This window comes from Ammospiza caudacuta, chromosome 11 (genome assembly GCF_027887145.1).
Source record: "Ammospiza caudacuta isolate bAmmCau1 chromosome 11, bAmmCau1.pri, whole genome shotgun sequence".
Classification (NCBI taxonomy): domain Eukaryota; kingdom Metazoa; phylum Chordata; class Aves; order Passeriformes; family Passerellidae; genus Ammospiza; species Ammospiza caudacuta.
The window spans coordinates 487500-629598 of NC_080603.1; the positions used below are offsets into that span (position 1 = coordinate 487500).

At 54.2% G+C, this 142099-nt stretch overlaps 1 pseudogene; it reads left to right on the forward strand.

The window, feature by feature from the left end:
- Window positions 1-15469: 15469 nt before the first annotated feature.
- On the forward strand, window positions 15470-81939 carry LOC131562624 (Fc receptor-like protein 4; annotated as a pseudogene).
- Window positions 81940-142099: the final 60160 nt, after the last annotated feature.

A 142099-nucleotide genomic window follows, 5' to 3' on the forward strand; every position in this document is an offset into this window, starting at 1 on the left:
ATGCCCCTTACAAGAGACCCTCATGGTCAGAGCATGAATCCAGTGGAGAGTGGACACAGACAGGGACTGTAGGGCTGGAACCAAGTGCCAGCACCACTGGGAGAGGCTGTGCAGGACCTCCAGGACAAGCTGGAGTCTGAGGCAAACAAGTGGTGTTCCCATGGACATTGCCAAAGTCTTTGTCACCATTCCTGTGGCAGAGGGCAGGACACAGCTTGCCTTGACCTGGAGAGGTGTCCAGAGCTGCTGGAACTGACTGGAAACTCAGCCCCACCCTGTGCCATGGCCTGATCCTGACTGCCCTGAAACCCCCACAGGACCTTTGTGACATCCTCGTGTGGGGAACACAGCAGAGGAAGGGTTTGGGACAGGGGACAAGAGAATCCAGAGCCTCCTGAAGGCTGCTTTGGCCATCAGAGCAAGGAAGGTCCAGGGCTCTGCCAGGTTCCTCTGGCGGAGGAAATGTCCTGGGGGAAATGTCCAGGGCTTGCTCCCTTTTGGTGGCTTTCCCTGGAAATCTTTCCTTTTGTGACCCTTTGGATTCTGAATTTTGCGAACTGAGAAGGATTGGTTGAACAACCTGACTGGGACCCTCTTTCTTCCTGAGCTGAACAGGGCAGAGCTGAAGAAACAAAAACCATTTCTCCTGGTTTAATCAAAAAGCTGAGTTTAGGTCCTGTAAGAGGGACAAGGGTCCTGTGCCCCCTGGCACTGGGGGAGGGAATGGGGAGCCCCTGGGGGTACTGGGAGCACGGGGAGCACTGGAACGGGGAGCTCTGGGCAGCCTCACATGGGAGCCCCCACTTGTGGCCAGCCCCTGGGCACAGTGGGCACCCATGGGAGCTGGGGTGGGGGGGACACACAGGGGGTGCCCTTGGATAGGGACCTCAGTGCCCCCAGTGTCCCCAGTGTCACAGCATGTACTCGCAGATGTCACTAGGGTCCCACTGTCATCCGTGGGATCCCGGCACCTCCGAGCAGGTCACCTGGGGGATGAGGCACCGGGGGGCCCTGTGAGAGACACTGGTTGTGGGGAACTGGGTGGGGTGACACCCGTGAGTGATATGTCCCTGTCACTCCCCGTACTCACCCTCTGCCCACTCGGTGCCCACGATGTGGGAGTCCAACACTGCCCCCTCCTCTGCAGGGGGTTCTGTGGGGATAAGGAGGGTCTGGGTGGTGTCTGAGGAGAGGGAAAGGGGAGTCCCAGCCTCAGCCCCCCACTCACCTGTCCTGGGGCTTCCTAGTGGCTGCAAGGGAAAGGGGAGGGGGTGACCGAGGGGACCCCAGGAGCCCTGAACCTTCCTGGGACCACAGCAGCTCCAACCACCCATGGGATCCCCAAATCCCCACTGCAGCCCTGATTCCCAATGGATCCAAGATTCCCCAGGACACTCTGAGCACCCCTGAACTCCCCAGAACTTCTGCACCACAGCAGGGTCCCCAAACACCCCAGTGTCCCTGATCCCATGAGCCCCAAGAACCCCAAGCCCAGCAGGGACGGGCACACCAAAACTTGCCCAGGACCCCAAAAATATTCCCAAACATCCCTGCACAGTCCTCCAGCAGCTCTCCAAACCCTCCAGGAGCTCAAAAGGCACCACATGGTTCCTCAAAGCCCAACTGGGGACAGCCCTGGAGCCCATCCAAGACTTTCCAAATTCCCCCCAAACTCCCCCAGGATCCCCAGCTGAGGTCACTGAGGGCTCAGTGTCCCCCAGCTCAGGTGCCCTGGGTGCTGCTGATCTCTGCCCCCACTCTGGGGGATTCTCCTCACTCCAGGACCCCCATCCCCCCCATTGTCACTCACCCCGGTGGTGCCACCAGTGACAGCCCCCAATGACAGCCAGGCGCAGGAGCAGGAACAGGAGGGTCCTGCCGACATTCACAGCCACTGCTGGGGACAGAGGGGGACATATTGGGGTCACCCTGAACTACAGGCATCCTGAACTTCCCAGCAACCCTGTGTGGCCCCACCTGTGAGGCAGGGTGAGCCAGGTGTCACCTCCAGGGACAGCTCTGGGCTCAGTGCCCGGAACACGTGGTGCCCGTCCTGTCCCAGCTGGTTGGTGGCCATGCACTAGTATCTGCCCGAATGTCCCACATGGGTGTCTCTGAGCTCCAGGAGGGATCCCTGGGCCACCTCCTGCCCATTGTGCAGCCAGGTGAAGGTGACAGGGACTGGGCCCACCTGCACTTTGCAGTGCAGGGTCATGGGGTCACATGCATGCACCTGGTGTGCCAGGGGACCAGGGGTGATGGTGGCATTGGCCACGGGCACTGTGGGGACAGAAACAGGGCTGGCACTGGGCAAGGTGGGATGGGGATGTCATGGGTAGGGTCATTCCCAGCCCGAGGGTCCCACTCACTCAGGACAGTGACATTCAGGAGGACACTCTCAGCCACGCTGTCCCCATCACTGACCGGTACTGGCCGCTGTCATTGTCCCCAATGTGGCACAGCTCCAGGTGGGGGCTGGTGCCCAGCGGTGCCCCTGAGCCCTCCCGGTACCAGGAGAAGGACAGGGGACCTGTCCCATGGCCACCGCACAGCTCATCATTAGTCGGTCCCCCAGTGCCACCTGTACCCTTGGGGGCTGTGCTGACAGGGACACCCCCGAGGGCGGGACCCCTGTGGGAGAGGGGGACACCAGGGGACAGTGAGAGACCCGGGGGGTGTCAGGGAGGGGCAGGGGAACTCTAGTGAAGGAGAGGGTGTGCAGAGATTGGGGGAGGGAGGGTTAGAAAGGAACATCGAGGGATGATAAGGGGGTCAGGGAGGGAACACCAGAGAAATGAGAAACACCAGGAAGGGTACAGGGACCCAGGGAGGGGATGGTGTCACCTGGGGGATGTGTGGAGACCTCAGAGAGAGGTGAAGAGACCCAGGGTCCGGTGAGGGACCCGATGAGGGATGGAGAGAAACACGAGCCAGGAACGAGGAGACCTGGGGAGGGACCTGCAGCAGGGATGGCGAGACATGGAAAAGGTGTCAAGGAAGGATGGGAGTACCCATGTAGGGGCTGCGAGTCCCGGGGAGGGCCCCGAGAAAGGATATTGGGAGCCAGTAAGGGATCCGGGAAAGGTTGGGTACCCCAGAGCAGGTGTCAGGGAGGGCTGCGGGGTGCCAGGTAGTGTAGGGGACCTGAGGCATCTGTGGGGGTTCCCCGTGCCCATCCCCACACTCACTGTGCACCGTAACACGGAGCTGGGCACTGCTCTTCCACACGGCCCCACCCTCGGATTGCACCTCACAGCTGTAATTCCCTGAGTGGGAGACCCCCACGGCAATCACCAGCAGCTGCGGGGACCCCTGCAGGCCCCCCACTACCTGCCTTCCCAGCAGAACACGCGCAGGAGCAGGGCTCGGGGCTGCAGGGGGCTGGGGGTCCTGAGGCAGCTGACTGTCAGGGGGGACCCTACGGTGAGCTCGGGGGAACCCTTCAGCACTGGCACCGAGAAGAGCTCTGGGAAGGAGAGGGGAGGGGGATTTGTGAGCCTGAATCCCTGGGGAGGGGCTGTGGGGGTGTCGGGGTGGGGGCTGTGGAGTGCTCACCGTGCACTATCACTGTCACCGGCGCTGATCGCAACAACTTCTCTGATGTGCCGAATTTCACCCGGCCCTCGCAGCTGTAGCTGCCGCTGTGGTTCAGCTGCAGAGGGGGCAGGGACAGCTCGGTGCCATAGCGGAGCCTCCCCAGTTCCTTCCCCTTTCGGTAGAAGGATGCTGAGGTGACTGTTCTATTCCAGGAGCCCCGGCAGTGCAGTGTCACCGTGTCCCCTCCAGCAGCACACGCCCCGGCACCTGCAGCACCAGCCAGGCTGGGGGACAGAGGGGACCTGTCACACCTGATGGCACCAGGACCCCCCCATTGTGTCACACCCAGGGCACCTGGGCTCCCCAGTTACCACACGGTTTCCTCCACTCTGGAATCCTCTGGGATGTCCCCAGAGCAGGGGACAGGCTCTGGTCACACAGGAAGTGACCCATGGAGCGGAGCCCACCCAGAGCCCTCAGAGTCCCCGTGGGTGCCAGGCTTACGTTGGCACCCAAACCCCCCTTACATTGTAAGACTATCACGAGGGGGCTGCGTCCGGTGCCGGGTCTGTCACACCAGTAGGTGCCACTCTCGGTGACAGTGACGTGCTCCTGTCTCTCCTGCCACAAGCGCCGCCTGTCCTTGTACCAGGTGGTGGCACCGGAGGTCCCCAAGCCCTGGCAGGTCAGTGTCACCTGGTCCCACAGCACCAGTGGTGTCCAGGAGGGCTTCACCAGGATCTGGCTGGTCAGGGCACCGGTGGGTGACCAGGGACACCAGCCCACCAGGGCCACCAGGGAGCTGGGGACAGCAGGGTGGGGCCATGGCATCCCCTGAGGACTCACCAGCGAGCCCAAGGGTCTGGGCTGGAAGGGAGAAGGGACAAGGTTGGGTGAGGGTGCCACTGCAGAAACAGTAGCACGGGGGCATGGAGTGTGGGGCTGTTCCCAAAAGGTCTCACTGGGGGCAATGGTGTGGCACAGATGTCTTGAGGACAGGGACACAACAGCCAACATCCTTGTCCTCCCCCATCTTCATCCCCCTGTCCCCTCATACCTGTCTCCTGTTTATGTCCCAAAAGCTGCCCCACAACTCTGGTCACACTTGGCTCCATGCCCTGCTGGCTTTGGGGACCTCAGGGAACCCCACAGCCCCCTTTTCCCCCTCCTCTCCCCATCCCCGGGATGTCAGGCCCATGCCCAGGGCACACACCCCACAGGAGCAGCGCCACCTTTCCGGCCATCCCAGTGTCCCCAGCCATGTGGACTTGGCTGTCACTCACTGCCAGGGGTGGCTGTCCCCTGGGCGGTGGCTCTTTGGCAAAAGAAAGGAAAGGAAGCGAGGTCAGGTCTCATCCTCATGCGTAGGTGGCACCTGGTGGAGGCAGCGTGGCCACAAGCTGGGAACAGGCTGTGGGCATGGTGGGGACAAGGCTGGGTGGGACACAGTGGGACATGAGGTTCCCAGAAGTGAGGGGCTCAGGGGGTTTGGGGATGTGGGGATGGGTGTCCAGGGGAATGGGGGATCCCAGGGATGGGGCCCGTGGGAATGAGGGTGCTGAGGAGGGGAAGTCACTGGGAATGGGGGTCCCCACGGCTGAGGGGATTCAGGGATGGGAGTGCCAGAGGAACATGAGTTCCAGGCATTTGGGATCATGGGATGGGGATGCTGGGGGAATGGGGGATGCTGTGGGAATGGGGGTCCTGTGAAAATCATGGTCCTGTGGGAAGGGAATGTTAGGGATGGAATGAACTGGAGAGGGTTCCTTGGGAATGAGGGGTCCTGGGCCATGGAGATCCTGGGGAATGTGAGTACTGGGATACAGGTTCCAGAGAGGGGGAGACATAAGAAATGGGGTACCCATGATTTGAATTCCAGGGGAATGGAGGTGCCAGGGATGGGCAGTGGCTGGATGGGCCCACAGGTTCCAGCTTCTTCCCTGGGTGCCTCAGATATTTGGGTGACCCAGGGCCCAGCACAGCCCCCACAAGGGGCTGGCAGCCTGGGTATCACCCCAGACAGATTCTGAGGGGCTCTGGGTCTGTGGAGCTGCTGCAGAGGTGAGAATTCTTTGGAGGAAAAAGGCCTGCCTCTGATTTGCTCAGCCCTGCAAGAAGCACAAACCCCAAGGGGAGCCCAAGCACTGGCTCTGCAAGGGCCTTTGATGGTTTTCAGAGTAGGGCTGGCTGGAAACCCACCCGGCAGGGCCAGCTGTGAGGGAACCAGTCTGAAAATGTAGCAATTGATCATTTGTTCCTCTTTGTAAGGGACAGAGAGAACCACAAAACTACCGCACAACCCGCAACATTATGCTCAACATCCTGACCTGGACCTTCCTTCTTGAAGAAAGCCTGCAGCCTTCTGGAACCTCATGGAAAGAATGTTTGGGTTTGGGAGGTGTCTGCCAGATAAGAGGGAAAAGTGTGGAAATACCAAGCAGGGGCTCTGCCCCCGGCCATGGTGGGGCTCTGGGGAGTAACTCTGTGTGGATTCCAGGTGTCCCCAAAGCTGCTCCATCCCTACTGTATCGATATCAATTACTGTTCCAATTTTTATCAGCATGAATCATACCTATTTATCACACTACCCTCCTCACCTGAGTGAAAGGCTGAGGGTTGGCAGGAATTGCGGTGTAAAGCCACCAGAGGGGCTGCTATGGACCCAAGACCTGCCTGGGGTCAGGCGCTGCCTTCCTTCCATTCGGGATCATGGAGAGCGGTCGCTGGTGTTGCGCAGGGTGTGTGCCTGGCCCTGGGACACTGCTACGCTGCCAGTGGGACCTGGGATCCAACCTGCTGCCTTGGTGGCTTCTGCCCGCTGCCGGTGGTGGTGCCAGGAGCGATTGGTGCCTGTGAGTTTGCAAAAGGAGCGATTTCCCCTCCTCCCTCCCGTCCGAGGCCGCCATGGCCCCTGAGGGGATGGAGCTGGACCGGGGCGCCCCCTGCTGGCCGGGAGTGCTCTCTGCAGCGCCCCCTGCTGGCCGCGGTTATAACTGCCGCAAAAACCAACAGCCCTGAGCGGGAGGGAAAGTTCTGGGTTTCTGTTGTTTGTTCTGTTCTGGTTTATAAATTTCCCAGTAAAAAGCTGTTATTAATTCTCCAACACTTTGACCTGGTATCCCCATAATCTTGGAAATTAAAAGAAGTTTAGAGATGGGTCTTCTTTCCATTCCAGGAACATTCTCACTTTCCTTGGCAGATATTCCTCATTTAAATGAGTACCACCTCCTGGGTTCCAGCAGGGATGTGACAGACACCCCAAGAAGAGACAGGGTCAGGGATTTGGCCACCTCATGCTCTGCCTTTTAAGCCAGTTGGGACACCAAGGGCCCTCTCCTCAGATGGCACTTCTGGTCCCCCGACCACTCAGGAGCTGGCTTTGTCAAAGCGTCGCACTGTGCCCGGTGTGCCACGGCTGACAGACTGATGGACAGATGGGGCCCTGTCTCACCAAAAGCAAGGCCTGACCCACCCCTGCCACACACAGGTGTTCCAAAATGTCTCCAGACATGAAACTTCCTGTCTCTGACACCCCACCGTAGCCCATGGCCTGAACCCAACTGCCCTGGCAAAAGGGCAGGCTCTGGAACCCCCACAGGACCTTTGTGACATCCTCGTGTGGGGAACATGACAGAGGAGGGGTTTGTGACAGGGGACAAGAGAATCCAGAGCCTCCTGAAGGCTGCTTTGGCCATCAGAGCAAGGAAGGTCCAGGGCCCTGCCAGGTTCCTCTGGTGGAGGTAACGTGCTGGGGGGAGTGTTTGGGGTTTGTTCCTTTTTAGGCGCTTTCCCTGGAAATCTTTCCTTGTGTGACCCTTTAGACTCAACCTTGTTGCTGTTGATGTTGGTTTTATTCTCTCTCATTGCTCTTTCAGGAAATTGTTCTTCTCTCAGCCCTTTGGGATCTTTGTGCCCCCACAGGGAGGCAGAGGGGCAGTTTTAGTGGCAGCACACACACAAGTGGGTGTCCATGGGTGGGCACCCCCAGTGCCCCCCAGTGTCACAGCACATTCCCGTAGATGTCACCGGGTTCCCGCAGTCACCCCTGGGGTCCCCGCAGCTCCGCGTAGGTCACCTGGGGATCCTGGACGGTGGTGGCACAGGAGGACGCTGCGAGAGACATAGGCTGTGGGATCTGGGTGGGGTGACACTTGTGGGTGACGTGTCCCTCTGTGTGTGTCCCCCGTACTCACCCCCTGCCCTCTTGGTGACCACAACATGGGTGTACAGCAGCTCCCCCTCCTCTGGGGGGGCCGGGAGATCCGGAGGGGCCCTGAGGGAACAAAGGGGTTGTGGGGAAGGGGATGGGAGGTCTTGGGGGTTGGGGTAAAAGGGGAGAGTGTGGTTTGAGCCCCCTACTCACCTTTCCTGCTTCTTCCTGGCGGCTGCAATGGAAGCAGGGGAGGACTGACTGTGGGGTCCCAGGGCCCTGACCCCTTTCAGGATTCCTGAACCCCTTCAAAACCTCCAAGTATCCCTGAAGCTCGCCAGAATCCATGAGCCTCCCCAGTGTCCCCAAACAACTCACACTCAAGAACCCAAATCCCAGGAGGGACAGAGACTCCCCCAAAACACCCCAGGGCCTTGGAAAGAATCCCCAACATCCCTGCAGGACCATCCAGCACCTCCCAAAACCCTACAGGACCCCTAGCCAAAGTCACAATTGTAGTGCTGTGGGTATTTCCCTATGGTTTCTCCAATTCTGTGGGCCTCTACAGCTCCCTGTAGAGGATCCCCCCATTGTCACCCACCCACACTGTGCCACAGGTGCCAGGTCACAATGACACGCAGGAGCAGGAACAAAAGGGCCCCACCGACCCCTGAGGCCACTGCAAGAAACAGAGGGGGTCACATCAGGGTCACCCATCACCCCAGGGGTCCTGCAATCCCTGGTGACCCCACCTATGTCACCCCACCTGTGACCCAGGGTGACCCAGGTGTCACCTCCAGGGACAGCTCTGGGCTCAGTGCCCGGAACACGCGGTGCCCGTCCTGTCCCAGCTGGTTGGTGGCCACGCACTGAGAGGTGCCCGAATGTCCCACATTGATGGCCCTGAGCTCCAGGACGGGACCCTGGGCCACCTCCTGCCCATTGTGCAGCCAGGTGAAGGTGACAGGGGCTGAGCAATGCAGGGTCACGTTGTCACCTGTGCGCTCCTGGTGTAACAGGGGACCGAGCATGATGGTGGCATTGGCCACGGGCACTGCAGGGACAGAGACGCAGCTGGCACATGGCGAGGTGGATGGGGTGCCATGGGAGGGGTCATGCCCAGATTGAGGGTCCCGCTCACTCAGGACAGTGACATTCAGGAGGACACTCTCGGCCACGCTGTCCCCATCGCTTACCCAGCACCGGTACTGGCCGCTGTCATTGTCCCCAACGTGGTGCAACACCAGGCAGGGGCCGGTGCCCGACAGTGCCCCTGAGCCCTCCCGGTGCCAGGAGAAGGACAGGGGACCTGTCCCCATGGCCACCGCACAGCTCAGCATTAGTCGGTCCCCCGGTGCCACCTGTACCCTTGGGGCTGTGCTGACAGGGATACCCCTGTGGGCGGGACCCCTGTGGGAGAGGGGGACACCAGGGGACAGTGAGAGACCCGGGGGGTGTCAGGGAGGGGCAGGGGAACTCTAGTGAAGGAGAGGGTGTGCAGAGATTGGGGGAGGGAGGGTTAGAAAGGAACATCGAGGGATGATAAGGGGGTCAGGGAGGGAACACCTGGAGAGGGAGATGAGCAACACCAGGAAGGGTACAGGGACCCAGGGAGGGGGTGGTGTCACCTGGGGAATGTGTGGAGACTGCAGAGAGGGGTGAAGGGACCCAGGGAGGGGAGAGGGGACCTGCCTTGTTCTTGGCTGTTCTAATGGCCTGGAAAGGCTTGGGATGGCCTTGGGGCTGCCCGTGCTCCAAAGGACGAAATGAGTCTTGAATTTTTTCTGTTCTTCAGTGTTGTTTATTAATTCTTGTCTACAATATTTTCTCCCGGCCCGACAGAGGTCCGCACAGCAAGCCAGCCATGAGCACACGGACTGCCCTTGGGGCGGCCGCTTATTTTCATACTAAAAACTACGTGTCAGATATTTGCTTTTTCTCCCCAATACATTTCACCCTTATTGACAAGTGCACATTCAGTAAGAACCAATCTCAAACTGCCACTATCACCACCGAAGATGGATGACAAGAAGAAGAAGAAGGACAGGACACGCCCTAATTCCTCCATTTTGTCTCCTAGAACCCCCCTGTACGGGGATTCTAAAACTTGTGTTTTCACATTATAATTAATCTATCCCTTCAGCATTTATCCCCGTGTGATCCTCCCATCCTCATACAGGTGTTGTTTCCTGTGCAGGATCAAAGTCTAACCACCAAACACTTCTGGCAACGTTCCAGGACCTCTGAGCCCCCCAAGGGTTGTCTTGGTAACTCTGCACATCAGGAATGTGCTGAGTTCCCACAGGGACCCAATGAGGGATGGAGGGAAACACGAGCCAGGAATAGGGGACCTTGGGAGGGACCTGCAGCAAGGATTGCAGGAGATGGCAAAGGTGTCAGAGAAGGATGAGAGTACCCATGTAGGGGCTGGAGGTCCCAGGGAGGGACCTGAGAAAGGATATTGGGAGCCAGGGAGTGATCTGGGAAAGGTTGGGTGGCCCAGAGCAGGCGTCAGGGAGGGCTGGGGGGTTCCAGGCAGGGTGGGGGACCTGAGGCATCTGTGGGGGCTCCCCGTGCCCATCCCCTCACTCACTGTGCACCGTGACGCGGAGCCGGGTGCTGCTCTTCCACACGGCCCCCGCCCCAACACTGCACCTCACAGACATAATTCCCCAGTTGGGACACCCCCATGGTGGGCACCAGCAGCTGCGGGGACCCTGTGGGTCCCCCACCACCTGCCTGTCCTGGTAGAACACATGCAGGAGAGGGGCTCGGGGACGCAGGGGGCTGGGGGTGCTGAGGCAGCTCAGAGTCAGGGGGGAACCTACAGTGAGCTCGGGGGGACCCTCCAGCACCGGCACCGTGAAGAGCTCTGGGAAGGTGAGGGGAGGTGAGGACTGTGACTCTGAGTCTGCTGGGAAGTGGCTTTGGGATTGTCAAGATATTGGAGTTTCAGCCACAGGGGTGCTCACAGTGCACTTTCACTGTCACTGGTGCTGCTAGCCGTGACTGCCAGGACCCCACCAAGCCCTCACATCTGTAGCGGCCACTGTGGTGCAGCTGCAGAGGTGAAAGGGACAGCGTGGTCCCCTTTAGGGACCTCCCGAGATCCTTCTCTTCTCGGTAAAACTGCACCCTGGTGAATGGTTGTCCTGCCGGCAAGGTGTCAAGGTGTCCCCCTCCAGCAGTGCCTGTGCTGGCACCTGCAGCACCAGTGGGCTCTGGGAGAGGAAGGCCACATCTCACTGATGAGACCGGGCTGAGGTGGGTGCCAATAGCACTGGGGACATCCGGGTGCTCTGGGGTACTCTGGGGTGCACTGGGGTACTCTGGGGTGCACTGGGATGTCCCTGTGTGCAGGTAACAGGCCCTTGCCACACGAGGGATGTGAGGCCACTCATGGAGCAGAGCCCACCCTGTCCTCTCAGGGGCCATGCTGATCTTTAAAGATCCCCCTCATCATCTAAGACTGTCACAGAGAGGCTGAGCCCAGTTCTCAGTCTGTCACACGTGTAGGTTCCTCTCTCGGTGACACTGAGGCGGTGCTGTCCCTCCTGCCACCAGCACTGCCTGTCCTTGTACCAGGTGGTGGCACTGGCGGTCCCCGAGCCCTGGCAGGTCAATGTCACCCGGTCCCACAGCACCGCCGGCCTCCAGGGAGGCTCCACCAGGAGCTGGGTGGTCTGGGCACCTGTGGGTGACAGGGGACACCAGCCTGCCAGGGCCAGCGTGGGGCTGGGGACAGCAGGGTGGGGCCATGGCATCCCCCGAGGACTCACCAGTGAGGCCGAGGGTCTGGGCTGGAAGGGAGAAGGGACAGGGCTGGGTGGGGGTGGCACCATTGGGGAAAGCACCACATGGGGTATGGGGGATGGGGGCTGTCCCCAAAGTGCCCTTGTGTGACATAGACCTCTCGGGGACAGAGACACTGCAGGCACTCCTTGCTCAGGCAGGACACTGGGTCACACTGTGGACACCCCTGAACTGGGGACGCCATGGTCACCCCATGCTGGCACAGGTCAGCCCCACCAGGCCCATGATGCCTCTGCAAATCCTTGCCCCAACATTTTTGTCCCTACATTCCTGTCCCTTGTTCCCATCCCCTCGGCCACCCCATGGCTCCGGTCACCTCATGCTCTGGCTCTGCTGGCATTGGGGACCTCAGGGGACCCTGCAGCCCCCCTGTTCCCCCTCCCCTCCCCATCCCCGGGGTGTCAGGTCTGTGCCTGGGGCACTCACCCCACAGGAGCAGCGCCACCTTCCCGGCCATCCCGGTGTCCCCAGCCATGTGCACTGGCTGTCACTCATTGCTGTGGCCACCGCTCCCCTGGCTGGCTTCTCTTTGAATCGAGTGGAAGGAAGCGAGGTCACGTTTTGTCCCCACGTGTAGGTAGCCCTTGGTGGGGGCAGGGTGGCCACAAGCTGGGGACAGGCTGTGGGTAGGATGGGGACAGGATGGGGACAAGGCTGGGGGTGACATGGTAGGACATGGGGTTTACAGGACTGGGGGCTCAGAGGGTTTGAGGAGCCAGGGCTGGGTGTCCAGGGGAATGAGGGATCCCAGTGGAATGGTGTCCCTGGGAATGGGGGTCTGTCATGGTTTAGGCCATGGTCCTGGAGAGAACCAAGGTCCTGGGGGAAGGGAGAATTCAGGGGTTGGAATTAACAGGAGGGGGTTCCTCGGGAATGGGGTGCTTGACCATGAAGATCCTGGGCAATGTCAGTACTGATATGGGGGTTGCAGAGACGGTGGGACATAAGGGATGGGGGTCCCATGGTTTTCCAGGGGAATGGGGGTGCCAGGGATGGGCAGTGGCTGGGTGAGCCCGTGGGTCTCAGCTACTTTATGGGGTGCTTCAGATTTTGGGGTGACCCAGAGCCAGCTCATCCCCCAGAAGATGCCGGAGGCCTGGGGGTTGCCTCAGACAGATTCCGAGGGACACTGGGTCGGTGTCCCCACACGCCCAGTGACTCTGCCCTCTCTTCATTTCCATTTCCATAATTTTACCCCTCAATTTCACAACTCCCTGAGTATGTGGCTTGATGATCCTGAGCAGGCCCTGAGCAGAGAATGGGTTGGGGGAATCCCAGGGTGGGGCAAGCAAGACTGAGGAGTTTGCAGGGAGGGTTGGGGAGGCTGTGAGGGGTGAGGGTATCTGGCTGTGCCTCCCCAACATTTTCATTTTCCTGCAGCAGAAGGAAGAGGCCGTTTGTGCTGAGTGTCACATGGTGGTGGGGGAAGGGTCTTTCCTGGGGAGCACATCCAGGGGTCTCCTGTCCTGGGGGGATCCGGTCCCAGAGGGGACACATGCTGGACAAGAGGGTCCTGTCCTGGAGCATGGCAGCTCCGGGGGGCTCCAGACTTCTCCATTCTTGCTCGTCCCCTGCAGGATCTGAGCTGACAAGAGCAGCTGGGGAATAGAGCCCTGGCCAGGAAGGAGCTCCCAAACTCCTGCTCCTTGAAGCCAGTGGCCATGCAAGGGTGGGGCCCAGCCATGGCCCAGCCCCACTGCACAGGGATGGCCATTGCCCAGCCCTGCTCTGGCCAGCCCCAGGTGGCAGCCAGCACCTGAGGATCCCCCTGCCCCCTTGGCTTTGATTCTGGCAGCTCTAGAGCTGCTGCCGAGGTGAGAATTCTGTGGGTGGAAAAAGGCCTGCCTGTGGTTTGCTCAGCCCTGCAAGAAGCACAAACCCCAAAGGGAGTCCAAGCAGTGGCTCTGGGAGGGCCTTTAATGGTATTCAGAGCAGGGCAGGCTAGAAACCCACCCTGCAGGGGCAGCTGTGGGGAAACCAGTCTGGAAATGCAGCAATATATAATTTTGTCCCTGTGCCCAAGGGACTGAGAGAGCTCCAGCATTACTGCAAATCCCACACCAATCTGCTCAACAGCCTTACCTGGACCCTCCTCCTCCTCCCTGCCTTGCCGTGCATGGACAGTGGCCGGATGCCCGGCACCCACCACAGCCGCTCTCTCACTGCCCTCCGCACCTGGATGGGAGAGAAAATTGAGCAAAGGGTTCCTGGGTTGAGACAAGGTCCAGGAGAGATCACTCATCAAATCCTGTCATGGGAAAAACTGCCTTGGAATTAGAGATAGGAGTTGAATTTATTGCTGACAAAATCAGAGCAGGATAAGGAGAAGTCAAATAAACTCCTCAGTACACTTTCCCCCTGTTGTGAATGACAGTGTAGTCATTGGCTTTCACTACTATATTGGTTATTGCAAATTATTTTGACATGATACAGTTTGTAATCACTTTTTAACTGCTTTTGATAGACCACAGTTTGTCAGCCTTTTTAACCTAATCCCTGTGTAGAATATATATTTATAGCATGATAAATATATTATAGTTTAGACACTCATAAAATATCAAGATAGAGACAATGTGCTGTGTATTACAACATTAATTATTGCAGAAGTAGCTAATGCCTTTATTTGTGTAACTAAGTGACAATTATGAGAATAACTCAGATAATTACGTGAAATAGCACATTGTGAAATGTTCAAATAATGTACTGGTGGAGTATCTTATCTGTATGATAGGAACACATTGAAATGTAGCAAGTAAATAAACATCAAAAGAGAGAATGCGAAGACGAATTTACCACTGACCGTTCAGTTATCAAGAACTGTCAAACCACAGAACAGGGGGGCCTTGTGAGGACATAAAATATATAAATTTAATCTGAAGTATGGCATGTATTTTATGAAAATGAATCAAGGGTCAAATCCAGCAAAAAATTCCCAGAATATGTAAATTGGAAAGAATTTTTGAATATATATAACCCTCCTGAGTATGTATTTACCAAATACAAATGAAAAGGTACATAAGGAGAATTGTTGTAGTTAACTGTGTGCCTCTGGCAGTTGCCAACCACCCAGCATGCTGTTTGCTGTCATTTTTATCCATTATTAAACATTTACAAATTTTAAAGAGTGAGTCCTGTTTCTCACACAGTTTAATCAAAAACCAATTTTTTTGGGTACAATAAGAGAGAAAAATGTGTGTGCACTTCCCCAGTGGGAAGCCGGTGTGTGGGAATAGGAAGAAGCGGGAATGGGTGTGATGGATAATGTGGGGATGGGGTCACACCACAGAGGGGTGTGGGGACTCAGGGCAGAGGTGGAGGAACCCAAGAAAAGTGTCTGGGGGTCACAGAGGTCCCCAGGAAGAGGACCTAAGGGGTCTCTGGGGGTCCCCATGCCCATCCCTGCACTCACTGGGCACCGTGACCCGGAGCCGGACGCTGCTCTTCCACACGGCCCCGCCCTCAGATTGCACCTGGCAGCTGTAATTCCCCGAGTGGGAGACCCCCACGGCGGGCACCAGCAGCTGCAGGGACCCCTGCAGGCCCCCCAGCACCTGCCCGTCCCAGTGGAACATGTGCAGGAGGGGGCTCGGGGCCGCAGGGGGCTGGGGGTCCTGAGGAAGCTGAGAGTCAGGGGGGACCCCTGGGTGGGCTCGGGGGGACCCTCCAGCACCGGCACAGAGAAGAGCTCTGGGAAGGAGAGGGGAGGTGAGGACTGTGACTCTTAGTGCATTGGGAAGTGGCTTTGGGGGTGTCAGGAGATTGGAGTTCTAGCCATGGGGGTGCTCACCGTGCACTGTCACTGTCACTGGTCCCGACTGTGCACACGGTGACATTTCAGAATCCACCAAGCCCCTGCAGCTGTAGTGGCTGCTGTGGTTCAGCTGCAGAGGGAACAGCAACACCTCAGTCCCATTGAGGGACCTCTCCACCTCTTTGTTCCCACAGTAGAATCGCACTCCAGTGACCGACATGTCCTGCCAGCACCGGCAGCGCAGTGTCACCGTGTCCCCCTCCAGCAGCGCCCCCCACGACACCTGCAGCACCAGCGAGTCTGGGGGACAGAGGGGTCCTGTCACAACTGATGTCACCAGGACCCCCCATTGGGTCACACCCAGAGCACCAGGGGTCCCCAGATCCAACATGGGGATTCCCCCACACTGGGATGCTCTGGGATGTCCCCAGAGCAGGGGACAGGCTCTGGTCACACAGGAGGTGACCCCTTGAGTGGAGCACACTCAGAGCCCTCGGGGTCCCTGTGTGTGCCAGGCTGGGGACACCCAAACCCCCCTCACCATCTAAGACTCTCACAGCAGAGCTCCTCATCCTCAGGACCCCAATTCCCCATGGACCCATTCCCTGGACCACCCATTCCCTGGACCCCCCATTCCCCTGGACCCCCATTCCCTGGACCCCCATTCCCTGGACCCCCCATTCCCCTGGACACCCATCCCTGGCTCCCCAAACCCCCTGAGCCCCCCTGCTCCTGGGAAGCCCATGTCCCACCGACTTAGCGACCTCCTTGTCCCCAGCATGTCCCCACACTGCCCACAGCCTGTCCCCAGCTTGTGGCCACCCTGCCCCCATCAGGTGCCACCAGCACATGGGGATGGACGTGACCTCGCTTCCTTCCCCTTCATCCGAAGAGCCACCAGCCAGGGGAGCAGTGGCCACAGCAGTGAGCGACAGCCAGTGCACATGGCTGGGGACACCGGGATGGCCGGGAAGGTGGCGCTGCTCCTGTGGGGTGAGTGGCCCGGGCACGGGCCGCACTGGTAGTACCCCGGGGATGGGCGCTGGTGAGGCAGAGAGTTGTGGGGAGGGAGCAGAGGGGGGCTGTAGGGTTCCCTGAGGTTCCCAATGCCAGAAGAGCCAGAGCTTGAAGTGACCGGGGTCATGGGGTGGCCATGGGGACAGGAGAGGGTCAACAGGGCTGGACGGATAGGAATGTGGGGAGAGGCATCCTGGGGCTGGGGCAGCTGTGGGGACAGGGACACAGGGATGCAGGGATGCAGGGATGCAGGGATGCAGGGATGCAGGGATGCAGGGAGAGGGAAAAGAAGACAAGCACAATGTGGATGGGCCATGGAGACAGAGGCCATGGGGCTGGCAGGGGAGACCTGTGCTAGCACAGTGTCCCCATCCAGACATCTGTGCCACACCAATGTCACCATGGGGATAGTTCAGGGGCAGCCTCTATGACCCATTCCCCACGTACACAACTGTCCCCATTGTGCCACCCCAACCCAGCCCTGTCCCTTCTCCCTTCCAGCCCAGACCTGCGGCCTCACTGGTGAGTCCTCGTGGGATGCCATGTCCCCACCCTGCTGTCCCCAGCCCCACGCTGGCCCTGGCAGGCTGGTGTCCCCTGTCACCCACAGGGGCACCCACAGGTGCCCAGACCACCCAACTCCTCATGGAGCCCCCCTGGAGGCCGGTGGTGCTGTGGGACCGGGTGACACTGACCTGCCAGGGCTCGGGGAACACTGGTGTCACCACCTGGTACAAGGATGGGTGGCGCTAGAGGCAGGGGGGACACAACCACCTCACTGTCACTGAGAGAGGCAACTACACATGTGAGAGACTCAGCACTGGGCTCAGCCTCTCTGTGATAGTCTTAGATGGTGAGGGGGGTTTGGGTGTCCCCATCCTGGCACCCGCAGTGACCCTGGGGCTCTAGGTGGGCTCAGCTCCATGGGTCACCTCCTGTGTGACCAGATCCTGTCCCCTGCTCTGGGGGCATCCTAGAGCATCCCAGTGCTGGCAGACCCTGTTTATGGAATTGGAGATCCCTGATGTGCTGTGTGTGAGCCAAGACGGGGTTCGTGGTGGCATTGGGACCCGCCAGGTGTAACAGGACCCCTGTGTCCCACAGCCCCATTGGTGCTGCAGGTGCCAGCGCGGGCACTGCTGGAGGGGGACACGGTGACACTGCGCTGCTGGTGCTGGCGGGACAACCCAGTCAGTTCAGTGTCCTTCTACCATGAGGAGAAGAAACTGCAGGAGCTCTGCAATGGGACCGAGCTGTTCCTGTCCCCTTTGCATCTGCAACACAGTGGCCGCTACAGCTGTGGGAGCATGGTGAAATCCAGGCTATCATGGGAATGGGAGAAGTCAGAATCAGTGACAGTGACAGAGCATGGTGAGCACCCCACAGCTGCCACTCCAACCCCCCCCACAGCCCCTCCCTAGTGACTCGGGCTCACAAATCTCCCTCCCCTCTCCTTTTCAGAGCTCTTCTCAGGGCCGGTGCTGGAGGGTCCCTCTGAGCCCACCGAGGGGTCCCCCCTGACTCTCAGCTGCCTCAGCACCCCCAGCCCCTGGGGCCCCGAGCCCCCCTCCTGCACATGTTCTACTGGGACGGGCAGGTGCTGGGGGGCCCACAGGGTTCCCCGCAGCTGCTGGTGCCCACCATGGGGGTCTCCCACTCGGGGAATTACAGCTGTCAGGTGAGCTCCGAGGTGGGGGCCGTGCAGAAGAGCAGCGCCCGGCTCCGTGTCACGGTGCCCAGTGAGTGCAGAGATGGGCACAGGGAGCCTCCACAGCCTCCTCGGGTCCCCTGCCTGGGTACCTCCATTACTGCCCCGTTCCCCCCATCCCTCACTGGGTCCATTCACCCATCTCTGAGTCAACCCCACCCCTCTCTGCTGTTTCCCTGCAGTCTCCAAGTCCCACCATACCCTCTCTGGGTCTCCATACCCTCACTGGGGTCCTCCCATCTCCTGCTCCATGTGTCCCCTCATTAAACCCCCCATCCTTCCTTGGGGTACCTATCCAAGCCTCCCCCACCCCAGCTCTGCACCTCCTCTCCTCTCCCTCACCGGGATCTCCCTGCCCCTCCCTGACCTCCCCCCAAGTCCCTCAATGTCCCTGGTGTCACCCCCTCCCGCAGGGGTTCTGCCCTTGAGGGTGTCTCTGTCAGTGCAGCCTTGTGCTGAGCTGCACGGTGGCCGCAGGGAGAGGTCACCTGTCCATTTCCTGGTACCCGGGAGGGCTCGAGGGTATCGCTTGGCACTGGCCCCGCCTCGAGCTGCACCACACAGGGGACAATGGCAGCGGCCACTGACAGTGCGGGGACAGCACGGCTGAGAGTGTCCCCCTGAATGTCACTGTCCTTTGTGAGCGGGACCGCCAGGCTGGGGGTGACCCCACCATGGCACCGCCATCCACCTCACCAGGTGCCAGCCCTGTTTGTCTCCCCACAGTGCCCGTGGCCAATGCCACCATCACCCTCAGTCTCCTGTCACACCAGGTGTGTGCAGGTGGCCCTGTGACCCTGCGCTGCTCGGTGCAGGTGGGCTCAGCCCCTGTCACCTTCACCTGGCTGCACAATGGGCAGGAGGTGGCCCAAGGTCCCCTCCTGGAGCTCAGGGCTGTCGATGTGGGACATTCAGGCACCTACCAGTGCACGGCCACCAACCAGCTGGGACAGGACGGGCACCAGGCACTCAGTTTAGAGCTGGCCCTGGAGGTGACAACACAGGAACAGGACACAGGTAGGGTCACTTGGGGTCACATGGGGGGTGCAGGACCCCCGGGGTTCTGGGTGACCCTGATGTGTCTCTCTCTGTCCCCAGCAGTGGCCGCAGGGGTCGGCGGGTCCCTCCTGTTCCTACTTCTGCTCCTGGCTGTCATTGGAGGCTGGCACTGGTGGCACCACCTGGGTGGGTGACAATGAGGGGGAATGGGGGTCCCAGGGATTGGGGTGAAACCCCCACAGAGTTTGAGGTCCAGAGGGCAGCACCAACAGCTCCTGACTTGGGTGAAGCTGAATCCCTAGTGATCTCACCTGGGGGTCCTGGGGAATTTGGGGAGGTCCTGCAGGGTCGTGCAGGGACATTGGGGGTTCTGTCAGGGGTTTGGAGGAGTTTGGGGTCTCAGTGGATTCGGTGGGTGATTCAAGGCTCATTAGGGGCTTCAGGGATGCACGAGGCTCCCAGGGGCAGTCAGAGGTCTCAGGGGTGTCAGGGGCCTTGAGGACTCCACAGTCACCCCTCCCTACTTTCCTTTGCAGCCCTCAGGAAACAGCAGAAAAGGTGAGCGAGGTGGGTCCAGGCCTGAACCCCCATTTTATGTTCATTATGACCCCCCACACCCCCACAGACACCCCCTTATCCTTGCAGGGCCCCCCCAGTGCCCTTGGTCCCTCCAAAGGCAGGGGAGGTGCTGTACAGCCAGGTCGTGCGAAAGAAGAAGGCAGGGGGTGAGTACAGGTGGGGGGACAGGGACATGTCACCCTAGGGGTGTCACCTCCCATCCAAGTTCCCCCACCCGGTGTCTCTTGCAGTGTCCCCCTGTGCCACATCCCCCCAGGTGACCACTGCAGAGTTGTCAGGACCCCATGGGCAACAGCAGGACTCCAGTGACATCTACGAGAACATGCTGTGACACTGGGGGCACAGGGGGCACTGGGGATCCCTGCCTGAGGGCATCTCCCACTGTGTGCCCGCCCCCCAGCTCCCGTGGGTGCCCACCATGCCATGGGGGGATGACCACAAGTGTGGGGTCCCATGTGGGGCTGCCCAGAGCTCCCCGTTCCAGTGCTCCCAGTACCCCCAGGAGCTCCCCATTCCCTCCCCCAGTACCAGGGGGCACAGGACCCTTGTCCCTCTTATGGGACCCAAAAAGCAGCTTTTTCATTAAACCAGGAGAAATGGTTTTTGTTTGTTCAGGTCTGCCCTGTTTGGCTCAGGAAGGAGGAACCTGGTCAGGTTTTTGTGCAAGTATTTGTGGGATTTGCAGGATTTTTGGGGCTCTATCTTGGTTTGAAAGACAGGTGTCTGTTAAGGAAGGAAGGAGCTTCTCTGGAAATGGAAAATATAAACCCCTTGCCTCTGAATTATTAAAATTTTGGAATTAAGGGGCTCTTAGGTAAAGATATGGGAGTAGGAATAGGAAAATGTAAAAATAAAAATAAAAATTGTTATAGATGAATAATGAGATGATTTGCTCTAACAATTAAGGAATTAATATTGTGTGAATATTAAGAGAAGTTTTATTGATGTATAGTTATGTTATTGTAGTTTATTGTTTAGATGTCCTCTGTTCTCCTCACAGTCCCCTTTCCTCATCCTCCGTATTGTCGCCACCGGGCAGCCTGGGTTATTTAGCACAGGTAAAAGGAAGGCGCGTACGTGTGCCCCTCCTACAGGGCAGCTGAGAATGAAAAAGCTCCTTGCTACTGGAGGGCACAGCATGGCAACACCTGACACACCAATCAAGTTGCAGGAAAGCAATCTCCACCAATAAACGGCAAAGAAGCGTTGACTGACAGACTTTGGGAGGGGCCAGGGTTGGCTGATGCAACCCCCAGAGGTATAAAAGGTGAAGCACCCGTCTCAAAGATGGGCTGTGTGGTAAGCAGTTGTGAGGGAGGCTCCCAGGCCTGGTTTTCCATATTGTTATGTTTGCCCAATTATCCCATCATCAAAAAACCAAACAATATTAGAGGTAGCAGCAATTTTAATTGAATAGTTTAGAAAATATATAAAATTGGATACACTTGAAATATTAACAATCAAATTGGACTAAAAATAAGAGATAATTTCATTCCAATAATAGCCCGTAAGAAAAAGATAACCACGGGGTTCGGAGTGCAGGGCTCTTGGACCCTTGCCACCTTACATAGGAGCTTGTCAAGTGAAGATTACCCCTTATATATGCCATGTATCGATGTCAACTCCTCCCATTTTCATTTCATCACACCTCTACCTCAGCCCTCATCACCACCTTTACTGTGCATGCTCCACCACTTGTTTTGATGGTCTCACAAGTCCTTGGAGGTCGTCACTGATGAAGGCCCCTTCTGTTCCTCTATGCACTTTAATTCACCTTTGGGTTACACATGAGCACCAAGCCAGTACAAGGTAAGTTAAAACTAACATATTACTGCATTTAAGCATCAAAGCAATAAATCTCTTATAGCTGGCATTTTCCTGGGACCCAATCAGATTTTCCCATCTTTTTGTTAATTTTTAGTAACTGTTATCTCTTGCTTTTATCTCTCTTCCTTGAACATCTCCAAGGAGTGGGGGTGGAACCCCTCCTATCTCTTTCTTTTTTGGCATTACAACTTTTAAATGTTTTATTACTTCCAAATATAAATTGCTGTATCAATATTGATTACTTTTAAAATTTTATCAGCGTGAATCATACCTATTTACCACACATGGAATGCTTTTGTTTTCATTGATTTTTAAGACTATAAAGAAAACATTGGTGCTGGATGACTCAGAGACAGCCTGTGTGTGTTAAGTGTAGTCTACAGGGGATAAAGGGAAGGAAAAGAGAAGTACTAATACATCCTGACAAGTTTGGAAATTTAGATAGCATTGTGGTGGTTTGACCAGAAAGAAGTGGGAATTCTGGGATGCTGTGGTCAAACCAATGGGTGCTTGGATTTTGATATTGGCACCTGGGGTAGCCAGTGGGTTTTAGGACACAACTCCGAGAACACCCAGGGGTTAAAAGCAGAGCTTTGGCCCTGGGAGGCTCTCTTGGGACTTCGAGGGACCGAGGTCAGATCTCCCCCGTTCAGCCGCTGCTGCTGGGCAGGGGAGGGGCAGCCATGCGGTAGGCCTGGGCCTGGACAGACATGGGAATGAGGGGCCTTGGAGGATGGAAGGGTGGAGGAAGAGCCCCAAGAGACATCGGACAGCCTCCCCCCCCCCCCCCCCCCCCCCCAGAGACAGATAGAGAGAGAGAGAGAGTGCAGCCTGTGTCGTTACCTTGAAATTCGGTAAATATGTGCTGGCAGCAGGCAGCCCGGCTGAGGAGAAGGGGGGGGGGTGCAGCCAGGAGTCCAGCCGCCTGGAGGAGTTTTTAACCCCTTTTGGACAATGAAAACCCTACAGAACATTAACCCTTCCTAGACGTGTGATAAGAGTGGAGGAGGACGAAGGAAATGAACCAGTGATGGGGGTCTGGACCAGAGAGAGAGAGAATGAGAGATGTTGGAAAGATGGAGAAGATGGAGTGGCATTTTATGCTGGACTCTTTTGTGTAGCCATGGACAGAGCTATGTTTCCGTGAGATACAGAGACTGAGTCCAGGGGGAGAAATGTCCCAGTGCCAAAGAAGATTCAGTGTGGGTACCCCTCGGCCCCAGGGGGTATATAAAATATGGGGGGGATAGATGTCCCAAAGGTGAGAAGGTGAGATACTGTGCTTTTCTGGAACTGGACAAAGCATCCTTAAAAAGACAACCCTGGAAGCAGCCCTGATCCCTGTTCGGTGGTGAGAGCACCGGAACAAGGACGGAAAAGGCCACAACGACACACAGAAGGACTCCCTCTCCTCTTGAGGAACTGAAAGTTTGAGCAATCTAAAGGGTGGTGCTGGACCCAGAACTGGTGATTTTGGAGGATGTATTGTATTGGGAATTTAGGGGGGAGGAGGAGAGTGTTTTTGTGAGGTTTTCATTTTCCTTGTGTTTTTTTTTTTTCTTTTGTGTGTAGTTTAGTAATTGTTTGTGTGTAGCTTAGTTAATAAAATTTTCTTTATGTTTAAGTTTGGAGCCTGCTTTGCTTATTCCTGGTCACATCTCACAGCAGACACCGGGGAGAAGGTGTACCCATGGGGGCTCTGGCTTTGCCAGGCCCAAACCATAACAAGCATGAAGAATGAATAACACAAGAAGTAAAGATGGTATTAAAAAGAGTCCACTAGAATGTAATTTAGCAGATGAGAAAGATTTGGGAGGAATCCCAGAGGGTAATTTTTCAAGGAAAGGTAATCGGATGAAATACTCTTCCCAGTGGTAGGCTTGGTATCCATTAGAAAGTGGTGAGAAGTCACCCCCTAATGGAACTTTACAATACACTGCTACAGTTGATGTTATTTTTAAGACAAGAAAAATGAGATCCTGTGATATATGCAGACATGTTTTTTTACCCTGAAGAATGTCGCAGACATTTTTTCATAGAAATCCTTTCTTTGGGATTTGTTCATCTTCTGGGAAGCTGAGGTCCCAGAAGAAGAATGTAAACAATTGTTATTGGCTGGTGTGGAATGTAACAGGTGCAGCGGTGATTGGGCTTCTGTGAGTGTTTGGATTTGCTGACCACTCACAAGGAGAGTTTGTCCTTGCTTTCTGCTGGACACAGAACTTTGTTATTCATTCTTTCCTATTCTATTCTTAGCTCAGCAGCCTCTGCAACTTCTCTCCTTATTTTTTAGTAAAGTTATAATGTATTATATATCATATGTCAATAAATCCAGCCTTCTGATCATCAACCAAGATTCTCGTCCACTTCTCTCACCCCTGAAGACCTCATCAGGTCACTGTAATACTGAAGAATAAACCTGAGTGTCAGAAAGAATGTGGCTTTGATTTGGCCCCACAGGACGTTTAGTCCTTACTTTGGAAACAGATAAGAGGCAGAAAAGAAAGAGATGTCGTTCAGCATTCAGCCTAGGGCAGAGATGTTTGAAATTGGCTCCAATGCACCAGGAAGATTGTGTTCTAGGTGTCCAAGACTTAGAGCCGAGTTAGTCCAGGCCAGCTCAGGTACACTCCCCCTCAGGCAACCACGCCGCCCCCTGAATGAAAGCCAAATGGCAGTGAGGATGAGATGAATAATTGTCCCCAAGTGAGGGGACAATTTCAGAGACCCCCAGTGACAAGCAACCCAAGGAATAAAATCAAGAAAGCTTTGCCCTTAGTCACCCCCTTAAGGGAAGTGTTGAGTTTCCCAGGAGAAGCCATGAGGGTGAACATCTGCTTTTCTACTAGTGACCTGAACAGTTGGTGGGGAAAAGTTACAATGGATAGAGAAAACCCTAGCGAAGTAGCAAAAAGATTGGAGTTCATAGTCAAGAATCAAGAGCCAGACTGAGGTGATACTGATTTCATGTTGACAGAGCTAACAAAACCAGCAGAAGAGTTGGCGATCAAGATAGCCAGAGCACGTGTGCACGGACAAATTGCTAGTGGAGCCTTACAAGGTACAGTGGACCAGCTGTGTCCTATTGTAAGCCCTTTGTGGGACGCGAACAATGCAGGCAGCTGTGCAATGTTAACCAGATACCAGGACATAGTCACATTGGAATTAAAAAATGCCCTTCCAAAAGCAATAACTTGGTCAGTAAGAGATAACGTTACACAGGGACAGCACCTCACTGAGTCACCCACTGACTTTGTGGACAGGCTGTGAGCAGCTGCACGTAAAGGCACAGCCCTGGATCCCTGCTCGGATATAGGAAAGCAGCAGTGCGTTTCCCTGATGTCAGGGCAATCTAGCCCAGACGTCAGGCAGAAACTTGAGAAGCTGAGAGAGCCTGTCAAGAGAGACTTAAAGGCATGAATGAGAAAAGCATAGAAAGTGGATGATAATCAAGAGAGAGAAAAAGGAAAAGAGCTCACTGCAGCCATGGTGGCAGCTCTGGATTGGCACCAGGGAGAGGACGTGGGATGCCTCTGGATGAAGCAGAGGCAGGGGCAACAATATCAGAGGCAGAGGAGGTTCAAAGCAGCCACAGACCAAGCTGGGGCCAAATCAATGTGCATCATGTAATAAATCAGGACACTGGAAATAGGACCAGTGCCCAGAGTTAGCAGACAAAGTACACAAAACTCTTGCAGCCACTCTAGACGATAAGAAATGACCGAGACTGGCAATTCTTACCCTAGCAGGCCACCAGTTAAAATACAGCTAAAGAATGATAAAGAAGTTGAATTTTTAAGAAATTGTGGAGACAAATTTTCACTCTTGAATCATGCACTGATACCCAAAAGTGAAAACTATCTCAAGCAATAGGAGCCACTATAGGCCAGCCAGAAAAAGTTTTCTTCCTGAAACCACTTCAATGTAAAGTCAAGAAGAAAATGGGAATACATCAGTTTCTTTCTTTACCCAACTCACCCAAATCTGTCCTATGCAGGGATTTGCTTGAAAATTTAGAAGCAACACTTCTGTTTAGAAAAAGAAAACCTAAATGGAAGGTACCTGAGGGCAAATGAGCAGTTTTAGCAGTAGGACTGACAATTGACAGAAGACCAACAGACAAGAAGAACTAGTTAGAGCAAGTATTGAATCAGGTGTACCCAAGAGTATGGGATACTGGTAGCCCAGGAAAATCAAATCAAGCAGACCCTATGAAAATTGAGCTACAGACAAGAGTTAGGGCAGTATTTAGAAAGCAATACCCTTGAAGGTTAGAAGCTAGGAAAGGAATAGAGCCAACAGTCAATTAAATCCCTGACATCAGGACTATTGGAAGAATGGCAGTCAAAATTTAACACTGCTAGATCAGCAATAAAGAAACCTAATGGAACTTAGAGACTAGTGCCAGATTTCCAGACAATTAATGGTTTATACCTTACTAGCTTACTAGATAAACTTGGAGATGATTTTATTTGGTGCGGGGAATGTCCATGGGCAGGTGCTATCGAGAGCCGTTCCCTCTTGGTCTGAGAGACAGCTCCCCCAGCCCACCATGCTCCCAGGCCCGGAGGTTGTAACGTGCGCTCGACCGGCAGCCGAAGGAGGGCTCTTGACACCGTGTCTGATGCAACAGGGTTTATTGAAGGTAGGTCAGAGGGTGCAGGTTGGGTGAGGGCGAGAAGAGGGACAGGAAGAGGCAGGAGCACAAGCACTGAGACATGAGACGTAAGGCACCTGCAAGCTGCTGGGGAAGCCTCAAGTCTGCTCAGTGAGCCACGTGTGCCCTCAGCATTGGGACAGCCACCTTTCTCTCAGTGAGCCTCACATCCCAGGGTCAGCAAATCAAGAGGCACCAGGCATGCTGTAGGTGACTCAGAGCGAGAGCAGTGGGTCATGGTGGCCAGGGGCCAGAAGCAGGCAGAAAGCCAATGGGGCTGGGGAAAAGGCTCTGCTCTGCTTACAGCGTGGGCTGAGGGCTGGGAGAGGTCCATTTCCCCCTTGAGATGTTGGAGACGGGGCCTCTCACCCTCCTGATAGGGCTGCCCCTGGCTGCAGGCAGCCAGAGGAGTACGACGACACAAGGCCGAGAGCAGCAAAGCAAAGAGCCAGCCGTGCGCAGCACAGGGAGATGGCCCAGTGCAAAGCCAGCGTGGCACCCTGAAGGTGCCCGCTGCATTCTCATGTGTCCCTGGCCTGGGAAGGACAGGAATGTCCATGGTCCAAGAGGGCCTTTCTGTGGCCCCTGTGGGCTCAAAGCTGCTGCTCTTCTGGCTCCACGGGGCCTAAAGCCACAGAGCTCGGCCACCCCCACAGCAAGAGGAACAAGACTTGGATATCAGGCAGTGGAGCTCAATGCCTAAGGCTGAGGGGCGGGGTGCTCCAGTCTGGAGCACTGGGAGGGCACCCCCCCAGCCCCCCAACAGCTGGCCTCACAGCCCTGAAAGGCCAGGACCAGGGTTCCACGCCTGATTCCAGGGCGTCCCTCCAACCGGCCACCGACCTGGAAGCGCCAGAGCCGCCGGCTGTCGGGATCAAGGCGGCTGCCAGGGGCTGCCTATGGCCTCTGCCAGCCAATTGCTCAGGGCTTTAGCATTGCCTCAGCCCCTCAGGGTCTCCCTCAGCCTGGCCAAGCTTGCCGGCAGCAGCGCCGCAGCCCCACAGCAGCTCCACAGGAGCCCCATCCAGAGGCACCTGGGAGCCCTCAGCACTGCAGCCAGCAGCAGACGGGCAGGAGGACACGGATGGCCCTTCCTGTCCGGCACAGGCCCTGTGGCCATCTCCAGGCACCGCTCTGGCAGGGATCCCCGCAGCTCCGGCCCCTGCCCAGCTGCTCTGTCGGCAGCACAAAGGCTTCAGCAGAACCACCAAAGGCCAAAAGGCTTCTGGCCATTTTCCCTGCAACAATGCATGGCTAGACAGCTGGCTGAGCAGAAGCACCCTTTCGCCCCACTCCCCCTATGCCCTATGGACCGTGTGAAGGAAAAGAAAGATCCTGGGACTCTGTGTATTGTAACATATTTTATATTTACACAAACAAAAGCAAGGAAAATACAAACAGAAAAATCTGGAAGAAGGAAAAGAAAATTCCTGCTGTCTCAAATGGCCCAAGCAGGCTGAGTGTTGCAGATCACCTCTCCGGGGAGCTGCAGCAGAACAGTAAGGCAGTGCAGCAAAGACGAGGCTGTTTCCTCCATGCACTGCGGAATCGATCTCGCAGCTTCTGCCATGGGGAGTAGGGAGCTCTCTCAAGAGCCCGGAGAACTAAACAAAATTCTACTGCAGCATCTCTGATTGCAGGACTGCTGTCATATGCCATTTCTTCAAGGGCTGCAAGAGAGAGGAACAGAGGCAAGGTCAGATCCCGCATATGCAGGGAGCCGAGGAGAGCCCCCTGTCAGGGCCATCCCGGTCGTCTCTTGCCATGGCCCACAGGGAGCAGGGAGCAAGGGGATCAGCCCGAAGTTGCTGACCACGAATGCCACACGTAGCCCTGATATCTCTGTGTGCTCTGCCCACGGGTGCCGATCCCTCCACAGTTGGGGCAGGGCTTGCAGCTGCCCCCTCCAGCCCCCGCGGTCAGCCCGCTGCCCTCACTCACTCACCAGTGCAGATCAGCTGCAGCTCTTGCTGCTGCCCCCTCAGGTGCCGCCCGGCCATGCCTGTGAACACAGAGCCTGTCACGGCCCCAGCGGCACAGCTCCCTGCCAGCGGCGCTGCCGGCGCTGTGGCCACACGGGCTGCTGGCCCGGCAGGGCTCAGCCCGGCCCTTGCCGCACGCTGCCGCCCCAGGGCACGGCTGCCAGAGGGCGGCAGTAGCAACGCCCAGGCCAGGCGGGGCTCCAAGGCGCCGGGCCGGGCTGGCGCTGCCAGGCCAGCAGGCGGGGCCGGGGCCGAGCTGCGGCGGGCCGGGGAGGAGCCCGGGCTCGGGACTCACCCATGAACCTGACGGCCGCCTCTCGCAGGGACTCCTGTGGGCTCTGCAGGTAGTGCAGTGCCCGGCGCAGGTGCTCGGCCGCTCGGCTACTGTCCTCTGCCAGCTGGAGAGAGCGGCAGGAGGGAAGGGTTGGCGCGGGCTCAGCTCCTGGGCTGGGCGCTGTCTGCGCCCATCGCCGCCCATCGCCGGCCTCGCCTACCCGCACAGCCCTGAGGCGCGGGCAGCAGCCGCTGGCCAAGGGCTCCCGAGGGGGAGGGGCAGAGGGCCGGCTGCTGCCCGGGGAGCCGTGGTGCCGCCCCGCAGCCCCGCCGGGCCGGGGCTCCATGGGCACCCGACACAGGCCCACGGGAGCCTGGAGAAGAGGCCGCGCAGCCTCTGGCTGCAGCAGCGGGCACAGCTGTTAGCCCCGCACACTGAGCACCGTCCTCAGGGACCTTCGCCATGCTGAGGCTGGGGGGGTCTCTGCTGTTCTTACCAGGCACTCCCCAAAGCTCTGATCTACGTGTAGCATTTGTTCTATATCCCTCCTCTTCAGGAATCTGGCTGAGGAATGCAGCGCTTCCCGGGAGGCCTGGAGAGGGACAGAGATGCACAGATGGCCCCACAGTCCAGGGCACAGGAGCATCCCAGTGGCACAGGCTGGAGGAGGCTGCAGCCCACAAGGTGCAAGGGCAGGAGGCAGCCCAAGCCCCTGCCAGGGGGACAGCAGCTGGCCACAAGTGCTCACCTCAGCAACAATCTGATTCTCATCATGGCAGTGGAAGTAGAGAGGGAGCAGGCTCTGGCGCACGTGGGACTTGAGGGCCTTTCTTCCCTCTTCTGTTAATAAGTCCAGCATCTCTTGAAAGAGAGCCATGGAGCTCAGCTGCACCTGGATATCATCCTGGACGACAGGAAAGGGCAAAAGACCTGAGCATCAGCTGCTTCAGGCCCCCCAGGGCACAGGCGTGCATCTGCACAGGGCACCAAGGGTCCGGGCAGCAGCCAGTGGCTGTGGCTGTGGGCACAGAGCCTTACGCTGTCAAAGAGTGGCAGGAGCGCCTCAGCCAGCTGCAGGGCGATGGGGGTGGCTATTGGAGCACCATTATCCAGGAGCAAATATCTGAGGAGAAGAATGCTCATCCTGATCATGTCGCTGTCATTTTCCTCCAGGAGCTCCACAAGACTTTCAGTCAGGCTCTGCATTTTTTCAGCCTGTGCGGAACACGACTTAGTGAAAGGCCGCCCTGCTGCCGCAGGGCCCAGAGGCCAAAGGCCTGTCCCGAAGCACTGGGGCAGCTGAAGCGGGAAGCAGGAGAGATGGGAACAGCTGCCCCAGCGGCCGAAGCCCAGACAATGCCAAGCGACTGCGTTGCCCAGCCCCACGCTGCCTGCACGGCTTCAGCCACTGCCCCCTTCTCACCATCAAGGGATTCTTGCCCAGCACTACGAGGCCTCGGAGCGCCAAGTAACGCCTGGCCATGTGCTCGCTCTGCAGGTTCTGTGCCAGGATCTCCAGAACACTGTCACTGCATTCCCTCAAGTCCAGGCACTCAAGGACCTGAAAGGCACAGGGCAGTGACAGGGGAGCTGGCCGGCAGGAGCCCAGAAGCGCACAGGGCCGGGCCCAGGCAGCAGCACAGGGCACGGGCACTGTCCTGGCAGCTGTGGCTGCAAGAGGCCAGAGGGCTGGGAGGCCGCTCAGCCAGGCAGCACTGGCCTTGAGGCTCACCTCCACAAGGAATGCCAGGGCAGGGAAATCCCAGTATGGCATCTCTTTGCCGAGCAGGGCGAGCAGGTAGAATGCAACCGCGGAACAAAAGTGGATGGCTAAGCGGCGAATTTCTCTGAAGAGGGGCAAAAGGAAACAAGACCCTGATGCAGTGGGGCAAACTTCTCCCAGGCGTGACTCACCCAGTTCTCATCTTTCCCCAGCACCCTTCCAGCAAGGGGACGTGGGCCATTTGGGAGTTGGTTGCTCATGGGCACCCTCCTGTGCCAGCCTTTTCCAGTCTGCTTGGCCGTCCCTCAGTGACAAGGCCCTCTGAACCATGGCCGCCACAGACATTTTTTTGGGCACCTGGGCACAGAGCAGCAATGTCAGAGGCAGTGGGGAGAAGGGGGTCTCACCTGGCAAGCAGAGCCACGGCAAAGTGGTGAGTGTCAAGAGAGAGCAGCGTGTCCCAGGCACACCTGCGCTCCATTGCCACCACCACATCCTCGCAGCGGAGAAGGCAGAGCAGGGACTTCAGGGTGCGCACAGCAAACCTGTGTGCACAGCATAGCCCAGGTCACACTGGCAGCACTGGCTCCTTGGCAGGCCACGTGGCAGGGACAGGAGGAGTGGGATGGAGCACCTGTTGGGGCTGGTGGCAAGGCCGTGCTCTTCCTGGCATTGCTTCCAGAAGGTGTCGACCTCCTCTGGCATATCCAGAGTGCTGAAGAACACTTGGAATAGCAGATGCACAAATAGGCGGGGGAAATACACCTTCAAGATCCGTGGGAGACAGGGCACCTGGAGGATCTTCCACATCACCACAGTTGCCTGCAAAGGACAAAGCCCCCCGAGACAGCGCTCAGTGCCGAGGTGTGCGTGTGGCAGGGCCCGAGCGTGGCAGGGAGAGGCCAGGAGAGACCTTGGCAGGGGGAGCACGGGGCCTGGTGGGCCTGAAGCTGCCCCTGGGCCGGGTTTCAGGCCAGCGCCTGAGGCAGGGAGATGCAGTGGGGGAAGGAGGATGGAGAGCTGCTGGAGAGGCAGCCTTGGGGCCTGCAAAGGCCAGTGTCAGAAACTCACAGCCAGGGCAAAGACAGCCGTTTCGTCCCCATTGGAGGTGCAGGTGCTGTACTCTGGCCAGCTCCCCAGCACATCCAGGAGGATCAGCTGCGCCAGCTCCGCAGTCCTGGCTGAGCCCATGATGGTCTTCCACATGGCCATGGCAGCTCTGTGGGGTTAGAGCTGTGTCTCAGGGGGGTCTCAGACACAGCAGCGGGGGCAGCGGAGCCGGCTGCCATTTCTGCCTCTGCCCACTGCCCCCCTGCCAGCAGCAGCCAGACAGCCCAGCCCTGTGGGGACAGAGCCCTGAGAGGCGGCAAGGGAGCATGGCAGCAGGCTCAGGGGCTGACATGGCAGGGCTGGGAAAGGGAGCATCCAGAGGGCCCTGGAACTCTCTGTTGCTCCGACACCTGGGGCAGGCTGTGCAGGGTGATGGGCTGAGGAGGCCTGAGCCCTGTGGGCAGGTGGGCCCCATACCTGTCACAGGACGGGGCCACACGCAGGAGCGTGATGACTGCGTCATTTGGCTGTGCTTCGGTGAGATCCAGCAGGGTCTTGTCCAGCCTGTGCTCAGCAGAATCATTGGCCATGAGCCACTGGTGGATGTAGCTCACCATGGCAGGCACCTGGAGAAGGCACGGGGAGACTTGGAAAGCTGCCAGAGGGAGCAATGTTCCCAGCTTCCCCAGAGGAGTGCTGCTTCCCTTCCCACCCCACTGCCATGTGGCCTGAAAGACTCACAGCAAGCAGCATGCGTGGACTGGGAGGCCAAGCAATTGCTGGGAGGATCAAAGCCTGGCCACAGGCTGCTTACTTGCTTTGGAGTGTAAAAATGTTCCTCTACAAGCATGGACAGCAGGGCAGCACTGGTCTTGCTTAGGAAGATGGGCGAGTATGGTCTGAGGCCTACGCCCGTGGCGATGGTTTCTTCCTCCTCAATTCTCTTGAGGAAGTTGCAAACGAACTGTAGGAGAAGGGCAAGAAGCCGGGGATGTTGCATGGAGTGCCGCACACACGGTGGTGGGCTGAGCAGGGACAGCAGGCCCAGCCCAGGTGGGGGTGGCTGCAGGTACCTGCGCTGTTCTGCGGAAGCGGCCACGGCTGGACTCCTGCTCTTGTGTGCGCTCCAGGGCTGCGTCTGGCAAAGAGCGAGCGCAGCCAGAGATGAGGGGCTGCGGGAGAGGCTGGAGAACACGGGCCAGCCCTGCAATCCGCAGGCCGAGAGAGCCCCGGGATGCCCCAGGGGATGGAGCACGGCAACTGCAGGGTGTCTGGCCGGCCCCTCTTCCGTCCTGTCCGTGGGCATTTCCCCAGGGTATAGCATGGCACGGCACGGCACGGCATGGGGTCCAAGCTGGCAGCAGGCACCAGTCCTGTGGCCCAGCTCTGCCACTTACCCTCCTGCGGTGGCTGGAATGGCACCACCTCTTCAGTCTGCTGTGCCGGGGCAGCTCCAGGGCCTTCTTCCTCCTCCTCCACCCAGGCCACCTCAGGCACTGCTGGGTGTCTCTGCTCCATGTCTCTGCCTGGATTTGTGGCTATTTGCAGGAGAGTTGCCTTGGAAAAGCTCCAAGGCACCAAGTCCTGCAGTGGTGCCTGGAAGGTACCTTCAAGTAAGAAGCCTCAGGAAGGCTACAGGACAGCAAGTCCTGCACTCGGTCTCAAGGGCCCCTGCCACAAGGACAGGGGACTCCTGACAAGGACTATGATATGGCCTCAAGGGCACCTGCAGAAGAGAAGCCTCAGGGAGACCACAGGTCAGCAAGTCCTGTGGTCTGGCCTCGAGCTCAGCTGCAGGAACTAGGCTTCAGAAAAGCTCCGGCTGGGACGTGAACGAGCGCGCTGTGCGGGGGCTCCTCACGGCACCGCTCTGTCCCGTCCTGTCCCGTCGCGTGCTCTGAGCACTGTGGCGTGCTCTTGTCACCTCCAGCTCCTATGTCACCCCGTGTCACAAAGGGCCTTTGGACACCCGTTCCATGTCACAGTGACTGTGCGGCACCGTGTCACCAAGGGCCCTTGCACTCACTGCCGCCTGCCTTGGGGCCACGCCCAGCCCACCCAAAGTGGCCCAGTTTGGAAGGAATGGCTGGCCCCAGGAGTCTAAGCAAGGCCGGCAGGATCTTTAAGAAGGGCTCAGAGCATCAGCAAACGCTGCCATGCTCTGTGGGCTCAGGGCAGCAGAAGGAGCCCCAAGGGCTGCCGACGCAGCCGCGCTGGGAAGGGCACGGGGCCTTGCAGGGAAGCTGGCAGGGCCTCCTTGGGACACGTCCCGGCTGGTGGCCGTCCTAAAGTTGCCGGTGTGACACGCACAAGGAACGTGTGGGCCCGGGCACGAATGCTGCTCTGAGGCCTGGGGCCCGGGGAGCGCTGACATCAGCAGGTGTGGCAGAGTCCCCGGCCAAGCAGACCTGCCGCCCCCCAAGCCCTGGAAGCGCTGGTGCCTGTCTCCTGCCCCAGAGACCTGTGCCCCCGGGGGGCTTCTGTGCCAGAAGGAGCCAAAGGCCACGTGCCTTGGGGGCTGTGCCTCTTTCCTGCAGGGGCTGATGGCAGGAGCACCTGGAGCAACTGCTGGCACACTTGGTCTCTGTCAGATGATGTTGCTCCTTCCTGAAATGAATTTTTCTCATGGAAGGCATTGGCAGTAGCACCAGAGCACCATCCATTGCTGAGTTGCCCAGGGCAATTAGATTGCAAAGTTACCAGTCTGAAATTTCCTTGTGCTTTTCTCACCCTCTTTCCCACATTCTGGAAAAAATGGCATCTGCCCAGCCTCTGCTATTCTCAGCTTCAGTTGCTGCATGTCTTGCTCTGGCAGCTCATGTCCAAACAAAACTGTGTCCCTGCTGAGCACAGCAATGAGCGGCCACAAAGTGGCAAGTTCCCCAGTGAACATCAAGGCAGAGACGTGGAAGTGCGGAGGATAAGGACAACTCTGGGAGGAGAAGCTCTTCTGTGTCTCTGATGATGGTGCCCACACCCTGAAGCAGCAGCCAAGAGAAGCGCTGGAAGCAGACGGGCGCAGTTTTGGGCAGTACAATATCAAAAGATATGAAACCATTAGCCAGAATGCAAAGGAGGACTGCAAGGATGGAGTGTGGCCTGGAGGGGAAGCCCTCCAGGTGCAGCTGAAGCCACTTTGTTCAGCCTGGAGGAGAGTAAAGGGCGTCATTGTGGTCTTCAACCTCCTCCTGAGAGGAATCAGAGGGGCTGCTGCAGCTCTCGTCACCGTTGGGACCAGTGATAGGACTGGAGAAAAGGGCAGGGAGCTGGGACAGGGCAAGTTTCATTTCTGTATCACATCAAGGTTTTTCACCCAGAGCACGGTCGGGCACTGGGACGGGTTCCCCATGGACGCAGCCCAGCGGAGCCCGGGCTGGCTCTTGGGAAAACTGCGGCGCTGCGCCAGGAGTGGGGAACAGCCAAGGCTTGGGTCCTGCCCGTGGCTGACCCTGGTGAGCCACTGCTCAGTGGTTCAGGATGCATCAACTGCAGCACGGAGCAGGCCAAAGAGAAGGAGGAGGCTCCTTGATTGTGAGGTTCCACAGGCCAAGGCTTATTCCAAGAGAAGGATTCAGCAGCAAAGAGCCGCCAGCACTTCTGTGCACGGGATTTTATCGGGGTACAACTCAAGGGGTGGATACAAACGATTGAGCAATAAGGAATCTGCAGGGGAGGAGCGAGGGGATTCCATCAGTTGCCTGGGACTAATTAGGACAGATGGGAAGAGAAGGTAGGTCACATGGGCCAGTGGAGCTTCCAGCAATAGAGGAATTCCAAAGGGGTGGTGCAGTCAGGGGTTGGTCCAAGGCAAAAGTGACAGGGAAGGTTCAGGAATAAAGAGCTGGATTATCTTGAGAGGCAGGGAAGGAGCTGGAACAAAGAGTGGGGAATGGCATGAGGGAGACAGCTTTGAGGGAGGGCAGAACCTAGGGGTAAACCAACTTGGGGAAAATACGGGGTACATGAAAACAAACCATTCTACGATAACTGATAAATAAACACGAACTGGAACACCCCAGGGAAATGGTCACAGCACCAAGCCTGTCTGAGTTTGAGAGGTGTTCGAAGAACATTGAGCAGTCACGCAATCTTTTAGACACTACATCATAAGTAGAAAGTGTACGATAGTCAAGAGAGGGAAAAAGAAAAAGAGTTCCCTGCAGCCATGGTGGCAGCTCTGGATCAGCACCAGGGAGAGGACGGATGTAGGCGTGGTTGAAGCAGAGGCAGGGGCGAAAATAGCAGAGGCAGAGGAGGTTCAAAGCAGCCACAGACCAAGCTGGGGCCAAATCAATGTGCATCATGTAATAAATCAGGACACTGGAAATAGGACCAGTGCCCAGAGTAAGCAGACAAAGTACACAAAACTCTTGCAGCCACTCTAGATGATAAGAAATGACCGAGACTGGCAATTCTTACCCTAGCAGGCCACTGTTTAAATACAGCTAAAGAATGATGAAGAAGTTGAAATTTTAAGAAATAGTGGAGACACATTTTCACTCTTGAATCAAGAACTGATACCCAAACGTGAAAACTATCTTCAAGCAATAGGAGCAACTATAGGGCAGCCAGAAAATGCATTCTTCCTGAAACCACTTTGATGTAAAATCAAGAAGAAAATGGGAATACATCAGTTTCTTTCTTTACCAAAACTCACCCAAATCTGTCCTATGCAGGGATTTGCTTGAAAATTTAGAAGCAACTGTTCGGTTTAGAAAAGAAAACTTCAATGGAAGGTACCTGAAGACAAATGAGCGGTTTTAGCAGTAGGACTGACAATTGACACCAGACCAACAAACAAGAAGAACTAGTTAGAGCAAGTATTGAATCAGGTGAAACCCAAGAGTATGGGATACTGGTAGCCCAGGAAAATCAAATCAAGCAGACCCTATGAAAATTGAGCTACAGACAAGAGTTAGGGCAGTAGTCTGAAAGTAATACCCTTGAAGGTTAGAAGCTAGGAAAGGAATAGAGCCAACAGTCAATTAAATCCCTGACATCAGGACTATTGGAAGAATGGCAGTCAAAATTTAACACTGCTAGATCAGCAATAAAGAAACCTAATGGAACTCAGAGACTAGTGCCAGATTTCCAGGCAATTAATGGTTTATACCTTACTAGCTTACTAGCTAAACTTGGAGATGATTTTATTTGGTGCGGGGAATGTCCATGGGCAGGTGCTATCGAGAGCCGTTCCCTCTTGGTCTGAGAGACAGCTCCCCCAGCCCACCATGCTCCCAGGCCCGGAGGTTGTAACGTGCGCTCGACCGGCAGCCGAAGGAGGGCTCTTGACACCGTGTCTGATGCAACAGGGTTTATTGAAGGTAGGTCAGAGGGTGCAGGTTGGGTGAGGGCGAGAAGAGGGACAGGAAGAGGCAGGAGCACAAGCACTGAGACATGAGACGTAAGGCACCTGCAAGCTGCTGGGGAAGCCTCAAGTCTGCTCAGTGAGCCACGTGTGCCCTCAGCATTGGGACAGCCACCTTTCCCTCAGTGAGCCTCACATCCCAGGGTCAGCAAATCAAGAGGCACCAGGCATGCTGTAGGTGACTCAGAGCGAGAGCAGTGGGTCATGGGGCCAGGGGCCAGAAGCAGGCAAGAAAGCCAATGGGGCTGGGGAAAAGGCTCTGCTCTGCTTACAGCGTGGGCTGAGGGCTGGGAGAGGTCCATTTCCCCCTTGAGATGTTGGAGACGGGGCCTCTCACCCTCCTGATAGGGCTGCCCCTGGCTGCAGGCAGCCAGAGGAGTACGACGACACAAGGCCGAGAGCAGCAAAGCAAAGAGCCAGCCGTGCGCAGCACAGGGAGATGGCCCAGTGCAAAGCCAGCGTGGCACCCTGAAGGTGCCCGCTGCATTCTCATGTGTCCCTGGCTGGGAAGGACAGGAATGTCCATGGTCCAAGAGGGCCTTTCTGTGGCCCCTGTGGGCTCAAAGCTGCTGCTCTTCTGGCTCCACGGGGCCTAAAGCCACAGAGCTCGGCCACCCCCACAGCAAGAGGAACAAGACTTGGATATCAGGCAGTGGAGCTCAATGCCTAAGGTCTGAGGGGCGGGGTGCTCCAGTCTGGAGCACTGGGAGGGCACCCCCCCAGCCCCCCAACAGCTGGCCTCACAGCCCTGAAAGGCCAGGACCAGGGTTCCACGCCTGATTCCAGGGCGTCCCTCCAACCGGCCACCGACCTGGAAGCGCCAGAGCCGCCGGCTGTCGGGATCAAGGCGGCTGCCAGGGGCTGCCTATGGCCTCTGCCAGCCAATTGCTCAGGGCTTTAGCATTGCCTCAGCCCCTCAGGGTCTCCCTCAGCCTGGCCAAGCTTGCCGGCAGCAGCGCCGCAGCCCCACAGCAGCTCCACAGGAGCCCCATCCAGAGGCACCTGGGAGCCCTCAGCACTGCAGCCAGCAGCAGACGGGCAGGAGGACACGGATGGCCCTTCCTGTCCGGCACAGGCCCTGTGGCCATCTCCAGGCACCGCTCTGGCAGGGATCCCCGCAGCTCCGGCCCCTGCCCAGCTGCTCTGTGGGCAGCACAAAGGCTTCAGCAGAACCACCAAAGGCCAAAGGCTTCTGGCCCATTTTCCCTGCAACAATGCATGGCTAGACAGCTGGCTGAGCAGAAGCACCCTTTCGCCCCACTCCCCCTATGCCCTATGGACCGTGTGAAGGAAAAGAAAGATCCTGGGACTCTGTGTATTGTAACATATTTTATATTTACACAAACAAAAACAAGGAAAATACAAACAGAAAAATCTGGAAGAAGGAAAAGAAAATTCCTGCTGTCTCAAATGGCCCAAGAAGGCTGAGTGTTGCAGATCACCTCTCCGGGGAGCTGCAGCAGAACAGTAAGGCAGTGCAGCAAAGACGAGGCCGTTTCCTCCATGCACTGCGGAATCGATCTCGCAGCTTCTGCCATGGGGAGTAGGGAGCTCTCTCAAGAGCCCGAGAACTAAACAAAATTCTACTGCAGCATCTCTGATTGCAGGACTGCTGTCATATGCCATTTCTTCAAGGGCTGCAAGAGAGAGGAACAGAGGCAAGGTCAGATCCCGCATATGCAGGGAGCCGAGGAGAGCCCCCTGTCAGGGCCATCCCGGTCGTCTCTTGCCATGGCCCACAGGGAGCAGGGAGCAAGGGGATCAGCCCGAAGTTGCTGACCACGAATGCCACACGTAGCCCTGATATCTCTGTGTGCTCTGCCCACGGGTGCCGATCCCTCCACAGTTGGGGCAGGGCTTGCAGCTGCCCCCTCCAGCCCCCGCGGTCAGCCCGCTGCCCTCACTCACTCACCAGTGCAGATCAGCTGCAGCTCTTGCTGCTGCCCCCTCAGGTGCCGCCCGGCCATGCCTGTGAACACAGAGCCTGTCACGGCCCCAGCGGCACAGCTCCCTGCCAGCGGCGCTGCCGGCGCTGTGGCCACACGGGCTGCTGGCCCGGCAGGGCTCAGCCCGGCCCTTGCCGCACGCTGCCGCCCCAGGGCACGGCTGCCAGAGGGCGGCAGTAGCAACGCCCAGGCCAGGCGGGGCTCCAAGGCGCCGGGCCGGGCTGGCGCTGCCAGGCCAGCAGGCGGGGCCGGGGCCGAGCTGCGGCGGGCCGGGGAGGAGCCCGGGCTCGGGACTCACCCATGAACCTGACGGCCGCCTCTCGCAGGGACTCCTGTGGGCTCTGCAGGTAGTGCAGTGCCCGGCGCAGGTGCTCGGCCGCTCGGCTACTGTCCTCTGCCAGCTGGAGAGAGCGGCAGGAGGGAAGGGTTGGCGCGGGCTCAGCTCCTGGGCTGGGCGCTGTCTGCGCCCATCGCCGCCCATCGCCGGCCTCGCCTACCCGCACAGCCCTGAGGCGCGGGCAGCAGCCGCTGGCCAAGGGCTCCCGAGGGGAGGGGCAGAGGGCCGGCTGCTGCCCGGGGAGCCGTGGTGCCGCCCCGCAGCCCCGCCGGGCCGGGGCTCCATGGGCACCCGACTCAGGCCCACGGGAGCCTGGAGAAGAGGCCGCGCGACCTCTGGCTGCAGCAGCGGGCACAGCTGTTAGCCCCGCACACTGAGCACCGTCCTCAGGGACCTTCGCCATGCTGAGGCTGGGGGGGTCTCTGCTGTTCTTACCAGGCACTCCCCAAAGCTCTGATCCACGTGTAGCATTTGTTCTATATCCCTCCTCTTCAGGAATCTGGCTGAGGAATGCAGCGCTTCCCGGGAGGCCTGGAGAGGGACAGAGATGCACAGATGGCCCCACAGTCCAGGGCACAGGAGCATCCCAGTGGCACAGGCTGGAGGAGGCTGCAGCCCACAAGGTGCCAGGGCAGGAGGCAGCCCAAGCCCCTGCCAGGGGGACAGCAGCTGGCCACAAGTGCTCACCTCAGCAACAATCTGATTCTCATCATGGCAGTGGAAGTAGAGAGGGAGCAGGCTCTGGCGCACGTGGGACTTGAGGGCCTTTCTTCCCTCTTCTGTTAATAAGTCCAGCATCTCTAGAAAGAGAGCCATGGAGCTCAGCTGCACCTGGATATCATCCTGGACGAAAGGAAAGGGCAAAAGACCTGAGCATCAGCTGCTTCAGGCCCCCCAGGGCACAGGCGTGCATCTGCACAGGGCACCAAGGGTCCGGGCAGCAGCCAGTGGCTGTGGCTGTGGGCACAGAGCCTTACGCTGTCAAAGAGTGGCAGGAGCGCCTCAGCCAGCTGCAGGGCGATGGGGGTGGCTATTGGAGCACCATTATCCAGGAGCAAATATCTGAGGAGAAGAATGCTCATCCTGATCATGTCGCTGTCATTTTCCTCCAGGAGCTCCACAAGACTTTCAGTCAGGCTCTGCATTTTTTCAGCCTGTGCGGAACACGACTTAGTGAAAGGCCGCCCTGCTGCCGCAGGGCCCAGAGGCCAAAGGCCTGTCCCGAAGCACTGGGGCAGCTGAAGAGGGAAGCAGGAGAGATGGGAACAGCTGCCCCAGCGGCCGAAGCCCAGACAATGCCAAGCGACTGCGTTGCCCAGCCCCACGCTGCCTGCACGGCTTCAGCCACTGCCCCCTTCTCACCATCAAGGGATTCTTGCCCAGCACTACGAGGCCTCGGAGCGCCAAGTAACGCCTGGCCATGTGCTCGCTCTGCAGGTTCTGTGCCAGGATCTCCAGAACACTGTCACTGCATTCCCTCAAGTCCAGGCACTCAAGGACCTGAAAGGCACAGGGCAGTGACAGGGGAGCTGGCCGGCAGGAGCCCAGAAGCGCACAGGGCCGGGCCCAGGCAGCAGCACAGGGCACAGGCACTGTCCTGGCAGCTGTGGCTGCAAGAGGCCAGAGGGCTGGGAGGCCACTCAGCCAGGCAGCACTGGCCTTGAGGCTCACCTCCACAAGGAATGCCAGGGCAGGGAAATCCCAGTATGGCATCTCTTTGCCGAGCAGGGCGAGCAGGTAGAATGCAACCGCGGAACAAAAGTGGATGGCTAAGCGGCGAATTTCTCTGAAGAGGGGCAAAAGGAAACAAGACCCTGATGCAGTGGGGCAAACTTCTCCCAGGCGTGACTCACCCAGTACTCATCTTTCCCCAGCACCCTTCCAGCAAGGGGACGTGGGCCATTTGGGAGTTGGTTGCTCATGGGCACCCTCCTGTGCCAGCCTTTTCCAGTCTGCTTGGCCGTCCCTCAGTGACAAGGCCCTCTGACCCATGGCCGCCACAGACACTTTTTTGGGCACCTGGGCACAGAGCAGCAATGTCAGAGGCAGTGGGGAGAAGGGGGTCTCACCTGGCAAGCAGAGCCACGGCAAAGTGGTGAGTGTCAAGAGAGAGCAGCGTGTCCCAGGCACACCTGCGCTCCATTGCCACCACCACATCCTCGCAGCGGAGAAGGCAGAGCAGGGACTTCAGGGTGCGCACAGCAAACCTGTGTGCACAGCATAGCCCAGGTCACACTGGCAGCACTGGCTCCTTGGCAGGCCACGTGGCAGGGACAGGAGGAGTGGGATGGAGCACCTGTTGGGGCTGGTGGCAAGGCCGTGCTCTTCCTGGCATTGCTTCCAGAAGGTGTCGACCTCCTCTGGCATATCCAGAGTGCTGAAGAACACTTGGAATAGCAGATGCACAAATAGGCGGGGGAAATACACCTTCAAGATCCGTGGGAGACAGGGCACCTGGAGGATCTTCCACATCACCACAGTTGCCTGCAAAGGACAAAGCCCCCCGAGACAGCGCTCAGTGCCGAGGTGTGCGTGTGGCAGGGCCCGAGCGTGGCAGGGAGAGGCCAGGAGAGACCTTGGCAGGGGGAGCACGGGGCCTGGTGGGCCTGAAGCTGCCCCTGGGCCGGGTTTCAGGCCAGCGCCTGAGGCAGGGAGATGCAGTGGGGGAAGGAGGATGGAGAGCTGCTGGAGAGGCAGCCTTGGGGCCTGCAAAGGCCAGTGTCAGAAACTCACAGCCAGGGCAAAGACAGCCGTTTCGTCCCCATTGGAGGTGCAGGTGCTGTACTCTGGCCAGCTCCCCAGCACATCCAGGAGGATCAGCTGCGCCAGCTCCGCAGTCCTGGCTGAGCCCATGATGGTCTTCCACATGGCCATGGCAGCTCTGTGGGGTTAGAGCTGTGTCTCAGGGGGGTCTCAGACACAGCAGCGGGGGCAGCGGAGCCGGCTGCCATTTCTGCCTCTGCCCACTGCCCCCCTGCCAGCAGCAGCCAGACAGCCCAGCCCTGTGGGGACAGAGCCCTGAGAGGCGGCAAGGGAGCATGGCAGCAGGCTCAGGGGCTGACATGGCAGGGCTGGGAAAGGGAGCATCCAGAGGGCCCTGGAACTCTCTGTTGCTCCGACACCTGGGGCAGGCTGTGCAGGGTGATGGGCTGAGGAGGCCTGAGCCCTGTGGGCAGGTGGGCCCCATACCTGTCACAGGACGGGGCCACACGCAGGAGCGTGATGACTGCGTCATTTGGCTGTGCTTCGGTGAGATCCAGCAGGGTCTTGTCCAGCCTGTGCTCAGCAGAATCATTGGCCATGAGCCACTGGTGGATGTAGCTCACCATGGCAGGCACCTGGAGAAGGCACGGGGAGACTTGGAAAGCTGCCAGAGGGAGCAATGTTCCCAGCTTCCCCAGAGGAGTGCTGCTTCCCTTCCCACCCCACTGCCATGTGGCCTGAAAGACTCACAGCAAGCAGCATGCGTGGACTGGGAGGCCAAGCAATTGCTGGGAGGATCAAAGCCTGGCCACAGGCTGCTTACTTGCTTTGGAGTGTAAAAATGTTCCTCTACAAGCATGGACAGCAGGGCAGCACTGGTCTTGCTTAGGAAGATGGGCGAGTATGGTCTGAGGCCTACGCCCGTGGCGATGGTTTCTTCCTCCTCAATTCTCTTGAGGAAGTTGCAAACGAACTGTAGGAGAAGGGCAAGAAGCCGGGGATGTTGCATGGAGTGCCGCACACACGGTGGTGGGCTGAGCAGGGACAGCAGGCCCAGCCCAGGTGGGGGTGGCTGCAGGTACCTGCGCTGTTCTGCGGAAGCGGCCACGGCTGGACTCCTGCTCTTGTGTGCGCTCCAGGGCTGCGTCTGGCAAAGAGCGAGCGCAGCCAGAGATGAGGGGCTGCGGGAGAGGCTGGAGAACACGGGCCAGCCCTGCAATCCGCAGGCCGAGAGAGCCCCGGGATGCCCCAGGGGATGGAGCACGGCAACTGCAGGGTGTCTGGCCGGCCCCTCTTCCGTCCTGTCCGTGGGCATTTCCCCAGGGTATAGCATGGCACGGCACGGCACGGCATGGGGTCCAAGCTGGCAGCAGGCACCAGTCCTGTGGCCCAGCTCTGCCACTTACCCTCCTGCGGTGGCTGGAATGGCACCACCTCTTCAGTCTGCTGTGCCGGGGCAGCTCCAGGGCCTTCTTCCTCCTCCTCCACCCAGGCCACCTCAGGCACTGCTGGGTGTCTCTGCTCCATGTCTCTGCCTGGATTTGTGGCTATTTGCAGGAGAGTTGCCTTGGAAAAGCTCCAAGGCACCAAGTCCTGCAGTGGTGCCTGGAAGGTACCTTCAAGTAAGAAGCCTCAGGAAGGCTACAGGACAGCAAGTCCTGCACTCGGTCTCAAGGGCCCCTGCCACAAGGACAGGGGACTCCTGACAAGGACTATGATATGGCCTCAAGGGCACCTGCAGAAGAGAAGCCTCAGGGAGACCACAGGTCAGCAAGTCCTGTGGTCTGGCCTCGAGCTCAGCTGCAGGAACTAGGCTTCAGAAAAGCTCCGGCTGGGACGTGAACGAGCGCGCTGTGCGGGGGCTCCTCACGGCACCGCTCTGTCCCGTCCTGTCCCGTCGCGTGCTCTGAGCACTGTGGCGTGCTCTTGTCACCTCCAGCTCCTATGTCACCCCGTGTCACAAAGGGCCTTTGGACACCCGTTCCATGTCACAGTGACTGTGCGGCACCGTGTCACCAAGGGCCCTTGCACTCACTGCCGCCTGCCTTGGGGCCACGCCCAGCCCACCCAAAGTGGCCCAGTTTGGAAGGAATGGCTGGCCCCAGGAGTCTAAGCAAGGCCGGCAGGATCTTTAAGAAGGGCTCAGAGCATCAGCAAACGCTGCCATGCTCTGTGGGCTCAGGGCAGCAGAAGGAGCCCCAAGGGCTGCCGACGCAGCCGCGCTGGGAAGGGCACGGGGCCTTGCAGGGAAGCTGGCAGGGCCTCCTTGGGACACGTCCCGGCTGGTGGCCGTCCTAAAGTTGCCGGTGTGACACGCACAAGGAACGTGTGGGCCCGGGCACGAATGCTGCTCTGAGGCCTGGGGCCCGGGGAGCGCTGACATCAGCAGGTGTGGCAGAGTCCCCGGCCAAGCAGACCTGCCGCCCCCCAAGCCCTGGAAGCGCTGGTGCCTGTCTCCTGCCCCAGAGACCTGTGCCCCCGGGGGGCTTCTGTGCCAGAAGGAGCCAAAGGCCACGTGCCTTGGGGGCTGTGCCTCTTTCCTGCAGGGGCTGATGGCAGGAGCACCTGGAGCAACTGCTGGCACACTTGGTCTCTGTCAGATGATGTTGCTCCTTCCTGAAATGAATTTTTCTCATGGAAGGCATTGGCAGTAGCACCAGAGCACCATCCATTGCTGAGTTGCCCAGGGCAATTAGATTGCAAAGTTACCAGTCTGAAATTTCCTTGTGCTTTTCTCACCCTCTTTCCCACATTCTGGAAAAAATGGCATCTGCCCAGCCTCTGCTATTCTCAGCTTCAGTTGCTGCATGTCTTGCTCTGGCAGCTCATGTCCAAACAAAACTGTGTCCCTGCTGAGCACAGCAATGAGCGGCCACAAAGTGGCAAGTTCCCCAGTGAACATCAAGGCAGAGACGTGGAAGTGCGGAGGATAAGGACAACTCTGGGAGGAGAAGCTCTTCTGTGTCTCTGATGATGGTGCCCACACCCTGAAGCAGCAGCCAAGAGAAGCGCTGGAAGCAGACGGGCGCAGTTTTGGGCAGTACAATATCAAAAGATATGAAACCATTAGCCAGAATGCAAAGGAGGACTGCAAGGATGGAGTGTGGCCTGGAGGGGAAGCCCTCCAGGTGCAGCTGAAGCCACTTTGTTCAGCCTGGAGGAGAGTAAAGGGCGTCATTGTGGTCTTCAACCTCCTCCTGAGAGGAATCAGAGGGGCTGCTGCAGCTCTCGTCACCGTTGGGACCAGTGATAGGACTGGAGAAAAGGGCAGGGAGCTGGGACAGGGCAAGTTTCATTTCTGTATCACATCAAGGTTTTTCACCCAGAGCACGGTCGGGCACTGGGACGGGTTCCCCATGGACGCAGCCCAGCGGAGCCCGGGCTGGCTCTTGGGAAAACTGCGGCGCTGCGCCAGGAGTGGGGAACAGCCAAGGCTTGGGTCCTGCCCGTGGCTGACCCTGGTGAGCCACTGCTCAGTGGTTCAGGATGCATCAACTGCAGCACGGAGCAGGCCAAAGAGAAGGAGGAGGCTCCTTGATTGTGAGGTTCCACAGGCCAAGGCTTATTCCAAGAGAAGGATTCAGCAGCAAAGAGCCGCCAGCACTTCTGTGCACGGGATTTTATCGGGGTACAACTCAAGGGGTGGATACAAACGATTGAGCAATAAGGAATCTGCAGGGGAGGAGCGAGGGGATTCCATCAGTTGCCTGGGACTAATTAGGACAGATGGGAAGAGAAGGTAGGTCACATGGGCCAGTGGAGCTTCCAGCAATAGAGGAATTCCAAAGGGGTGGTGCAGTCAGGGGTTGGTCCAAGGCAAAAGTGACAGGGAAGGTTCAGGAATAAAGAGCTGGATTATCTTGAGAGGCAGGGAAGGAGCTGGAACAAAGAGTGGGGAATGGCATGAGGGAGACAGCTTTGAGGGAGGGCAGAACCTAGGGGTAAACCAACTTGGGGAAAATACGGGGTACATGAAAACAAACCATTCTACGATAACTGATAAATAAACACGAACTGGAACACCCCAGGGAAATGGTCACAGCACCAAGCCTGTCTGAGTTTGAGAGGTGTTCGAAGAACATTGAGCAGTCACGCAATCTTTTAGACACTACATCATAAGTAGAAAGTGTACGATAGTCAAGAGAGGGAAAAAGAAAAAGAGTTCCCTGCAGCCATGGTGGCAGCTCTGGATCAGCACCAGGGAGAGGACGGATGTAGGCGTGGTTGAAGCAGAGGCAGGGGCGAAAATAGCAGAGGCAGAGGAGGTTCAAAGCAGCCACAGACCAAGCTGGGGCCAAATCAATGTGCATCATGTAATAAATCAGGACACTGGAAATAGGACCAGTGCCCAGAGTAAGCAGACAAAGTACACAAAACTCTTGCAGCCACTCTAGATGATAAGGAATGACCGAGATTGGCAATTCTTACCCTAGCAGGCCACTGTTTAAATACAGCTAAAGAATGATGAAGAAGTTGAAATTTTAAGAAATAGTGGAGACACATTTTCACTCTTGAATCAAGAACTGATACCCAAACGTGAAAACTATCTTCAAGCAATAGGAGCAACTATAGGGCAGCCAGAAAATGCATTCTTCCTGAAACCACTTTGATGTAAAATCAAGAAGAAAATGGGAATACATCAGTTTCTTTCTTTACCAAAACTCACCCAAATCTGTCCTATGCAGGGATTTGCTTGAAAATTTAGAAGCAACTGTTCGGTTTAGAAAAGAAAACTTCAATGGAAGGTACCTGAAGACAAATGAGCGGTTTTAGCAGTAGGACTGACAATTGACACCAGACCAACAAACAAGAAGAACTAGTTAGAGCAAGTATTGAATCAGGTGAAACCCAAGAGTATGGGATACTGGTAGCCCAGGAAAATCAAATCAAGCAGACCCTATGAAAATTGAGCTACAGACAAGAGTTAGGGCAGTAGTCTGAAAGTAATACCCTTGAAGGTTAGAAGCTAGGAAAGGAATAGAGCCAACAGTCAATTAAATCCCTGACATCAGGACTATTGGAAGAATGGCAGTCAAAATTTAACACTGCTAGATCAGCAATAAAGAAACCTAATGGAACTCAGAGACTAGTGCCAGATTTCCAGGCAATTAATGGTTTATACCTTACTAGCTTACTAGCTAAACTTGGAGATGATTTTATTTGGTGCGGGGAATGTCCATGGGCAGGTGCTATCGAGAGCCGTTCCCTCTTGGTCTGAGAGACAGCTCCCCCAGCCCACCATGCTCCCAGGCCCGGAGGTTGTAACGTGCGCTCGACCGGCAGCCGAAGGAGGGCTCTTGACACCGTGTCTGATGCAACAGGGTTTATTGAAGGTAGGTCAGAGGGTGCAGGTTGGGTGAGGGCGAGAAGAGGGACAGGAAGAGGCAGGAGCACAAGCACTGAGACATGAGACGTAAGGCACCTGCAAGCTGCTGGGGAAGCCTCAAGTCTGCTCAGTGAGCCACGTGTGCCCTCAGCATTGGGACAGCCACCTTTCCCTCAGTGAGCCTCACATCCCAGGGTCAGCAAATCAAGAGGCACCAGGCATGCTGTAGGTGACTCAGAGCGAGAGCAGTGGGTCATGGTGGCCAGGGGCCAGAAGCAGGCAGAAAGCCAATGGGGCTGGGGAAAAGGCTCTGCTCTGCTTACAGCGTGGGCTGAGGGCTGGGAGAGGTCCATTTCCCCCTTGAGATGTTGGAGACGGGGCCTCTCACCCTCCTGATAGGGCTGCCCCTGGCTGCAGGCAGCCAGAGGAGTACGACGACACAAGGCCGAGAGCAGCAAAGCAAAGAGCCAGCCGTGCGCAGCACAGGGAGATGGCCCAGTGCAAAGCCAGCGTGGCACCCTGAAGGTGCCCGCTGCATTCTCATGTGTCCCTGGCCTGGGAAGGACAGGAATGTCCATGGTCCAAGAGGGCCTTTCTGTGGCCCCTGTGGGCTCAAAGCTGCTGCTCTTCTGGCTCCACGGGGCCTAAAGCCACAGAGCTCGGCCACCCCCACAGCAAGAGGAACAAGACTTGGATATCAGGCAGTGGAGCTCAATGCCTAAGGCTGAGGGGCGGGGTGCTCCAGTCTGGAGCACTGGGAGGGCACCCCCCCAGCCCCCCAACAGCTGGCCTCACAGCCCTGAAAGGCCAGGACCAGGGTTCCACGCCTGATTCCAGGGCGTCCCTCCAACCGGCCACCGACCTGGAAGCGCCAGAGCCGCCGGCTGTCGGGATCAAGGCGGCTGCCAGGGGCTGCCTATGGCCTCTGCCAGCCAATTGCTCAGGGCTTTAGCATTGCCTCAGCCCCTCAGGGTCTCCCTCAGCCTGGCCAAGCTTGCCGGCAGCAGCGCCGCAGCCCCACAGCAGCTCCACAGGAGCCCCATCCAGAGGCACCTGGGAGCCCTCAGCACTGCAGCCAGCAGCAGACGGGCAGGAGGACACGGATGGCCCTTCCTGTCCGGCACAGGCCCTGTGGCCATCTCCAGGCACCGCTCTGGCAGGGATCCCCGCAGCTCCGGCCCCTGCCCAGCTGCTCTGTGGGCAGCACAAAGGCTTCAGCAGAACCACCAAAGGCCAAAAGGCTTCTGGCCATTTTCCCTGCAACAATGCATGGCTAGACAGCTGGCTGAGCAGAAGCACCCTTTCGCCCCACTCCCCCTATGCCCTATGGACCGTGTGAAGGAAAAGAAAGATCCTGGGACTCTGTGTATTGTAACATATTTTATATTTACACAAACAAAAACAAGGAAAATACAAACAGAAAAATCTGGAAGAAGGAAAAGAAAATTCCTGCTGTCTCAAATGGCCCAAGCAGGCTGAGTGTTGCAGATCACCTCTCCGGGGAGCTGCAGCAGAACAGTAAGGCAGTGCAGCAAAGACGAGGCCGTTTCCTCCATGCACTGCGGAATCGATCTCGCAGCTTCTGCCATGGGGAGTAGGGAGCTCTCTCAAGAGCCCGGAGAACTAAACAAAATTCTACTGCAGCATCTCTGATTGCAGGACTGCTGTCATATGCCATTTCTTCAAGGGCTGCAAGAGAGAGGAACAGAGGCAAGGTCAGATCCCGCATATGCAGGGAGCCGAGGAGAGCCCCCTGTCAGGGCCATCCCGGTCGTCTCTTGCCATGGCCCACAGGGAGCAGGGAGCAAGGGGATCAGCCCGAAGTTGCTGACCACGAATGCCACACGTAGCCCTGATATCTCTGTGTGCTCTGCCCACGGGTGCCGATCCCTCCACAGTTGGGGCAGGGCTTGCAGCTGCCCCCTCCAGCCCCCGCGGTCAGCCCGCTGCCCTCACTCACTCACCAGTGCAGATCAGCTGCAGCTCTTGCTGCTGCCCCCTCAGGTGCCGCCCGGCCATGCCTGTGAACACAGAGCCTGTCACGGCCCCAGCGGCACAGCTCCCTGCCAGCGGCGCTGCCGGCGCTGTGGCCACACGGGCTGCTGGCCCGGCAGGGCTCAGCCCGGCCCTTGCCGCACGCTGCCGCCCCAGGGCACGGCTGCCAGAGGGCGGCAGTAGCAACGCCCAGGCCAGGCGGGGCTCCAAGGCGCCGGGCCGGGCTGGCGCTGCCAGGCCAGCAGGCGGGGCCGGGGCCGAGCTGCGGCGGGCCGGGGAGGAGCCCGGGCTCGGGACTCACCCATGAACCTGACGGCCGCCTCTCGCAGGGACTCCTGTGGGCTCTGCAGGTAGTGCAGTGCCCGGCGCAGGTGCTCGGCCGCTCGGCTACTGTCCTCTGCCAGCTGGAGAGAGCGGCAGGAGGGAAGGGTTGGCGCGGGCTCAGCTCCTGGGCTGGGCGCTGTCTGCGCCCATCGCCGCCCATCGCCGGCCTCGCCTACCCGCACAGCCCTGAGGCGCGGGCAGCAGCCGCTGGCCAAGGGCTCCCGAGGGGAGGGGCAGAGGGCCGGCTGCTGCCCGGGGAGCCGTGGTGCCGCCCCGCAGCCCCGCCGGGCCGGGGCTCCATGGGCACCCGACTCAGGCCCACGGGAGCCTGGAGAAGAGGCCGCGCGACCTCTGGCTGCAGCAGCGGGCACAGCTGTTAGCCCCGCACACTGAGCACCGTCCTCAGGGACCTTCGCCATGCTGAGGCTGGGGGGGTCTCTGCTGTTCTTACCAGGCACTCCCCAAAGCTCTGATCCACGTGTAGCATTTGTTCTATATCCCTCCTCTTCAGGAATCTGGCTGAGGAATGCAGCGCTTCCCGGGAGGCCTGGAGAGGGACAGAGATGCACAGATGGCCCCACAGTCCAGGGCACAGGAGCATCCCAGTGGCACAGGCTGGAGGAGGCTGCAGCCCACAAGGTGCCAGGGCAGGAGGCAGCCCAAGCCCCTGCCAGGGGGACAGCAGCTGGCCACAAGTGCTCACCTCAGCAACAATCTGATTCTCATCATGGCAGTGGAAGTAGAGAGGGAGCAGGCTCTGGCGCACGTGGGACTTGAGGGCCTTTCTTCCCTCTTCTGTTAATAAGTCCAGCATCTCTAGAAAGAGAGCCATGGAGCTCAGCTGCACCTGGATATCATCCTGGACGAAAGGAAAGGGCAAAAGACCTGAGCATCAGCTGCTTCAGGCCCCCCAGGGCACAGGCGTGCATCTGCACAGGGCACCAAGGGTCCGGGCAGCAGCCAGTGGCTGTGGCTGTGGGCACAGAGCCTTACGCTGTCAAAGAGTGGCAGGAGCGCCTCAGCCAGCTGCAGGGCGATGGGGGTGGCTATTGGAGCACCATTATCCAGGAGCAAATATCTGAGGAGAAGAATGCTCATCCTGATCATGTCGCTGTCATTTTCCTCCAGGAGCTCCACAAGACTTTCAGTCAGGCTCTGCATTTTTTCAGCCTGTGCGGAACACGACTTAGTGAAAGGCCGCCCTGCTGCCGCAGGGCCCAGAGGCCAAAGGCCTGTCCCGAAGCACTGGGGCAGCTGAAGCGGGAAGCAGGAGAGATGGGAACAGCTGCCCCAGCGGCCGAAGCCCAGACAATGCCAAGCGACTGCGTTGCCCAGCCCCACGCTGCCTGCACGGCTTCAGCCACTGCCCCCTTCTCACCATCAAGGGATTCTTGCCCAGCACTACGAGGCCTCGGAGCGCCAAGTAACGCCTGGCCATGTGCTCGCTCTGCAGGTTCTGTGCCAGGATCTCCAGAACACTGTCACTGCATTCCCTCAAGTCCAGGCACTCAAGGACCTGAAAGGCACAGGGCAGTGACAGGGGAGCTGGCCGGCAGGAGCCCAGAAGCGCACAGGGCCGGGCCCAGGCAGCAGCACAGGGCACAGGCACTGTCCTGGCAGCTGTGGCTGCAAGAGGCCAGAGGGCTGGGAGGCCACTCAGCCAGGCAGCACTGGCCTTGAGGCTCACCTCCACAAGGAATGCCAGGGCAGGGAAATCCCAGTATGGCATCTCTTTGCCGAGCAGGGCGAGCAGGTAGAATGCAACCGCGGAACAAAAGTGGATGGCTAAGCGGCGAATTTCTCTGAAGAGGGGCAAAAGGAAACAAGACCCTGATGCAGTGGGGCAAACTTCTCCCAGGCGTGACTCACCCAGTACTCATCTTTCCCCAGCACCCTTCCAGCAAGGGGACGTGGGCCATTTGGGAGTTGGTTGCTCATGGGCACCCTCCTGTGCCAGCCTTTTCCAGTCTGCTTGGCCGTCCCTCAGTGACAAGGCCCTCTGACCCATGGCCGCCACAGACACTTTTTTGGGCACCTGGGCACAGAGCAGCAATGTCAGAGGCAGTGGGGAGAAGGGGGTCTCACCTGGCAAGCAGAGCCACGGCAAAGTGGTGAGTGTCAAGAGAGAGCAGCGTGTCCCAGGCACACCTGCGCTCCATTGCCACCACCACATCCTCGCAGCGGAGAAGGCAGAGCAGGGACTTCAGGGTGCGCACAGCAAACCTGTGTGCACAGCATAGCCCAGGTCACACTGGCAGCACTGGCTCCTTGGCAGGCCACGTGGCAGGGACAGGAGGAGTGGGATGGAGCACCTGTTGGGGCTGGTGGCAAGGCCGTGCTCTTCCTGGCATTGCTTCCAGAAGGTGTCGACCTCCTCTGGCATATCCAGAGTGCTGAAGAACACTTGGAATAGCAGATGCACAAATAGGCGGGGGAAATACACCTTCAAGATCCGTGGGAGACAGGGCACCTGGAGGATCTTCCACATCACCACAGTTGCCTGCAAAGGACAAAGCCCCCCGAGACAGCGCTCAGTGCCGAGGTGTGCGTGTGGCAGGGCCCGAGCGTGGCAGGGAGAGGCCAGGAGAGACCTTGGCAGGGGGAGCACGGGGCCTGGTGGGCCTGAAGCTGCCCCTGGGCCGGGTTTCAGGCCAGCGCCTGAGGCAGGGAGATGCAGTGGGGGAAGGAGGATGGAGAGCTGCTGGAGAGGCAGCCTTGGGGCCTGCAAAGGCCAGTGTCAGAAACTCACAGCCAGGGCAAAGACAGCCGTTTCGTCCCCATTGGAGGTGCAGGTGCTGTACTCTGGCCAGCTCCCCAGCACATCCAGGAGGATCAGCTGCGCCAGCTCCGCAGTCCTGGCTGAGCCCATGATGGTCTTCCACATGGCCATGGCAGCTCTGTGGGGTTAGAGCTGTGTCTCAGGGGGGTCTCAGACACAGCAGCGGGGGCAGCGGAGCCGGCTGCCATTTCTGCCTCTGCCCACTGCCCCCCTGCCAGCAGCAGCCAGACAGCCCAGCCCTGTGGGGACAGAGCCCTGAGAGGCGGCAAGGGAGCATGGCAGCAGGCTCAGGGGCTGACATGGCAGGGCTGGGAAAGGGAGCATCCAGAGGGCCCTGGAACTCTCTGTTGCTCCGACACCTGGGGCAGGCTGTGCAGGGTGATGGGCTGAGGAGGCCTGAGCCCTGTGGGCAGGTGGGCCCCATACCTGTCACAGGACGGGGCCACACGCAGGAGCGTGATGACTGCGTCATTTGGCTGTGCTTCGGTGAGATCCAGCAGGGTCTTGTCCAGCCTGTGCTCAGCAGAATCATTGGCCATGAGCCACTGGTGGATGTAGCTCACCATGGCAGGCACCTGGAGAAGGCACGGGGAGACTTGGAAAGCTGCAAGAGGGAGCAATGTTCCCAGCTTCCCCAGAGGAGTGCTGCTTCCCTTCCCACCCCACTGCCATGTGGCCTGAAAGACTCACAGCGAGCAGCATGCGTGGATTGGGAGGCCAAGCAATTGCTGGGAGGATCAAAGCCTGGCCACAGGCTGCTTACTTGCTTTGGAGTGTAAAAATGTTCCTCTACAAGCATGGACAGCAGGGCAGCACTGGTCTTGCTTAGGAAGATGGGCGAGTATGGTCTGAGGCCTACGCCCGTGGCGATGGTTTCTTCCTCCTCAATTCTCTTGAGGAAGTTGCAAACGAACTGTAGGAGAAGGGCAAGAAGCCGGGGATGTTGCATGGAGTGCCGCACACACGGTGGTGGGCTGAGCAGGGACAGCAGGCCCAGCCCAGGTGGGGGTGGCTGCAGGTACCTGCGCTGTTCTGTGGAAGCGGCCACGGCTGGACTCCTGCTCTTGTGTGCGCTCCAGGGCTGCGTCTGGCAAAGAGCGAGCGCAGCCAGAGATGAGGGGCTGCGGGAGAGGCTGGAGAACACGGGCCAGCCCTGCAATCCGCAGGCCGAGAGAGCCCCGGGATGCCCCAGGGGATGGAGCACGGCAACTGCAGGGTGTCTGGCCGGCCCCTCTTCCGTCCTGTCCGTGGGCATGTCCCCAGGGTATAGCATGGCACGGCACGGCACAGCATGGGGTCCAAGCTGGCAGCAGGCACCAGTTCTGTGGCCCAGCTCTGCCACTCACCCTCCTGCGGTGGCTGGAATGGCACCACCTCTTCAGTCTGCTGTGCCGGGGCAGCTCCAGGGCCTTCTTCCTCCTCCTCCACCCAGGCCACCTCAGGCACTGCTGGGTGTCTCTGCTCCATGTCTCTGCCTGGATTTGTGGCTATTTGCAGGAGAGTTGCCTTGGAAAAGCTCCAAGGCACCAAGTCCTGCAGTGGTGCCTGGAAGGTACCTTCAAGTAAGAAGCCTCAGGAAGGCTACAGGACAGCAAGTCCTGCACTCGGTCTCAAGGGCCCCTGCCACAAGGACAGGGGACTCCTGACAAGGACTATGATATGGCCTCAAGGGCACCTGCAGAAGAGAAGCCTCAGGGAGACCACAGGTCAGCAAGTCCTGTGGTCTGGCCTCGAGCTCAGCTGCAGGAACTAGGCTTCAGAAAAGCTCCGGCTGGGACGTGAACGAGCGCGCTGTGCGGGGGCTCCTCACGGCACCGCTCTGTCCCGTCCTGTCCCGTCGCGTGCTCTGAGCACTGTGGCGTGCTCTTGTCACCTCCAGCTCCTATGTCACCCCGTGTCACAAAGGGCCTTTGGACACCCGTTCCATGTCACAGTGACTGTGCGGCACCGTGTCACCAAGGGCCCTTGCACACACTGCCGCCTGCCTTGGGGCCACGCCCAGCCCACCCAAAGTGGCCCAGTTTGGAAGGAATGGCTGGCCCCAGGAGTCTAAGCAAGGCCGGCAGGATCTTTAAGAAGGGCTCAGAGCATCAGCAAACGCTGCCATGCTCTGTGGGCTCAGGGCAGCAGAAGGAGCCCCCAGGGCTGCCGACGCAGCCGTTCTGGGAAGGGCACGGGGCCTTGCAGGGAAGCTGGCAGGGCCTCCTTGGGACACGTCCCGGCTGGTGGCCGTCCTAAAGTTGCCGGTGTGACACGCACAAGGAACGTGTGGGCCCGGGCACGAATGCTGCTCTGAGGCCTGGGGCCCGGGGAGCGCTGACATCAGCAGGTGTGGCAGAGTCCCCGGCCAAGCAGACCTGCCGCCCCCCAAGCCCTGGAAGCGCTGGTGCCTGTCTCCTGCCCCAGAGACCTGTGCCCCCGGGGGGCTTCTGTGCCAGAAGGAGCCAAAGGCCACGTGCCTTGGGGGCTGTGCCTCTTTCCTGCAGGGGCTGATGGCAGGAGCACCTGGAGCAACTGCTGGCACACTTGGTCTCTGTCAGATGATGTTGCTCCTTCCTGAAATGAATTTTTCTCATGGAAGGCATTGGCAGTAGCACCAGAGCACCATCCATTGCTGAGTTGCCCAGGGCAATTAGATTGCAAAGTTACCAGTCTGAAATTTCCTTGTGCTTTTCTCACCCTCTTTCCCACATTCTGGAAAAAATGGCATCTGCCCAGCCTCTGCTATTCTCAGCTTCAGTTGCTGCATGTCTTGCTCTGGCAGCTCATGTCCAAACAAAACTGTGTCCCTGCTGAGCACAGCAATGAGCGGCCACAAAGTGGCAAGTTCCCCAGTGAACATCAAGGCAGAGACGTGGAAGTGCGGAGGATAAGGACAACTCTGGGAGGAGAAGCTCTTCTGTGTCTCTGATGATGGTGCCCACACCCTGAAGCAGCAGCCAAGAGAAGCGCTGGAAGCAGACGGGCGCAGTTTTGGGCAGTACAATATCAAAAGATATGAAACCATTAGCCAGAATGCAAAGGAGGACTGCAAGGATGGAGTGTGGCCTGGAGGGGAAGCCCTCCAGGTGCAGCTGAAGCCACTTTGTTCAGCCTGGAGGAGAGTAAAGGGCGTCATTGTGGTCTTCAACCTCCTCCTGAGAGGAATCAGAGGGGCTGCTGCAGCTCTCGTCACCGTTGGGACCAGTGATAGGACTGGAGAAAAGGGCAGGGAGCTGGGACAGGGCAAGTTTCATTTCTGTATCACATCAAGGTTTTTCACCCAGAGCACGGTCGGGCACTGGGACGGGTTCCCCATGGACGCAGCCCAGCGGAGCCCGGGCTGGCTCTTGGGAAAACTGCGGCGCTGCGCCAGGAGTGGGGAACAGCCAAGGCTTGGGTCCTGCCCGTGGCTGACCCTGGTGAGCCACTGCTCAGTGGTTCAGGATGCATCAACTGCAGCACGGAGCAGGCCAAAGAGAAGGAGGAGGCTCCTTGATTGTGAGGTTCCACAGGCCAAGGCTTATTCCAAGAGAAGGATTCAGCAGCAAAGAGCCGCCAGCACTTCTGTGCACGGGATTTTATCGGGGTACAACTCAAGGGGTGGATACAAACGATTGAGCAATAAGGAATCTGCAGGGGAGGAGCGAGGGGATTCCATCAGTTGCCTGGGACTAATTAGGACAGATGGGAAGAGAAGGTAGGTCACATGGGCCAGTGGAGCTTCCAGCAATAGAGGAATTCCAAAGGGGTGGTGCAGTCAGGGGTTGGTCCAAGGCAAAAGTGACAGGGAAGGTTCAGGAATAAAGAGCTGGATTATCTTGAGAGGCAGGGAAGGAGCTGGAACAAAGAGTGGGGAATGGCATGAGGGAGACAGCTTTGAGGGAGGGCAGAACCTAGGGGTAAACCAACTTGGGGAAAATACGGGGTACATGAAAACAAACCATTCTACGATAACTGATAAATAAACACGAACTGGAACACCCCAGGGAAATGGTCACAGCACCAAGCCTGTCTGAGTTTGAGAGGTGTTCGAAGAACATTGAGCAGTCACGCAATCTTTTAGACACTACATCATAAGTAGAAAGTGTACGATAGTCAAGAGAGGGAAAAAGAAAAAGAGTTCCCTGCAGCCATGGTGGCAGCTCTGGATCAGCACCAGGGAGAGGACGGATGTAGGCGTGGTTGAAGCAGAGGCAGGGGCGAAAATAGCAGAGGCAGAGGAGGTTCAAAGCAGCCACAGACCAAGCTGGGGCCAAATCAATGTGCATCATGTAATAAATCAGGACACTGGAAATAGGACCAGTGCCCAGAGTAAGCAGACAAAGTACACAAAACTCTTGCAGCCACTCTAGATGATAAGGAATGACCGAGATTGGCAATTCTTACCCTAGCAGGCCACTGTTTAAATACAGCTAAAGAATGATGAAGAAGTTGAAATTTTAAGAAATAGTGGAGACACATTTTCACTCTTGAATCAAGAACTGATACCCAAACGTGAAAACTATCTTCAAGCAATAGGAGCAACTATAGGGCAGCCAGAAAATGCATTCTTCCTGAAACCACTTTGATGTAAAATCAAGAAGAAAATGGGAATACATCAGTTTCTTTCTTTACCAAAACTCACCCAAATCTGTCCTATGCAGGGATTTGCTTGAAAATTTAGAAGCAACTGTTCGGTTTAGAAAAGAAAACTTCAATGGAAGGTACCTGAAGACAAATGAGCGGTTTTAGCAGTAGGACTGACAATTGACACCAGACCAACAAACAAGAAGAACTAGTTAGAGCAAGTATTGAATCAGGTGAAACCCAAGAGTATGGGATACTGGTAGCCCAGGAAAATCAAATCAAGCAGACCCTATGAAAATTGAGCTACAGACAAGAGTTAGGGCAGTAGTCTGAAAGTAATACCCTTGAAGGTTAGAAGCTAGGAAAGGAATAGAGCCAACAGTCAATTAAATCCCTGACATCAGGACTATTGGAAGAATGGCAGTCAAAATTTAACACTGCTAGATCAGCAATAAAGAAACCTAATGGAACTCAGAGACTAGTGCCAGATTTCCAGGCAATTAATGGTTTATACCTTACTAGCTTACTAGCTAAACTTGGAGATGATTTTATTTGGTGCGGGGAATGTCCATGGGCAGGTGCTATCGAGAGCCGTTCCCTCTTGGTCTGAGAGACAGCTCCCCCAGCCCACCATGCTCCCAGGCCCGGAGGTTGTAACGTGCGCTCGACCGGCAGCCGAAGGAGGGCTCTTGACACCGTGTCTGATGCAACAGGGTTTATTGAAGGTAGGTCAGAGGGTGCAGGTTGGGTGAGGGCGAGAAGAGGGACAGGAAGAGGCAGGAGCACAAGCACTGAGACATGAGACGTAAGGCACCTGCAAGCTGCTGGGGAAGCCTCAAGTCTGCTCAGTGAGCCACGTGTGCCCTCAGCATTGGGACAGCCACCTTTCCCTCAGTGAGCCTCACATCCCAGGGTCAGCAAATCAAGAGGCACCAGTCATGCTGTAGGTGACTCAGAGCGAGAGCAGTGGGTCATGGTGGCCAGGGGCCAGAAGCAGGCAGAAAGCCAATGGGGCTGGGGAAAAGGCTCTGCTCTGCTTACAGCGTGGGCTGAGGGCTGGGAGAGGTCCATTTCCCCCTTGAGATGTTGGAGACGGGGCCTCTCACCCTCCTGATAGGGCTGCCCCTGGCTGCAGGCAGCCAGAGGAGTACGACGACACAAGGCCGAGAGCAGCAAAGCAAAGAGCCAGCCGTGCGCAGCACAGGGAGATGGCCCAGTGCAAAGCCAGCGTGGCACCCTGAAGGTGCCCGCTTCATTCTCATGTGTCCCTGGCCTGGGAAGGACAGGAATGTCCATGGTCCAAGAGGGCCTTTCTGTGGCCCCTGTGGGCTCAAAGCTGCTGCTCTTCTGGCTCCACGGGGCCTAAAGCCACAGAGCTCGGCCACCCCCACAGCAAGAGGAACAAGACTTGGATATCAGGCAGTGGAGCTCAATGCCTAAGGCTGAGGGGCGGGGTGCTCCAGTCTGGAGCACTGGGAGGGCACCCCACCAGCCCCCCAACAGCTGGCCTCACAGCCCTGAAAGGCCAGGACCAGGGTTCCACGCCTGATTCCAGGGCGTCCCTCCAACCGGCCACCGACCTGGAAGCGCCAGAGCCGCCGGCTGTCGGGATCAAGGCGGCTGCCAGGGGCTGCCTATGGCCTCTGCCAGCCAATTGCTCAGGGCTTTAGCATTGCCTCAGCCCCTCAGGGTCTCCCTCAGCCTGGCCAAGCTTGCCGGCAGCAGCGCCGCAGCCCCACAGCAGCTCCACAGGAGCCCCATCCAGAGGCACCTGGGAGCCCTCAGCACTGCAGCCAGCAGCAGACGGGCAGGAGGACACGGATGGCCCTTCCTGTCCGGCACAGGCCCTGTGGCCATCTCCAGGCACCGCTCTGGCAGGGATCCCCGCAGCTCCGGCCCCTGCCCAGCTGCTCTGTGGGCAGCACAAAGGCTTCAGCAGAACCACCAAAGGCCAAAAGGCTTCTGGCCATTTTCCCTGCAACAATGCATGGCTAGACAGCTGGCTGAGCAGAAGCACCCTTTCGCCCCACTCCCCCTATGCCCTATGGACCGTGTGAAGGAAAAGAAAGATCCTGGGACTCTGTGTATTGTAACATATTTTATATTTACACAAACAAAAGCAAGGAAAATACAAACAGAAAAATCTGGAAGAAGGAAAAGAAAATTCCTGCTGTCTCAAATGGCCCAAGCAGGCTGAGTGTTGCAGATCACCTCTCCGGGGAGCTGCAGCAGAACAGTAAGGCAGTGCAGCAAAGACGAGGCTGTTTCCTCCATGCACTGCGGAATCGATCTCGCAGCTTCTGCCATGGGGAGTAGGGAGCTCTCTCAAGAGCCCGGAGAACTAAACAAAATTCTACTGCAGCATCTCTGATTGCAGGACTGCTGTCATATGCCATTTCTTCAAGGGCTGCAAGAGAGAGGAACAGAGGCAAGGTCAGATCCCGCATATGCAGGGAGCCGAGGAGAGCCCCCTGTCAGGGCCATCCCGGTCGTCTCTTGCCATGGCCCACAGGGAGCAGGGAGCAAGGGGATCAGCCCGAAGTTGCTGACCACGAATGCCACACGTAGCCCTGATATCTCTGTGTGCTCTGCCCACGGGTGCCGATCCCTCCACAGTTGGGGCAGGGCTTGCAGCTGCCCCCTCCAGCCCCCGCGGTCAGCCCGCTGCCCTCACTCACTCACCAGTGCAGATCAGCTGCAGCTCTTGCTGCTGCCCCCTCAGGTGCCGCCCGGCCATGCCTGTGAACACAGAGCCTGTCACGGCCCCAGCGGCACAGCTCCCTGCCAGCGGCGCTGCCGGCGCTGTGGCCACACGGGCTGCTGGCCCGGCAGGGCTCAGCCCGGCCCTTGCCGCACGCTGCCGCCCCAGGGCACGGCTGCCAGAGGGCGGCAGTAGCAACGCCCAGGCCAGGCGGGGCTCCAAGGCGCCGGGCCGGGCTGGCGCTGCCAGGCCAGCAGGCGGGGCCGGGGCCGAGCTGCGGCGGGCCGGGGAGGAGCCCGGGCTCGGGACTCACCCATGAACCTGACGGCCGCCTCTCGCAGGGACTCCTGTGGGCTCTGCAGGTAGTGCAGTGCCCGGCGCAGGTGCTCGGCCGCTCGGCTACTGTCCTCTGCCAGCTGGAGAGAGCGGCAGGAGGGAAGAGTTGGCGCGGGCTCAGCTCCTGGGCTGGGCGCTGCCTGCGCCCATCGCCGCCCATCGCCGGCCTCACCTACCCGCACAGCCCTGAGGCGCGGGCAGCAGCCGCTGGCCAAGGGCTCCCGAGGGGAGGGGCAGAGGGCCGGCTGCTGCCCGGGGAGCCGTGGTGCCGCCCCGCAGCCCCGCCGGGCCGGGGCTCCATGGGCACCCGACTCAGGCCCACGGGAGCCTGGAGAAGAGGCCGCGCAGCCTCTGGCTGCAGCAGCGGGCACAGCTGTTAGCCCCGCACACTGAGCACCGTCCTCAGGGACCTTCGCCATGCTGAGGCTGGGGGGGTCTCTGCTGTTCTTACCAGGCACTCCCCAAAGCTCTGATCCACGTGTAGCATTTGTTCTATATCCCTCCTCTTCAGGAATCTGGCTGAGGAATGCAGCGCTTCCCGGGAGGCCTGGAGAGGGACAGAGATGCACAGATGGCCCCACAGTCCAGGGCACAGGAGCATCCCAGTGGCACAGGCTGGAGGAGGCTGCAGCCCACAAGGTGCCAGGGCAGGAGGCAGCCCAAGCCCCTGCCAGGGGGACAGCAGCTGGCCACAAGTGCTCACCTCAGCAACAATCTGATTCTCATCATGGCAGTGGAAGTAGAGAGGGAGCAGGCTCTGGCGCACGTGGGACTTGAGGGCCTTTCTTCCCTCTTCTGTTAATAAGTCCAGCATCTCTTGAAAGAGAGCCATGGAGCTCAGCTGCACCTGGATATCATCCTGGACGACAGGAAAGGGCAAAAGACCTGAGCATCAGCTGCTTCAGGCCCCCCAGGGCACAGGCGTGCATCTGCACAGGGCACCAAGGGTCCGGGCAGCAGCCAGTGGCTGTGGCTGTGGGCACAGAGCCTTACGCTGTCAAAGAGTGGCAGGAGCGCCTCAGCCAGCTGCAGGGCGATGGGGGTGGCTATTGGAGCACCATTATCCAGGAGCAAATATCTGAGGAGAAGAATGCTCATCCTGATCATGTCGCTGTCATTTTCCTCCAGGAGCTCCACAAGACTTTCAGTCAGGCTCTGCATTTTTTCAGCCTGTGCGGAACACGACTTAGTGAAAGGCCGCCCTGCTGCCGCAGGGCCCAGAGGCCAAAGGCCTGTCCCGAAGCACTGGGGCAGCTGAAGCGGGAAGCAGGAGAGATGGGAACAGCTGCCCCAGCGGCCGAAGCCCAGACAATGCCAAGCGACTGCGTTGCCCAGCCCCACGCTGCCTGCACGGCTTCAGCCACTGCCCCCTTCTCACCATCAAGGGATTCTTGCCCAGCACTACGAGGCCTCGGAGCGCCAAGTAACGCCTGGCCATGTGCTCGCTCTGCAGGTTCTGTGCCAGGATCTTCAGAACACTGTCACTGCATTCCCTCAAGTCCAGGCACTCAAGGACCTGAAAGGCACAGGGCAGTGACAGGGGAGCTGGCCGGCAGGAGCTCAGATGCGCACAGGGCCGGGCCCAGGCAGCAGCACAGGGCACAGGCACTGTCCTGGCAGCTGTGGCTGCAAGAGGCCAGAGGCCTGGGAGGCCGCTCAGCCAGGCAGCACTGGCCTTGAGGCTCACCTCCACAAGGAATGCCAGGGCAGGGAAATCCCAGTATGGCATCTCTTTGCCGAGCAGGGCGAGCAGGTAGAATGCAACCGCGGAACAAAAGTGGATGGCTAAGCGGCGAATTTCTCTGAAGAGGGGCAAAAGGAAACAAGGCCCTGATGCAGTGGGGCAAACTTCTCCCAGGCGTGACTCACCCAGTTCTCATCTTTCCCCAGCACCCTTCCAGCAAGGGGACGTGGGCCATTTGGGAGTTGGTTGCTCATGGGCACCCTCCTGTGCCAGCCTTTTCCAGTCTGCTTGGCCGTCCCTCAGTGACAAGGCCCTCTGAACCATGGCCGCCACAGACACTTTTTTGGGCACCTGGGCACAGAGCAGCAATGTCAGAGGCAGTGGGGAGAAGGGGGTCTCACCTGGCAAGCAGAGCCACGGCAAAGTGGTGAGTGTCAAGAGAGAGCAGCGTGTCCCAGGCACACCTGCGCTCCATTGCCACCACCACATCCTCGCAGTGGAGAAGGCAGAGCAGGGACTTCAGGGTGCACACAGCAAACCTGTGTGCACAGCAAAGCCCAGGTCACACTGGCAGCACTGGCTCCTTGGCAGACCATATGACCTGGAGCCATTTCAGGCTCCAGGCTCCATGAAGGACTGGATCTGGACTCCTTCCTCTTTTCTTTCCTTCTTTCCTTCCTTCTTTCTTGGGATCCTGCTGCCAGGAAACTGCAGATTGGGCAGTGCTGGCGAGGGGAAGTTGGCAGGTTTCTTTGCCAGCAAATTCTGGACATGGGTGCTGCCAAAAGATGGAAATTGCCAGATGTGGGCACTGGTAGTGCCAGCGCACACCAGGTCTGGGTAGCGAATGTGCCAGCACCACGAAATTGTGAAATGTGAACTTTCATTGCCAGCAAATTGCTGGAATTATGCTGTGCAGGAACCTGAAAAATTCTGGAACTGCGCACTTGCGGAGTCAGCAAAAACAAGATTGGGTTGCTGTAGGTACCAGGTATTTGCAAGGTTTTGGCTTTCTTTGCCAGACCGTACTAGACTTCATCTGTGCTGGCAGCAGGAAATTCCCGCATCTGGGCAGTGATGGTGCCAACAAACACCGGATGTTGGCATTGCGAATGACAGTATCAGGAAACTGCCAGATTGTGGCTTTCTTTACCAGAAAATTGCTGGACTTGGCTCTGCCAGAACAGGGAAATATCCAGATCTGAGCACTGGCAGTGGCAGCAAACACCAGACCTGGGGGGTACTGGTGGCAGTGCCGGGAAACTGCTGAGTTCCGGTTTTCTTTGCCAGAAAATTGCTGCAATTAGGTTTTGCTGGCACTGAGAAATTTCCAGATGCTAATTTTCTGTGCCAGCAAACTGCTGGAATTAGGCTGTGCAGGCATCTGAAACATTCCCGATCTGGGTACTGGCGGTATCAGCAAACCTGAGATCAGGTTGCTGTAGGTACCAGGTCTTTGCTTGGTTTTGACTTTCTTTGCCAGCAAATTGCTGCACTTGGGCTGTACCAGAATAGGGAAATATCAAGATCTGGGAACTGGCAGTGCCAGCAAACACCACATTTCAGGAAGGATTGGATCTGGACCTGTTCCCTCCCTGCCTCCCTCCCTCCACAACGTGCCAGAGGGGCTGGACAGCAGCCAGGCAGAACGGGACCTGCAGGGACTGATGGACAGCAGGCTGGACATGAGCCAGCAGTGTGCCCAGGTGGCCAAGAAGGTCAATGGCTCCTGGCCTGGCTCAGGAATGGTGTGGCCAGATGGAGCAGGGTAGTGATTCTTCCCCTGTGCTCAGCACTGCTTGGGCAGCACCTTGAGTGCTGTTTGCAGTTTTGGGGTCCCCAATTTTGGAAGGACATGGAGGGGCTGGAGCGTGTCCAGAGAAGGGCAACAAGGCTGGGGAGGGGTCTGGAGCACAAGAGCTTTGAGGAGTGGCTGAGGGAGCTGCTGGGGTTGCTTATCCTGGAGGAGAGGAGGCTCAGGGGAGACAAGGTGGTGTCAGGGCTCAAGTTGGACTTGATGATCTCCATAGCCTGTTCCACCCTTGCTGATTCTGGGATTCTCGGAAACCACCCTTGGAGCAGTTGCAGGCGGAGCCCTGGGCCTCCTCTTCAGCAGCTTCAGCAGCCCAGGTCCCTCAGCTTCTCCTGCCAGCCCCAAAGCCCATCCTGTCAGTCCTGCAGAGCCTCTGCAGCTCCTCCTCACTGCCCAGAACAGGGAGCCCCAGAGCCAGACACAGCAGCCCAGATGTGCCCCCCTGGCCTGGGGTGCCGCTGGCAAGGGAGCAGCACCAGGCACTGCAGGAGCCTGCAGACAATTGATCTGAAGGCCAAAGCTCCTTAGCTCCTTCTGAAAGAGCAGGAACAGTTCCTCATTCCAGTGTGGTGGAATGCTGGGCACCACAGCTCCAGGTGAGGACTGGACACAAGTTTGCTCCCACTGAGTGCTGTGATGGGTTCTGCAGGAGATCTGGGCTCCTGGGCTTGCCAGGCACAATGAGGAGAGAAGGAGCCAAGTGCACTGATGTAGGAAATGGATTTGTAGAAAGATTTTGGGGCCTAATAGAAGGCCCACAAAGTATGAATCTGTATATAAATCTTGAGACATGAAATGCTAACTTAAAAATGCCATAGAATAGGACAGATATTGTCGAGAGAGAAATGGAGCTAGAAAAGAGTTCCAAAAGATGGCCTTGCAAATAAGACTTTGGAAAAACAGAGCTATGAAAGATGCATTGTAGTGGGACCCACAAGGGGTATTTTTAAATAATTGCTTTAAGGCATCTACAACATGGCATGGCAAAAGGCTGACAGACCAAGAAATGCTTATAATGTCTTATATTTAGGAAGTAGTTGGCTTCTGATTGTGATGGCATGAATTATAACATCTATATTGTCTCACCCTTCTCATGAGACTGAAAGTGGAATAAAAGTTTTTAAAACACCTCTCAGTTGCCCCATCTGTAGGTCAAGAAAAGAGTATTATCGAACATACTGACACATTGAGCATAGCCCAGCCTGGACCAAACACACTGAAAGGTTTCCCCTGTGGCCCATGTCTCGAAACATCAGGTCTGCTGTTTGACAACTCAGGTTGGTTTGGTGTCAAGGAGTTTCCCTCAGAAATACTGGGTTTGTCTTCCTCTGTGCCTTCCCCTCAGCAGCCTTGGGGATGCTCCTGTGTGAAGCCATCTGTCTCACACAGTTTGAGACAACTTCAAACAGGATACTGTGCAATAAGTCATCTCCTCTAAAGTGTTCCTGCAATCCCTTTCCAGCAATGGGAAATTATTCCTATTAGATAAAAGTGGCAAACCCCCAACAGTTTATTATCAAACAGAATCCCCCCATGACACGCGTTCCAAGAAGGCGCCGGGGTCTCTCTCGGAAGAACAGGAGCTGTCACGGAGCAGTTCCAGCAGCTGATGGAAGCTCGGGGACTCATCCGGTGTCGGCTTTCTCCCACGGCAGAGCTCCATGGGGCGGGCAGGGCAGTGAAGCAGCTGGGCTGGAGCCCCTCGCTGCCTTGTCTTCCCGGCGTGGCTCAGCTCACAGACTCTCGGGCTGGGAGCGGGGCCGCTCCGCTCCTGCCGGCACCGTGTCCCTGGGCTTGGACAAACAGTTTCCTGCCAGGAGAGCCCTGCACACTGCTCCACAGATCTTTCATAAAGGCCCAAACCAACTCCAAACACTCTGTCTGCAGCAGCTTTTCACAAAGGGCTGCAGCAATCCAGGACAGCTGCAAGTGAGTGTCGGAAGGCTCTTGTCTTGTTCCTGTCAGGAGAATTCTTGATGATCTGATGCAGTTTTATTCAGATGTAACATGAGAGCTGAGGTTTTTTGTTAAAATATTTCATGATGAGTAACAAGCCTTGGGTGCATGAGGTACAGGACTGACATGCCAAAGCATGAGCATATCCTCCAAAGTGGCCAGTTTAATTGTCCATTTTATTACTCTTGTATTTACTCCACACTAATAAGGAAAACCAAGCTCTGCTTGGAGGCAAAACAGGCATGGGATGCACTACAGTCCCTAGCAGGCTCAGCAGGGCTGGCAGTGACACAGCAGGCCGTCTGCTTCATTGTGAACCACTACAGAGCTGCGTCCCAATGTGGTTTAGGTAGCGTGGTATTATTAAGAGCTCCTTTTCTGCATGAGACACAAAAAGGAGATCCCAAATGATCTTCATGCAAGCATGCAGTAAAGAACTGCTCCTGCTATCCTAACGAAGTGTTTGCTTTGGCCATTACACTCTTCCCATTCATCTTTTGATGCAGACACTTCAGGTTTTCTCTCACACCCCTGCAAGGCTGGCAGTCGCTGTTTCCCAGTTCCTGTTCTTCCCTAGAGATGGTGCAGTGGCTGCTTTGAAACAAAAAGCCCTGGGATCTGGATAGTTTGAAGGAGCATGAAATGCTAATTAAGTGCTCATATTGGTAATACCCAGGCCTGCACTGCCCAGTCCTCTGCAGCAGCAGCAGCAGGACCATGCATCATTCCTGCTGGTGGATGTTCATGTTTCTGGTGTGCAAGAGCAATGACTTTGAGGAGGGACAAAAATGCCCCTCTTCAAACAGTGGGTGTGCAAGGAGATGTGAAGTTTCACAGCCTTTTCTAGGATATTTTAGAAAGATCTAAGAGAATATTGTGCCATGGAGTAGGTCCCTAATTTTGTCTCCAGAGGAATCCCCAAAGGGCACATTGACTCGGCTGATGATGGCAACCCCATAAGCTCATGGACCAATTTTCCCTGCAATGTGCCACCCTGCCTGGGCTTTGCTAGGCCGAGACTAGACCCAGAGCTAAGCAAACACAGGCAGCCAGGTGACATTGTGTAACATCAGAAGCTGGCAACCATGAGGACTTTGCTGCCAAAAGGTTACAGTTTGCACTGGGCCCAAAGATGTTTTTCCCTAAGGCAAAGCAAATTGAAATGTGAAGTTTAAAGGTTCAAATGACTATGAAAGGAAACTGCAGAATAATTTTTGGAAGGGCAGCATTGTCAATGACCATGCAGCCCACCAACAGCTGGAGCTGAATCCAGAATTGCTTCTTCAAGCTGTGCAGGAATTCACTACATTGGCAAGCACTGGTCCATGGGAACAAATGATCCCCTATCTCTGGGCTGAATGGCACCCAGGCTGCAGTGCAGATTTGAGAAACCCTTGTCACTTGTTATTGGCCTCCCAGGGCACTCATCCTTCTGCAAACAAGGTGCAAACAACACAGCTGCACTGCTGTCCCGGGTAAATATACATACGGGTGACTTTGCCAAAGCAGCATCATTTCCCAGTGAAATACATGACTTCTTCTTACCTATGGAATTGTGATTGAAGACACCTGTGAGCCAGATCAGTGGGAGATTGCAAAGGAGCAAAGCTTTGAGATTTGGGGACACTTCTCTTGGTTTCTTTGCTCAGGTCTTTGGTGAGCACAGAACACACCTGGGTAGAAAACCTTTGACTAGACAGGATCTTCTGGATCCATTGTCCCCCAAACATGTCAATGTGTGGCCCCGTTGTAATGCCAAGTAACAAAGAGCAGCACAGATGACACAAAGAAAAGATGGCCAAAGAGGAAGAGGAGAGGCCCAATGAGGAAAGGATGTGGTGAGACACTGGCACATTGAGTGAGCTGCACTCCCATAATCTCTAGGCTAGCAGGTCCTGGTCTCACATTCTGCTCTTGGTTTATTTAAATTTTATTTATTTACTTACTTTTTTCATCATCAAAATAAAATATATACAATTAAAAATATGTCATGAAATTTTAAAGATACAATCAAAACACATTAATTCAGAACTGTATCTAAAGATCAGAACATATGTACAGCTGTAACTATGAAGCCTAACACATCAATCCTAATCTGCAAACACACTTCATACAGGCGGCAGCTTCTTCCTGAGCTGGGAGGAAAGAGAGCTCTTCTGGAGGGGAGGCGAGGACTTTGTGGGTGAGAGAATATCAGAAGTGTCCAGAGAAAACTTTTCGGTAAGACTGTAACCAGTCAGATCTGCAAAATGGAGACACAAAGTTTAACAGAGAGGCAAAGTTTAGCAGAGGCCACCATTCAAACCTGAAGCATCTGAAGCTCTGTATTTCATGGGACACATTTCCTGGAGATGTGTAAACAGCTGCACAGGGAAACATGCTCCTGCTGGCAGACACTGAGGCAGGCCGGGGCAAAACCCTGAGCCACTTGCCCAGAGCTGGCACAGGCCCAGCCTGGCCTCTGGGCTGCCCTGGGACAGCAGGGAGCCCAGAGCCCTGTGCTCTCCAGGAATGGCTCAGCTGCACATGCACCCTCCTGCTCCTCTGCCTGCCCCACAGCTCAGCAGCCCCACAGCTCCAGGGGCACTGGCAGCAGCACAGCTCATTGCAGGGGCACATGCAGGGCACAGCTGTTCCCTGGCAATGTGCACAGCCTCTCTGGGCTGCCACAAGACCCTTCCTGCCAGCAGAGATTGGCCCAGCTCCCTCCTCACCTCTGCGTGAGCCATGTTTGCCTTCACCTTGTCATTAATCTGGAGTTGCTCCAGGCCCCCATGCCATGACTAGGAAGGGCAATGGAGAGAGCGGGGCAGATGCACACCCTTCCTTAGGATTTTGTCATTTTGGCACAGCTCAAAAGGCAAATCCAGAGGTGTCCAACTCAGCGCTTCCTCAGCTTTCTGGAGAACATCTCGCCTTCACCAGCCCAGCATTTTGGAGAGGTTTTCCCGCACATGTGGAGGCTTGCTGGCAGCACATTCCTTCAGCTGGGTGCCCATCACCTTGCAGAGGGCAGAGGCCAGCTTGGTGGCCACGGTGTGGACGCTGGCGCTCCGCACAGGCAGCGCCTTGTTCTCCAGGCAGGACCAGAGCACGGGCAGGGCGTCGCGCTGGACAACTTCAGGGCTCCTGGCATGAACCCCCTGCACAAGCACTGCCGGGACAGAGACACAGCTCCTTACCCACCAGCCTCACTGCAACAAGGATCTGCCTCTGCTTCTGCTTCTTGCCAGCCTCTCTGGCCAAGAGCAGCAAAACAGCACCCAGAGCCCCTTGGCCCAGAAACGGGCAAAGCAGCTGAGCACCCTGGAAACAGAACCACCAACCCCTCAGCACTAACTGCTGCAACCAGAGCCTTGTCCCTGCGGCAGGCTTCCTACCTTTACTAAATTATTTCACAATCTCTGCATGAACAATGAATGAAATGTCCAATTGCCTTTGATTTCCATTAAGAAGTTGTCTAAACCCGCACTGAAGATTTGGAAATGCACCATAGAGAGGAAATGGAGAGATTTCTAATAAAAGGGATAATTCCATTTTTGTAACTTTGATGCCAAGTGCCAAATGTCTAATCTGGCTCTTCCCTGTGCTCAGCGGCAAACAGCAAAGGGCAGGGTTAGAACACACCTCAAAACTCCAGCCCACCAGAGATGGCTGCTGCCTGACAGCTGGATGAGAAACATCAGTGACCAGCTGGGGTCTTTGGCAGAATGCTTTTGGGGCTTCCAACAAAGAGCTGTTTCAAACCTCAGGGTGTCTTAGAGAATTACCCAGACCCCATTGCCCTGGCATTTGGGCATCTCCACATTTTAATGCCACTTCCCCTCTCAATCTTAATGGCATTTTTTCCTATAATGTCTACTCAAATAGGGGCATAGAGAAAGAAAAATGCTACACAGGGGACTGAAATGTAACCAAAACATGAGTGTTTTCTCACGTTGTCTCTGAAATCTCTCTGCCCATTTTCCTAACTGAACTGTATCAAACATAGACAAAAGCTTACTACCAACAGGCTCCTTGCAACAGGCAGATTTGGCTAAGATATGAAAACCTGAAATGCTGTGGAGACCATTCTTATTTTCTGATCAGACAAAATGTTATCTAGCAGCCATTTAATATTCTGTGGTGGAAGAGACTTAATTTTCTCTATGCTGTTAATCCACCAGCAGACATCAACATTGAAAGAGCTCCTGCAAGTACCCAAAACCAATTCTGCTAAGCAGGAAAGGGTTATGGTACCCATTTTAAAATGGGAATTAATTTCAGTTTAAATGCAATTAAAGACATCAGTGACTACTGAATGTGAGGAACAGGTGTCTGTTCCCGCTAAATCTCAGAGAGAACATCTGCTTTTTCTAAAGTAGTCCTAATTTATTGTTAATTCCTTTATTTGAAAAAGAGATCAAAAGAACTGCTAAACTAAATGCCCTATTGCTGGAGATCTATTTTATTCAAATGCTCTTTAAAGGGCCTTTGGCATTCCCAATCTCAGAACATGCCCTTTTGAGATTGCTAACGAAGATTCAAAGTGTATTAAACCTTACATTCAAAGAAATTGGCATAACTAGTGGATTTAGCCCCAGTTGAAGCAAGGCTATCAATCATCTTCTCTGCTATATATTGAGATTATCCTTTTTCCATACCTTGGCTCTGGCTGACACAGCAAGCTCCTCTGAAGAATCAATTATCAGCTGCATTTGTAGCATTTTGGACAGCGCTGACACAGGCAGACACTGTTTGCACACCCTGAAAGGCTCAGTCCAAGGCCCCTCTGACAGCACAGGCAGGAGCCTCAGCACTCTGCTTCTGTCCCTGTGCCCCAGAGGCTGCCTTGCACTAAACCCCTGCCTCTGGTACCTCTGTTGAGTTCTGGCCTAAGCTGTGACCCCCAGGCCCTGCACGGTTCAGCCTCAAAACTTTCCAAGAGAAAAACAAGAATTCTGTGAGGACAAAATAAACGGATGCCCTGAAACAGCATTTGCCACCATTTCCCTTTAAAGATCACAGATGTCCCTGAGCTCCCCAGAGAGGAGCCAGCTGGGGCATTTTTAGCCCTCCCTTTGCTGGAGGTGGTTCTGAGATGCCCCAGTGAGAGCTGAGCCCCAGGCCGAGCGCCGCCCCCATCTCAGGTGCTGCCCAGCTCTGCAGCAGCCAGGGAAAACCTGCCAAACCCACCTGCCTTGGCCATGGGGCAGCAGGGACAAGCTCAGCACCTCCTGGTTTGGAGGAGCTGCTCTGCTGTCTGCTCACAGGCATTCCCTGTAAATGCTCCCTGGGAAGAGCTCTGGGCTCAGAAGGGGAGGCCAAGCCTGTGATACGCTCGGTGACATCCAGCAGGGCTTGGCCACTCAGGTGATTCCATTGGTAGCTGAACTCTTTCAGCAGGGACACTTCATCTACAAGGGAAACACACGTTCCTGCTCACTTTTCTCAGGTCATAGGAGAAAGGGCAGGGCCAACCCCATTTTATAAAATAAAGTACATTTCTGTGGATTTTTGAATCCTTTTCTTCTTTCCTTCCAGCGTACTTGTCAGGGTTTTAAATTCCAAGAGAAAAGCTCTCCTTTCACATTTGTAAATCCAAACTTGTCTGCTGTAGCAGGAGCTGTGTTAAAACATTTCACATCAGGGACCTCAGGAGTTCAGTCACATGGAAGCAGTGAAAAGGTTTTGCATCCCAGAGCACAAAGGAAGAGCCCCATACTTGGGACACAGAAAGGCACTGAGTCAGGCAGTTCCTGAGTTCACAAAGCAGCTGGGGAGGAGAAAGTGGAAGCTCCCCTTGAAGACCTGCCTCTTCAACACTCCTTTTTTCAGGCATATTTCCCCAGTGCAGCATTCTCAGAGCTGACATAAATCTGTGTGGCAAAGGAATTTAGAGCAGCCCTTGCCTATGTAGTTAATTGCTGTGGCCATCTTGCCCCACGCAAAACAACACGTGGAACAAGGCACCATTGACAGCTGGGTTTATACCTGTTTGATATAAAGAAAAGAACTTGGGGAATCACAAGTTCCCCTTTGAACATAGAAGACAAAGAAGAAAAGTGGAAAATAGGCAGCTAATGCCTCTAATGTAGAGCCTTGCAGGTGGCTGCCCTGCAGAAGCTCTGATGGGTCAGTGTCCCTTCATGGCAACACCAAAGCTGTTCATTTGGGAAGTCAGACGAGGCCCAAGCAAACTCCAAACCCCCTTTGCCCCTGAACTATAGCAGAGCTGTAGCCCAGGACTTGCTCTTCAGACAAGCAGCACAGAGCCAAGGGCTCCTGGGACTGTTGGGAAATGCTGATCCCATTCCAGCCTGTTGGGGATGGTGCATAAGGACTGCACCTGCACAGCCTCTGGTGGGTGTCAGCTGCAGTGTTCCACACACAAGAGCAGCTGTCAAGGCACTCAGCGGTCTCTAGTGCAGGAGAGACAGAGACGAAGCTGAGGAGAGTCCCTGCCAGGGCTCAGCCTTACCCAAATGAGCAATGGATTCTTCCAGTGCTTTCACAGCTGCCCCACGAACCCTGGGATCCTTTGAGTTCAGGTTCTTTGTTATTCCTTCCACCAAACCAATGATCACCGGGTTCAAGGCATCTTTCAGGGCTCCTGTGATTTCAGCCAGCACGTCCAGTGCCCTCTGCTTCACTTTCTTGTGGCTGTCAGATATTCTCAGGACAAAATATTCAAAAATCTGTGAAGAGAACAAGCAAGGTGAAAGCTGGATTCAAATGTCCTTGTTTGAAGAGTGGCTGTAGCAGTCAGCAATGTCAAAGATGAAAGTGATCCTTTCTGTCAGGTCAGCACTCGCTTGCACAATGTCACTGTTTTCATGTGGGCCACTCACTGGAATGGTGGCACAGCCTCATGCTGGTTGAAAGATTTTCTTCTGTTTTTAGGAGGTTTGGCTGGGGACTGAATGGTTCCTATGGTATTTCTCTCCATCTATAAATCATTAAATCGATTCCATTTTTTAATGCTAAAGAGTACTTTTGCTTTGAATGGAAGCAGATGTTTACAATGCCTGGTTTTCTATACATTTCCCTCAAGTACGGAGGGCAATTATGATTTTGCCAAAACTATGGCTGGAGGAGATCTAAGTTTTCTTTTGTTTGTCTCAGAGCCAGTGTCTGGAGAAGAGCAGGGCCCTGATCAACTCTTCCAGGATCCAGACCATTTCTCTAAGTAACAGGTGGACTTCTGAAATGTACTGTGCTGTACAGCTCTCATTAGAGCAGGTTCAGTCCCTTGACAGCCACATTATCAGGCACCTTTCCCTGGAGAAAGGGAAAAAGCAGCTACTGGGAGGAGAAGGCAGAGATGAGTCCTTAGCTGTTTTCCTCCTTTTCCAAAGAGAAAAAAAGACCCCCCAAGAAGGGTGAGCACTGTCTTTACCAAGAGGAATAGGAACAAGGATGGAAATGAGTAGCCAGAGCTGTGCCTGTGTAAGACAAGATGGAGTATATAGAAGTATTCTTAAATAAAACAACTGGGTTTAAACCAACCCTGCCTGATACTTCTCTTCCCTGTGCAAACCCATTTTTGGTCTAGAGAACAATTGCCATGCTTTCAGGGCCTGGATTCCCTTCACTTCACCCAGCTGGGAGTAGGAGAGAGCAGCAGTTACACCAGCAGAAAATTCTGCCATCATCAGATGAACAGCATCAATAGGCACCTGCCAGCCAAATACAGCTGGACTGAAATAACTTGTCCTGAAGCCTGGACCTGAATTACATTTGTCTGGGTGAGAGGGACCAGCGTGTCCCAAACAGCCAGGACAGAGTGCCAAGACACACTGAATTAACTTTGCTGCTACAGGCTTAAGAAAGGAGCTGAAGGAAAGGAGCAGTGAAGATACCCTACATACTTGGGCAATGTTGGTGGAGATGAGCTGGGGGCTGGTTTTGCACAGGTCTAGGAGGAGTTCCACTCCTTCCATCCGTGCCTGAAACCCCTTGGCTTCCAGGAGATGGTGAAGCTTCTGGAGCAGCTCCGTTTCTTCCACAGCTGGAGGTGATGTGACCTGGGCTTTTGCACGGGGTAGGAGGTGTCCATCAGAGGGAGATTTCACCCTGGGAAATAAAACCAAATGAGGACCTGGTGGTGATAATTATCATAGCATGGCATCCCCATAGTGGAAATAATTAGCATTGACTCCATGATTCCAGAAGGCTGATCCATCACTATACTATACTATACTATACTATACTATACTATACTATACTATACTATACTATACTATACTGAAACTCATTGCCCTCACAGACAGTCTGATACAGACAGACCAGACTGGGCAATTGAATCCAAAACACCATCACCAGTGGCCAATTAAGAAATTACCCTTTGGTAAACAAATCTCCAGAACACATTCCACGTGTTCACAACAACAGGTGCAGCAAGTGAGGATAAGAATTGTTTCTCATTCTTTTCTCTGATCTTCTCACAGCCTTCCCCAGGACAATGCCTGGCAAAGTTGTACCTGCTGCTCTCTATGGAGACAGCTGCAGCCACAGACAATACCTGCAGTTAATTGTGAGCAGAGCATCTTGAGCAACTTTCCTAATTATGTGATTTCAAGCTGCAAAGTCATGGGGTCTGAAGAACAATGTGGACCTCATGACAATCATTACAGGAGACAATCTGCAAGTGACATTCTCACCACTGCTCACTCAGGAAAGCCAAGGATGAGATGCATCTGATCTATCTTCAGATGGCTGCCAGGGCACACAGGTCACATTGCTTTGTGGAGAAAGAGAGACACTACTGCCAAGTTTAAATGCCTCCTCATATGGGACGTGTGTGTCTTAGAATAAGGGAACTCATCACTCTGGAGAAGTGTCTCTGCAACCAGGCATGACAATCTGGAAAAGTAGCTCAGATGCATTCTGAACAGATAAACAGGGCCATATTTGAAAGATTCAGAAAATCAGTAACAGAGATAAAAACAGAAGCCAGACATCCCAGAACTATGCTCACATTTCATTTGCTTCCCTGGAGACCTGATGCACAGCTTCACAACCCCACTGGGAACAATTCTCCTGATCAACCTGTCTCTTCCATGACCACAGGAAGATGCCAGCTGTGCTACTGAGGCATGTGGTCACTTTCCTGCCACTGCTGAGCAGGACAGAGCTAAATAAATCCCCTCTGCTATCAGAGGAGAACAGGTACAAGCAGCTCTGCAGCTGCCATGAAGAGACGGCAAGGAGCAAATTCCTGTCTTAAATGCTGATTGCAGCACAGGGGGAAATAAACCAAAAATGCTGTCCATCAAGCAGATTACATGGAGGACAGGAATATCAAGGCAAAAAGTGCACATTGAGACACCTGTTGACTGAAGTTGTTCAGGAATTGCCTTGCTCCTTACTACTCAAACTTGGCACTGTTTGAGGGTAAGGAAACCCTGATTCAGCCCGGCCAAACACACGGATGAGAACTGCATCTTTGTGGAATGGCATCTTGCTTCCAGACTGAGATTTCTCATCAAAACACCCATCTGAAAAAGACTCCACTCAGGTAAAAAAAAGCCCTGTTTGAATTTACTTGTCCCAAGTCATGCAGCAGAAACTTGGCTCTCTCCCAGCCTCCACAACACTGCCCTTGCCACTGCACTGGATCGTCTGAGCTGCCACCAATGGGTGTCTGTTTGTCTCTCCATTTTTGTGGAAACCCCTCCAGAGAAGTTGTGTTCAGCACAATGCACAATTAGACATTTTTTATCCTAGAGCATTTGTAGGGAAAGGAAACAATCTGTGGCATTGGTCATCTTTGCCAGACAGTTTTTCCTGAGGAAGAGGCATGTAAAGCTTGCCATGTGCTTTGTCACATCTGACAAAAGTGCTCAGTACCGTTTGCCAGCAGACAATGTGGCCTGGGGCTCCTCTGAGCCATCGTTCCTCTCCTTCACCGGCTCCTTGACAGATGGGCCTTCAGCCTTCTGGTTTTCCATCCCCGACAAAGACACAGAGAAACCCCATCAATCTTTAGAATATAAAACAGGAAATTCCCTGTTTAAAACACAAGTTAGAACCAGGATCACTGCTACCAAGGCTTAGGGAAATATTTCCTAACTTACAGATGAAACATACCAGAGATTCAGTGATGCCAACTCTTTGTTTTCAATAGCCCAAGGCAGGTTATGGGTGCTACCAGACTCAGCAGCAGTCTAAAATCCCAAATTCCTTAGTCTTGAGCATAAATTGGAATAATGCAAACTGGCAGACAACGAGTGTTTGTGAAGGAAGCAGCAGAACAAACTGGACTCTTTGGGGGTTGGCCCAGTGTGTTGGAAGTTGCTTTGGTTCAACACTCACTCTCCCTGTGCCTGCACAAAGGGAGGCTCCCTTCTATAATGTAAATAGAAAAAATAAAATCCCTCACCCCAAACAAACAAAGGATTTTCCCCTGGATGCTGCTGAATTCACCAAGCTTCTTCCAGCCCCACATGGCTGGACAGCAGGGCAGTATTCCCAAAAGACAGACAGTCATTGTAGTAACTAGGATTGACCTGGACATCTTTTGTAAATTTGGGAATTTTCTTGGCACTACTACTTCCAGTGTCCTTTGCAAAGACTCTGTTACCTTCAGAGGCACAATTCTCACTTAATTGCTTTACAGGGGGCAGAGTAGGGAGAGCATGGTGGGGGTTACTCTTAAATGTAAACCCATTTTCTCCTCTTTCCCTTTCCTCTTTGTGACTGATATTTAAAATATTCAAAACCCCACTTTTCCCTAAAAATATCAGTTCCTTTGTGGTCTGCAGATGAACAGGCTGAGGATTAACAGCTCATTCCCAGGAGCAAAATGATTCAGCAGAAGAGGAATGAGCTAAAGACAGATTGGGTATGTTTGCTCTCATATTAGCAGTGGCAATACTTGCACAAAGGAGACATTTCTCCTGCCAAGCACTTATTTTCTTCTTAATTCTTGTCAGAATATCTTCCAGGTCACGGGGGGAAAGAGATTGTTCCAAAAGTGTTGTAAATTGTTGATGATTGAGCAACATCTTCACCATCTCCTGTCCATAATGCGGAAGGAAGGAAGGAAGGAAGGAAGGAAGGAAGGAAGGAAGGAAGGAAGGAAGGAAGGAAGGAAGGAAGGAAGGAAGGAAGGAAGGAAGGAAGGAAGGAAGGAAGGAAGGAAGGAAGGAAGGAAGGAAGGAAGGAAGGAAGGAAGGAAGGAAGGAAGGAAGGAAGGAAGGAAGGAAGGAAGGAAGGAAGGAAGGAAGGAAGGAAGGAAGGAAGGAAGGAAGGAAGGAAGGAAGGAAGTTAAAGAAAAGTGAACAAACACAGGAAGAGTGTTAAAAGAAAAGGCTGATACCTTAAACTCATCAGGTGCAATCCCTGCATAAGAAGGCATTACCTACTCAGCAAAGAGGGAGATTTACCTCACTTGACACTGCACAGTGCTGTCAGCTGAACACAAGAGGCAAGAGGAGAATGTGGGGCCACAGAAAAATACCATTTCACTCTGAAACTGGGGGTGTGCTTCTGTGGCATCAAAGGATCCCAGGGAGCAAGCAAAACACATCTGCTTTGTTGTCAGAGCCTATTAGCAGTGTCTTGCTGCCATTGCACAATAATTTGCCTTTCTTTACCTGGCAGGGAAGCCAGGACAAAACACCTCATGCATCCTATTGATTATTCTATACGATGGGTATGCACAGGGGCAGCTAGTTGCTCTGGTGTTCTTGGCAGCTATTCATGGGAATTTAATTTAATCTTCAAAGGAAGGGGATTTTGGTGGTTTGGGTTGATTTTGCCACTAGGAAACCACAGTTTTCTTCAAGAAGAAATGTGGACCTCACTAAGCCACAGATAACAGCATTCTAGAAATCTGCAGAACAGGTTTAGAAAAACTGAATATGTTGGCTAAAGACCCCCGAAATATTTCTAGAAAGTCTGAAGTTAATGGGAAATGGATGTTGGGATCCTTCAGTGATGAACATTAGCAAACACTTTGGCTTTGTGTTGTGCACCTAAGGCCAAACAAAACTGTTGGACTGGGTGATCTGAGCTCTTTTGATCTCAGTAAAGAATCCTTCAAGCCACCGGAAAAAGGTGGCAATGTTCCTTTTTGCTGGCCAACCTCAGGTTTCCCAGCACAGCCATTTGCCCAGGCAGCCCAGAGCAGTGGTCACAGTGCCAAGGCTGACAGAGCTCAAGAAGAGTTTGGACAGTGCTCTCAAGCACATGGAGTGACTCTTGGGGTCACTGCACATGGCCAGGAGATGGGCTCGATGAACCTGATGGGCCCTTCCAACTCAGCATATTCCATAGTTCTGTGACCCTTATTCACACCATGAGGTAACTTCATATTCCCTTTAGTTTCCACTCTTGTGTGGTTTCACCTTTACAGCCAGACACAAAACGGTTTTCCTGTTTTGGGAGGTGAAATGATGATCATTACTTGTGTCCTTGTGGCAGTCCTGAGCAAGCTTCCCTGCCACGTGTGGCAGCCTCTCAGCCCTGGGGGTGCCTGCGAGCTGGGTGACTCCAATTCTCTCCACCAGGGACAGGAGGAGTTGGGCCGCACACTCGCGCACCGGGGCGGGGCGGCTGCTGGGGAGGAGAGAGCAAACCCTGGGCACAGGGACAAGGAGCAGCGGCAGCACCGGCCTTGGCCAGAGCTGCTCCCTGCCCTTGCTGGGGGAAGGAGCCCGGGCTCTCCCTGCGCCTTCAGACACCTGCACAAGGCTCTGTCCTCAGCTAAACACAAAGGTAGCATTGCACACTAGGCCTGCCTGCACGGAAGAGGGAGGAATTCAGTCTCCCTGATCTGTCTGATACTCAGTTTCTTTCACAGTATTTACTCGGAGAAAGATTAAAGAAATAGATGACATATGAATAATTTAGAAATTAAGGACAATTGATGCTGACCCATCAGAGGGCACCCAGTACACAGAGCTACAGCAGGACTGAGGCTCTTTCCAGCCATTTATCCCCAAATCTGCAGACCTCTGGAAAACAACAAATGCAGGGAAAACACGTGGTGGGCTGTGAAGTTGCAGAATATCCAGCAATGCAACCTGTTTCTTCTGTGGGGCTTGGCAATGGATCCATCTGAATGTTTTACCCTATTGCAAAGCTGAGGAAAGGGGGGCAGGCAGTTTAGCCAGGCTGTCCTGTTCTAGAGAGTGTCTTGGGAACTATCAAGCCCAGCACCAACATTTAAGGCAGCATTTGCTCCAACTGTCCCATGGCTGTCAGCCTGTGGAGGTGCCTGTAGAGTGGTTCATCTTCTCAAGGCTAACATGAAACATCAGTTTGCATAGAAAGTAGAGCTCTAAGCCAGGACAGTCATACAAGACTCCTTTGGCAGGAGCTGCACCTGCTGTGCAGGCTGTGCCACACCCAGCAGATTGTCCCCCATGTGCTCCACGCCCCAGCAAGCACCCTCCTCATTTCCCAAGTCAGTGGCATCATGAGGAGACATGGTTTTCCCAGGGCCTCTGTGAAATACCAAACACTGCTCACAGCTGCAATTGCAATTGCCCCTCTGCCCACAAAAGCACAAGGCTCTATCCTTGGCCTTTGCAGGCACTTTCCCTTCCCCACTGATCACCACATCTAGGAAAATCTGACAGACTGGGAGAACTCCAGGAAGCAGCAGGAAGCTGAGTCACAGGAGCTTTAGTTTGGGTATCAGGAAAAAGGGTTTTTCACCCAGAGGGTGGCTGGGCACTGGAACAGGCTCCCCAGGGCAGTGGTCACAGCACCAAGCCTGACAGGGTTGAAGGAGCATTTGGACAGCAATCTCAGGCACTTGGTGTGACCCTTGGGCTGCTCTGGGCAAGGCCAGGAGCTGGACTCCATGGTCCTGATGGGCCCCTTCCAGCTCCCCATATTCTACACTTCTGTGATTCTGAGAACTAATGGGCTGCAGGAGGGCAGAAATAGGTGACAAGAGGACAGAAGTGAGGTTAGTTGGAGAATCAAGTCACTGAGTTCATAGAAGATGCAGGATACAGGACCCTTCCCTCCCACCATTCCCATTCTCTGTCTCATCCCTTCTCCCTCCCACACACACGAAGGTGAAGAACATCACTAAAAGAAGAAGAACCTACTTGACTCCCATGTCCGTGAGAGCAGTCATTGCTCGTGCAGGAGTCACATTCTCCACCAGGATCCCCAGGGTCTGACTGGCTGCTTTCTGAACAAATTCTGGGGAGATGGACACCATCTGGAGAAGGACCCAAGCAACCTCATCCACCTCAGAGTCCATGTCCTTCTTCAAGGTCTCAAAGAGCTCTCCCAGAGTGACAATGGCAGAGCAGGACACCTTGGAATGGAGGTCGGTCATCTGGGGAAGTCATGAGGGGAAACATAAGAATCACCTGGAAAAGAAAACCAGTTGCCTTCAACAGAAGTCCCAGAAAATGACAACACTTCCCACTGGGTCTAGAGGAACATACAAGTACAGGAAGAGCAGGAGAGCACCAGCACAGAAAGGCACTTACTCGGGCACCACTTTCTGGCCTCAGACCTGCTCACTGCAGGCCTAAAATAAAAATTTCATTCAGTGTTCTACTTAACCCTTCTAAAATGTCCACAGCTTTGATTTTAGGTCCTTTTACTAGAAAATTAAAGCAAGGGCTGCTTTCAAATCATGAAGGCATAGTCATAAAGATTAAAGAGTCAGGTGCTCCTGTTCAAAAAAGCAACACCAGCAGCTGAAGCACTCAGCCAGGAAACAGAAAACACAGGCTCAGGTCTACAGAATAATTTGCAGCGTTGAATTATAGCTTGGGCAGAGACTGGTACTCTGGCAAATAACATCATCAGTGTCTCAGTTTCTGCATTTGCACATTGCATTATAAAGGCACCACACTCAAAGATGAGTTTCAGATACCCGACCTGCCAGTAAATACAGCTGCATGTACCTACAGATCCTACAGCCAGCTGACAGACATTAGAAAGGTCAGCTTTAAAACCAGAAATGAAGGCAGACCCTGAGCACACATGGAGATGAACAAGCACATACCTACTCTACACACCATGTATGAAGTATGGGGGACAACTCAGAACAATGTTCTCACCTCGCTGGTAACTGCCAAGCAAACTTCACCAAGTCTACAAAGCAGGACCTTGAATGGGACCCAGCCAGGTGTTGGATGGTGAAGAGTCCCTTCTCCTTCAGCACCCTGAAAGGCAGAAGATTGATTTTTCTCTCCACCAAGGCAGCACCCTCTGAAATGACCAGGCTGGCGGCTCAGCTGAACAATGGGAGGTGCTTTTCAAGGAGTGCTTAATGAAATCGTGGAACGCGTTACCCCAGGGTGCTGTGGCTGTCAAAAGCATTCACAAACCCAAGAGGCAAAGAGAGGGGTTTCAGAGTGGCCATTTAAGAGGACAGCCTTTCTGAAACCTCTGGCACATGAGGCTCCTCTGTCACTGCTTCCTAGAGGCTGTGAGACCAGGCCATGCTGCTCTTTGTTGTCACCTCCCTGTACCTGTCCCTGAGACACAGTGCCACCGGGCTGTTATTGGGGCATTTTCCTTCTTTGCCAGCCCCAGCAGGCATTCAGCAGGGAGAGTCTGCACTGCCTCTCTGGAGCTGAGTTTCCACTCTATGATCTCGGCCTCTCTGTCACCCTCTCCACTCACTGTCACACATTCCCCAAAAATGCAGCAGGATGTCTGCTGGGACCACCTCAGCCTGCAGGAAGGCCAAGTGCACAGCTTTCTTTCATCCCAGCATGGAAATATAAAAACTGTAGGATCACATCACACAGAGGGCCAGGAGCTTTTTATTTTGGCTGCAAGTGTCCACAGGGCATTGGGGAAGAGGAGAAGAAGAGTGTTTTGCAGCAAGCAACCCGGCTACTCAGGCAGGATGGTAGGAAAAGTGTCTGGGAGCTGCTTTTTAGGACTTTGGTTGTTCTGATGAAGCTTCTGACAGAGCTGATCGGCAAATCCCAGAGCTGGGGAGAGTTCCTGGGAAATTTGTCCTTGGATATGTCTACGAATGCTCTCCCAGCCATGAACTGCCATCTGTGTCCTGCCCATAGTTACTGCCTGGACTGTTGAGTGTCTGAGGTGCCTCTTGAGGCTGCCATGGACCTCCTTCACCAAGGAATGGATTGTGATACAACATCCCTTTCTGCTTATGTTTGGGCATTGACAGAGTCTGGACCACTCTGGCTGGAGCTTGGGCTCTGGCCAAGCAAGATTGCAAATGAGACCAGCTCATGGTCCTCAGCTCTTGCCTCTTACTGTGACAGACAGACATGGCCATGGGGACAGAATAGAGCTGTCCCATCTGCCAGGGCACTAAGAAGGATGTGAATTTTTCTCTGCCCTGTCACCACCAGTTCTGCTTGGGCTGCATCCTGCAGTGGGCAAAGAGAAATCCAGCGTGCCCACTCTGCAGAAGAATGATAGAAGCTGTCAGGTTTTCTGAGTAGGATGAACAGGACTACATACAATGTGCCATCAGCTCCCCCAAACAATTGCTAGAGTCCAGCAGGGAGAGAGCCTGGCCACCTTGCTGAAAACAGCCCCCCAGACCCTGTGATGGCTGCTCCATCTTCCCCACAGGGAGCACTGTCCCCAGCTGAGCAGGGGCTGCAGGACCAGAGCCTGTGCATGGCGTCCTGCCCAAGGTGTGGGCCGAATTTTTCAAATAACAATGTCATCTGCTGGACCAAAGGTGGCCCTGGCTGCACCAGAAGCTGGAGGGAATATGCCAGCACCAGAGATGGCTGGTTAAGGAATTCATAGAGCAGCATCCTGCACGCCCTCTGTGCCTATGGTCAAGTTGCCAAAATCTTGGTGCCAGTACTGCAGCTTCTCCTCTGTAGCAGTCTGAATTGCTGCTAGCACAGTCCAGGGTAAAGAGGCAAAAAGGACCTTTGCATAATCTCCACAGATGTTTTATTCAGCTGTGCAGGGAGATGTTCAGGTCCCAGCACCCACACAGAGAGGGTCTCACTTTGTCTCCACAGGGGCCTGGGGGCTGACCCTGATCTCGGGGCAGTACAAAGATAAGGGGGCCGATCAGGGAATAGGGAAGGTGTGGCTCAGGAACACAGGAACAGACAAAGGAACAGGGGAAGGAGCCAATGGGGTCTAACAGCTTTTTGAGGGAAGCTTCTTGTGTCTCCCTAGACCAGGCAATGCCCCCCAGGGTCTCCACAATTCCCTATGTTTTGTATTATTAGGAAAACTTCTCTGAAGGATCAACTGCATCAATCAACACAAAATGACAAGAACAATCAAAAGCACTCATAAGAGAATTGTTCAAAATGCAAACAATTCTGAGTTCCCAGTGTGCCAACAGATTTCTTGGAGTGTCTCAGATCTGGCAGGAGGGATGCAGGGTTTTCTTAGCACAGTTTATCAGGAAACTGAGTCACACATACTGAACCTCTGGTCCATGGCTCCTCAGTGCCATGGTGCAGCAAGGAGGCCCAGAGGCTGCTGTGCTCTGGGCCTGTCAGGGATGAGCACAGCGGCTCTGTGGCCAGCTCCAGCTCCAGCAGCTCACAAGAGGAGGCTCCTTCCAGAAGCTCTGCTGGCTCCAGTGTGGCAGACCAGCAGAGCCCACTGGAAGCCACCCTCCACTGCAGCCACCCCCAGCTGCGCCCATCATCACTGCAGAGCAGGAGCTGCCCCAGAGGAGCCGCGGCAGGAGCTCGTGGCAGTGGCAGGTCCCTGTGCCCAGGGCAGAGCCACAGAACCTCTGCTCCTGCCTGGGACAGGGGCTGCTCACCCCGGTGTCCCACCGAGAGGAGGGATCCTGGGCCCCAAACTCTGCCCAGCCCTGCAAAAGGCCACCCCGCCAGCAGTGCCAGCAAGGCTCCTGCAGCCATTCAGCCAAATCAGAGGAAACAAATGTCTCTGTAGCTGACACAGCCTCTGCACACAGCTTCCTCCCCCTTCTCCTGGTGCCTTTCCCTGACTCCAGCAAGAGCTGCAGGAAATGCTGTGTGAGCCATGATGATGGAAGAGCTACTGATAAAAACACTGGGGTGATGCTTTCAGAGGAGTCATGAATGGAAGATTGACCAACCTTCCAGCCAATGGTATGCCAAAAGTTTCCATTCTTGAAATAATTGACTGCAATAAATTAGTAAAAAGAAAGATACGGAAACAAATTAAATCTCCCACAGCTGCTGGCTTTCCTCAGGCTCCATGGTCTATGTATTGCTAGACTCACTTCATTTAGGCAGAATATTAACTGCCCTGACTTGCTGGCGACTGACCTCAAGGTCTCATCTGTGGTGGGCAGTCACTAAAATTAGCTCAGCAGAGGCATCTTCAGCTGTCCAAGTGTAGCAGAAATACAGATTCTCTGCTTCATGACTGTGTGGCAGCAGCTGCTGGTGTGGGTTTGTCAGCATTGCTTCATGGATTACTCCTGGGAAGAAATTGTGTGCACAGGCACAGTGTGATGGCTTCAATCTCCTCTAATTACTCCAATCGGATGATGGCCAGAACTTTCAGGCAAAAAGCATCATGACAGAATAATTTACAATATTCTCCAAACTACTCCTGTGGTTTTGATTTTCTTACTGATTGGGTTCAGTGTCTGGCCTCAAGAAATCAGTCCAGAAAGAACAGGCAAAGCTCAGCTTGCAAGTTAGAGTGCAAGTCCTTAATCTGCCGTTTTTGCAGCAGGTACAAACAACTTTTCAACGTATTTGCAAAAAAATCTCTTAGTTCTTGCTATACATATCCAGAACCTGAGTCTCTTCTCGTTTTATTTTGATTTGAGATCCAAGCATGATTTTTTTCTGGACAGGAAAGTAAGAACCAGCTGCAAATACAGACTAAAAGTGTGAATCTGTACTGCAGGAACTGAGCTGTAGCTTGGAATTAAAGGCAAGAAGTGATGCCACGGTAAATGTGAACGTTTAGTGCTGACATAGGAGCCTTCTGCAATGCTCCACTAACCCATGGTTCACATTGCTACAAACTCTCTTTCTGGTGTTACAAAGAGTGTTGAAGAGCTGGCTGTAAGTAAAAAAATTAGCCAGAATGTTTTTTTTGTTAATATGGCGAACAATGACTATCAAATAATTCAGAGCTCATAGAAGTGAGTATTCAGATTTCTACTTAGTATGTGCTGGCAGTTTTAATTTGAAATCAACAGGTTTATCCAAATCAAGTTATCCATAGGAATTAATTTGCTCTATGGTCTAACTAAAAATGCCTCATTGTCTGATAAGTTTAGTAGAAATTTGCAAAGTCAACAGTCCACAGATTTTCATTTCTTGTTTAGTGGCTGTTCTGCAGGGAAGCTTTTACAGACTAATCAGTTTGGATGTAATTAAAATGCCAGTACATTTCATCTAGCCATTTTGGTATTAGAACAAAACCATATGACTGCACAGCCTTTTAAAAAATATTTTAAAATAAATTTTCAAATCAACCGTCTGAGTAGGACTCAGAAAAAATACTCTACCAAACTTCAACTCCATTGGAAGATTCCTTTGTCACCCTGTGAATCAACTCTACATTCAGAAGATTAAAAGTCCCAATGATGGTGGTTTTGCTATGGTTAGGAATTGGGGAAGGGTGTTCTTCCTTCTCAGCTCCATGCTGCAGTGCCTTTGGGATGTGTCCTGCTGGCCGTTGTTTGTGCAGCCCCGGTGTTTCTCCATGAGGCAGAAAGTGCAATTGCATTTCCAGCCCAGAGCCCATGAGGAGTGGGGCGTGCAGAGCTGTGCCAGACCCAGCCCAGCAGCTGTGCCCCAGAGGGTTTTGGTTTGTGCCCAGGGCAGCTGGTGCATCTCTGCCGTGAGCGCCTCCCCTTCCAGGTGCCCATGGACAGCAGGTGCAGGGTTCTGCAAGGGGCATGGAACAGGGTGGCGATGTCTGCTGGCAACAGAGTGCAGCGGAGAGCAAACAGTCCAGGATGGTCCTGGAGTGTGTGACAGAGAACTCCTGACACAGCTGGGGACTGAGCCAGTGAGGGAAGGCACTGCTGGGCCTGCTGTTTGTGAGGAGAGAAGGGCTGCTGGGTGACAGGAGGGCTGGAGGCGGCCTTGGGCTCAGGGATCACAAAATGATTGTGTTTGATTCCCAGAGAAGGAACGAGAGATGTTGGGGAAGTGTTGACCTGCATTAAATTGTGAATTTGTTAAGCTTTAACAGGCAGTGCTTAGTCGTACCTTCCCTCACAGCAGTGGTTAATGTGTGCAAGTGGATGTCAGCCTTGAGAATAAAGACAGTGGGCCTACTGGGGAGGTAGCTGCAATGCATTCAAGGAGAAGAAGGCTCTTAACCATGGAAGGAGAATTTGAGGAACAGGATGTTCACCCCATGACCACCAGAGACCCTCAAGAGACCCCTACTCTATATGTCAGTAATTTTGGGGAAGTGATTTAAACATGTCAAATACTTTGGGAGAATGTTTAGCCTGTGAGTTTGAGCAAAGTAATGAATAAAAGTAATGAAAGTAATGTCTTAGTTCCATGGATACCACCACGTGGGTGTGCATGTTTCAGGGGAGTGATTCCTCACACACCCAGCACTGAAATAAAGTAATGCCTCTTTTCTCACACTGAGCTGGCAGGGTGGATCATGCCCTGCTTGGTAACGTTGATTTTGGTAATTTATATTGAAGCATAAAGAATGGTTGAAATGAAATCTTTTCCAGCTGTTTCCCTTTGGTTTAGCTGTTTGAGGGTTAAAATTCTGTGCTGCAGGTGTGCTGGGTGTGTGCAGAGCAGTGCAGCCCCAGAAACCCCTTGGCTTGCCCACAGGTTGTCATGCCTTGCTGCCAGGTGTGCCCAGCTGTGGCAGGAGAAGGAGCCCGCAGCGCAGTGGGCACCGTGCCCTGCCCAGCCGGGGCTCTCTGGCACAGAGCAGCAGCAGCGCCAGCGCCGTTCAACCCGCTCCTGCCTTGGCTTCCCCTGGCACACAGAAGCCTCTGGAAATCAGCACCGCCAGCGGCGTTCCCAGATGGGAGCAGCTGCTGCTGGCGGGCAGATGCTGCCAGTTTGACTGCTGCCAAAGGGGAAGAAAGGCAGAGATGTACATGCACCAGAGCCCTGGGCATGTCCAATAAAGGTGCAAATATGTGGGGAGATTTGTTAGGAAGCATTTCAGCTGTGATGCCAACAGTGGCTTCTCTCCTGGTTCTGTGTGTTCTGGAAAAGTAATGCAATGGTTGGCTCTGACAATAAAGAAGTAGATGTTATGTGGATTTTCAAATGTGTAATGATGGTATTGTAATTTATCCTCCCATAGTCCCCTTTCTTGTCCCCTTTGTAATCGCCTTGGTAGTCAGGGCATTTGGGGAGGGCTGGCTTGTGACCAGCAGGCAGGGTGTAACAACACCTGACCTCCAGACGGGATGCAGGAAAGTAATCTCCACCAATGGACAGCAGAGAAAGAGTTGACTGACAAAACTTTTGGAGGGGCTGAGGGTATAAAAGGCAGAGCATCCTTTATGCAGATGAGCACGTGGCTACTAATCACAGAGACTCCCAATGATGCGACTTTTCCTTATTCAGTCCTTTGTTAAGGTTTACTAAACCTTTAAAATTTTAAAAGTGAGAGTCATTTCTCACACGTGCAATGCTGTGGGCCATTATCTTGGTCTGGTTTCCTTTGCTTGTGTCCCATCTGAGTGCTCAGTTGGGGTACAGGCTGTGGGTGCTTGGGGCACTCCTGGAGTTCCTCTTGGATCCCTGAACAACAGGGTTTGGCCCATGAGGGGAATTTTTGCTGCTTTGTGACAGATGAGAATTTCCCAGGCTCTTTTGTGTTTTCTGTAGGGAAGGTTAGTTATTGCTTTGCATAAACTCACAGACCAACACAGAGCTGTCCCTTTGTGATGTCAGGGCATGGTTGCCCCATCGTCATAATGGCATCAGAAGGTTGCCTTGGTGCACGGAAGGCCTGAGTGTCAGAGCAGCCCAAGGCCTTGCTCAGATCAGGAGAACTTTCCTGGTCAAAGCATCTGTCAGTAGGCAGCTGCCCACTGACAAGAGGCTTGTTTTTTTAGAGTTTAGAAATATTGCAGAAATGCCAATAATTAACCATCTGGTCACTGCAGCTTTTGCTGCATATGGCATTACTTATTCCATTTATTATTTCACGAATTTCGCACGTAAGTAGAGGCTTCCCTTCTGCTTAGGTTAGGGTGTATCCTAACCTGGCTTTTGTATGTCTTCCTCCTCTTTCTTGGGGACTGAGTTTCTGATTTTGAAACAGAAAGAGCATTAGGATGCCTCTGGTTTGGTAAAGCTCCTGTCAAGAGGTTCAGCTGAAAGGGGGTGTCTGTAGCCACAGGGGCAGCATTTGTAGGGGAACCTGCAGGGCTTCCGTTCCCTGCACGGGAGAGTCTGTGGCAGCAGAGTCTGTCATTTCCTCAGGTTGCTGGGAGAAGCAAGACACCTTTGAAAATGTAGACTGGCAGAGCTTCTTTAAGGCTTTCCAAAAACTCTGCAGTTGTTCCCAGAACTAAGAGAGAGCTTCTTTCTTTTTAAATTTTGTCATGAAAGGATTTGACTAACTTGACCTTTTACTAAATGCTAAAATAGTTGTTCCCTTTGAAAGGAAGTGCTGCTGTGCTTTTCCACAATAGAACTGCGGCACCTCTGGGGGATTTTGGGGAAGCTTTTCTGGGCAACGGTTTCCTGCAAGTTAATCGGAATTAGTGCATGACACTGAGTGAAAACAAAAAGAGTACCTGAAGGAGAAGATTTCAGAAGCCATCTTATGTGTTTGGTAGAACAGGAGCATTGAGTGTTAGAAACACTTTGCATTTGCTTGATCATATTTGTATTCATTTCCTGGCTAAACTGGCTGCAGTGTAGGCACAATCAAGAATATTGTCCTGATCTCTTGCTGGCTGTGTGAATGAGATGTGTCTCCTGGAGGGATGGTTTGAAATGGGAAATCATCTCTGTTTGGGTTGACTTGTTCTGTGGGATTCAGCAGCCCAGGCAGTTTTCTGACAGCATCTGGTTCATTTTCCCTTCCCACTACAGGACACCTGAAGCATGTATTCAGCAGTGCTGAAGATCCTGAGGTGAGTTAGAAAGGAACATTTCATGTTCCTGGTGTTTAAGACTTGTAGAGCAAGCTGAGACCTTGGCCAGTAGCAGTAGACTGAAGAGGGCCAGCTAGGAAGGCCGAAAGAAAAACCATATTCATGCCTGATACAAAAGTAACAAAGGCAGCAATAGGTATTTTTAAATTTCCTTCTCAGAGTTTGAAGAACTAAAAACCTAGTTTTGGAAAGAGAATGATGCTTGCACACAGCAGATAGGGAAAATTTAATTAAGAGCAATTTCCTGTACAGTTGAATTGGATCATTTTAATTTAAACAGAGTGACTTAGAATCCTATTCCTATCAAACTTTATGATATCCACTTGGAACATGAGGTGGTAGCACAGGAAGGCCATCTTGCAATGGTGCCTGCAGTATCTGAAGTGCAATGGGCACCTTTGTGGCTGGGGAGCTGCGTGGGCCCAAAGGACGCAGGGCTGGCGGCCGTGAGCAGCTGAAGATGAGGCAGCGTGGGGCCAGGGGGCCAAGAAGGCCAAGGGCACGGTGGCTGTGCCAGCAGCAGTGGGGCAGCAGGAGCAGGGCCGGGAGCGTGGCCCTCAGTGTCACAGCAGCCTTCACATGGAGCCCCGTGGATCAGAGCATTTCCCAAAACGGCCCTTGGGGCAAACAGGGAGATCTGGTCTGGCAGGATGTGTAAAACAATCTCCTGTCAGATCTACTTGTTCTCACACAGAATCCTTGGCTGCAGGGACACATTCCCATTGTTCCTGTCCAGGTTCCAGGACTCAGAGTTATCTTTCCTAGGAGCTGCTCCTTCAGCTGCCTCGGGAGGGCCTTTTGGCCTCGGGACCCACACTCTCCACAAACAGTGGTGGCTGGAGGTGGATCTCCTGTTTTCACAATTGTTCTTAAAATTGCAAGATCAATAATTGTGCTACCTGTCATGGGGTTGAATAATCCAATCTTGTTCACTATTATTTAACAGAATTACTGTAATTTCTCCTGGATATTCTGCATCAGTTCCTCTTGCCATGACAGGAACACTTTGCAAGGCCAAGCTCCAAGGGAGCAGTTACCAAAGCAAAGTGTCCTGGAGGAATCTGAATTCCTATTTCAGAACTGATAGCTCTCATTGGCTTTGAATTTATCATAATGAATTCCAATGCATGAAGGCCCAGCCCTGCAGCCTCTGGGCTGGCCCTGCCAGGGGCCATCACAGCCAGAACAATTTCCCAGGCAGCCCAAGTCTCACTGCCCATGGCTGGATTTGCAAACTGGGGGCAGCCGTGCACAGCCAGGGGGTTTCCATTTCCCCCATGGGCCATTGTGAAGGGCATGGAGCACATCTGGGAGATGGGTTCTCCATGGGCAAAGGTTCCCATCTCCTCATCTTTCCAAATGCTCTTTTTTAAGAACCCCTTCACCCTTTTAACCAATCCTGCAGCTTGTGCATAGTCTGGTACATGAAAAACCCTGCAGGCAAAATCACTGTATTTTTCACAGGAACAGACAAAGGACTCTGCATCACAGTATCAGCAAATCCTGTAAAAATAGCCAATTTCCTCCCTTTCTCCCTTTTTCATTGTATACAATCTCACAAAGTTGACCACTGACACTAGGGTCCTGGCCAATCCTGTTCTGTAGGGTATTTAGTGTTACATCCCTGAGCAGCCAAAGATACCAAATTAGTATTTTCAGCAATATTTCACATTATTATTATTATTTTGTATGTACATATTGATATAGAAATATATATAGACATATATATAAATCTAGAAACATAAGTATGAAGGTCTTATTATACTTTAAACATGTATATAGTTATTTATTATATTGAAATTTCACTTGCACAAGTGCATCTGAGCTCAACATTAAAACCTTCTTCTGTTGCTCCATAAGCAACAGAAAATTTGTTCCTTCTGAAGGTGCTGTTCCCAATGTACTCTTAACAAATTCATCTTTGTTTGCCCAAACCCACAAGGTCTTTTCCTTTTCCATTTGCAATTTTTGGATGCATTTGAAGCCATCCAGGGGTGCAGCTTCTTTTACCCGTCTGCCCCACTGCTCACATGGGGCTCTGACCTCAGCCCACTCCAGAGCCAGGGAACTCCAGGGAAGGGCTTCCCAGCTGGGAATTTCTGATGGCACTGATTCCTCACATTTACACTGAACAAGTGACATTTTGTTGGCATCTGGCCAGACTGTGCCAGTTTTGTTTTGCCAGTGGGCAGGGTCAGCACCAAAGACACAGACACCAACTGAAGGAAAGTCATTTCCTGCAGCTCAGAGCAGCAAAGAATCACAAAAGGAGCAGCTCAGCAATGCACCCAACCATCCCCACCAAAGAGTGCCTGCAGTGATTAACAAAGATCCAGCAGCATTTACCCTCAGCCTTTACCATCCCCCAGACCCACACAGCAGCTGGGGAAGCTGTCACAGCCAAGGGCTGCAGAGCCACTCCTGGGCACTGGGAATTCCTGCAGGTGCCTCCAGCCCCAGGTGAGGCTCCAACCCCGCTGGGAGAGGGCCCAGTTCTGACAGTGCTGAATGAACAAACTGACAGCACTGCTAGTGTGGCAACATCTGCTTTCATCCTCCTCTTGGGTCCCTCCCAAAGCCTGGCCAGGGCTCAAGGAGGAACCAAGGGAGCTGACTTTGACCATACAGCCTCAAATAAGGCCAGATGTCAGATTTCATGGCCTTGTCTGGCTTCTAAATACACAAAGGTCAATACATGTTTCACTAATGAGTGGCTACATCTATCACAGGGCTGATGACCATGCATACTTCATTAGGGAGCAGATACAAAGACAACCTTTGCTTGGAAGGTTCATCCAGAGGCCACCTTTGGCTCAGGGCCTGCTGTCCAGGCCTCACTCAGGGCTCGTGTCCAGGCCTTGGCACTCCAGGGACGTGGTTTACTGCTGGGCTTGGCACTGCTGGGTGAGCGGCTGCACTGGGTGAGCTCAGAGGGCTTTTCCAACAGAAAGGATTCTGTGATTCCATGATTATATCCACTGCATTCAGCTGGGGCTATTTTAGCAGCATTACTTTGCTCCAAAAGTTCCCTCTTGCCCAGCTCCTGTGGCCTGAGGCTTCAGCTCCTTCAGCTCCAGGTGCTGAGCTGCTCATGCTGAACAAGACGGCTCGGAGAGAAGAACACAGTCCATGCAATTCCTTCTGGGACACGGAGAAGGGAGGCTGTGCAAACAGGAGCATTGTTTGCTGTGGCCTCCTCTCTGCCCTTCACGCCTTTCACTGCTTTGAACCAGCCAAGAGCTTTCTCCAAGAGTGCAATGGAGCAGCTGTTCCTACTCCCAGGCCTGGCTCTCTCCAGTCTCTGCCCTTGCCTGGTTCTGTCCCTCTTGCTGTGCCCTCTGTTCCCCCAGGGCTCGCTGGCTGCTGCCCAGGACTGTGGCACTGGCACAGATCCAGTGCTCCAGAGCCTCCTTTCTGTGCCCTTGGAGCTGCCTGGGCACAGCAGCCTTTTCCATCTGGAAGCTCCTCATGGACAGGGAGTGCCCAGCTCCGTTCCTTGCACAGCCTCCAGGAGCCCAGGGCTGCCATCTCCAGTCCCTGCTGGCACTGGGGGCTCCCAGGTGCCTCAGGCTGCTGTGACACCGCTGCACACGGGAGGGAAGAGGGGCAGGGGCTGTGCTCAAAGTCAGCTCCATGTGCTGCTGCTGCTGCTGCTGCTGTGGGGTCATTTGTGCAGCCCTGGGCCATAGTCAGGGACCGGATCCTGCCAGTCTCTTCCAGCCCTGGCTGCTCAGAGTTTGGGCCTTAGAGCCTCAGGTGGCCAAAGGCAGCTGCTGCTGCTCCCTCTGTGTGCCCGTGTTCAGCAGTGCTGCTCCATCAGTCTGTGCCCAGCAACGGGGAAAAGCCTCAGCCCTGCAGGGCCAGGAGCTGCCGGGCTCTGCCTGAGCAGCTCAGCCAGCAGGAAGGGAGCTGCTCCACACGGGAACCAGGAGCAAAGGACATTCCTTTTGTAGGACATGTTTTCTATTAAAAGGAAAAAAGGGGGAAAAGGAAAAAAAATTGATAAATTGTAAAAGATAAGCATAAAATCCAAGTGTTAGTGAAAAAACATAACATACAGTTAATGAAAAAAAAAACATAAATGCCAAGTTACATTCTTTGCATTAACAGGTAAATAATCTTTTTAAAAAGAGAACTCAGTTATTTACATTGTAAATGTGCTGATAGCATGGATCCATCTTTGTGACCTCAAAAGCCTCTTAAAAGATTTTGGGCTTTGTTTCCAACACTGGTATTTGAAATTGTGGTCGAAGCAAGAGGAAATTGCTTTGTACCCTTCCAGCTCCACGCAGGACTGGGAATGGAAACTCTGTCAAAGCCCAAATCCTTTAGAAGATGACCTTCCTTCTCAGCCTGGGAATGAGCCACACATTCCCTTTGAAACTGCCAGGGATTTCTTAGAGACACAAAGTCCCACTTACGGCTTTTTCCTCTGGTTTGGAAGTGCAGAAGGGCAGTTCTCCATCCATCAGCTCCAGACTGCACTGCCTCAGGAGCACAGCCCACTTGCCAGCTTTGGCCCACTCGTGGCACTGCTAGAGGAGGAACAAAGTGCAATTGCACAATTCCAGCCAATAAAGAAGCAAGAATGGGACAGACAAAACACCCTGTGCAGATCCAGGAATTCAGCCGGGACTGTGGAGAGTTTGGGTCCTTGCAAATTGGATGTGTGTCCCCAGCTGCAATCTCTGGGCCTGCAGCAGAGTCTCACTCACCTGCCAAAGCAGAAAGCTCAGGTGCTGTGCTCGCAATGGGCTCGTCTGATGCAGAGCTGTCAGAGCAATGTGAGGGCAGAGCCAGCCCAGCTGGGCCCAGGGCTGAGCCCAGCAGAGCCCTGGCAGAGCCCAGAGCAGCCTCAGCACCCGCAGAGCCCGGCTGCAAGGAGAGAAAGCAGAAAGTGCCCATCAGCTGAGGGCTCCTGTGCCCTTGTGCCAAGGCCTGTGGTGCCCAGGCCATGCTGGCTGTGCCCAGAGCTGCCCATCCCTGCTGCCTTTGGCAGCAGAGCAGGAGGGCAGGACATGTGCCCAGCCTGCAGCCAGCCAGGGCACATCCAGCCCTCAGCAGCTGCCCAGAGCAGGATGCTCCTGTGCTCGCTGCCAGCTCCCAAAGGCTCTGATCCCACCCTGCCAAGCACACAGGGACCCACCTCACGCCAGCCACGGCTGGAAGAAAAGCTGCTCCCAAACCATGGCCTCAGCCTTCTCCAAGAGCACGGCCCATCCACGCCACAGCTGCTCCCCAGCACTTCCCCATCCGCACTGGACCACCTCGAACGCTTTCTCTGGAAAAACAAACAACACATTCTTGAAAAGACATTAGATTCAAAAAGGGAAAACAAGAAAAAACGGTAAAAACTCTTATCTCTGTCAGGGCCTTGAGGAAGGCCCCACTTCTACATGCTAGGGAAAAACCCAGCCATGGCTGTGGGAAGCCCACACTTTCTCTCTTCCTCCCTGCACTGCCCCCCAAAATCACGGTGACTCCAAAGCAAACCAGGGCAGTGGAGCAGCCCAGCCCTTCCTTGCCTGCACAGCAAAGCAGCCCCAGCACGGGTTCTGGAGCCCCACCTCTGCTCCCACCATGGGGCTTTGTTTGTGTTGGGCTGGCTGCCCCAGCCCAGCATCACCCTGGGGCATGGGGGGTGCTGGGGGCTGTTGGCAGGGCCAGGAGCCCACTCCCATTTCATACCCACCCCAGCCCATCCTCCCAGCCCTGCCAAAAGCAGCTGGGCAACGACTGAAGAATGAGTTGCATCTGCCCCAGCAAAGGGAGAGCCTTTGGTTCCCAGCCAGGCTGGGCCATGCCCAAATCTGGCAGAATTTCCTCCGGTGGGGACTCATCTGCAAATTCCCTGTGAAGTTTGGCTTGTGCCAGAATCAAAGTCAATCACCTTCAGCCTCCCGTGGCCAGGCTGAGGAAGAGCTTGTCATGCTTTATGTCACCCTGGCTGTCTCCAGCAGCAGTAGTAGCAGCAGCAGCAGCAGCACCAGCAGCATCCCCACCCGGTACAGCTTCTCCAGGGGCTCCTTCTCCTTCCCTGGGGGGAGACCAGGCTCTCAGGGCTCTGCCCAGGGCCCCAGCTGTCAGGGAACCAGGACAAGCAAAACCAGCTTGGATGGTGGCAACCAGTGCTGGGCAGAGCAGCTCAGCTCCGGCACAAGGGCTGTGTGTTCCCATCCCATGACCCCGGTGCAGTGACATAGGCAGCACAAAAAGGGATGGGTCCCTTTGCTTCTGACTGCCACGGCATGTGCGTGGCTGGAACTTACCAGGACCCTGGATACTCCAGGCACCTGGAGAACCATTCCCAGCAATTGGGAAAATCCTAGGTGCTCCATCCACCCATAGATGAGGTCTCCAAATTTGCCCCAAAATTGGATCCAGCTTTTAGAGGCCAAAAAGAGCAAGTCCAAGTGACTTGATGATATTTTTAGCCCAGAAAGCCCTTCAGCTGATGGCACACTTCACAATCAGCAGGGGACACAGCTAGGCCAAAGCCCAGACCCTATTTGGGAAATGAAGAAAAGAAAAATCTTAAAGAAAAGGAAAATTACCCCTGGCACAGGTTGCCCCAGCAAAGACAGCCTCCCAGATCAGCTCTCCTCCTAAGTCGTCCGGCAGAGCAGGCACCCGAGCCCTGACAGGCGAGGCCGAGTCCTCCATGCCCTGCGCAGCTGATCCTGCAGCCTCTGGCTGGTGGAATATCGCCCACACTGTATTGCCAGGAGGTCATGCAGTGTTTCAAGTGCCAGCTGCGACACGGCACTGCTCCTGTCCCCCGTCAGGTGTTCCAGGGCTGCAAGAGAGAGGAACAGAGGCACGGTCAGAGCCGGATCTGCGGGGAGCCAAGGAGAGCCCCCTGCCAGGGCCATCCCAGCCGGCTCTTGCCATAGCCAGGAGGGAGCAGGGAGCAAGGGGATCAGCCCGAAACTGCTGGCCACCAATGGCACACGTAGCCCTGAAATCTCACGGGAGCAGAGCCCTCCGCAGCCGGGGCAAAGCTTGCAGCTCTCCCCCCGGCAGCCCCCGCTGGCAGCCCGCTGCCCTCACTTACCAGTGCAGATCAGCTGCAGCTCTTGCTGCCGCCCCCTCAGGTGCCGCCCGGCCATGCCTGTGAACACAGAGCCTGTCACGGCCCCAGCGGCACAACTCCCTGCCAGCGGCGCTGCCGGCGCTGTGGCCACACGGGCTGCTGGCCCGGCAGGGCTCAGCCCGGCCCTTGCCGCATGCTGCCGGCCCAGGGCACGGCTGCCAGAGGGCGGCAGCAGCAATGCCCAGGCCAGGCGGGGCTCCACGGCGCCGGGCCCAAGCAGCAGGCAGGGCTGGGGCCGAGCTGAGGCTGGCCGGGGAGGAAAAGGGCAGCCTGGGCTCGTGGCTCACCCATGAACCTGACGGCCACCTCTCGCAGGGGCTCCTGTGGGCTCTGCAGGTAGCGCAGGGCCCGGCGCAGGTGCTCGGCCGCTCGGCTCCTGTCCTCTGCCAGCTGCAGAGAGCGGCAGGAGGGAAGGGTTGGTGCGGGCTCAGCCCCTGGGCCGGGTGCTGCCTGCGCCCAGCCCCGGCCTCCCCGGCCCGCACAGCCCTGAGGCGCGGCCAGCAGCCGCTGGCCAAGGGCTCCCGAGGGCAGGGGGCAGAGGGCCGGCTGCTGCCCGGGGAGCCGCGGTGCCGGCCCGCCCCGCAGCCCCGGGACTCCATGGGCACTCGGCTCGGGCCCACGGGAGCCTGGAGCAGAGCCCGCACGGCCCAGAGAAGGCAGTGGCGTGTGGGGCTCAGGCTGATGGCCCTCGCTGCAGCACTGGGCAGGGACGCAGCTGCCAGCCGCACTCATTGAGCAGCGCGGTCAGGGGGCTTCTCCAGCCTGAGGCTGGGGCTTGCAGGCCGTCCTTACCAGGGCCTCGCCGAACCTCCAGGTCTGATCCAGCTGCAGCATGTGTTGGAGATCCTTCCTGTGCAGGAATGTGGCTGAAGAATGCAGCGTTTCCCGGGAGTCCTGGAGAGCAGCAGAGACCTGGAGATAGCACCAGAGCCCAGAGCCCAGGACCCGCACAGGTCCCTGCACCAAGGCCAGGAGGAGGCTGCAGCTCATGAGGTCCCAGAGCAGGAGGCAGCCAAGCCCCCCAGCCAGGGGGCCAGCAGCAGCCGCTGAGTCCTCACCTCTGCCACAAGCTGGTTCTCGTCATGGCAATGGAAGAACAGTGGGAGCAGGCTCTGGCGCACGTGTGACTTCAGGGCCTTTTTTTCCTCTTCTGGCCAAAAATACAGCATCTCTCGGAAGATGAACATGGAGCACACCTGCACCTGGCTATCATCCTGTATGAAAGAAAGAAGAGACTTCAGCATCGGCTGCTTCACACCCATCTGGGCACAGGCCTGAAAATGCACAGGGCACAAAGTTTGCAGGCAGCAGCCGGTGGCCATGGCTGGAGGCACAGAGCCTTACGTTGTCAAAGAGCGGCAGGAGCGCCTCAGCCAGCTGCAGGGCGAGGGGGCTGGCTAGCGGGGCACCATTGCACAGGAACAAACGGCTGAGGAGAACCACGGTCATCCTAAGCATGTTGCTGTCATTTTCCTGCAGCAGCTCCACGAGCCTTTCATGCAAGCTCCACATTCTTATTGCGGCCTGCGTGGAAAATGCGTGTGTGAAAGGCCATCCTGCTGCCACAGGGCCCAGAGGCCAAAGGCCTGTGCCAAAGCACTGGAGCAGCTGAAGCGGGAGGCAGGACAGCTGGGAGCAGCTGCCTCAGCACCCCAAGGCCAGGCAAGTCCAAGCGACTGCCTTGCCCATTCCCACGCTGGCATCATGGCTTCAGCCGCTGCCCTCTTCTCACCGAGACACTGGTGCCAAGCACCAGGAGGCCTCTGAGGGCCAAGCGACGCATCTCCCTGCACTCGCTCTGCAGCTTCTTGGACATGACCTCCAGGACGCTGTCACGGCATTCACTCAAGTCCAGGCAGTCCAGGATCTGAAAGGCACGAGGCCAGTGACGGGGGAGCCGCACAGGGCCGGGCCCAGGCAGCAGCACAGGGCATAGGCACCGTCCTGGGCAGCTGCGGCCGCGAGAGGGCACACAGCCGGGAGGCAGCTCAGCCAGGCAGTGCTGGCCTTCAGCCTCACCTCCACAAGGAACGCCATGGCCACCAAATCCCGGCATGGCGTGTCTTTGCTGAGCAGCCCGAGCAGGTGGAATGCAATTGTGGAACACAAGGCTTCAGATGTGTGGTGCATTTCTCTGATAGGAGGAAATCGCAAGCAAAACCCTGAGGCAGCAGGGCTAAAGCTCTCCCAGGACTGACTCACAGAGGTCCGGCCTTTCCCCAGCACCCAGCAAGGGGGAGCCAGGCCCTCTGGGAGGTGGCTGCTCTTGGGCACGCCCCTCTCCCAGCCTTTTGCAGTCTCCTTGGCCGTCCCTTGGTGACAAGGCCTTGTGGCCCAAGACCTCGGGCCCCACTGTGTGGGGCACCCCAGGGACAGGGCACAAATGCCAGGGGCAGTTGGGGAGCAGGGGGTCTCACCTGGCCAGCATGCCCACAGCACAGTGGTGGGTGTCAGCACAGAGCAGCATGTCCCAGCCATGCTTGTCTTCCATTGCCACCACCACATCCTCATAGTGCAGTCGGCAGAGCAGGGCCTTCAGGGTCTGCTCTGCAAAGCTGTGTGCAGAGAAAAGCCCAGGTCATGCCGGGAGCACTGGCTCCTGCCCTGGGCACGTGGCAGGGACAGGAGGACTTGCATGCAGCACCTGCTGGGGCTGGTGGCAAGGCCATGTTGCTGCTGACATCCCTTCCAGCAGGTGTTGGCCGCCTCTGGCATATCTAAGGTGCTGAAGAGCACTTGGAAGAGCAGATACACAAAGAGGCAGGGGAAATGCACGGTCACCACATGTGGGACGCAGGGCATCTGGAGGATCTTCCACATCACCACAGTTGCCTGCAAAGGACAGAGCAGCCCGAGCTCAGTGCCGAGGTGTCCATGTGGCAGGGCCCAAGCGTGGCAGGGAGAGGCCAGCGGAGATGCAGGGGGAGCACGGGGCCTGGTGGCTCTGAAGCTGCCCCTGGGCCAGGTTTCAGCCTAGCAGGGAGAGGCAGTGAGACACCGTGGTGGAGGGAGGATGGAGACCTGATGGAGAGGTGAGCTTGGGCTGAGCAAAGGCCAGTTGCAGAAACTCACAGCCAGGGCAAGGACAGCCGTGTGGTCCCCATCGGAGGTGCATGTGCTGTGCTCTGGCCAGTTGGCCAGCACGTTAAGGAGTATGAGCATGGCCGTCTCTGCAGTCCTGCATGAGCACATGATGCTCTTCCACATGGTCAAAGCAGCTCTGTAGGGTTAGAGCTCTGTCTCAGGGGGGTTTGGGACACAGCACTGTGGCCTGGGCCGCAGCGGGGAGCTGAGCTGGCTGCCAGCTCTGCCTCTGCCCACTGGCCCTCAGCACACAGGCAGCCCAGCCCCGTGGGGACTGGCCCCTGAGGAACAGGGAGGGAGTATGGCAGCATGCTGGGGACTGGCAAAGGGAGGAGCCAGAGAGCCCTGGAATTCTCTGTGTGTCAGACCACTGGGACAGGCTGTACAGAGTGATGGGCTGCTGAGTCCTGAGCCTTGTGGGCCCGTGGGCCCTGTACCTGTCACATGATGGGGCCACACGCAGGAAAGCCATCACCACATCTGCGGGCTGTGCCTCTGTGAGATCCAGAAGGGTCCTGTGGAGGTTGTACTCAGGAAACTCATTGGCCACGAGCCACTGGTGGATGTACCTGACCATGGCGGGCACCTGGAGAAGGCCGGGGAGACTTGGAAAGCTGCCAGAGGGAGTCATGTGCCCAGCTGCCCCAGAAAAGTGCTTCCCTTGCCACCACACTGCCATGGCCTCAAGGCTTACAGTGAGCAGCAGGCGTGGCTTGGGAGGCCAAGCAATTGCTGGGAGGATGGACGCCAGGCCACAAGCTGCTTACTTGCTTTGGACTGGAAGGACCCTCCTCCACAAGCATATCCAGCAGGGCAGCACTGGTGTTGGTTTTGAAGATGGGAGGGTACGCTCTGACCACGGTGCCCATGACGCTGGTCTCTTCCTCCCGAATCCTTTTCATGAATTTGCACACCATCTGTAGCAGATGGGCAAGAAGCTGGGGATGTGGCATGGAGTGCTCCACACGGGCTGAGCAGGGACAGCAGGCCCAGCCCAGGTGGGGGTGGCTGCAGGTACCTGCGCTGTTCTTCGGAAGCGGCCATGGGTGCGCTCCTGCTTTTGTGTGCGCTCCAGGGCTGCATCTGGCAAACAGTGAGCGCAGCCAGAGCTGAGAGGCTGCGGGAGAGGCCGGAGAGCATGGCCCAGACCTGCGCTGCCCAGGCAGGGAGAGCCCCGGGATGCTCCAGGGGATGAAGCACGGCCACTGTGGGGTGTCTGCCAGGCCCCTCTTCCATCCCGTCCGTGGGCATTTCTCCAGGGGATGGGATGGGATGGCATGGCATGGCATAGGGCCAAGTTAGCTGCAGGCTCCAGCCCTACAGCCCAGCTCAGCCACTCACCCTCCTGCGGTGGTTGGAACGGCACGACCTCTTCGGTCCCCTGTGCTGGAGCAGCACCAGGGCCTTCTTCCTCGTCCTCCACGCCGACCAGCTCCTGCAGGGCCTCCTGCGCCTTCCCTGCGGGCGGGACGCGGCGGTCAGTGCTCGGCTCGGGGCCAGCAACGGCCCCCGAGCGCCTCTCACCCGCCCCGGGCCGGCCATGCCCGGGCGTTCGTTCTCGGGAACGCGGCACGGGAGGCTCGGGGCTGGCGGCCGCGCTGCCGAGCGGCGGAGCTCGGGCCGGGGAAGCCGCGGCGGAGGCGGCGGGAGCGGCCGCGCCACCTGTGTCCTCCGCGGGCCCCGGGAGGAGCCCGGGCCGGGGCCGGGACTGGACCCTGCCTCGGGTCCGGGGCCGGGCTCGGGCCAGGCGAAGGCAAAGCGCGGCGATGCCGCCCCGGCCCCCGGCACTGATTCCCGCCCGGCAGCGCCACCGCCAGTACGGCCAGAGCCGGGCGGAGGCGAGACCGCGGCGGGACGGCCAGGGCCGGGCACGGGGCAGCCCCGCCCGGGGCCGGGGGCGGGCCGGGGGCATGGCCCGGCCCTGCAGGGGAGACGGAGGCGGGGAGAGGAGAGGGACGCCGGGCTAGGGAGCCCGAGAGAAGGGTGCCCGACAGCGGGAAAGGGACAAAGAGAAAGAGAGAAAGAGAGAGAGAAAGACTATTCGAAACTATCTGCTTTGCTGCTGCTGCCGCTATTGCTGCCGCCGCTGCTGCCGCCGCTGCAACTGAAGCACCGGGGCCGTTCGTCCCCGTGTCCGTTCCCCGCTCGCCCCGCTCGCCCCACGTTCGAGCCCCGCGCGCCCCGGGGACAGCCCCTCCGTCTGCCCAAACACGGGAACTTTGCAGCCGTGAGCCCGGATGCAGAGCCCTGACTCCTGCACACTGGCACAGCAATCCCCTGGCTCGCTGCTGTGCATTGTCCTTGCTGAGGGTCAGACACTGCCGGGCCACCTTCCCTTGGGGTAGGATTCCTACCTGACCCGAGCACTGCACTTTCATCTCCATGTTGCTTTCCAGTAAAAACAGGGGAAGGAAAACTGCGTCTGGCTCATGGTATTTTAGAGTGGCTAAAAATCCCTAAGTCACCTGTCTTCGAGGTGAGGTGCATCTGGAATTACTGGGATGGAGAAGTAGTGCAACATGGAAAAGGGGAGCATATAAATTAATAGAGGAAAACATCTTGAATTGTTTCTTTCATTTTCATTTCACTTCTGGAAAGCTGTTTCAGTTTTCCAGGAATCTTCTCCTGTCTGCTCTTCCCAAGAATCTCTCATGGAGAACAAGGTCAAGCTTCTGTCGCAAGATATGCCACCAGGAAATCAGGCCACTGGTGAAATTTTCATAATGACAGTTTGTGCTGGTTTAGGGCAAATTTTGTGAGGAAATCTCCAAAAGGGGTCTGTCTAGAAAGCAAGTTCAAGCGGCCTCTCCCCCTACTAGTTCAGGAAAAGACTTCCCTTGAGAAAAGTGAAAAAAACCCAGTTTATTTAACAAGTGAAGTATTCACAAGCATGAAAAATGAATAATATTAAATAAAACCTTGGAGAGTGCTGAAGAGATGGCAAATTCAGAAAGTCCTTTTTGTGGGTTGCAGTTGGCTCACTCGATCTCTTCTAAGTCCCTTTGGTGCTGGAATGCAGCGTCCCAGAGCTCGGGGGGCCAGAGGTGTGAGCTGCCGGTGTTTGTCTGGTTTTCAGTCCAGAGCAGGTTTAAACAGTTCCAAGAAAAAAGGAAGCCACAGTCCGAGGAACTTCTCTTCCTAAGCTAGCTAAAACCAAATTACTAGACCTGGGCTGTGAAGGCATTAGGAAATTTCCAAATCTGGGCATTGGCGGTCCCAGCAAACACCAGAGCTGGATGGTGTCATTGCCAGGGATAGAAATCTGCCAGATTTGGGCTCTGCTGGCACCGGGAAATTTCCAAATCTGGGTACTGATGCAGCAAACACAAGATGTGGGTGGTACCAGACCCAGTAGCAGGAAGCTGCCACAGGTTTTAGCTTTCTGTGCCAGCAAATTACTGGACATGGGTGGTGCTGGAACAGGGAAATTTCCAGATCAGGGCACTGGCAGTGCCAGCAAACACCAGTGAAAGCTTCTGGTCCTCGTCTGGACCGTTGACCAGTGGTTTCACAGAGAACCAGCTCTGGCCACTTTACAGACAGAGACTGCTTTCATCTCGTTGTCTGGAAACAGAACTTTACTGAAGGCAAACACAACAAACAGGATGGCATGCACAGTACAGAGAGCGAAGCAGAAAAAGGCCTGGGTCCAGGGTCTAGCAGGAATATTTATACATTTATTTATGGGGAGGAGTTAAGGTGGGATCTGAGGGAAGGATCCAAGAGGAAGGAACGATTAAGAATATTACAATTTTGCAGCAAAAAGTAACCAATGGTAGCAAAGAGAACTCAGAACTTTCTAGTAACAATCTGCATAACTGAACAAGAGGATTATGGGCGGGAGCTCCTGCTCACCCTAAAGAGGGTTTTCCCACAGCCTTAAGCCGAGGTCTCATTCTTTTAAACCAACCCAAACGCAGCAGATCTGGGCGCTGCCAAGTTTGGGCTTTCTTTGCCAGAAAATTGCTGCTTTTGGGTTTTGCTGGCACCGAGAAATTGCCAGATGTGGGCACTGGCAGTGCCAGTGCACACCAGATCTGGGTGGGGAATGTGCCGGCACCCGGAAATTGCCAAATGCGAACCTTCTCTGCCAGCACATTGCTGGAATTATGCTGTGCAGGCATCTGAAAAATTCCGGATCTGGGCACTGGCGTCGTCAGCAAACATGAGATTGGGTTGCTTTAAATACCTTTTAAATCCAGGTATTTGCTTGATTTAGGCTTTCTTTGCCAGCAAATTGCTGGAATTGGGCTGTGCCAGCACCAGGAAATTGCCATGTTTGGATAATGGCAATGCTGGAAAACACCAGATCTGGGTGGTGCCGGCCCCAGGTATTTGCCAGGTTTTGGATTTCCGTGCCAGCAAATTGCTGCACTTGGGCTTTGCCAGCACTGGGAAATTTCTGCATCTGGGCAATGGCAGTGCTGGGAAACTCCAGGTCTGGGCAGCAACAGAGCCAGCAGTGGAAAATTGCCAGGTTTTGGGGTTTTTTGCCTGCAAATTGCTGCACTTGGGCTGCACCAGCACCAGGAAATTTCTGGATCTGGGCACTGGCAGTTCTGGGAAACACCAGTTTGTGAGAGCCGAAATGAGGGATGTGGGACTCCAGGTGGCTCTTCAAAATGCAGTTTATTGTTTCCAAGGTGATACAGCAGTCCAGGGTTGTGGGTGACAGAGCTGTGCTGCAGCTGTCAGCTCCAGCTGCAGGCCTGGGGACCCTTAGTTTAGGTTACAAATGCATTATATACCTTTCCTTGCTGAGCATCTTAATACAGTAGAACTAATCTATACCTTAACTTTTACCTATAGCCAACCATAACTACTATAATTACCATATTCATGTTACTATTCTCCAATCACTAAAAGTTAGTACATTACAGTTTAAGCTAAAAATTGTTTTCCAGTTTTCTTGCAGTGGAAAATTCTGAGACCTTTTTTCTACTTGCAAAATTTGCTGACTTGTTTGCCTGTGCTCTCTTTCTGCTTGGTAAAAACATATTCTTGTTTGAAGTGGGTTTATCTTTGCTCTAAGTCATAAAAACCCCTTCTAACTAACATACACTTTGCCTTCTTAGCTATCCAAAAAGACTGGCTCATCCATTCTTTTCTTTTCTATCAAAACTTGCTTAAATTTCTATTCTTCTTCAGACATTATATTCAAAAATCTTTCAGCCAAGCATACATATCTATGAGACTTTCTTGTCAAACTGCATCCCAGTATAGTGCTCAAGTGCCTGAGACCAAGAGTGCCTGGACAATGGGGACAGTTCTTTTCTATAGGAAGGAAACAACAGAACTCCAGGGTTTTGAAGGCACATGAGAAGCAGTCCCCAGAGGCCAAGGCAAGCCATACCTGTCCGTCGTTGCAGCTTTTGTCTGAAAGCAGCCCCTGGATATATGGGGAGTTTTAGGGTGGAATTCCGTTTCAGCCATGGGTTCCTGGACAAGAATGACAGTTCTCCATAGGAGGGCAAGGGCCCCTCACAGCCCCTCATGGCCCCTCACAGTCGCCCACAGCCCCTCACATCCCCTCAGGGCCCCTCACAGCCCCTCACAGCCCCAGACGCGGGGCTCCTCCCAGAGGAGGAGGGGTCGGGCCTGGTTGTTCTCCTTTCATTTCAGTCCCTTCACAGCCACGAGTGCAGAAAGGCTGAAATGGAGCCTTTCCCCAGCATTTCCCTCGGGGTTAACTGCGGGCTGAAGCTCTGTGCTGGCGCTGGCCCCAGCACCATCATCCCTGCAGCCGCCAGGCCTTTGCTGTCCCCCCGTGTCCGTTCCCTGTCCCCGAGTCCCGCCCGGCTCTGGCAGCAGCAGCAGCCGCAGCGCAGGGGGCGCCGGCCCGGCCCAGCCGGGGCTCCCGGCCAGGAGCAGCAGCAGCGCCGGCCCCTTCCCGCCTGCTCCTGCCTCTGCTCCCAAGGGCTTTTTCCAGCTCAGCTCTGGATTAGAGCAGCCATCACCCACACACAGCCCTGACTGCTCAGGGCCCGCCTGTGCTGCCCTGAGCCAGCCCTCAGAAGAAGAAAGGATCGGGCTCCAGCGCTGTTTTCAACGCTCTTTTACTCACCCTGAGCTGACAGCAGGAGGCTGCTGGTGCCTTTGCCTTGGCAATTGGAGATCACGGCTGCTCTTGGCCCTCTTCTGCTTGCCACCTGAATTTTATCAGTACAACAGCACTTGCCTCTTTCAATCACTGCTACCCACTGTGCTTTTGTGATGGTGAACTCAGTGTTTTTGTCACAGGCATCATGATTAGCAGAGATTAAAATGTTCACAAGTCCTTGAGCAGTAAGTCGAGGGGAATGAAAGCCTCACAGACCACTTTTGCAGCACTCAAACACCGCCCTGCTGCTGCTGCTGTTGAAATAGAATCAACCTACAGAGACCATCAGAGAAATTGCCTCTGGAGTGGCAAATCAAATGAAAAAATCCACCAGGAGAACGAAAAACCAGAAATTGACTGCCTTCATTGCTTCCTCAGAGCAGCAGAAAATGGAGATGCCCGGAGGTATTTTGCACTGCTGCTGATCCCACTTGGAGCCCAGCTCTCTGCAGAGTCCCAGCGGGAACCTGAGCCCAGCCCAGGGAGCTCCCACAGTGTCCTGGAGATTCTTTCTCTGCATTCCGTCAGCCTTGCATTCCCCAGCAAGTCCCCAACAAAACCTCCTGTTCTCTTGGGTTAGAACAGGCACAATGAAAAACTCAGCAATGGCACAATTGCCCAGCCCACAAGGAAAAGAAAGGACAAGTTGTCAAGGAATCCAAACATTTGTCTTGCTTTGCTGCAGAAGTCGTGCTGTACTCATGGTGTGGAAAGCCAAGAGAAGATGCAGTTGGGGGCACATCTTGTGACAGAAACTGCACCTTGTTCTCCAGGAAAGGTTCTTGAAAAGGGCAGACAGGACTGGGGAGAAGATTCCTGGGGAAGTTAAACAGCTTTCCAGAGGTGAAATGAAAATGGAAAGGAACAATCCGAGATGTTTTCCTCTATTTATTTCTATGCTCCCCATTTCCATGTTGCACTACTTCTCCATGCCATGAGTTCCAAATGCATCTCACCTCTAAGACTGGTGACTTAGCGAGTTTTAGACACTGTAAAATACCATGAGCTACGCACAGTTTGCCTTGCCCTGGTTTTGTTGGAAAGCAATGCTGGGGCCATCAGTGCAGTGCTTGGGTCAGGCACGAATCCTGCAGGCGGGGAATGTGCCCTGCCAGTGTCTGAGCCTCAGCAGGGACAATGCACAGCAGTGAGTGAGGGATTTGCTGTGCCCCGTGCAGGAGTCAGGACTCTGGATCTGGGCTCAACACAGCGAAGTTCCCCTGTTTGGACAGACTCAGGGGCTGCCCCGAGGGCAGCGAATGGGAGAGTTCCTGGCTGGGAGAGGCCCCAGCAGAGGAGATGATCTTGTCCCTCCTCAAGGCCCTTTGAGGGTCTTCAGGCCGCTTTGCAATGGAGGTTTTCTTTTATAAGATTTTTTTTGGGGGATCCCACCACTCCAAGTGTGTTTTTTCCTTCCCATTTTAGGGTGTTTGTGGGGCTGCAGCCACACAAGCCCCTTTCAAGGGGGGATCATGACAATTTTAAGAGGCATTTTTATGGGGCCCCCACTCCAAGCCCCTGCAGGGGATGTTTTGCCTCCCAGGGTGGTTTTTGGGGTTCTCTCTACCATTGCCACTTTAAGGACCCCCACTATGGTCGGGTCCCATGATAAGTCCCCTTAAAAGGGCAACACCACTCCTGTTGATTCCAGACACTGGAGCCCGGGAGGGGGAGTTAGAGATCCTGGGAATGTTTGGAGTCCCAAGGGATTTTGGAAGTCCCAGGAGGGTTTTAGAGTCCTTGGGTGATGACGATGGGGACTCAGTACTGGGTATAAACTGTTGTGAGGGGTTCCTGGGGAGGTTTTGTATATACTGGTGGTTTTGGGGGGTCACGGTGGATTTTTGGGGGTTCCCAAGGGAGGTTTTCTGGTGTCCAAAGGGGGGATTAGGTGATGCCAGGGGGAACCCAAGGCTGTTTTGGGGTACCTGCTGTCCTGGGTTGACTGTATGATGCTTTTATCCCCAATCGTCTCATTCTGTTTATGTTGAATAATAAGTTTTGCACCTTTAAGAGTGTTCCAGAGAGTGAAGGGTGGGGAGAGAAGAAGTGTGCAGTTTGTTTTCAGACACTGCACTCCACTCCTCCACACTCCTCCTCCTGGACTGTTGTTGTCTGTGGACAGACAGTGGGACGGAGCTCTTCTGCTTTTTTAGTTAGCTAGCTGAGGCAAAGAAGTTCCCTGGACTTTTTTTTTCCCCTTTTCTTTGGACCTCTTGAAACTGCTCTGGAATGAACACCCAGGGGAGCACCAACAGCTGCAGCTGTGGCCCACCGGGCCAGGCCTGGCCTGCGACAATTCCAGCACCGGAGGGACTGATCAGAGACTGAGCTGCAACCCGAGGACGGGGTTTTCTCAGTTTGTCATCTCTTTTAGAGTGGCAAGGGGTCTCATTGTTTGATATTGTTTTGGTTTTATTGTTTAATAAACAGTATTTTCCACCTTTCTCCAAGGAGGTATTTTTTCCTGCTGGACCAGTTGGGGGGAGGGGCCGATTGGATCTGCTTTTCCCACTGGAGCTCCTTTGGGGGATTCTTCCCCAAATTTGCTCTAAACCTGGACAAATACATCTATTGGCGCTCAACGCACGGCTGGAAAAGGTGGAAAAAAGCTCTATTAATTGTGCATTTGTTGTTGTTAAAGCAGTTAGTAGCCATGCTGCTTGAATACGTACTGTCTCTGGGGGTGAAAGCCTTCGTGGCGCTCTGGACTATAGACCTTTTTGAGGTTTCAATACCTTTCTGGTCACTAGGATTATTGTCCATAACATGTAATTTTTACGGTGGAGGGGTACGAATTGGAATAGCTGTTGTGCTGGCCTTGGTGATAATGATTTATAAAGCGTTTACAAAGATACTGGCCTCTGTTTACGATATGTATGGTTTATGGTTTCTTCATCCTGCCCTGCATCCCAATTCCACTAGTACATTTTGGGAATTTATTAGTAATTACACTCAGTCTGTTAGAGGAGGAGCCAAGAATAAGGCTTTCCAGCCTTTCCTTCCCTTCTTCTCCTTTGGATCTGTTATGTCACTTTTTGAGAATGTTCAGTTTCCGCTGAATGTTAAAGAGACCATCTTTCTGGTATTTAAATTGGTAAGCTTCCTCTAATGGTCTGCAGCTTCTCTAGAATGAGGGCTGAGATATCCAGAGGAGCTGGTGAGACCCCTGACCCCGAAGCAGATGCAGGTGTGAAAAATCCTGAGTGGTGTGGAAAATGGGAAAATATAGGCCAAGCCCTGAAGGAATTTTCTAATCCTGTAGACTGGGATTTTCCACAGGAACAAATTCAGAATGCAGCAGAAGTGAGGAAATACCTAAAAGAGAAGTGCCATGATGATTCTAAGGAGAAAACACTAATTGCAATAAGCTGGGCCCTGGCCTATGCTTATTGCACTCTGTTAGATAGAGTAGGGCAGCAGACAGAGGCAGGGGGACAGGGAGATAAATCAGCTATCCCAGTCACTCAAGCTGTAGCCAACAGCCCAGGCTCAAAGCCAGCAGCCAAACCACACAGTGAGCCTAAGCCAGCATCTAAACCCATGGCTGTTGCTACCAGTACTAGAAGTGGGAAATGCATGGAAAAAACTAATTGACCAGTGGATGATGATGGTGATACAGGAGAAGGAACCTCAATGCCTCCTGACATAAAATCAGGAGTCCAAGCAGCAGGTGCAAGATCAGACGCAAATGTTGAGTCCTCTTCCCTGAAGGACCTTCGTGGCTTACAGAAGGATTACACCCAACGACCTGATGAATCCATAATTAGTTGGTTAGTTCGGCTCTGGGATGCTGCAGGCAAGGCTACAATTCTGGATGGCACTGAAGCCAGGCATTTGGGATCCCTGTCACAGGATCCTGTCATCGACCAAGAAATTATGAGGGGGGCTAATCCACGCAGCCTCTGGTCACGGGTCTTGGACAGTGTTGCACAAAGACACCAGTGTGCAGATGATCTCTATATGCAACAAACTCAGTGGAAGACCATAGAGCAAGGGATCCAACGCCTGAGAGAAATGACAGTGGCAGAGATTGTCTTCTCAGATGATGTGACAACTAGGAACCCAGACTTAGTACCATGCACGCCTGTGATGTGGTGGAAACTTGTATGACTTGGGCCACACAAATATGCTTCTGCCTTAGCCATCATGAAGAGGGATGAGAGGGATGAGACTGTGCTGGACATGGCAAGGAAGCTCCAAGCATATGCAGATGCTGTGCACGGCCCAACACGTGCCAGAATTGCAGCAGTAGAAACACGTCTGCAGAACTTAGAGGATAAGATAGAGGAGAATCATAATAAGCTCAGAGAGGATTTTAAAGAAGACCTTCTCCAAATCTCGGCAGTATGGATCAGAGGTTCTGGTATCCAAGGCAGACATTTCCCAGGTGGTGAGAGAAGGTACACCCCACAAGCTGAGCTGTGGTTCTACCTGTGTGATTGTGGAGAAAACATGGGGAGGTGGGATGGAAAACCTACTGCTGTTCTGTCACAACGGGTGTGTGAACTGAAGGAAGCCACCAGGAGGAAAGCAGCTCCAGTTGCCCGTAGCCGAACAGCCAGGTATGATGATGATGACATGTCTGATCCCCTCGAAGGAACATCCAAAACATACACCCAGGGAAAGAAGGATAACCAGGCTTAGAGGAGCCCTGCCTCTAGCCAGATAGAGGCCAGGGAAAATCGTGTTTTCTGGTCTGTGTGGATTTGTTGGGCTGGCACATCGGAACCACAAGAGTACAAAGCTTTGGTCGATACTGGTGCACAATGCACATTAATCCCATCAAGACATGTGGGGACAGAGTCTGTTTCTATTTCTGGTGTGACAGGGGGATCCCAGGATTTCACTTTGGTGGAAGCTGACGTGAGCCTAACGGGAAATGAATGGAAGAAGCATCTTATTGTGACTGGCCCAGAGGCCCCATGTATTTTGGGCATGGACTACCTTTGAAGCGGGTATTTCAAAGACCCAAAAGGACTCAGGCATTTGGGGTAGCAGCTGTAGCGACAGAGGGCATCCAGCAATTGAACACCTTGCCTGGGTTGTCTGAGAATCCATCTGCAGTAGGATGCCTGACGGGAGAAGAGCAACAGGTGCTAATTGCTACTTCCACAGTGCATCGCCGACAGTATAGAACGACTCGAGATGCTGTGATCCCCATCCATATGATGATCCGAGAGCTGGAGAGCCAAGGGGTGGTCAGCAAGACCCACTCACCCTTCAATAGCCCCATCTGGCCTCTGCGAAAATCTGAAGGAGAATGGAGATTGACTGTGGACTACCGTGCATTGAATGAAGTGACTCCACCACTGACTGCTGCCCTGATAGATATACTAGAACTCCAGTATGAGCTTGAGTCCAAGGCAGCAAAGTGGTATTCCATTATAGACATTGCCAATGCATTTTTCTCCATTCCTCTGGCAGCAGAATGCAGGCCTCAGTTTGCCTTTACATGGAGGGGAGTGCAGTACACCTGGAACGGACTGCCCCAGGAGTGGAAGCACAGCCCCACCATCTGCCATGGACTGATCCAGACTGCACTGGAAAAGGGTGAGGCTCTAGAACATCTGCAGTATATTGATGACATCATTGTGTGTGGTAACACAGCTGCGGAAGTGTTTGAGAAAGGGAAGGAAATCATCCAGATCCTCCTGGGAGCTGGTTTTGCCATTAAAAAGGGCAAAGTAAAGGGACCAGCTCGTGAGATTCAATTCCTGGGAGTGAAGTGGCAAGATGGACGGCATCAGATTCCTACAGATGTCATCAACAAGATGACAGCAATGTCTCCACCCACCAATAAAAAAGAGACATAAGCTTTCCTAGGCGCCATAGGTTTTGGGAGGATGCATATTCCTGAGTACAGTCAGATCGTGAGCCCTCTTTACCTGTTCACCTGCAAGAAGAACAATTTCCAGTGGGGCCCTGAGCAGCAACAAGCCTTTGTCCAGGCTTGGTGAAAGAAAAAAGCCTTGGTCCTGTCCCGTCCCGCAGTAGCCCTTGGCCCAGTCAGGACAAGACCAGAGGTAAAGGACATGCTCTACTCTGCAGCCGGGAACCATGGCTTGTCCTGGAGCCTTTGGCAGAAGGTGACTGGGGAGATTCAGGGTCGACCACGGGGATTTTGGAGTCGAAGCTACAGAGGGTCTGAAGCCAATTATACTCCAACAGAGAAGAAAATCTTGGCTGCCTATGAAGGAGTCCAGGCTGCCTCGGAGGTAATAGGCACTGAAGCACAACTCCTCCTGGCACCCCGACTACCAGTGCTGGGGTGGATGTTCAAAGGCAAGGTTCCTTCCACTCACCATGCCACCAGTGCTAAATGGAGCAAGTGGATTGCTCTTATCACTCAGCACGCCTCTATAGGTAAACTGAATCACCCTGGGATTTTGGAGGTCATTACAAATTGGCCCGAAGGTGAGAATTTTGGTGTCACAGATGAAGAGGAACAAGAACCAGTGACACGTGCTGAAGAGGCTCCTCCCTATAACCAACTGCCAGCAGAGGAAACACGCTACGCTCTCTTCACTGATGGTTCCTGTCGCATCGTAGGGATGAACCGGAAGTGGAAAGCAGCCATATGGGAGCCCCACATGACAGGTTGCACAAGCTACCTAAGGAGAAGGTGGATCAAGCCAACTTGCTGAACTCAAAGCTATTCAACTGGCCCGAGACATGACAGAAAGAGAGAAATGGCCAAAGCTCTGCCTCTGCACTGATTCATGGATGGTAGCCAATGCTCTGTGGGGATGGCTGGAGAGGTGGAAAAATACTAACTGGCAACGTAGGGGGAAACCAATTTGGGCTGCTGATGAGTGGAAAGACATTGCTACCAGGGTAGGGAGGCAACCTGTGAAAGTCCGCCATGTAGATGCCCATGTACCCAAGAGTAGGGCCAATGAGGAGCACCAAAACAATGGGCAGGTAGACCAAGCTGCAAAGATAGGGGTGTCCAAAATAGACCTAGATTGGGACATAAGGGAGAATTATTCCTAGCTCGATGGGCCCATGATGCCTCAGGCCACCAGGGCAGAGATGCCACCTATAAGTGGGCACGAGACCCAGGGGTGGATTTAACCATGGGCAGTATTTCTCAGGTTATCCATGACTGTGAGATGTGTGCTGCCATCAAGCAGGCCAAGCGAGTGAAGCCCCTGTGGTACGGTGGGCAGTGGTCCAAGTACAAGTATGGGGAGGCCTGGCAGATTGACTACATCACACTGCCCCAGACACGCCAGGGCAAGCGCTACGTGCTGACCATGGTGGAAGCCACAACTGGATGGTTGGAAACCTACCCTGTGTCTCATGCTATGGCCTGGAACACCATCCTGGGCCTTGAAAAGCAAGTTCTGTAGAGACATGGCACCCCTGAGAGGATCGAGTCCGACAATGGGACTCATTTCAAGAACAGTCTTATCAACACCTGGGCTAGGGAACATGGCATTGAGTGGGTGTACCATATCCCCTACCATGCACCAGCTGCAGGAAAAGTGGAGAGGTACAATGGACTACTAAAAACTCAGTTGAAAGCTTTGGGTGGGGGATTTTTCAAAAATTGGGACCAGCATTTAGCAAAGGCCACCTGGTTAGTTAACACCCGAGGTTCCACCACCCGAGCAGGTCCTGCCCAGTCTGAGTCCCTGAATGTAATAGAAGGAGACAAAGTCCCAGTGGTAGATATCAGAGGTTTGTTAGGGAAGACTGTGTGGATCAATTCTGCCTCGAGTACAGACAAACCCATTTGTGGGGTTGTCTTTGCTCAGGGACCAGGTTGCACGTGGTTGATAATGCAAAGAGATGGAACAACACGATGTGTACCTCAGGGAGATCTGATTGTGGGGTAAGAATGATATGCAATATCACTGTTCATTGGATGTTACTGCCATTGTCTGTACATTAAACCATACAGACATGAGATAGAAGGAAATGTGTAAGTGTTGAAGGTCTGGGCAAGTGGAAGATGGAGAAGAAAATGTGTAAGTGTTGAAGGTCTGAGCAAGTGATAATGGAGCTTTAAGTGACTAAAGTGAAAGGGGGAATCCTGCAGCTCTGTAATATAGGACCTGGATTCAGTGGTCCAGTGTGGGGATGTGAAGAGGGCATGATGTGTATTGCTTGTAAATTTTGGGGGAACAGATGGAAATTTTGTATAAATAATGCATGATGTGTGGTAACATGTTGATGATATGGGGATAAAGGGTGGAATGTCCTGGGGTGACGTTATGATGCTTGTATCCCTATTCATATGTTCTGTGCCTTTAGGACTGTCTCTGAAGAGTGAAAGTTTTGTTTGGGTTTCTCTTATCAGGGACACAGAGACAGGCAGTACATAGGGCTGTTTTCGCTTTTTGCTTTTGGCTTTCTGCTTTGCTTGCTCTCTCTCTGCTGTCGCTTCTGCTTGCTTTTGCTTCTGCTTATTAGCTAGTTCTACCTAAACAGTCCAAATTCCTTCCTGGACTGCTTCTCCTCTCCTTTTTTCTTCGACCATCTCGAACCTGCTCTGGACTGGGACCTGGGAACACCGAGGGTTGCACCGTTTGGCCTGCAGCAGCTGCCCCAGCACCGGAGGGACTAACAGAGCAACCACCCCTGAAAGAGACTTTCTGATTTTGTCACCTGTTAAATAAACAGGTTCTTTCCACTTCTCTCTGAGGAATTCTTCCCGAACCGGTTGGGGGGAGGGGCCGTGTGGGTCTGCTTTCTGGAGGGGCCCTCCTTTGGAGGTTCTTTACCAAATCTGCCTTAAACCAGGACAGATGTATAAGGGGAAAATATTTTCCAGAACTCTAAAACTAGTATCAAAAATACAGATGTGTGGTGGAAACAAGAATGAAACATTTGGGGATTTCTCTCTACAAAAGATATTTCTAAATATTTCTAAAGATGAAAAGTGAAGACAAAATGAGGTCACTTTTCCTAGATTCTAAAACTACTTAGAAAAATCTTTACTACTATAGTAATTGGGAAGAAATATTTGGGGATGTGTCTCTACAGAAAAACTATTTTGAAATATTTCGACAAATTTCTAATTTCTAATACTGAAAAACAAGGAAAATGGGGTTGCTTTTTCTAAGGAGCCCCATGCTGCTGCCTGACCCCTGGGCTCCCCCAGCCCTCGGGACTCCGCCACTGGTCACAGCAGCCCCTGCCTGGCTCCTGCCTGCCCACACCGTGGGCATCCACGGCTGCTCCTGGCCATGGAGCTCAGCCAGTGCTGCTGCCGGCTGGGCTTTGCTGCTGCTGCCACCCGGACATTGGCTGTCAGCTCCATCTCTTCATGGCAATAGAAGAAGGGGCCATCAGCTACTCCTGCAGAGGTGGGTCAATGTCTGTGTTGTTGAGAGAGCATGGCCAGGGGGCTCAGGGGCAGAGGAAGGGACATGTTGGACTCCAGAGGGGCTGGATGTTGCTGGGCTGCTCTTGGGGTCTCTAACAAAATCGGGAATGGGTTGGGACGGGACAGATGATGATCAAATATGAGATAAAGGCAGCTTGGGGATACACATGGGGAGAGAAGGTGGCAGTGGGATCTACAGGGGCCTAAGAGGTTTCCTTGATGGCTGTTCTGGCGTCTTCTGTTCAGAACTCCTGACAGGGCTGCCCAGGCCCTCCAGGTATGAGGTGTAGCTGCCTTTCAACTCCTGTCCAGAGGTGGAACTGTGAAAAGAAGAGGTGGCTGAGGCCCCAGCCGCCAGTGGCACACAGGGAGCCCCCTGCACAGCTGGGCCCAGAGCTGGCAAGGCTCCCCAGCACGGCTGGAGCTGCTGGCACAGCTTGGCCCAGCTGCACAGCTGTCCCTCAAGGCCCCGGCCAGCAGGGCACGGCTCTGGGCAGGCTCCCTGGCCAGGAGCGGGCCCCAGAGCGCCTCTGCCTTTCAAGGGCAATCTCGTCCCTGCTCTTGCTCCTCCCCACCGTGCTTTGCCTCTGCCCAGTGCCCCTGGGGCTGCTTTGGGCTAGGCAGCATCAGTGGGAGCCAGCAGTGGCTGCAGCCCCAGCGGGCCCCCCGGGACAAGGCCCAGCAATTAGGAGGCCAATGAAAGCTCTGGGCGGCAGCAGAACCCTCAGAAGAATTCTTTGGACAATCATGGACTGGCCACACCTACACTGCAGCCTCACTGGGAATGTTTCCTATGTACAGTAGAATTTCAAAAGAAGCTGTTTGAGGGAAAGGTGAACTAAACACTCACTGTCTCCTCTTCAAGTAAGTCCAAATTCTCAGGCAGAGGATAGGATGAAGATAAGCTCCAAAACAAGCAGGCCTGCCAGTAACCCTAGCCAGCAGCCTGTTCCCTGACAGAAACCCCTTCCAAGGCTCTTCTGGGCATCAGGAACATGTGCTGTGGTTCCAGCTGCACCTGTGGGAGCAATGGGGAGCATCAGCCCGTGGTGTGCTGCACTGCTGAGCTGGCAGCATGGTGGATGCGGGCGGGATGTTCTCCATTTCCCCCAGAGCTGGGGCCTGCAGGCACCTTGCCGCCCCTTGGCACAGGCTGTGCCACGCGACAAAGCCCAGCAGGCCGGGAGGAGAGCCCGGGGGCAGTGCAGCTTCTTGGGCAGTCACTGCTTGGAGGGACACGGGCCAAAGCCATCCCTGAGCAGCCACTGCCAGCCCTGGCCCTCCCTGCCCCGTGACAGCTCCCCCAGCCCCAGGGCGCAGAGTCAGGGCCTGTCAGGACCCAGTGCAGGCCCTGCCCAGTCGGGAGCCAAGGCTGGCTCTGGCCCTGGGCTTGCGGCAGGGCTCCCACTCGGGGCTGCTCCTGTGCCTTGGGCCTCTGGGCACTCATGGCCAGCTCTGGAGCAGCTGCAGCAGGAGGGACGTTTGTGCACCAGTCCCCTTTCCCCAGGGCTGTGAACGAGCTCCAGAGGTGCCTCCAGCTTTGGCTGCTGCCGGGCCGTGCAAGGGCAGGCCCTAGTGGAAGAGCTGCAGCCACACAGCCCTGCCAAGGGCTGAGCCCCGCTGAGCCCGGCACAGCAATTACCTTCTAAGCCTGTGCCCGTGCCCATGCCTGTGTTTGGCTTGGCCTTCCTTCCTGCAGCAGAGGCTGCCAATCGGCCTCTGCTTCTTTGGGGAAACACCTCCTTCTGTCCTGCCTTTTGGCCCATCACTTGAGAAACAAAAAGTACACCTTAACAGATGGAAAAATTCTCCATTTCTTTAATGGCATGTTCAGGACGTCATGCTTATGAAAAATCGGGTGTAATCAACAAATCATCTGGTCTTTTTCAGCTGGGCCAGGGCCCACCCTCCTCCAAACAGCTGCCAGTGCTGAGCAGAAGTTGTGAGGTGATCCTGCAGGGCGAGGGCACACACATGCATGGCTCTGTTCTGGCACCTGCAGCGATGCCCCCCTGGCTGAGCTTTGGGCTCTGAGCTGGCAGCTCTCCCAGGGGAAAGGCCTTAACCTACCCTCACCATCTCCCAGAGGCTCAATCCTGAATGTGGGCTGGGAAGCCAGATCACCTTTACCAACAGGCTCAGCTGCAAAGAAAGGCAGGACACAACAGCTCCAATGGCACTGCTGAAGATTCTCCTTCAGGCCTGAGTGGCAGTGAGGGCACCTGGGTGATTGGTGCCCTCCAAGGCACTCCCTTGGCTCTGCCTTCCACTCAGGAGCAGGGCCAGGGGGACCTCGTGCCTGCAGTGGCCCCACACTGGGATTGAAGGAGCCCCTTGCAGGGCAGTTGGGGCAGAAAGGACTCCTTGGAGCTGCCAGCAGCTCCAAACCCAGCCCCAGGCAGGGCCAGGGCTTGGCAGTGGCAGCAGGAGCAGCTCAGGCTCCCTGGGGCAGGAAAGGAGCTGAGAAAGGCTCAGCCCTGGGGCACAGCCCTGGGCCCAGCCCCTTCCCTCTCTGCTCTTCTCTGTGGCTGCACAGAGCACACAGAAGGACACAGTGCCATTGCACATGGGAGGAGGATGGACAGCTAAATGCCCCTTCTTCCCACTGACAGCGATCCTGTGGGATCTCTCAGGGCTCCAGAAGGGAGCAGGGCAACATTTCCAGAACTGATCAACCTTCAGTGAAATTTAAGGGGAATGGCACAAATGAGATCTTGCCACACTGACACAGATTATTCTGGCAGGAAAGGTACATTGAGAACTTGCCTTCAACATCTAGCAAGGTCTTCAAAGTATCATTCACCAGCATTTCCAACTACTCCAAGTCACGTGCCAGTCGAGAAGGGAGCACAGATGCTGCAGAACCATTTCCATGGTGTGCTGGGATCCCCTTCTGTCTTGGGGAATTGGGCACTGCAAGGGGGTGGGGTAAGGCTGTGGGAGCCTGTGGCTCCTGGTCACTCTCCACGCTCTCTGCAGGTCCTGTGCAACATGCCTCGAGGGGCAGCTGGAGCAGCCCAGGGCCCTGGGGCTCTCTCCCTCCCACACAGGAAACCCTCACTAAATGCTTGGGGAAATCTGCAGTGCCACTGCTGTCTCTCCCAACCTCCGTCCCTCCCTCCTGCTTGCCCACCTACCCATGGAACAGCTCCCACAGCCCACGGCCACATGGCCAGGCCCTCTCAGGACACACTGGAGCCTTGCTCTCCCCCTCTGCCCTTTCCCCACCATGGGCACTCCGTGCAGCTGCTCCCAGGTTTCGGGACGTGTCTCCCACGGAGGGAGCCCAGCAGGACAGCTCAGTACCCGAGTGCCCTGAGCCTGCTTGGGATAATTCCTCTGGGCTGTGCTCGTCTAGTCCGGGCTCTGCCCACAGTGCCAAGCAGCAGAGAGGGCAGCTCAAGCCTCAGCAGGGCTCAGACCCAGAGGCACAGCAATTAACTCCTGTGACTGTGCCTGGCATCGCCTCCCTTCCTGCAGAAATGCCACCTTCCATAGAGCCTCTCTGTCCATCCCTTGAGAAATGAAGAGGCACAGCTGGATCAGATGGAATCATTGCACATTCAGTAGGTGGCTTCTTCAGGAGGCAATACTTGTCCAAAACATGGATAAGGATCAGGAAAATCTTGATGCCCCCAGGCCTTTGGGGCTGGCTATGGCCCTCCCTCCTCCAACAGCCACACCTCAGGATGTGCCTGGGGACCGAGAAAATGCAGGGGATCTTTGGTGAGTTTGGGCTGCGTGTCAGCTGATGCCCAATGCCTTCCTGCAGAGGCTGGGGAGAAGCTGCAGCCAGGCCAGGCTGGGAAACTGCCCTGCAGGGCATAGAGGCAGCAGCGGGGCAGCGAGGCTGCCATGGATCCCTTCCCGCTGTTCCGGGCACGGCGTGTCCAGATGTGCAGCCAGAGCCCTCGGCTGCTGAGCCCCAGGACAAGGCTGAGGGAAATGCACCCACAATTCCCTTTGAGCAGTTCTCTCACCATGTGCTTCAGGATGTTGTTTGGCCCCTGGTGGGGAAAGGGCAGAGGTGGGGTGAGGCTGCCATGGATCCCTTCCCGCTGTTCCGGGCTCTGCTCTGACATGGGGGACCCTGGCTCACTCTAGGATCTCTCCCAGGTCTCCTCCCAGAGCTTCATCCCACAGCTCAGCCCAAAGGGCCAGACAGATATTAGGAATTTCACAGCCTACCATTGGTGACTCATAGTCAGAATGCACAGGAAAACTCTAGGGGTGTTTCAAAATACCAGATGCTGTGTTGTTTCCTTCCCACTGCAGATTTCCCATTTCCCCAGCCTCAGTCCCTGGCAGCCTGCCTGGATGTTCTCCCCGCGTCGCTTCTGCAATCCCACTCGTCCAGGTCCTCTTGGTTCTGTGGGCAGCTCTTCGGGCCACTGAGGCCCTGTTCCTCCTTTGTTTGTGAGCATGTCCGAGTGAGAGGTGATTCAAGGGCTCAGCACCCAGACCTCCAGCAGCAGTGGTCAGTTCCTGAGCACACTCGGTGGCCACAGGCAGCTGCCCATGGCTCTGGCAGGGATGTGAAGGGGAGGCCGTGCAGGGGAGCAGCCCCCACGCCCCCGCCCTGCCCATGGGGGCCTGCAGCCCATGGGGATGGAGCAGCAGTTTCTGGTTGTAAAAGTCCATCCGAAAATCCTTCATTTTTTGCCTCACAATTGTCATGAGAAAAGACCACCGAAAGGTTAAAAACTGTTGAGCCAGTTGGGAAAGAAAGTCTCATGCTTATTCAGTGTGTTCACAGGTGGTGTTTTCAGAACATGCCATGCTGAACTCGAAGGGGCATGCTGCCCTTTTCTGAACAATGGAACTGGACTTTCTTCCGACCTCCTGACTTGGTTGGACTGAGCTCTGGGGTGGCTCCCCCCCTTCCAAGAGAAGACCCCTCTCGCCTGCCTTTAACCATCGTGACAGACAAACAGAGATGTGAGTCCCCTCATCAAGGACCCAAGACAAGACAAGAAACCCCCCTGGCACCCCCCTGGCACCCCCCTGGCACCCCCTTCCAGAGACTGGGACTGAACCCCCCCCAGCTTGGGGAGGGAGGGAAAAACTGCCCAGAATAAACGTACCTGCGAGCATTCAGCCATGAAAACAATGGAATAACATGCCCCTCCTCCTGTTCCTATTCTCTTCCCCTCCATGGAAACCTCATTTCGGCCACCCTTCCCCCAACAAAAAACGGTGTATTTTTGGGGTGCAATCCGACCGTCCTTTGAGATCTCCCCGAGACGTGCACCAGTGAGCTTCAACGGCTGGACCCCCGAAGGACAACGACACTTTTCGGTCGCTATAGCCCCTACCTGACCCTTCTTTCCTCCCTCTTCCCTTGTCTTACCCTTTTCTTCCCTAGATTCCCTAACCAAACACATATTCAGCTGTGGTTATTATCAATAAAATTGCATTTTGTTGATTTGTTACTGCAAAGCCCCTGTGCCTTGTTGGTTATTTTTTGCACCAAAAAATCATCCGTCACCCGTTTATTCGGGCGGACCTCGACATGGTCTCTTAACTGCTTCGTGTGCTGGAAAGGCTGGGCTCGCGTGGACTCTCGAATTGTCCCTGCTGCCGAGCTCCGGCCGGCAGCACTGAGCCTTGTGCACTGGAGACACTGTCCATGGCGGCACCGGCTGAGCCGCGGAGCTATGCTTGCAGTCTGTTAAGGTACAGTCTATTTAGGTTGCCAAGTCGAAACTAAGGCTCCTGCTGGCCGCAGGGCGGAGGGAGAAGCGCTCACACAGGGAAAGTGGTCCAGTCCTGCACTGCCGGCCGCATTGGAGCGGGGCAACCCCCCCGCACTGGGCTTCCTGTTTCGCGAGATGCACTGTAGGCTGACTGACTGCGTGAGCCTGACCCAGTGCAGCATCCGTGGCGGGGCAGGTCGCTTCCCCCTGCGGCAGGGCTCTGCTCCCCCTGCTGCTGCCACCGCTACTGCCACTGCAGTGCAGCATCCCCGGTGGTGCGGGTCACTCCCCCCGCAGCGGGGCTCTGCTTCCCCTGCCGCCGCTGCTCGCAGCCACTCGGAGCTGCGGCTGCCGCCCCAGGTGAGCTGCCTGCCGTGGCTGCTCCCCATGGCGCAGTGCCCATGCTGAGTTCAGAGTGGCACAGCCCCGCAGGCGCCCCGAGCAGCTGCTGCTGCCGCCATCACAGCAGGGCCGCTGATTTATTGTGCATCTAGTTGCAGCGCCAGCACCACAACTCACGTTTTTGCAAGTCTATATGCAGCAATCTCGGGAATTCTCTTCCCAAGTCAACATTCTATAGTCCACGCTTTTCTAAAAAGCACTTAAATGTTCATACACCGCTTGTCTGCCCATTACCTTCTAACCTGATTTTTCAGCGCGCTGCAGCCCTTTGCAAGACGTCGGTGGCTTTCTGTCAGCTGGACTCTCCTATGAGGTCACCAGCGCACTGAAGCCCACCCTTACACCCTTCTTCAAGTTTCCTCTATAGGATCGCCTGTTGCACGGATCCTGCCTTTTGTGCCTCCCGGCCTGCGTTGGGACTGACACCAACTGCACCGGACCATGGCTCGCAGGTTCAAATCAGCCATAGGACGTCATCTCCTGTTTGGGTGGCCATTTGTTGCAGAATGAGCCATTTGTTGGGGATGAGCCATTTGTCGGGTGCCGGGAAAACTTGGGACGCTCAATAGGAGAATCAGCAAGCTCCGTTTATTGCAAAGAGCATCAAACTTTTATACACAACAAATAATAAGCTCATGCATATTCTGTAAGTTAGCAGTCTATTGCTTATATGTTACTGGGCTTCCAAGGGTTGCAGGGTGAAGAGAGAGGCGAGAATCTTGACCTCATGTTCAGAAGGCTGATTTATTATTTTATGCTATATATTACATTATTACTATGCTAATACAAATAGAGAGAAAAAGTCTCAGAAGCTTACTAAGCTAAGAATAGAAAAAGAATGAATAAATAAAGGAGCTCTCTCTGATTCTGTCCCAGAGAAAGCTCGATCTTTGATTGGCCCTTAATTGCAACATGGGCCAATCACAGGTGCACCTGTTGCATTCCACAGCAGCAGATAACCATTGTTTACATTCTTTTTCTGGGGCCTCAGCTTCCCAAAAGGAAAAATCCCAAAGAAAGGATTTTTCACAAAAGATACCTGTGACACTTATATACGGATATCAGCTTCTTCATTCCAAAGGAGTTACATTTGCTTTTTCTCATGTCTCTAGTCTCTCAACTACAGCACTTGTTATAGTAACACAGCTATGCTCTCACCTTGCAGGTGCAGAACTTAGATTAGCTGTGTTCTTGTCATGCACCTATTTCTCTACAATGAAGGGTCTTGATTTTTCATATCTATTCAGATTGCATTAGAAGGTGTTGGGGGTCAATATCAATTGGACATTAGTGATATCAACTTATAAACACGAATAAAAAACAGGAAAAAGCAGTTCACTTTGCAATATTTTCAATACAATATATTCACTTTGCATTAACTTCTGAAGTCTGTCTAATTAACCACAGAAGAATTGAAAATTTTTATTATTCCCAGGGGCTTTAAATGAAATGTTCAGGTGTTTTAAAAAATGTTTCTGAGTATTTTTCACTGAATTCCTGAACTGAAGAGCTCAATCAAGAAGAGGCCTCTGGAGTAATAAAATTCATCAGCAACCTCCAGGTGGCTGAGGATCCATCCCCATCAGAGCAGCAATGAACAGAAATGGGCACAGCTTTGTGGCTGCCCCAGCTTTGGCATGGGCCCTTATTACTGCTCTGACACGTCGGGTCACCAGATATTACTGCGCCTGAGTGGGTCGCAGCTGGTGAGAGAGAGACGGTGAATCTTGTTTCTTGAATCAGAAGGCTTGATTTATTAAGATATTATATATAATACATTATGACTATACTAAATAGAATATAGAGAGAGGTTTGCAGAGCAGCTAGGCTAGGCTAAGAATAGATAGAAAGAAATCACAACAAAAGGACTCAGTCCCCTGGCTTACACTTTGTGATTGGCCCTTAATTATAAACATAGAAAATGAGCCAATCAGGAAACTCCTGTTACATTCCACAGCATCTGATAATAATTGTTTACCTTGTCTTCTGAGGCCTCTGGCCTCCAGAAGACACAGAAATCCGAAAGAAAGGATTTCTGTGGAGAAATGTCTGCGACAGGCCCTGGGCCTGGAGCAGGAGCAGCTCTTGAGGGCCCCAAGGCCGGGGCTCTTGTGCTGCCCTGGGCAGATGGGATGGCAGAGCTGCAGAGCTCTCAGCACCTCAGCCCGAGAGGAGCAGGGCAGCCAGGGAGCCTCCTTTGGCCTTGGCCAAGCACCTTCCCCCATGGCTGGGGCTGAGTCCTGTGGCAGCTGCAGCTGCTGCTGTGCCCTTGGCAGGGGCTGAGGCCGTGGGCCAGTGCCCAGAGCAGCCTGGCCTGAGCAGAGCTGTGGGGCCAGAGCCTGCTGGGCTAGGCTGGGGAGAGGCCCTTGGTGCTGCCCAGAGCTCAGGGCAGCTGGTAGAGCTTGCAGGGAGCTGGGCTGGGCTCCGAGAGCCTGGCCCAGAAACCATCAGTGTCCATCTCAGCCTGGCTGAGCGTGCAGGGGCCAAGAAGAGCAGCCCAGGGTCTGCAAGTTCTCTTTGTGGGAGATGAGCTTGTGATCTCTGAGCCCTCTAAGTGCTGGGGCTGCACTTCCAGCTCCAGAGGAGATGTGACAGATGGGGGCAGAGACAAAAATAATTTCTGCTGGATTCTTTCTGGTGTTTGCTTATACAGGTGTCCTGGTTTAGGACAAATTAGGGGAAATCTCCAAAAGGGAGCCCCCCAAAACAAAACAAACCTCCAACCACCCCTCCCCCAATACCGGGTTCGGGAAGGAATTTCTCGGAGGAGCAAAGTGGAAAACAAAACCTATTTATTTACAAGTAACAAAAGAGCACTCCCCAACACAAGAAAAGAAAAGAAACCAGGCTGTATTGTGGAGGGCGCGGAGCTTCTCTTGCAAACTCCAGGGGTCCTGGACGTCCAGGTCAGGTCCGAGCCAGTCCAGTATCTTCAGGGGAGGATAAGAAGGAGGGAACAAAAGAAAAGGAAAAAAACCAGCGCAGAAAGCAGAAAGCAAGCAAACAAGCGGCTAGCCAAGCCAAGCAGCCAAAAGCCAAAAGTGAAAGTGCCTGGTCACACTCCCTCCTCTCTTCCCCGCCCCGCCGCAGCAAGACGGCCGGGGGTGGGGGGGGGGGGGAAGAGAGAGAAAAGGCACAGCTGCCAGACACAACACACAGTATTGGGATAAAGGCTGTCACCCCACGACACTCCACCCCTTATCCCATATCGTGAACATACAATAAAAAACTTTCATTTCACTTACTCACACCTTTGACACTTACGCATTCCTCTCATCTTACTTGCTCAGACCTTTGACACTTACAGTTTCCTTCTGTCTCACATTCAACAAACAATGACATTCATATATGAGTCTCATCCCACAATCAGGTCTCCCTGAGGTACACACCGTGTTGTTCCATCTTTCTGCATTATCCACCATGTATAACCTGGTCCTTGAGCAAAGACAATCCCATGGATGGGTTTGTCTGTACTCGAGGCAGGGTTGATCTATACAGTCTTTCCCAACAAACCTCTGACATGAGCCACTGGGGCTTTATCCCCATCTACTCTATTAAGGAGCTCACACTGAGCAGGACCCGCTCGGTTGGTGGAACCTTGAGTGTTAACTAACCAGGTAGCCTTTGCCAAATGCTGCTCCCAGTTTTTTAAAAATCCCCCACCCAATGCTTTTAAGGTGGTTTTTAACAATCCATTGTACCTTTCCACTTTCCCTGCAGCTGGTGCATGATAGGGGATATGGTATACCCACTCGATGCCATGTTCCCTAGCCCAAGTATTAATAGGATTGTTTTTAAAATGAGTTCCATTATCTGACTGAATTCTCTTGGGAGTACCGTGCCTCCAAAGGACCTGCTTTTCAAGGCCCATGGTAGTGTTACGGGCTGTAGCATGAGACACAGGGTAGGTTTCCAACCATCCCGTGGTGGCTTCTACCATGGTTAGTACATAGCGCTTGCCTTGGCGGGTTTGAGGCAGTGTGATGTAATCAATCTGCCAGGCCTCCCCGTATTTGTACTTAGACCACCACCCCGCATACCCGAGGGGCTTCACCCGCTTGGCCTGCTTGATGGCAGCGCACGTCTCACAGTCACGAATAACCTGAGAGATACTGTCCATGGTTAGATCCACCCCTCGGTCTCGTGCCCACTTATAGGTGGCATCTCTACCCTGGTGGCCTGAGGCATCATGGGCCCATCGTGCTAAGAATAACTCTCCCTTATGCTACCAGTCGAGATCTATCTTCAACTCCCCTATCTTTGCAGCCTGATGGACTTGTGGTTGTTTTGCTGCTCTTCATTGGCGCTACTTCTGGGGACATGGGCATCTACGTGGTGAACCTTCACAGGTAACTTCTCTAACCGAGTAGCGATATCTTTCCACTCTTCCGCAGCCCAAATTGGTTTTCCTCTGTGCTGCCAGTTGGCCTCTTTCCATCTCTTCAGCCATCCCCATAGAGCGCTGGCTGCCATCCAAGAATCGGTATACAAATAGAGCCTTGGCCACTTCTCTCTCTCTGCAATACCTAGGGCCAGTTGAATAGCTTTGATTTCAGCAAATTGACTTGATTCACCCTCTCCTTCAGTAGCCTCTGCAATCCGTCAAGTGGGACTCCATACAGCTGCTTTCCACCTCCGTTTCATCCCTATGACGCGACAAGAACCATCGGTGAATAGAGCATAACGTGTTTCTTCTACTGGCAACTGATTGTAGGGTGGAGCTTCCTCAACCCGGGTCACTGGCTCTTGTTCCTCATCCGCGACACTAAAGCTTTCACCTTCGGGCCAATTTGTAATTATTTCCAGAATCCCAGGGCGATTTAACTTCCCAATTTGAGCGCGCTGCGTAATGAGGGCAATCCACTTACTCCATTTAGCACTGGTGGCATGGTGGGTAGAGGGAACCTTTCCCCTGAACATCCATCCCAGCACCGGTAGTCGGGGTGCCAGAAGTTGTGCCTCTGTACCAATCACCTCCGAGGCGGCTTGGACTCCTTCATAGGCGGCCAAGATTTCCTTTTCTGTTGGAGTATAGTTATCTTCAGACCCCCTGTAGCTCCGACTCCAAAATCCCAATGGTCGGCCTCGGGTCTCGCCAGGTAGCTTTTGCCAAAGGCTCCAGGACAGACCATGGCTCCCGGCTGCAGAGTAGAGCACATTCTTCACATCTGGTCCCATCCTGACTGGATCAAGGGCTACAGCATGAGCGATCTCCTGCTTGATCTGGACGAAAGCTTGCTGCTGCTCAGGGCCCCAATGGAAGTTGTTCTTCTTGCAGGTAACCAGATAAAGCGGTCTCACAATCTGACTATACTCAGGGATGTGCATCCTCCAGAAACATATAGCACCTAAGAAAGGTTGTGTTTCCTTCTTATCAGTTGGTGGGGACATAGCAGTGATTTTGTTAATAACATCCGCAGGAATCTGACGCCGTCCATCTTGCCACTTCACCCCCAAGAACTGAATTTCTCGGGCAGGTCCCTTGACTTTGCTCTTCTTAATGGGAAATTTGGCTTCCAGGAGAATATGAATTACCTTCTCTCCTTTCTCGAACACTTCTATTGCCGTGTTCCCCCACACAATGATATCATCAATATATTGTAAATGTTCTGGAGCCTCACCCTCTTCTAGTGCAGCCTGGATCAGTCCATGGCAGATGGTGGGACTGTGTTTCCACCCCTGGGGCAGTCGGTTCCAGGTATACTGCACTCCCCTCCATGTAAAAGCAAACTGAGGCCTGCATTCTGCTGCCAGAGGGATGGAGAAAAACGCGTTAGCAATATTGATGGTCACGTACCACTTTGCTGCCTTGGACTCCAGCTCGTACTGCAGTTCCAGTATGTCCGGTACAGCCGCACTCAGTGGTGGAGTCACTTCATTCAAGGCACGATAGTCCACAGTCAATCTCCATTCTCCGTCAGATTTTCGCACGGGCCAGATAGGGCTGTTAACGGGTGAGTGGGTTTTACTGACCACCCCCTGGCTCTCCAGCTCTTGGATCATCTTGTGGATGGGGATCACGGCATCTCGATTCGTCCAGTACTGCCTGTGGTGCACTGTTGAGGTGGCAATTGGCACTCGTTGCTCCTCTACTTTCAAGAGTCCTACTGCAGATGGGTTCTCTGATAGTCCAGACAAGGTATTCAATTGTTTAATACCCTCTATCTCCACTGCAGCTATTCCAAAAGCCCACCTGAATCCCTTGGGATCTTTGTAATAGCCATTCCGAAGGAAGTCTATGCCCAAAATGCACGGAGCCTCTGGACCAGTCACAATTGGATGTTCCTGCCACTCCTTCCCAGTCAAGCTCACCTCAGCTTCCAACAAAGTCAACTGTTGTGATCCCCCCGTCACTCCAGCAATGGAAACAGGTTCTGTCCCCACGTGTTCCGATGGCATTAAGGTACACTGTGATCCAGTGTCAACCAATGCTTCATAGTCTTGTGGCTCTGATGTGCCAGGCCGTCTGATCCACACCTTCCAAAAAACCCAGTTCTCCCGTGCCTCTTCCTGGCTGGAGGCAGGGCCCCTCTAAGCCAGATTGTCCTTCTTTCCTTGGGTGTATGCCTTAGAAGTTCCTTCAAGGGGATCGGACATGTCATCATCATCATCATACTTAACATCTCGGCTACGAGCGACCTGAGCTGCTATCTTTTTGGTGATACTTTCTCTTTTCTTCAAATCACGCACCCGTTGTGCCAAACAGCGGTGGGTTTTCCATCCCATCTCCTCATGTCTTCTCCAGACTCACGCAGAAGAACCCATAACTCAGCCTGTGGGATGTACCTTCTCTCCCCATCAAAGGAGCGCCAGCGTTGGATACCAGGGCCTCTAATTTGTACAGCTGAGATTTGAATAAGGTCCTCCTTAATCTCTTCTTGGAGTTTCTTATGATTCTCCTCTATTTTGTCCTCTAGTTTCTGCAGTCGGGTTTCCACTGCTGCAATTCTGGCATGAGTTGGGCCATGCACAGCATCTGCATACGCTCGAAGCTTCTTTGCCATATCGAGCACAGTCTCATATGTATCATCCCGCTTCATTATTGCTAGGGCAGAAGCGTATTCAGGTGGCCCAAGTCGCACAAGTTTCCTCCACATTACAGGTGTGCATGGTACCAGGTCCGGATTCCTAGTTGTGTCATCTGAGAAAATGAGCTCTGCCACCGCCATCTCGCTCAGGCGTTGGATCCCCTGTTCTATGGTCTTCCACCATGTCTGCTGTATATAGAGATCATCCGTACACAGGTATCGTTCTGCTATGCTTCTTAGGACCCGTTCCCAGAGGCTGTGAGGGTTAGCCCTGCTCATCATACCTTGATCGATGACAGGATCATGTGACAGGGATCCCAAATGCCTCGCTTCGGTACCATCCAAAATCGTAACCTCCCCTGCAGCATCCCAAAGGCGGACTAACCAACTAATTATAGATTCGTCAGGTTGTCGTCTGTAATCCTTTCTTAGGCATCTGAGGTCCTTCAGAGAAAAGGAGTCAATATTAGCTCCAGATTCTGTGCCCCTTGATGTGGCCTCTGATTTTGGTGAGGGTCCTTCTCCTGCATCATCATCATCATCATCCTCCACCTTTCGATCGGTTGCATCATCATCATCATCCTCCACCTTTTGATCAGTCTTGCCTTTACACTTTCCACCTCTTGTATTAGCTGCAACAGCCATGGTTTGGGGCCTACTGCCTGATTCAGCTGCTAGCCTGGAGCCTGGGATGTTAGCTGCAGCCTGGGTCACTGGGGTAGTAACTAACTTATCTCCCTGTTCCCTTTCTGCTATCTGCTGCTCCACAGTATCTAGCAGAGTACGGTAAACAAATGCTAAGGCCCAGCTCACTGCAGTAATCCTTTCTTCCTTAGTATTACCATGGCACTTCTCCCTCAAATACTTTGCCACCTCGACTGGATTCTGAATTTGATCAGATGGAAAGTCCCAGTCTATAGGATCAGAAAATCCCTTTAAAGTCTGGCCCATATCCTCCCATTTCCCACTCCAGTCAAGATTTTTCCTGCTTTGTTTTACTCCTGAGTCAGGAATGTCTCTAACCCCTCTAGAAATTTCAGCTTTCATTTTATACACACTCTAGACAGTATAGAAAAGGCTTAATAAATTAAATGCCAGAAAGATGGTTTCTTTCAAACTCAGGGGAAATTCAGTATTTTCTAATAGAGATGTCAACAGTTTGGAGGAGAAGAAGGAAGACACAGGCTGAAAAGCCCCTTCCCCTTCTTCTCCCCAAACAAACTGAGTACACAGCCATAACAACAGTCCATACATTCCTGACCGACACATCATCCCACATAAGACCAGTACAATGACTATTCTGGTTAGTGCCCCCTGCTTACAAAAGCTACTTATTAGGGACAACACCAGAGCTGTTTTTGAGTAAGGAAATAACCCCAGGGACCATAAGGGTAGCAAAACTTCAAAAACCCCTAGAGACCAGAAATACCGGCAAACTTCCCCTCCAAATGACATTATGAATCACCAATATGCCCACAAAATAACCAAAACCAAAATATTATTGTTATAGGGTTTTTTTCCACTGTTTTTTTTTTTTGGCCTCGATTTCCCGGCCAACACACCAAAAAATATACTGTCCTGGTTTAGGACAAATTAGGGGAAATCTCCAAAAGGGAGCCCCCCCAAAACAAAACAAACCTCCAACCACCCCTCCCCCAATACCGGGTTCGGGAAGGAATTTCTCAGAGGAGCAAAGTGGAAAACAAAACCTATTTATTTACAAGTAACAAAAGAACACTCCCCAACACAAGAAAAGAAAAGAAAACCAAAACAGACTGTGTTGAGAGGGCGCCACTCTTCTTTGCAAGCTTCGGGTGTCCTGGAGCTCTCAGGTCAGGTCCGGAGCCGGTCCAGTATCTTCAGGGGAGGGTAAGAAAGAGGGAACAAGAGAAAAGAAAAAAAACAGCGCAAAAAGCAGAAAGCAAGCAAGCAAAGCGGCTAGCCAAGCCAAGCAGCAAAAGCAAAAAGCCAAAGAGGCCTGGTCAAACCCTCCCTCCTCTCTTCCCCACCCCGCCGCGGCAAGAGGGCCGCGGGGGGGGGGAAGAGAGAAAAGGCACAGCCGCCAGACACAACACACGATATTGGGATAAAGGCTGTCAACCCATGACACTTGTGTTTCGCTGTCTTTTGGAATTCGTGCCGGAGCGGGAGTGCTCTCTGCCCTTCCCCTCCGGCTCTGCAGCGCAGCCTGCTCAGCTCTCTCCACGTGGTCAAGGGATATCTCTCTCTCTCTGTGCGGGGGAGGGGGGTTCTCTGCACACGCGGCGCGGGGGGGCCCCGGTTTCAGCTTGCCACGTGGCGTGGCTGCTCTCTCTGTTCCGCGGGGAGGCTGCATTCCATGGCAGGGGAGGCTTTGTTTCTGCCTTGGCTTGGCAGGGCGTGCCCTGCTGCTGCTGCCCGGGAATTTTAAAAGCAGTATATACAGCTGCCTTGTGAAGCTTTAGTCTGTTTCCTATCTGTGGATTTTTTTAGAAATTGGTAGCTGATTTTGGCTTTGTTTTTGGTCAGGTGGTATTTAGTACTTTGCCTTTTACATCTAACATGGGTTTGAAACTCAGCATTGTACAAAAAGGGATGTATTATAATATTGTTAGCATTTTAGACAGTGGTAATGTTAAGTTCTCAAAGGGAAAATTGAAACAGTTTATAAGATGGCTTTTTCTGCACTTCCCATGAGCAACAGCACCTGCAGTGGGACAGGAAACTCCCAGCTGATGGGAACAAACTTTCTGGCTGACTGCAGAGGCCAGGACAAAGCTGAGTGGTTTCCCTGCTGTCCCCCAGCCCTTGCTGGCCCCAGGGGCTGATGGCATTTGTGCTCCCTCAGGTTCATGTCCCCACACCAACAGCATGTGGGGTGCTCCCCCTGCTCTGTGCAATGCAAACAGGGGCTCCTGAGCCAGTGCTGCCGTGTCTGTGCCTGCAAGGATGGGGCACCTGTGTGAGCTGGGGAGAGGCCAGGGCTGCAGAGGGAGGATGTTCTTGGCAGCTCCATGAGGATGTTCTGGGATGCTGCCCTGGGCTGTGCAGCGCACTGGGGATGGATCAGCCCCTGCTCTGCTGCTCCTTCCCGTCTGCCCCAGGGCCCTTGCAGAGCCCCAGCCATGCTGTTTGCCCCCAGCCTGCCCACGGCCAGCCTGGGGCTGCTCACGGATGTTTTCTGTGCTGAGCATTGGCCTGGCCGTGTTCTTGAGAGAGCCTGGGCAAGGAGCCTGGAGCCCCCAGGCCCTGGCCTGAGGCGTCAGCGCTGCCCCAGCAGTGCCCATGGCCTGTCCCTGCTGCAGCCCCGGCACTGCCACCCCCAGGGCTGTGCCCGGCCCCGAGAGCACTCAGGCCCTGCAGCAACACCAGGGCCACCAGGGCAGCGGAGCAGGGCCACGGCAGCAGCAGTGGCAACACCAAGTGCTGCTGGGCCCAGCTCCTGTGCCAGCACTGATCTGCCCCCAGCTCTGCACACAGACATTGCTGCTGCAGCTCCAGAGAAAGCAACAAAAGGGCATCTCTGCAGAAAACTTTGCTTGGAGATCCTTTAGTTCCTTTAAATCCACCAAGAGCGCAGCCCCTCATTGACACAGTCCGTGGCCACAGGCAAGGTAGAGAGAAACAAAATGAAAAATGGCACAGAAAATATAATTTTTTTGTGGACAATATGAAAAAAAAGAAAACAAAGGAAAAGAATCCCCAAAATGAAGCCAGTAAGAAGTATAAAGATGATTTTTATTACAAGTTATTTGTGATTTTTACTACAAATGATTTGTAATAAAAGAGAAGATTAATGTTTTTTAAACCATCCAGTCATCAGTCTCCATACTGCAGCCTTGAGCTCCTGGTTCCTCAGGCTGTAGATGAAGGGGTTAAGGGCTGGAGGCACCACCAAGTACAGAACTGACAGGGCCAGATCCAGGGATGGGGAGGACATGGAGGGGGCTTCAGGTAGGCAAATGTGCCAGTGCTGAGGAACAGAGAAACCACAGCCAGGTGAGGGAGGCAGGTGGAAAAGGCTTTGTGCTGTCCCTACTCAGAGGGGATCCTCAGCACAGCTCTGAAGATCTGCACATAAGAGAAAACAATGAACAGAAAACAACCAAATAACAAAGACACACTGACAGCAACTATTACCGCGACCTGAGTGGGTCGCAGCTGGAGAGAGAGAGACGGTGAATCTTGTTTCTTGAATCAGAAGGCTTGATTTATTAATATATGATAGAATACATTATGACTATATTAAATAGAATATAGAGAGAGGTTTGCAGAGCTGCTAGCTAAGCTAAGAATAGATAGAAAAGAATCCACAACAAAGTTGTGGCCAAGGACTCAGTCCCCTGGCTTGAACTGGTGATTGGCTCTTAATTATAAACATAGAAAATGAGCCAATCAAGGTGTTCCTGTTGCATTCCCCAGCAGCTGATAATAATTGTTCACCTTCTCTTCGGGTGTCTCTGGCCTCCCGAAGATGCAGAAATCTGAAAGAAAGGATTTCTGTGAAGAAATGTCTGTGACATCTCACCTTTTCTAAATTGTATAAAAATAAAAGAAAAAATGCTGATGTGGAATGAACAGGAAATTCCTTCACCTATAAAATATAGAAGACTAATAAATCACTAAAACAATCCTACAATATAAGAAAATTGCCAAAAACAATTCAAAGGAAATTGAAGTCCATGCAGCTGAGTTTCAGGAGCAGTCCAAGAGCCGAAGTTGTTTCCCTTGGAATATCTGAGAGTCCTTTTGGTCCTGAAACAGACTGCTGCAAAAGAGTTCCATCAATAGTTATCAAAAACCATTGACAGTCTTTATACAATTTAAAACAATTTAAAACAATTTGTACAATTTTGAAATGTCCTTTCTGCTGGCCTTTCTGTGCTTCAGCGCTTCAGAGCTGCTGCCCACGATTTTCAATCTTTTTTATTTAATTTTTAAATTTTTTTTTTTTTTTTTTTTATTTGAAAAGCAAAAGAAGTAGCAACCGAGCAGAGCAGTGCCAGAGAAGGAAAGGCCCTGGGGGCCCTGGCCCATACTGGACCAGGAACCCCAAAACTGGCTCGCACAGGGGGACCCGGACCGGTAGGACAAACCAGAATCCCCAAAAACGTCAGGAGGCCTCGCAGTGGGCCCGGCCCAGAAATTTCCTGAGCCAAACGGCCCAGGCCAAACCCATGAGGAAGGCTCTGTATTCCCGCTGGCCTGAACCCTGCTGCCAGTACAATGGCAGCACGGGTAGTGAGACGCTTCCTTTCCCCTAAACCACTGAGGCATGCCAGCAGCAGGGAAATAGAAGCCTTCCCCAGCAATCCCATCTGGGGTCTGGAGATGTTTGTTTCCCACAGCATCACGGCACCACCCCCACTGGGCTGGGGACCAAAGGCAAAACTTTCGGGAGCCCCCTCCCCCTCGCCGCTAGGGCACAAGAGGGGCGGCAGAGATGGCAGCCTCCATGGGACAGCAACCGAAACACCACCCCCCAAACCGCCGAGCTTGAAAGCCGGCAGCCGGACTGCCGCAAGAGTCAGCTGGCGGGCAGCCCCCACTCCACTGAAGGAGAGACCAGCCTCCGGGGCCGCTTCCTGGGGTGGGCCCAGGGCTGGTGGGCCGGCCATGGGGGGCACCGGGCTGGGGTGGGGGCCCGCGGGGCTGTGGGTGATGCTGGGGCTGGCCTGGAACGCGGCAGTGACTCTGGCTGCGGAGGAGCCGGCCGAGGAGGGAATCACACTGATCGTGGGATCAGCCGCGGGCTGCTCCGAGAATCCCGCAGGTTCAACGGCGTTTTCAGCCCCATCCTGAACAGGAACTGTCTCGGCTGGAGGAGGCGGGGACGCGCGGGAACACGCTGTTGCTTCGTCCCTTGGCTCTGAAAGCGGCGGCGGGCACGGCACCAGCAAAGCTGGGAGAAATGGCGGAGCGTCGCTGTTGCTTAGCAACAGGTCAATTGGCGAAAGTGCTGTCTCTTCTTCCTTCTCCGACGCTGAGCCGGAAGCTGGAGACGCATCCTCGTCACCTAGCAACAGCTCAGGGACCGGAAGTGCTTCTTCAGTCTCCGACGCAGGCTCTTGCAGGGGCGTGGAGGAAACCTCAGAGACCGGTGCCGCCCCCATGTCTGAAGGCGGAGTCTGAGAGGCCAGCGCTGGCTTGAGCGGCCGCTCCCATCCCCCCAGAGAGAGAGAAGGGGGGGGAGGAGAAGGCTCCATCTGAGCATGCTCCAGAGAAAGAGTAAAAAAACTTCTTCGCGCCGCGAAGTTTCGCCCCCCCCCTGCCGTGAAGCAGGGGGGGCTGGGAAGAAAAATGTCCTCCCCCACCGCGTCTTCTGCCAAAGGTGGTGGAAACGGAGCTTGGCCATAACAGTTAGAGATCCATTGAAAACAAGCTGCTTTGCGTTTCAGGACAGGGAAAAGCTTTATAAATGCTGGGTAGATAGAAGGCAACACGCGTCCCTCAATGTAGACGCACTGGATAATGGAGTCCATGCACTCCCAGACAAAAGCATCCAAAGCATACAGAATATCAGCAAAGAACCCAAAAAGCTTTGCCCATCGAAAGAACCCATAGATATCTGTTTTTGACAAAAAGCAACCATCTTCTCTGCACCAATATTTCCAGAGGGCAATAAGCTTTTACTCTGAAGGAGAGAATTGAATCTCTTCTGGCAAGGCATGTGTCTGCCAAACGAACAGCCACAAGCTACGAAGGGCTGGTTCATCAGGGATAGAAAAGTGAACAGTACCTTTTGAAAGAGTCCAGCTTGCTCTGGCCAGCTCCACAGGTCTGCTGCTCTTTTCCATCATCTTTCCTGCTCGTTTTCCAGAAGAAGGTTCTGTTGTGGTCAGCCTTGGCTGTGAACTCTGTCCAAATCAGGATCTTCAGTTCTTCAGCTCCTGGCTTGAATCCAGTTTTGTGGTCACTTCAAAGCAACCATCAAATGCCACACATACAGGATTTTTACCCAGTGCAGCAATTTTGCTCCTCTGGTCTTATCAGATTAATTTTTGCTCTGACACGAGGGGTCACCAGATATTACAGCGACCTGAGTGGGTCGCTGCTGGTGAGAGAGAGACGGTGAATCTTGTATCTTGATCAGAAGGCTTATTTATTAAGATATTATATAATACATTATAGTTATACTAAATAGAATATATAGAGAGGTTTGCAGAGCTGCTAGCTAAGCTAAGAATAGATAGAAAAGAATCCACAACAAAGTTGTGGCCAAGGACTCAGTCCCCTAGCTTGAACTGGTGATTGGCTCTTAATTATAAACATAGAAAATGAGCCAATCAAGGTGTTCCTGTTGCATTCCCCAGCAGCTGATAATAATTGTTCACCTTCTCTTCGGGGGCCTCTGGCCTCCCGAAGACGCAGAAATCTGAAAGAAAGGATTTCTGTGAAGAAATGTCTGCAACAAGCAACAAGTCCCAGTTCCCTGAGGTAGGATCTGGAGCAGGAGAGCTTGAGGATCTGGGGGATATCACAGAAGAACTGGCCCAGGGCATTGCCGTGGCACAGGGGCAGGGGGCAGGGAAAATGTATTGGCTGTGTGTAGCAGAGCATTGAGAAAGGCACTGGCCCAGGCAGCTGCTGCCATGCGGGCACAAGCTCTGCTGCCCAGGAGGGTCCCGTAGTGCAAGGGTTTGCAGATGGACACGTAGCGGTCATAGCACATGATGGTCAGGAGATAAAACTCTGATCCAAGAAAGAAGAAAACCAGAAAGAGCTGTGAAGCACATCCTGTGTAGGAGATGTTCCTGGTGTCCCAGAGGGAATTGTGCATGGCTTTGGGGACAGTGGTGCAGATGGAGCCCAGGTCGCTGAGGGCCAGGTTGAGCAGGAAGAAGAACATGGGAGTGTGCAGGTGGTGGCCGCAGGCTACGGCGCTGATGATGAGGCCGTTGCCCAGGAGGGCAGCCAGGGAGATGCCCAGCAAGAGGCAGAAGTGCAGGAGCTGCAGCTGCCGCATGTCTGCCAATGCCAGCAGGAGGAAGTGCCTGATGGAGCTGCTGTTGGACATTTGCTGGGGATGCACAGGGGACCTGTTAATGGAGAAAAGGACAGTGACAAGTCAGCAGAGGCTGCTTTGGGCCAAACCTGGGCCATCTCGTACAAACAAACCCTGCTGGGACTCACCCACACTTGTTTGGGAAAACCTTCACCCAGGTCCCTGCCTGAGCTCCAGTTTTGCTAGCTGAGTGTGCCAGGGGCAGCCAGATCTGTGTGTGGGGGCTCTCAAGGAGCTATCCCTGCCCTACTGCCCTGGGTTTGTGGCCACGTGGCAGAGGGACAAGCCTGGATAGTCAGGATTTTTCAGGGGAATCACTACTAATGGAGATAGGCTTTGTAGCATCTGCAGTCTCAAGACCAAATGATGGCAGGAGTTGGTTTTAGGAATTGTGTTCCTATCCACAGATCATTCCTGGCTCTCTGAGGTCAGAAATCCCCAGCATTTCTGCTGCACTCAGAGTTTGCCACTGACAGATGTGAGAGGCAAAGGATTCCCTGTGGCTGAGGGAAGATGAGGGGCTGGATGGGCTTGTTACCAGCTGCTCTGACTTTGCACCTTAGGCTGCAATCAGAGCACAGTCACACTCCCGGGTCAGCCTGGAATAAACCAGACCCTGCCCAGAGCAGAGGGATCCCTGAATGTCTCACCCTCCCTAAAGGTCTCTGGGCAAGGTCTCAGCACCCCCTTGTGCCAAGGACACTCACGGCTCCCTTGGCAAACCCAACAGCATTTCCTCAGCTGTGGCAGCTCTGCCCTTCCCCGTGGGACAGTCAGGGAACTCCCAGAGGCTCTGGCACAGATTTGCACCCAGGAGGGCAGCTCAGAGCTTGGAAAGGCACAGCAAGGAGATCCCTGGCTGTGCCCATGATGGGATCCAAGGGAGGGGGTTCAGCTCATTCTCCTTTCCCATGGACTGCTTTGCCCACAGCCCCACAGGTGCCAGGCAAGCTTGGACACCCCATTCCCATGGACACCCCTGCCTGGCAGGAATGCCAAGGACAGAGCCTGACTCAGCTGCTGCAAATGCCAGAGCCTCCCTGAGAGCAGCAGATAACAGTGACAATATCAGGGCAGGGCAGAACCAAGAGAAGATGTTGTGGTGCTGTGCCTGAGAGGGCAGGGCAGAGACAGCCAGGCACTCAGGACAGTGTTCCCATGCCCAGCTGTGCCCGGCACCTCCCACACACCCACAGTGCCCTCATCCTGCCCCCAGCACTGCTCTCTTCAGCCCCCTGTCCTTCCCTGAGCATCTCCCTGGGCCTGGACATTCCCTCCTGAGAGGAGCCTTGTCCCTGCCAGTGCTCACAGAGCCCATCCCAGCCTGTGTGCCCTGGCTGGGGCCCTACAGAAACTTGCCTGTGTGCAGGGCCCTGGCTGGGGCAGGCTCTGTGTGCAGCTGCCAAGGGCAGCTCAGGAGAGCCCTGCTGGGCCCTGCAGAGGTGATGCTGCTGCTGTCCAGGGCTGAGGAGTGGCTGAGGGCCCTTTGGGAGCCTCCCAGCAGAGAGACTGACCACCCAAAGTCACAGTTCTGGAGTCTCTGTAAATGTTCAACCATTCCTTTGGTGATCCTGTGTGTCCCTTTCAACTCAGAATGTTCTGTGATTCTGGGATTATAATTCCTGTTCTGCTTCTCTTATCCCCCTGTTGTCTAAAACCCAAAGAGAAAAAAAACCCCACTTGCAACAGTGTTAGAACAGTAAAGTAAAAACCACACATTTATTGGAAGCTTCCAGGTGTCCCAGTGGGGATGAGGCACAGCCGGGGCCTGATTTCAACGCTTTATTAAGGATGATTAATTAGGATATTTAACAGGAAAATCCAATGGGAGGTTCAGTTTCCCTAGTTACACACCCCTGGCAAAACCTGTTGGATTAGGTCCAAGGGCTTGTTTGCCAAAAATTTTTGTTATTACTGCTCACATTCTGGTCAATCCAAAAAATGTTCCTGTAGGTCCTCTTCCTGATAATAAGACTACACAGTATATCAGAAATATATTTAGACTGTCTAAACTGTCTATTGTTCTAAAATCTAAGAGAAAGGTTAAGAAACATACTAGAGCTAATTAAGGATTGTGGTTATATAAGCGTATAATAATAGTTTAAGAGTTGTTAAGAGTTTAATAGAGTAAAGATTATAGTTTTATAACTATATAATATTAATTTACAGAACTATGCATATATTAAAAAAAATATAAAAAGCTAAAATCTTTCTGTCATCACCCCAAATTTCCCATCCTTCTCCAAATAGGAAATTGAAACACTCTCAGGAAAGCTCCTGATCTTTACAGCAATCCCTGGCTTACCTTCTTTGGGAAGTGCCCTCTGGAGCTGTGCCCAGGCTGGTCTGGAGCTGGGAGCAGCCCTGCCCCACCCAGCCCCTCTCAGCAGCTGCCCCTGCCCTGCTCAGGGTGGCTCCTTCCCCCCAGAGCTTCTCCCCAGCACTGAGAGCAGCTCCCCGGGCCGGCTGAGAGCTGTCCCTGGCAGGCAGCAGAGTCCCTGGCCCAGCACAGCGCCCTGGGCTGCAGGACCCTGCTCTGCACGACAGCCCTGGGCACCCCTGGCTGCAGCCCCGGCTGCTCAGCCCTGCAGCAGAGCCTGGCAACAGGAGCTGCCTTGGGCTGTGCCTGGGCTGGGGCAGCAGGGAAAGCCAGCCCTGCCCTAGGGCCACAGCCCTGCCCTGGAGCAGCTCTGAGTCCTCCTGAAAGGTCCTCAAAGCTGTGGGATGTGCCAGCTCCAGGAGATCTCTGCAGGAACTGCAGCTTCTCTTCCCACAGCCAGGGAATGACTGTTTCAAACCTGGGACGATTTCTGCTCTAGTGAACCCCGAGTGAGCTCTGCTCTGTGCTCCCAGCCCAGGCTGAGTTTAACCCCTCTGTGCCCCTGTGCTGTGCCCGGGGTGGCTGCAGGCAGTGCCCCAGCCCTGTCTGGCTGCGCACAGGAGCTGCTCCTGGCCAGAGCTGTCTCTCTGCAGCGCTGGCCTTGCCAGGAGCTGCCTTTGGGCCAGGAGCCTCTGTGCAGGTTTTTCAAAGGACTTTTTGTTTGGCTTTTGCCTTGAAGTCTGTGACAGGTTTGTGCAATCCTGGCCTCCAATTATCTGCTGTAATTAGTCCCTGGAGAGGCTTTGTCAGTAACAACACTCAGTGGCCTCATTAATCCTTCAAGGTACTCAGATATTTTAAGGTATTTGGTGTTTCCCTTTTGATAAAGACTCTGTGAGATGTTTGTGCAATCATGGCCCCAATTATCTGCTTGAATGAGTCCCTTGAGAGCTTTTCATTAACACTCAGTGGGGCTCATTAATACTTTGAGATATTCAAGGGTTTTAAGGTACTTTAGGATTTAAGAGTACTTTTAGATACTTTAAGGAATTTTCCTTCCCACACTTAGTCTCTAAGGGGTTTTTGTGCCATCCTGGCCTCCAATTCTCTCCTCCAAGAAGTCCCTGAGGAGGCTGTTTTGGGTATCTTTCCCGTTTCTATTTTACAACAAAGATGAAACTGAAAGAATTTTGTAAGACTTTCTAAAAGCATCCAAACAAACATGGGACAATTAACAATACAACAACAACCACTAAGAGAATTATTAGTCCTGTTTTAGCTAGACATCATCCAACCCTTTAGTCCCTTGGATTGGAAGAGTTTATTGAATCAGTCTTTGTTTTCCACTTGAAGATTCTTGAACCCTTCCTTCAGTACCTGAATGCTCTTGTGGATTGACTCACTGTGGCTGCAGAGGTTCTGTAGACGCCCTCAGAGTCTACACTGCCATGCCCATGTGCCCAGAGTAAAAACTCTATCACTGTTCTGCAAGGTGGCATGTCTGATGGTCTCTATGTCTGAGAGCACGCCACTCAATGTGAGGGAGGTAGCATTGGTTTGCTTACTTAAGAGGCACCCTAGATGGTCTAATTGTCCTAAAGCTTTAGCTGCAGCCACCCAAGGTAGTTCAAATTGGGGGTTCTACCATCCAATACCTGGATTAAAGCTTTCAAAGCCATCTCTTTGATATCATCCAATACTTCTCTGGAGATACCTGCTTCTTGATCATCTGGTAGGCTGTGTTGTCCTTCTCCAGCTAGGTGGTTGATTGTCAATTCTGCCCTTGCCTCATTATTAGCATAGTCTGCTATTAATTGATTTAGTAAACATTTCCATCCCCCTTCCCACAGAGGTGACAACATTCTGGTCATATTCTGTATTCTGTAGGTGACAACAACATGGTCATAATACATTTTAAATCATAGGGGGTTCAGACATGTGCTGTAAACATGGCCCTCATTAGGTCATTAAAACAAGGTAAGTCCTTTCTATGTTTTTTAGCTGCCCTACACAGCTCCTTGATTTCCCCATAAACCAGTGGCTGATACCTGGGATGCTGCCCCCTTCTTTCATAACATACAGGGGCAATGAGTATTTTCGAGACTATTTGCCACTCTCCTTCCTTAACTGCTTCTTTCTGGATCCTTTCCTAGGAATCTTCTGGTGTTGATGGGCAAGGTGGCTCTGGGGAATCCAAACTGTCTTCTGGGGAGGAAGAAGAACTTGGAGCAGAAATATTTGGATTAGAAATAGTGTGACAGTTGGGCTTAGTATATGTGACCACAGGGTTATATTGTTGCTGGAGGGTGAGGTAAAGGGCACTGCCATTTTGTCAGGTGTTGGGAAGGAAGGGCCTTGATTTAGGATGGCAGACTTCCAGACTGGCCTTCTGGAGGCATGCCCCAGGGTGAAGGTGGAATGATTGACAGTGGGGCATGACCCGCAGTTGTGGGGGTGGAGTCTGGAGGTTCATTCAGGGCAGAATAGAAGGTTGTGGTAGCAGGGAGTGGAGGAGCCAAGATGGAGGGAGGATGGTTGGGCTCTCGAGTGACATATGGTCTCCTTCCATTTTAACTCTCAGAGGCGTGATACTCGAAGACAGCATGGCCATTGCCATCTTGGACCAGTGTGGAAGGTCTGAAAAAGGCAGGTTTGAGGGGAGGTCCTGAGTTAGGAGTGACCAATGGATTGAGTTTTCAACACACTGCTTGCTGGTGAAGGGTCTCAAGGATGGTGTGGAAGATGGGGCGCATGTGGTGTGCAATGGGGTCCCTTTTGATCAAAAGGTTGTACAATTTAACTCCCAATGAGTCCCAAAACTGGTGTGGATTTGAGTGGTATGGATTTTGTCAGCAGAGGTGTCTGGAAAATTTTTAATGATCCACCCCTGATTGATTTTAATTCATTCTTTGAAGATATTATATCGTGATCAGTGAGAATAAAAGCATCCATATATGCTCCTTTCTACTTTTAACATCTGGCTGCCCATTTTTCTCTTTCTCTGCCTTATGGGGAAAAGCCACTGGAACACCCCAAATCAGTTATTGAACGTGGTTGCATATTGTAAAAACACAGTGGCAAAATGGGAAATAAATGTCTTGCATTTCCCCAAACCCACCTGCAATCCTATGCAGGTGAAACTGTCGTTGTCCCTGCTGATCCTGGGCAAGGTCCCTTGAAGCAACGATGTATCCAATCGGCCAAGCACAATGCAAAATCCTGGGGAGCACTGGCGTATCCATCAGCTAACCCCAGCTGACGTGACTGACACAGGGAGCTCTGAATGTCATGGTCCCTATTTGGGCGCCAAATGCGACAATGAAGGTGGCTGCAACAAAGCTCTCTGGGTCCATGACTTCAGGGCAAGGGTGCCAAAAATTAAAAGGGGCAGGATGAATGGAGTGGCTTGAAAGGAACTTTAATAACAGGGTGAAAAACAATAAACATGGAGAAGTCAAGAACAGTATGAGGGGCAGGATCCAAAAACCCGAGACAAAGGGGAAGCAACAACATGTACACTTAGAAGTAGAACACTCTAGAACAATAATATAGGGGAAACAAGTAACCAATAGGAGAGTAGAACTTGAACAAGTTAGCATAACAACACGAAAGGCTTATTGAGTAACTGTCAAGTTCACCCTAAGTTAAACAAATGATTCCCAGGGCTTGAAACTCAGGCCAACTTCTTCTGGGGTAAAATCAGACTGACTCTGAGTTACAGCTGGGCTAAGTCCCACGCCACTGCTTTGCGCTGGCCCCTTGAGTCCATGTGGCCTACAGGGCCGCAATGATGTCCTTGGTTCCATGAGGCCCCACAGTGTCACAATGGTCCCTTCATTTCACAAGGCTCCCAATCTGACATTGGTCTCCATAGGAAGGAAACCATGGAGCCCCCAATTTCAGGACCTGATGAATGGCTGCCACCAGAGGCCAAGGCAAGCCTGACCTGTCTGTCCTGGCAGGTTTGCTTAGAGCAACCCTTAGATATTTGAAATTATGAATGTGAAGTCCTAATTTCAGACATTTGTGCTTGGAGAAGAGGGTTTTTCTTCCATTAAAAAAAAAAGCAGAGAGCCCTTTCCAGTGTTTGGAAAAAAGGTGAGTGCTGCCCCTAAAGAGGCAAAGACCAGCCAGACCTGTCTTTCCTGGCAGCTTTTTTCTGGCAGTAATCCTTGGATACACAGAAATTTGGAGGTGGAATCCTAATTTTGGCAATGGATACCTGGAAAAGATTGACATTTGTTTTCCATACAAAGGAAAGCCCAGACCCCCAGTGTTTAAGGGGCAGATGGGAGTGGCCTTCCACATTCCAAGGTCAGTCACACCTGTCAGGTGACCCCTGGGAGGCCAAGGCAGCCACACTTATAGCATGTTCCCTTGGTTCCACAGGACCCTGCAGTGCCACAATGGTTCTCTTGCTTCCATGATGTCTTCAGGTGTCATAATGGCCCCTTGGTTAGACAAGTCCTTAAGGATCCTAATGGTCTCCATAGTTCCACAAGGCTTCACAGTGTCATAATGGTCTATTGGTTCCATGAACCCCCCTCTGTGTCTCTGTGGCCCCTTGGTTCCATTGGGGCCAGTAATGCAACAATGATCCCCTTGTTTCTGCAACTCCCCACAGTGTCACAATGGCCCCTTCCTTCCATGAGACCCTGCAGGGTCACAATGTTCCTTTGGTTCCATGGGGTGCCACAGTGTTACAATGGTCTCCATGATTCCATGGGGCCTTGCAATGTCACAATGGTCTCCATGGATCCAAGGTGCCCTGCAGGATCACCACGGCTCTTTGGCTCCACAAGGCCCTGAAATGCAGCAATGGCCTCTTGGTTCCACAAAGCCCCGCTGCTTCACACTGGTCCCTTGGGACCATGCAGCCCAACAGAGACAGAAAGATGTTCTTGGTTCCACAAGGCCCCACAGTGTCACAGTAGCCCCTGGGATCCATGGTACCCACAGGGTCACAATGTTCCTCTTGGTTCCTTAAGGGCCTAGAGTGTAACAGGTTCCACAAGGGCCTGCAGTGTCACCATGGCCAATTGGTTCCACAATGCTCCGCAGTGTCACAATGGTCTCCATAGGAAGGAAGCAATTGAGCCCCAGTGGTGCAGGGGCAGTCACCAGAGAGGCAGTCACCAGAGGCCAAGTCTAGCCAGACTTGTGTCACCCTGATTTTTTAAGA